This window comes from Gigantopelta aegis, chromosome 9 (assembly GCF_016097555.1).
Source record: "Gigantopelta aegis isolate Gae_Host chromosome 9, Gae_host_genome, whole genome shotgun sequence".
NCBI classification, from domain to species: Eukaryota; Metazoa; Mollusca; class Gastropoda; order Neomphalida; family Peltospiridae; genus Gigantopelta; species Gigantopelta aegis.
In genome coordinates, this window is record NC_054707.1 from 64,064,201 (window position 1) to 64,208,379 (window position 144,179).

The 144,179-nt window shown below is 38.9% G+C and overlaps 8 protein-coding genes across 9 annotated transcripts in view; 4 read left to right on the forward strand and 4 right to left on the reverse strand.

The window, feature by feature from the left end:
• Positions 1-1,255: 1,255 nt before the first annotated feature.
• Positions 1,256-14,920, reverse strand: LOC121382133. The gene is made up of 5 exons (XM_041511640.1): positions 14,638-14,920; positions 11,188-11,319; positions 6,432-6,560; positions 5,163-5,211; positions 1,256-3,154 (listed from the first exon to the last, which is right to left on the reverse strand). Exons 1-5 carry the CDS (start codon positions 14,706-14,708, stop codon positions 2,882-2,884), a joined length of 654 nt encoding a protein of 217 aa, XP_041367574.1. The 5' UTR covers positions 14,709-14,920; the 3' UTR covers positions 1,256-2,881.
• Positions 14,921-31,092: 16,172 nt separating this feature from the next.
• Positions 31,093-45,475, reverse strand: LOC121381278 (transmembrane protein 263-B-like). The gene is made up of 4 exons (XM_041510524.1): positions 45,433-45,475; positions 36,792-36,945; positions 34,725-34,827; positions 31,093-33,901 (listed from the first exon to the last, which is right to left on the reverse strand). Exons 2-4 carry the CDS (start codon positions 36,831-36,833, stop codon positions 33,708-33,710), a joined length of 339 nt encoding a protein of 112 aa, XP_041366458.1. The 5' UTR covers positions 36,834-36,945; positions 45,433-45,475; the 3' UTR covers positions 31,093-33,707.
• A 190-nt stretch (positions 45,476-45,665) lies between these two features.
• LOC121381005 (adenosine deaminase AGSA-like) lies at positions 45,666-79,535 on the forward strand. Of its 2 annotated transcripts, none has more exons than XM_041510077.1 (10): positions 45,666-45,815; positions 55,654-56,161; positions 64,660-64,806; positions 65,763-65,829; positions 66,098-66,308; positions 72,948-73,075; positions 73,864-74,069; positions 76,226-76,383; positions 77,472-77,674; positions 79,343-79,535. In XM_041510077.1, the coding sequence occupies exons 2-10, from the start codon at positions 55,849-55,851 to the stop codon at positions 79,467-79,469; spliced, it is 1,560 nt and encodes a 519-aa protein (XP_041366011.1). In that variant the 5' UTR covers positions 45,666-45,815; positions 55,654-55,848; the 3' UTR covers positions 79,470-79,535. The 2 variants fall into 2 exon arrangements, with proteins under 2 accessions (XP_041366011.1, XP_041366012.1); XM_041510078.1 differs by having other exon boundaries at positions 45,774-45,791.
• A 236-nt stretch (positions 79,536-79,771) lies between these two features.
• Positions 79,772-95,679, reverse strand: LOC121381008 (probable pyridoxal 5'-phosphate synthase subunit PDX2). The gene is made up of 3 exons (XM_041510080.1): positions 95,547-95,679; positions 80,717-81,096; positions 79,772-80,178 (listed from the first exon to the last, which is right to left on the reverse strand). Exons 2-3 carry the CDS (start codon positions 81,068-81,070, stop codon positions 79,837-79,839), a joined length of 696 nt encoding a protein of 231 aa, XP_041366014.1. The 5' UTR covers positions 81,071-81,096; positions 95,547-95,679; the 3' UTR covers positions 79,772-79,836.
• Positions 95,680-95,750: 71 nt separating this feature from the next.
• On the forward strand, positions 95,751-109,624 carry LOC121381006 (pyridoxal 5'-phosphate synthase subunit SNZERR-like). The gene is made up of 8 exons (XM_041510079.1): positions 95,751-95,887; positions 101,201-101,325; positions 104,377-104,477; positions 105,426-105,506; positions 105,774-105,894; positions 107,051-107,197; positions 108,053-108,235; positions 109,187-109,624. Exons 2-8 carry the CDS (start codon positions 101,244-101,246, stop codon positions 109,420-109,422), a joined length of 951 nt encoding a protein of 316 aa, XP_041366013.1. The 5' UTR covers positions 95,751-95,887; positions 101,201-101,243; the 3' UTR covers positions 109,423-109,624.
• A 2,360-nt stretch (positions 109,625-111,984) lies between these two features.
• LOC121382121 (GDH/6PGL endoplasmic bifunctional protein-like) lies at positions 111,985-120,576 on the reverse strand. The gene is made up of 3 exons (XM_041511625.1): positions 119,686-120,576; positions 118,107-118,195; positions 111,985-115,068 (listed from the first exon to the last, which is right to left on the reverse strand). Exons 1-3 carry the CDS (start codon positions 120,351-120,353, stop codon positions 113,465-113,467), a joined length of 2,361 nt encoding a protein of 786 aa, XP_041367559.1. The 5' UTR covers positions 120,354-120,576; the 3' UTR covers positions 111,985-113,464.
• Positions 120,577-120,813: 237 nt separating this feature from the next.
• LOC121381312 (isochorismatase domain-containing protein 2-like) lies at positions 120,814-125,463 on the forward strand. The gene is made up of 4 exons (XM_041510570.1): positions 120,814-121,035; positions 121,317-121,427; positions 123,290-123,422; positions 124,896-125,463. The coding sequence occupies exons 1-4, from the start codon at positions 120,852-120,854 to the stop codon at positions 125,098-125,100; spliced, it is 633 nt and encodes a 210-aa protein (XP_041366504.1). The 5' UTR covers positions 120,814-120,851; the 3' UTR covers positions 125,101-125,463.
• Positions 125,464-135,601: 10,138 nt separating this feature from the next.
• Positions 135,602-144,179, forward strand: part of LOC121380937 — a 12,679-nt gene continuing 4,101 nt past the window's right edge. Inside the window, exons 1-2 of the mRNA XM_041509978.1 lie at positions 135,602-135,696; positions 143,557-143,677. Of these exons, the coding sequence (XP_041365912.1) occupies positions 135,612-135,696; positions 143,557-143,677 (206 nt within the window). The 5' untranslated portion in view covers positions 135,602-135,611. The remainder of the gene's footprint in view (positions 135,697-143,556; positions 143,678-144,179) is intronic.

Consider the following 144,179-nt stretch of genomic DNA (forward strand, 5'->3'; position numbering starts at 1 on the left):
ACCACCGAGTTACGCCTGCTTCCCCATCCTTGCCACGACTAGGTAACCCTCTCGACTTTATAGCTAGCTTGGGGTGGGGTGGGGTGGAGTGGGGGGGGGGGGGGGTGAAGGGATTGGGACGTAGTCCAGTGGTAGTAAAGCGCTCTTTATCTTTCCAGCCAGTGCACCACGACTGGTGTATCAAAGGCCGTGGTAGGTGCTATCCTGTTTGTGGGATGGCGCATATAAAAGATCTCTTGCTACTAATGGAACAATGTAGCGGGATTCCTCTCTATGACTGTCAAAATTACCAAATGTTTGACATCCAATAGCCGATGATTAATAAATCAATGTGCTCTAGTGGTGTCGTTAAAGAAAACAAACTTTAAACTATAGCTAGCTACGAACTGATCACTCTTAGTCCGCCTTTCGATCTATGTATTTCATGGTCGTTACAAACCATTAGTTGCACACTACCTGGTAATCATATTGTTTAGTTGTCGGTCGGATCGAACCACCTCGGTGGACCCATTAGGTTTTTCCGTTCCCAATGCAAACGAATGCACCATATCAAAATTTAATGTCGTGGTATGTACTGTACGGTATGTTAGAAAGTTCATATAAACGATTCCTTGCTGCTAATGAACAAAATGTAGCAGGTTTCATTTAAAGACTACGGTGTCATCATTACCAAAACGTTTGACATCCAACAGCCAATGATTCATGAAAATTATTTAATTAGTGATTTCGTTAAAGAAAACGAACTTTTAAACAGTCGTCATTCCTGTTGGATTGTTGTGCATGTGTGCATGTGTGCATGTGTGTATGCATGTAATGTATGTATGTATGTATGTATGTATGTATGTAATGTATGTATGCATGTATGTAATGAATGTATGTATGTATGTATGTAATGAATGTATGTATGTAATGAATGTATGTATGTATGTATGTATGTATGTATGTATGTATGTAATGTATGTATGTATGTATGTATGTATGTATGTATGTATGTATATCTATATATTGTATGTATGTCGATGGTGATTGTTACATACATAGATATTAGCGCAGGGGATAATTAAATCCTTTCTGGCCTCAGAAATTATCCCACGCCGTTGCTGGGACTCGAACCTATAGCACCGAATCATCTAAACTTGCAGACTTGCCACGATGCCTTTTGAGCTACTGAGGCATCCATAAAAAGGATGCTCTTTAATTTTTGTATGTATGTATGCATGTATGTATGTATCAAACGAAAGCAACAAACATCAAATCTATGGACATCATTTATTAAAAATGTACATAGAACAAACATATGACCAAAAGTACTTTATAAAAATTATGACATGCTACTGATATACCATGTCGTTAGTGGCCTAAAACTAACAGTGACAATTAAGTAACTGGCATGATATTTTATATTGTTAAATACTGCATAATAATAATACATATATATTGACATAAAAAGATAATATATAGCATCATTTTACGTCAATTAATGTTGTTTAAGTTCATGATTCACAAAAGGTTTAATAGCAATAATAATCGACTTCAAAGAACAACAGATTTGGTGTTACCACGGTATTACGTTAACAAGAGAGTTCCAAACTTCTTGTGGTAGAGGATCTGCAGACAGACTAGAGCAGACCTTCGTTTTTCAGAGTCGAGAGTGTGATTGCCCCCACTCCACCCACGAATATGTAATCTGAGGGGTGCCCAATATGACGCCATTACACTGAAACCAATAACTCCATTTGCGCCAAAACCATTTTTTTCTTAGTGTGTTTTGAAAACATGACATTAAATATAAGAAATTACATAGGTTATAAATCAATGTCATGTTTAGAGTGCGATTCCTCCCCAATTATTTAGAGGAGTGCTTCTTACCTCTACTCGACATTTTGAAAAGTGTGATTTTAAACTTCTCTGGATTTTTTTAAAAAGCGTAAGTCTGCTAAACATCGACTGATAAAGCTAAATAGAACCCCCCCCCAAAAAAAAACCCCCACAAAAAAAACAAACCCAAACCCGAAACCCCCCCCCCCCTCCCCCCCCAAAAAAAACAAAAAAAAAAACAAAAACAAACCCTAACTCAACCTTTTTCTTCATTCGTTTAAGTTCTGCACATAATGTTTTTTAAAAACACAGGTTAAAGTATATTGGGATATAATTTAGTTAAGGACAGATACATAAACCTATTGTTGATGCGAGATCAAGACATGTATATCATGGTAGCCTACGTCTGCGTTTTGAAGAAATACGAATTTAACATGCAAGATTTGTTTCAAAAATTAAAACCAACAAGGTAATCCAGGACCAAACAATATTTATAAATCCACCAACTTAGGCTTAGAATATATTTTTTAAAACAAAAAGCCCTATTATAAGATTTTCATACAACAAAAAACTATCTTTTATAAATATAAATACAACACAATATTTGTCAACGAGCTTCACATACAATAAAATCAAGTGAAAATACGAAGTATATCACTATTAACACCTTGACACATTACTTAAGGCGTCTGCACCCTTCTAACCAGTTAACACAAACGAAGGATACTCGATATAGTGAGCTACATACAAACACAACAAGACCAAGCCTTTTATTGAAAAAGTTACCTTTCATTAACGTGCAATATCATGACGGTTCCGCGTGTTTAACATAACAGGCAAATTCGGGTGCATGCAGGACAAAAGAACCAATACCTTAGTGACCAAACGTTAGCTATTGCAGCTAGCCATCTGGATCTTTTAAAATGACCACCAAGTTCATAACAGACCATCCTGTCCTGGACGGAGGAGCAGGCGAAAGTCGACACCTGCGCCTATGACAGGCGTGTGCTACAACAACTTGTTCTGCATGACCTGACCTGACCTGACCTGCCATGATAACAGTTCAGTAATGCATTTGATATTGATTTTTGAGGTTATGGCACGTTTCTTGTGGATATATGCAGGGGCGATGGTAGGGCATGCATTTTTCTTTGTCTTTTCTTTTTTCGTCTTCTGGGAGCACGTAGGTGATCGGTTCCTGTAGGTTCATCCTGTGTCTCGGCTGCTCCCAGGGCCAAGGGGGTCTTTTCAAGGGGCAGATCTTTGGTGGGTTGACCTTTTCTGATAGCCAGTCTGGGTGTACTAAGTAGTTGGGCGCCCGGGTAGTTGCAACGTCCTGAAATAAATGAAAACGAACGTCTGGGATCGATCACCGTCGGTGGGCCCATTGGGCTATTTCTCGTTCCATCCAGTGCACAACGACTGGCATATCAAAGGCCGTGGTATGTGTTATCCTGTCTGTGGGATGGTGCATATAAGATATCCCATGAAGTGGCGACAGCGGGTTTCCTCTCTCAATATCTGTGTGATCCTTAACCATATGTCTGACGCCATATAACCGTAAATAAAATGTGTTTAGTGCGTCATTAAATAAAACATTTCCTTCCTTCAACAGCACATCAGTGATCATCGTCTTGTTTAAGGGCGACAACAGGCCTCCGTGGTGTCGTGGTTAAGCCATCGGACATAAGGCTGGTAGGTACAGGGTTCGCTGCCCGGTACCGGCTCCCACCCTGAGCGAGTTTTAACGACTCAATGGATAGGTTTAAGACCACTACACCCTCTGTTCTCTCACTAACCACTAACAACTAACAACTAACCCACTGCCCTGGACAGACAGCCCAGCTAGCTGAGGTGTGTGTCCTGCTTGAACATTAATTAGATACAAGTATAAAAATAAGTTGAAATGAAATGAAATAAGGGCGGCTGGATCGTATTCGAACAAATTTAAAGTTTGTTTTGTTTAACGACACTAGAAGAGAACATTGATTTATTAATCATCGGCTTTTGGCTATTAAACCTTTGGTAATTTTGACATATAGTCTTAGAGATGAAACCCGCTACAGTTTTTCCATGCACCATCACACAGGCAGGATAGCACATACCACGGCCTTTGGTATATCAGTCGTGGTTCACTGGTTGGGACGAAAAATGGGCACACCGACCGGGCACCAAGCGAAAACTTTACCACTGGGATACATCCCGCACTTATTCGAACAAATTAAAAAAACAAAAAACAAAAAAAACAACGTAAAACATAATTTTAAAAGCCCTTAGTAATGTTTAACTAAACCACTACAGTATATTGATTTATTAATTATCGGCTATTGGATATCAAATATCATGACATATGTTCTAAGAGGACACCTGCTATATTTTTCCTTTTTCCATTTCCATTTTTTGCTTTGGGGGGCAACTGAGCAGTTAATAGTCTAAAATTCCTTTTCTTTAAGTTTCTATAATGCTTTCCGATTTTTTTCTACGACCCTGCAATAATAATAATAAAAAGTAAAGTACAAACAAGGAAGGAAGGAAATGTTTTATTTAACGACGCACTCAACACATTTTATTTACGGTTATATGGTGTCAGACATATGGTTAAGGGCCACACATATATTGAGAGAGGAAACCCGCTGTTGCCACTTCATGGGCTACTCTTTTCGCTTAGCAGCATGGGATCTTTTATATGCACCATTCCACAGACAGGATAGTACATACCACGGCCTTTGTTACACCAGTGGTGGATCACCGGCTGGAATGAGAAACAGCCCAATGGGTCCACTGACGGTGATCGATCCTAGACCGATTGTGCATCAAGCGAACGCTTTACCACGTCCTACCCTTAAAGTACAACCAAATACGTACAAATATGCCCAGTGAATTTCAAGTGTCTGGGTCTGTTTTCTTTACAGTGTGTATATTGTATGGAGGGGGTGGGGGAGAGGTAGTCGAGGACAGAGTTGAGTTCAGCCTGTCTGAGCAGAGAAATGTTCGCTAGATTGGTTTATGCGCTTCGCGGTAAATGGTCACGCCAGGAACCTGTCAAATAGTTTAAAACGTTAGCGAAACCTTAGCCGGCTGAACTTGAAGCAGAGCAATAACACAAACGCATGTATCCATGTAATACAAATCACATAAGAAGATTTTGTAAATATGGATTATACAACTCCCCATTCTGGGATTACATACACGCATGCGTGGACTTTGATCTGATTCATTCATGTAGCTGACAGAACTCTTTTCACAAAGAAAACCAAAGAGTGATATAATATTATACCTGTAGCAACCTGCAACATACACACTGATTTTACTATAATATTGTTTTACTAGAGCGAAAAACTTACATCGAAAATGCTGTCATGATGAATGGACAAATTGATAGGCTTGTCAGATCTGTAATTGAAAAACACAGAATTGGTAATAATTTACAAGGGCAGATCCCAATCGGGAGGCAGTCCCCCATTTTAAAATTGATATTTCTCGTTTAAAAAAAGAAAAGAAGAGAAGATGAGGTATGCTAGGCCCAGAACTTCAGACTACCAACTGCCAGCTCAGAGTTGGCAAACTTTCTGCTCCCACGACTTCTACGACTGTCACGTTGCCAGTCTGGGCGCTCGATTCTCGTCGTATACAACTCCTACAACCGATTAGTTGTTAATTTGTGCGCACCCGTCGTAAGTCGGGCCGTTTATGTCGGCAGTTGAGGAAATTACAACGCAACCGTCGAGTTGGCCAACTTCGTCGTGCCAGTTGACAGTCTGACACTAGCATAAGTGCAACTGAAGCCCCAGAACATCCTGCATGCTATTGACTGGTGTTTCGTTTATGGAATGGATACTTATTTCCATTTGTATTAAACTTGTTCTCTCTAAATTAGTTTTTCAACCCGCTCCTGGTTTTAATGGTTATTAAATAGAAATATTAAACTAAATCAATGTATATGTAGCATAATATGGTAGTACATTGTTATAGTTTGTCACGATTGTATGACCTTTTTGTTCAAAGTTGTACATACTATCGTGAAAAACAATTGTATTGTCGTTTACAGTAATAAGATAGTTAATTATTTTCTAAATTGTACATTTTTAATTTAACATTCTAAATGTACTTAAAGTTTGTTTTGTTTGACGATACCACTAAAGCACATTGATTTATTAATATACATGCATATATTCTCAGAAGAAACCCGCTACATTTTTCCATTAGTAGCAAGGGATCTTTTACATGCACTATCCCAGAGAAAGGGTAGCACATACCACGACCTTTGATTTACCAGTCATGGTGCACTGGCAGAAACGAGAAATATCGCAATGAGCCCACCGACGGGAATCGATCCCAGATAGACCGCGCATCAGGCGAGCGCTTTATCACTAGGCTACTTCCCGCCACAGGTATATTCAGATGGGCGAGCGATTACGGTCGTTACCTAGACTGGGTTTTGCTTCTAAAGTTAGATGACTAAGATATAATGGAAGACGATGGCACCAGTGGATTCATTCCAGAGCGCACTACATCAACCCCCCCCCCCCCCCCCCCCCACCACCACCACCACCACCACCACCACCACCCATACACACACACGAACGCGCCAGCGGATCCTCTCTCATACTTACTTAGGCTGACATACACAGGTTCGTATATCGGGTGCAGGCGGTTCTGTTCCAATTGCCGGTGTCGTGATTTCAGCAACATGCCAACTGTAATGGCGGTATGGACATATGTGTGCTGGACACCTTACTGAACTATAACAAATAACAAATACATAAATACATAAATACATACATAAATACATTACATACATAAATACAATACATAAATAAATAAAATAAGAACGACAACAAAAAATATTAATAATGATTATACTACAACAACTGCTGCTGCTGCTGCTGCTGCTACTGCTGTTGTTGCTGCTGCTGCTGCTGATATTGTATTATTATTATTATTATTATTATTATTAGCCAGAGTACTCTGACGGTAGAGAGCTAGACGGACATATGGACAGTTATCACCACTCTCTTTACCGTCAGAGACCTATTTATATAAATTCTTCGCAATATCTGCCTACTAAACGATAGTCAAAGATTCCCGCTTTAATACAACAACAATCCTATGTTTAACGTTAAATACCTTTACATCGATCATTTTTGAGCTCTTTGATAACACATTTTCCACATATTAATCACTAATACACAAACTACAGGAAGAAATCCGACAGTACCCCTTTTCAATAATGTTCCGGTTAAATATGTAATTGTTGACGTGTTTAATGTCAAAAGCATTGCGGTTTCGATACCTTTCGGATTCTACATTCTAATCTTACATATTTTACGCGTGTCTATTTGCAATTTTAAATACGTTTGTAACAAATTAATTTAACAAATGTCCTGTAGACGTTTTTTCTTTTACTGTAACATAATTCCTTAAGCGTATCTAATATCCTTTCTTTGATTGTAATATAGATACTGTCGCAAACATACGATAAGTTTGTTTGTTTTCTTTAACGACACCACTACAGGAAGTTTGATTAATTAATCATCGGCTATCGGATGTCAAACATTTGGTAATTTTGACACGAATTTATCAAAGAAAGAAACGCTACATTTTTCTTAATGCAGCAAGGGATCTTTTATATGTACTTTCCCACAGACAGAAAAGCACATACCACGGCCTTTGACCAGTTGTGGTGCACAGGTTGTAACGAGAAAAAAACCCCAATCAGTTGAATGGATCCACCGAGGTGGTGCCATCCTGTGACGCAAGCACCTCGAGTGAGCACTCAACCGACTAAATCCCGCGCCTCAACATGAGATAAATTCCAAATATAGTTTAATCCAAGTATATTAAGCCTGCCTAATGTTCATTAACCAATTATTATATTGTGCCATTTCTTCATATATGCCTGTTATAATACAAGGTAAATACTAAATATACTATAACTATTATATATAGTGTAGGAAAGGTAAATACTAAATGTACTACACCTGTTAATAAAGAAATAACAAACGGTTTCATTTTTGGCCTAGCGACGTTCTCAAAACAAAACAAAATTATTTACAGTAAATGGTAATACTAAATGTACTACCGTATTTGACCGGAAATAAGCCCATGTCTTTGAATAAGACCCCACCCCCAACTTCGTCACCTTATAAATAACATGAAATTGCAAGTTTGCTCAAAGTTCATTTACCTCCTGCAGATAATTAAACACAAATGTAACACAATATTTTACCACCAGTGAGATTTAGCAGTCTAACAATAACAGTGTGTAACATTGTTTTCAATTTCATGCCTGCAGTATTTCTCTAAGTATCCAAGCCCAAGTATGAACTAAAAACCAATGTCTATTTTTACCACAACACTGGGTCCGCAGTTAATGCTAATTAAGCAAATACCTTATTCTGATTGGCTAAGAACAATGACCTTAGATTGATAATTCTTTGTAGTGTAAGCTGGCTGCCTGTGTCAGAAACGTGTGTATACACTATTGAGTTTGTTAATTGCTGTTGTTTTAAGTCTTCTCAGCATTAAATGTTGGATGTAAATAAACAGCACTGGTAAGTAATTGTAACATAGAAGGTGTGTTTCTGATAATTAGATACTAGTAAAAAAACCACAATTTAATTAATAAACAATTATTATTTATTATTAACAAATTAATGGAACACTAATTAATAGATGTGCTACTGAATTTTTTTTGTTTTCTTCCTAGTTCATTTAAGTATTGTTATTTATTTTAATTATTATTATTTCAAAAAAAAATCAACAAAACTGGCCCCTTGTCTGGGAATAAGCCCACCCCATGCTAAGCTCACAATGAGTTGTTTTGGCCTCCTGGGCTTATTTCCGGTCAAATACGGTACTCTCATTTATCGACAAGCGTGAACGTGAATTTATTTTTCGTGCTTATATTCCACAAAGGTTTCAAGCACGCCTATCTCAGGCTTAGCCAGTGACTAAAGTTTAAAGTTTGTTTTGTTTAACGACACCACTGGGACACATCGATTAATTAATCATCGGCTATTGGATGTCAAACATTTGGTAATTCCGACTCGTAGTATTGTCATCAGAGGAAACCTGTTACATTTTTTTCTAATGAAGAAAGGGATCTTTTATATACTTTCCCACAGACAGGAAAACATACCACGGTCTTTGTCCAGTTGTGGTGCACTGGTTGGAACGAGAAACAAATCAGCTGAATGGATCCGAGGTGGTTCGATCCTGCGACGCAAGCACCTCAAGCGAGCATTCAACTGATTGAGCTAAATCCCGCCCCTCGCTAGTGACTAAGGAGGTGGGGGGGGGGGGGGGTAAGCTTGAGGTGGGCGAAATTTGGAATAAATATTTAGAAGTTAGGTCAAAGACCTAAAGCCAAAAGAGACCTGACACATTCTACTCATGTCTGGAACAAAAAAGAATTAAGTCCAAAAAATTAATTTTGAATGCTCGGTCGAAAAGGTTTTAAGATGATTTGAGCAATTTTGACGGGCCGTCGGACTATTTATATAAACACAAAATTTTGAACTGCGGCCAAGAAATTTAAAGTCCGACTAAGCCCTTACCTGGAGGCGAGGTTCTGGGAAAGGTTAGCTCTACGGCGTGGTTATGGCCTGTCTTCCTGTAGGAAGATCTTGATGATACGATGGTTGGAGTTGTTGTCCATTCCCACATTCAGGATTGCCTGCCTGTCAGTAAAGTGGTGGTAAAGCAGTATCTGCCCAGCCCAAATGGTAACGGGCACCACGATTTAGGTGAAATCGAGCAGGGTAGGTACTTCTCCTCCGAGCATCCTCTCACGCAGAGTCTGCAAGTGCGCCGCAACTTGGGACACGTGAAAGTCCAGCTGGTTGCATCAGGCGCTTCCAGCCGGGCCGCTTCTGGAATGCTGATCTTTCGGCATTTCAAATTGCATGAACTGTCCCCAACAACTGCCGGAGGTAACGGGTCTGGAATCGGATCATCAACTGTAATGATGTTTTCTTCTCGCATCTGGGGGAGGGGGGATTGGTTCTGCCCTAGCCGACGAAGAAGAATTCTTCTGTAGGGGCGCCGGAGCAGGAGGGACCGCCCCCGACGATTGAGTTGTCGACTTTAGTGCTCCCTCTCAAGCTATCCCTGCTGAAGTCGGTATCTTCTTGTGGGCGAATTTCGAAAGGACCGCCCCCGGTGGTTTAGCCACCGGCTTTGGTACCCCGTGATTTCCAGTTCTTGCGAGTAGGTGGGCTGTCCCCATACACAAGGGTGACATCTGCCACACTCCCGTTATAACTGACACGTAACTGACACGAAACTTTGACAAAAGGCCAAAGCTGGTCAGCATAAGCCCCAGGGTGGTGGTGGTGGTGGTGGTGGGGATTAACAGTTACTAAGCAAGGTACATTAGCGACCTTCATCATTGAGTGACAATTCGCGAGTGTGTATCGGCAATCTATCCAGTGAATGAAGGAAAATACTATGCTTAATACACAACGTACATCTATTTAATCGGCAATTAAAATTCTTCTTTTGAATGAAAGTAAACACTAAATTTACTACACTCAGTGATCGGCCGACAATATGTCTAACCAATGAAAAGAAAAGATTAAATACTGTAAATCATGAAATTAATGCGAGCAAGTAATTAATGCGAAAAATGCGGCGAAGACATCGACGCAATAATAACTTGACGCATTTTCTTTAGTCTCATTCTCAATACAAAAAATGTGCAGGATTTTACTATAATACTTCTAAATAAAATATACAATGCTTATAGTACATGAAAATGGAAATACTAAATATTGCGCTTATTATTTGGCAATTTATCCAATGAAGGAAGGGACATACTATGAAGGTGAATACTAACTATATTACATGGCAGTATGTCTCGTGAAATAAAAGAACATACATTTACTAAATACGTATTAGTCAGTGACGAAGCCAGAGAGAGGGCACGGGGCCATGCCCCCCCCCCCCCCCCGCAATAAAACCTTTTAAAAAAACCTATAAAATTTCATAAAACCATCCATCCATATATATATATATATATATATATATATAATATATATATATATATATATATATATGGCGTGGGTTGCCCCCCCCCCCCCCCCCCAGGGGTTGCTCCCCCAATATTAAATCCTGATTACGCCGGTTGTACTAGTATGCTACATTTACTGAAAGGCACTTTGTCAAGTGGATGAAAGGGAAACAGATGTACTAAATACTACACTTTATAGTGAGTTAGCAGATTTTCGCCACATTGATTATTTTCTTGCCACTTTTATATTGTTATTGCAATTGGCGACGGTGGCGTATACGTGTTAATTATATTTACTGGCAATGTTTACGCAGACTGAAACAAAATACTATATTAAAAAGAAATTCTGCACTTACTGGTCGGCAACTTGGCCAGTTAAAGGGTTAATGTCAACATCTTGCAACATGGTGTCACGTGGATTCCAGCTACACGTGCGAGATGTGCACAGATGAGGAACGAACTTAGAGTTCTCACCTTTCTTACACAGTCTGTAAAACAAGAGAGAAAGAAAGAAAAGTTATATTTGACGACGCACATTTTACTTACGCTTATATGACATCAGACATGTGGTTAAGGACCACACAGACATTGAGAGAGGAATACTGCTGTTGCCACTTCATGGGCTACTCTTTTCGATTAGCAGCAAGTGATCTTTTATATGCACCATCCCACAGACAGGGTAGTACATACCACGGCCTTTGATTTACTACTTGTGGTGCACTGCCTGGAACAAGAAATAGCCCAATGGACCGATCGATGTTAAAACATTTCATTAAAAAATAGATGTAAATAATCGAATATTTCATTAGCTACAGATGTAAATAGCCGAACATTTCATTAGAAATAGATGTAAATAACCGAACATTTCATTAGAAATAGTAGTAAATAACCGAACATTTCATTAGAAATAGTAGTAAATAACCGAACATTTCATTAGATATATATGTAAATAGTCGAACATTTCATTAGAAATAGATGTAAATAATCGAACATTTCATTAGATATATATGTAAATAGTCGAACATTTAATTAGCTATAGATATAAATAACCGAACATTTAATTAGCTATAGATGTAAATAACCGAACATTTAATTAGCTATAGATGTAAATAACCGAACATTTAATTAGCTATACATGTAGATGTAAATAACCGAACATTTAATTAGCTATAGACGTAAATAACCGAACACATTTAATTAGCTATATATGTAAATAGCCGAACATTTCATTAGCTGTAGATGTAAATAGCCGAACATTTAATTAGAAATAGCTGTAAATAGCCGCACATTTCATTAGATCTAAACTCGTGTTCACTCGTGTTTTTATTATAACTAAACATATGTGGGAAACAGCTGTAGTACAATGCAAAAAAAGAATGCAGTGACGTGTTGTACACCGTTTTGTATGAAAATAACAACAAAACACAAACATCAATCGCTAGCGTACACGCGCACGCACGCACGCATACACACAACAAAGATGAAAAATTAGCTTCTTCATTATCCATATTATTTATATTATCAGCATAAGACAATAACAGCAGCAACAAAACACAAACATCAAACGCTCGCGAGCATGCTCACGCACACACCCACGCACGCACGCACGCACGCATCCACACACGCACGCAAACACACACACACACACACACACACACAACAATGATGAAAATTAGCTTATTTAGTATATCATCAGCAAAATTATATCAATATTATATTTTATTGATCAAAAATAATATTAATGTATTAAGAATTCAAAACTGAAAGAAAATATCTAAATGTGTTCTTACGCAGATTTGCCACTGTAATCTGTACCAGCTAGATTGAACCTGTCACCTGGCAAGTGAACATTTCTAGACGCATGGAGAGAAACCTAGCAGAAGGGATATTCCTGGTAACCAGGTAGCTCACGCGCCACAGAATCCGTACACTGCATTTGAATCCGATAAAGAAAAGTGATTTAGACTACGCGCAGGTACTTAATCCTGAAATCCAGACGGCAGAGCAATGACCGACATAACAGATTAGCGATAAAAAGTTTAAAACAATTTTCACTGGGTGAATAAAATATGCATGTTTGATACACACGTCAGATCAACGCTTTTAAAAGAAATATTATTAACAACACCCCAGCACATATTAAAACTGTGGCTGCATGGTTATTTCCACGCTTAATACAGATGGTGAGGGACGGGATGTAGCTCAGTTGTAGAGCACTCGCTTGATGCAGTCGGTCTAGGATCGATCCCCGTCGGTGGCCCATTTCTTGTTTCAGACAGTGCACCACGACATGTATATTAAAGGCCATGGTACGTGCTATTATGTCTGCGGGATGGTACATATAAAAGATTCCTTGCTACTAATGGAAATATAAGTTTCCTCTGTAAGAATATATTTCAGAATTACCAAATGTTTGACATCCAATAGCTGATGATTAATAAATCAATGTGCTCTAGTAGTGTCGTTAAACAGAACAAACTAACTTTTCAGATGGTGAGACAGAGGAAACCACTGTCGTCATTAGTAAGGAGCAGTCTTAGCTGTGAAATCTGCGGCATGAAGGCCATAGTTATATATACAAGTAGAAAGACGATACCTGGTATTTGTATTTTTATTTTCATAAGTGCTTCTAGCTGTTATTGGCGACAACTAGAAAACCGCGTAAACGCTTTTTTTAAATATATAATTGTAGAATATTTTACCTTTAATTAAAAACTATTTTTTCTATATTTTTACTTAGTCATTAATTGATAACATTCAAGTTCTACTCAAAAATAAACACACACACACACACACACACACACACACATGCACACACATACATACACACACACACACACACACATACATAAACACACACACCAACACACACATACACATACACACACACACACACACACGCACATGCACACATATACACACACACACACACACACACACACACACACACGTACAAACTCTTCTCCCTCTAGAATTTATGCTCTGTACAATATTTTAGTTAACTGCTTATGGTTCCTTGTTTGACATGTTACTTTATACACACGCATGCGCACATTTACCGGTCGACATGCTATTGGTTACAGAGGCTATAGATACCTTTTTTGAGCTTGTACTGGACCACAATATGAAAAGTACGATAGACGGATTAATTAACGAGCTACTCTCGATTCACTAATGTCAAAACCTATATTAGCTCTGCCATTTTCCTTTTGACCGACCGTTCAAAATTTGCGCCCAAATTCCTCAATCAAAATTGCCCACCTTTTCTCTTTGGTATTAGTATATTAATTGCTCCATTCAAAATTCCATAGCACCACCACCACCCTCCCCCGCCTGCTACCGACCTTGGTCGAGCTGCTGGTGCTCCCTTGCACCTGCCAGTGCAGGCGGTCCATCCTCTCCCCCCCCCCCACCTTTCCTGTCTCTTGTGCCCATGACAGGCGTGCGCTACAACAGCTTGTTCTGAATGTGCACGTAAAACCCTATAACCTGACCTGGCCTGATAGACGGATCAAAGAAGCTACCTTTCGATCAACTAAGTCAAATTAACCAGTTAGTTACATTTTCTGATGAACCGTTCTAAATTATGCGTCAAAATTAACTTCAAGAAATTGCGCAACATTTTCTATTTGGTTTTAATCCTACAAGACATTTGCAAATTCAATAGCAATATAACCAACCCTCTCCCGCTACCGACCCTGGTCGGTCTGCTTGTGCTCTTTGGCACATGCCGGCGCGGGTATGGTATAAACTATGGTAATAAAGATTCTAAGTTTAATTGTATTCCTCAACACAAAAACATTTACCTTCCACATCGCTCACACTTGTCACAAGCCCATTCCAACTCCTTACAGAAGTATGACGATATTCTTGCCATTTTGACCTTTTAGCGTTCAAGCGTCTCCAAAAAGGTTTGAAGGCCGCATTAGACGCTGACTTTTTACATGAAGGCAATCACCATGTCTATACTAGACTTTTTAAATAAAGAATTCATTAATGACAAAATTCCCGTAGCGTGGCCAGGTAAAAATATTTCCACGTTTTACGAATACAAATACATAAGCCACGCCTAGCGTGACGTACTAACAATTACATACTGACAATAATGTAATTTCTTTTGTGACGTCATTTAGTACTGTTATAATAATAAATCCACAGAATAGGATTGGAATATGTATGTATGTTCTATTACAAAATAATACCTTGCAGGTACAATAATTATAATATACTGACCAAATTCAAGAGGGCAGAAAACAATCTGACAATCGCACATCTTGATGCTATAACATGTGAAGATGTATTTTCAGATTGATATAGTTTTTAATTTATTTTAATTGTCATAAGAAATACATAAGAAAGCTGGACATGGTTTTTTTTCAGATGTAATAATCAGATATTTTGATGCCATTTAATGACGAGAATGTATATTTTCGGATTGGTTTAATTTCAAATGTTAATTGTGATACGAAATACCCAAGAAAGCTGTCAAATGTTTGAAGAAAGTTTGGTTCTCTCTATATAGTCCAGGAGCATTAGGGTTTGACCCAGAAATAAATAGTACTAAGCTGATTTTTTCAAAATAGTACCCTGATGTAGTTAGGAACAACATATTAAAAGTTCCCAAGTTTCCTGCATGTGCTTTTTTTTATATGACCGATATTCAAAATGGCCGCCATTTTGGTCGAAAAAATATAAATGATCTGGCATAGAATGCAACAACACAACATATTTGATTTTAGTCATAATTATTTTTCAACAAGTTAAAGTATACATATACAAATACTTAACATAGTTAGGTTCAGAGATACAGGAGACCAATTTTAAACCATAGGCACATTAGTCATCATCAGCCATAGAACGGGTTACTGTGTTGCTGCATGTCTCTCCCATACAATGGAAGCACATATCAGAACAAACCATTCCCCCTTTTCGGCAACCACAGGCATTTCCACATCCCGTTTGACAGCCACAGCTAACCTGCTTCAACAATGTTTGTGGAGCAACTGGCTGGTCAGTGGCAATTGCAACCAGGGTTTATCCTTCTGTTTTCCACCCCTACTCGGTGGGAGAAAAGCAATGCCCCAACCACTGTTGAACTTGCAGATACACTCTGTACGGGTGTTGTTTAGCAGCTGCTTGTTGGTGTTTTAGCCACTAAACGCTTATATGCCACGTGTCTATATTTGTTAAGTGTAGGAAACTGTTCAGCTCCATACAGTTTCAGTAGAAACTGGTCACCTGCAGTGGCTACATTTTCATGGGTGCTGGAATTAAGTGCAAATACATCCATTTGAGAGCACAAATGTTCATCATTTTTCTGTGCTAGTTTTAAGGCTTTAACTTTGCCTTGGCCATTCAATGCTGGTGTAGTATCGCATCCTGTTATGGCGTGTATAAACAAAATGAGCTGTCTTGTACTCCCAAGTGCCTTCTGAAGTTGTCCCACACTGTAGAGAGTCATCGGATTACTCTGGCACAGCATGTACATATCCATAGATTGTGTTGCACGTGCTATCAACATGACCAAGAGATCAGTGTCTGTCCCAACAATAACTACTGGTTGATCATGGTCTGATTCTGCCATCTGGAGTGCTGTTGACACAATTAGGGTATGAGCATCTGATTCTGCCTGCTTCACAACAATTCCAATGGAATTAAGTTCAGGGGACAATGTTTGAATAAAGCGTGTCTTGTTACAGTTATTTCCGAGGAATGCACCCTGAGGTGTGGTGGATGGCAAATTAGATGCAACTAGAATATTTGCGGAAGTACAGTTCTTTGCTCTGCGGTTCTGCTCTGCTGATTTGGTTGAAGGGGGCCCATCGTATCCATCAAACACAACAGTGGCACCTACATTGTAGTGTTTTATTATGTAAGCTTTGTAAGCCTCACACACATCTACATATGTTGCTGGTTTAGGCCACACAACTGCGTGAAGTAAGTAGCCTCATGCTCAGGAATTGTGTTTTGACAATCAATCAGCGACTTCAGCATTCTTCCCAGCGCACTCTTTGTTGTCTTCCTCATTTGTCCATCTAGAAAAAGAGATGGGGGCTGTGGTGCCAGTTCGTACTGTAGGAAGGTTTCCATCTCTGTACTTGTGTTCAGAATACATGTAATTCTATTGAACATCAATTCTGGATTGACAACTGCATTCTCACCACGTATCTTGACAGTATTCTTCATAGCACTAATTGACTTCACTTTGTCTTTTCTGCTGAGAGTCACCTCAGAATACGTCTTGCCTGTCATTTTTGCCATCGAACACTGGCCAACGTGAAGAGCATCATCACAGTTAACAGATTCATCTGCCACGATTCCAGTAGCAAGGGAAACCAAGCTGTCAGATTCACGTGTAACAAATGGAAGGTGAGCTTCTAGCCACTGAACAAAGCAATCCAGGTCAGTTTTGTCCCTGGACTGACTGGCCGGACGGAGGTCTTTGTGTTGTTCAGATGTTACAGAATGAACTGATGTGAAGGTTTCCAGTGCATTGCAGATGGGTACACATTGTGGAAGAGCATTAACCCACCTTGCAAGTGTGCTATCTGTGATTCCATGGCCACGTGTCATCCCGCCATTCGTTTTCAATTGTCTCATTAGAAACTGTTCAATGGTTTGGTCGGAAAATACACCATCCCAGAATTTGTCTGACCGCCGAATGGTAAAATATCCCTTATGTGTGAACTGCTTGTATTCCTTTTCAGGCATTTGTTGGACATACAGGTGAGCTGATTTTGCATACGCAAGATGCCCAGCAGCATGGAAGTAGGGAAGCATCTGTTTTACGGAGTAAAGATGAAGCCACCAGTCACCTGTTCTCTCTGCACGTATAAAAAGACGCATCGTGGACACCTGTTTGAAATAGTTGATCCACAGTTTAGCTGTCCTGCCCTTTCCAGCAACTTGATCACATAGAGTTTCAATTAAATCTGTCACTTGCTTGACACACTGTTCCTCAACGACAACATCAGGATTCACATTCTGAACAAGAAGATCTTCGTACAATGTTTTCAACTGTTCTGTGTCAATTCCATCGAAGCAATTTGGTGTTTGGAGAAGAATTTGGCCAAGTGCTGCTTGTGTTTGAAAGTGTGCACGCAATGCACGGGAATAGGCATGTCCACTAATCATATGTACCACCGAACCCTTGGCATAAACCGATTCCCACAGTTCTTCAAGACCACTCCCTGCCATGATGTTTCCAATGGAGCCCATAAAAGACATTAGCAGATGGAAGCCACCAAGCCGTACAAAGATTTTTTCAAGGTCATTTGATTCTGCAACAATACCAGCTGCTTTGATGTACAGTGGCTGGTCGAAAGTCACTGGGCATATCGATATGCTGTATTTTTCACACAGGTGTTGGGCAAAGTGGAGGGTACTGTCAATAGTGGTAAGATTGTTAGGATCTAGATTGATGAATGGCAGCACTACCACTCTGCTGGTATCATAAATTCCACCTTTAAAGGCTTCCTGCATAAAACCGCTCCAGGATGGACAAGGTGAAACTTTGATGTGGTAGCCTACTAACCAAAGAGAATTCATTGCATTGTGTCACGGGGATTCTATAATACCCGTAACTGAATAAAACACGATTATCAAAATATCTCTCCTAACTGTATATCTATTAGATCTCTCTGTAACAGGCGGTTAAACCCTAGTATGGCTCGTCTAGGTATGATCAGAGATACGATCTTATATAAAGTATATATTATTATAGCACGTTTAGCTCACTAGAAACACAACAAAACACAATACACTTTGGAATCTGTATTAACCTACGCTGACAAATGTACAGCCGTAGTAGTATTAATAACAACAATAATAACAACCCAGAACTGATCACTTAATTAGTTAATCTCTAGGTGTCTAGGTTACACAATATGCGAATCACTTCACCGTGACACAACACCCACACGTGTGATAATTGAGAACCGCTTCCAGGAGAAGTTAATTAATAAGAGAATTACAGCACCATTCCTAACTGGTTAATTTTTAATTAACCCTTACTACTCGTTCAGTAACGTGTGATAATTTAGAAACGCTTCCAGGGGAACTTAATTAATAAAGGAATTACAGCTCTATTCCTAACGGGTTAATTTTTAATTAACCCTAACTACTCGTTCAGTAACCTTGTAACACAGAATTAATACTGGTACCTATCACAATAAAGACAATAACCTACAGTTTACCTAGGTCTTCTAGGATGACTGGCTAAGCTTTATATTACCAAATACTCGTATAAAATATAGAACAGTAAGACTACGATTTACTTCGTCAGATGACCGAAGACACTGTCTAAAGAATATTGGTATAATACAGTATTAAATATTAAAAGTCACATCAATCACATCAAGGTTATACGACAGAGCAGAAATAATATATTTACCAGTCCGGACGGACACGTTCCCCGGGATACCTTCCTTTTTGGTTCTCCCCGATATTTCTAAAAACTAGCTATTTATTATAAATCAGAAATTTGCCTGGGGGTACAAGGCGGTATCATCTGATATTTCCACCGCGACCAAGCGGTATTATTTCTCTCTGATCGTCAGACTTACTGACGCCATCGTCGCCAAATCACGGTCGTCGAAACCGCACTCGCAGAGGTATTACGTAACTACTCGCCACATGGCCTCCACAGCTGGACTAAGTGCATATTGGAATGCTCGATCGCGCGAAGTATTACGTAACAAGTTGCCCACCTGGGCTACGTGCAATGAATTGCACACGGCCCTCTAACACAATTAAAATCGCCACAGGCGAAACAAATTTAAGAGCATTTTCCGTCACACATTGGCAGACTGAAGTCCCTGTGGCTCATTGTCAGAGCGGAGTGCAACGTCTTTGATTATGACAGATTTGAGACCTGGAACTGCTGGCGCATTGTAGGTTTTGATTGGTACATTGCTAAAGCTGCCAAGAGTAGCAGTCAATGGGATATTAAGAATACGTGGCACTACTCTGCTGGGACTTAACATACCAGCCGGAGTGACGCATGCAATTCCACCCATGCTATGGAATGTGTTGTGTCCATCAAGAGGGTGAACATTAAAGTCAGCATTGTCAAAAACAAATTGGACAAATCCATTCAGGTCAGAAAGGTGTTTCACCAGCCATCATGGAATATTCATATCTCTGCACTTCTCTGTAATTGTGTGCGAAGCCCAAGCTACTTAAAATGTCGACGAGTTCACTCGAAGCATATTTTCGATGAAGGTAAATTCCTATTGCAAGTAACAATGGTGAAATAAATGATCATGGTCTACAGGCTGCAATTAGGGAATGTGATATCGCGGTCCTCCTCTTGTTTACACTAGCTTGTTCTGTACCCTTTTGTTTTAAAACCCCATTCATAAAACATTTTAAAGTATCTGGTACAAGTTCATCATCCTTTTCGATTACACTTGGTGAAGGATATGTATCACAATCATACACAGTAAGTCGAATGTCATCTCGTATAATTGATGCCGCTGTCTCAACTATACGCTTCCTTTCATTTGCTGGGTCATCCTAATGCTTCATATTTTGGGCCAAAATAGTGGCCATTTTGAATATCGGCCATTAAAAAAAAAGCACACACAGGAAACTTGGGGACTTTTAATATGTTGTTCCTAACCACATCAGGGAACTATTCTGAAAAAATGAGCGTATTACTATTTATTTCCAGGTTTGGTCAAAATTAGACCTAATGCTCCTGGACCATATACTAGTATTCATGTGGAGAATGCACATGCGATGTTTCAAATCGCTATCAAATAGTTTGTCCATTATGCTTTATGATAGCACTGTCACCAAGTGTGTCCGTTCCGTGATACCATATGTAGCTTATGTATTTACCATTCTGTTAGCACGTGTTTTAGAAAACATCATGTTTGCATAAGCGTACAAGATAGGGAGGGGGGAGGAAGGGGCAACCCCCCCCCCCCCCCCCCCCCCCCCCCAGTGCTGGAGCAAAACCTCAAATTCGGGCAAACATTATACAGATATTCGGGAAAAATTTGCTAACCTGAAACCTTTTTTATCGTGTATTTCCATCATTCTACCCTCAACATTGGCTGTAATCTACGTAAAAATGCTTAGCGATTGTTTGTAAACCTAAATAGCTGTTCGGCAGTATTGCTAATATTAATATATTTTGTTATCCAGATTCTGGTAAAATTCGATTAATTCGGGTAAAAACCAGCTTGCCTCCTAGGGGCGGATTATGGGGAGTTTCCCATTTGCACGTACCCCCCCCCCCCCCCCCCCCCCCCTCCCGGGCTAAAAAAAACCCCAACCCAACCACGTAGATCTAAATTGATGTCCACGTAGAATTTATAATTTCAAATTATAAACATTTACATATTGTTTCGGACCCCTTACCTAAAGCATACTCCGCCCCTGCCCCCCAGCCCCCAAACATGGGAACCCGTATGCCTATGCCGGTCTGTTCAACAAAAGTTCACATAATGATCAACTTTAGGGTGAATATAGCCACCATGAGCTAGGTTACAAAGATTGCGACGAGCCTCCATGAGCCTCCAGTCGATGGGAAAACATGAAACAGTACCGAGGACTGTTAAGTGTGGTTTTAGTCTAGCGCTTCCATCAATGTAAATCTAAGCCTTGTCGATTAAGTTAGTTTTGTGTAAAGACTACACTAGATTGATCATCGACTAAAGGATGTCAATCATTTGGTAATACTGATACGTAGTTTTCAGAAGAAACTTGCTATACTTCTTCATTAGCAATAAGATATCGTTTATATGTACTTTCCCACAAACAGGACAGAACATACCGCGCCTTTGATATACCAGTCGTGGAATCGTGGCTAGAATTACAAAAAAACCCAACAAAAACCCCCAACCCCAAATAAACAACCAAAAACAACACCAATAAGTCTGCCGACTTAGAATTTAACTAATGTTACATGGACCAGTCCAAGGGGCCCAGCTTTCGCGACTACTTTTGAGCCTAGCATTATTAAACGAATACAATAGGACATGATACCATGGAAACCAGTCAAACTGTTCGCAAGACACCATATTACCCCCCCCCCCCCCACACACACACACACATACACCCCACCCCGATTTTAGTCCAGGCAAAAAGAAGACGATGGGTTGAATTCGGTCAGCTACGTTGAATCAGATACTGAAGACATTCCAAAACAAATGATTCTTTAAAATCCTTTATTTGAAGCATGGCTGTTTGAAAACAGACATAACGTGAATTGAAAACAGACATAACGAAGAAACCACAGCATTGGTTATGGGCACATATTTACAAGTATTCCAAGCGTTTAATGTCTGCTAACTCACCCAAAAGCATAATATAATCCATTCAGTTGTTTGTGGTAAAACGTTAAAGGGATTTTCAAGAATTTACAACCATTGTAATATGTTTCGGACTAACTATATATTTGGCATTCTTAAATTAGAATATCAGTGTTTTTATATCCAATGTTAAAGTTTGTTTTGTTTAACGACACCACTGGAGCACATTGATTAATTAATCATCGGCTACTGGATGTCACACATTTGGTAATTCTGACTCGTAGTCATTTATACGAGTATGCACTTCCCACAGGCAGGATAGTACATACCATGGCCTTTTAATATACCATTCGTGGTGCACTGGCTAGAACAAGAAATAGCCCATCAAGTGAACGCTTTACCACTGGGCTACGTCCCGCCCATATATCCAATGTATTTGCGGTCTTGTGCTGTTTGTAGGGGTCATTGTTTATTTTCTTCGTAATATTTGTGTTTTGTTTCGTATGGAATTATTGAAAGGTAAAATCTGGTTTGGGCTACTATAAATATTAGGACAACAAACACCATGTTTCTACTAGTATTTAAACAAAGAAAGAAAGAAAGAAAAAGTCTTTACTATGTAATTTTAGTTATAAAAATTATCTGTTGGTCGTAAACATGGTACAATGGCAACAAACATGGGACAGTCCCTTCAATATGTTCGCCAGTTAAAGCAAATGGCGACTCTGTTGGTGTTAAATCAGCATAAATAAATGTAAACTGACAATGAATATTTGAACAAAGTTTGCATATTCATTTTAAGAATGTACGTACGAACAAATATTCATGAATAACTGGCTGCAAAATTTATGTTCCGGTGTCTCAATTTAAAACGAGTTTAAGAGGTGATCGTGTGACACAGTTCAAGGGATATTTCTACAGCCATGTGACACAGTTCAAGGGATATTTCTACAGCCATATCCGATATCACGAATCAGTTAAAACAGTGATCGTACCAGCTTTTTGAATCACAGAAATATCATTTCACGCTGAAGTAGGCCTGTATAAGAAACGCAATGCGCATGAATTGTTTTTAAAATTACACCAGGTGACCAATAATTGTAGTCTGTGATTCCATGCTTTGCATATGGCCTTAGACCACAATTAATTTCGCTATATGTTTCTATATAGCCTTAGTGGCTATAACATTTGTATTAATATCAGCAGGCCCGTGAAGTTTTGTATGTACCTTTGCCTGCATGGGGGACACATACCCTGAAAAGGACAACCCCTGTTGTCCAGCTCTTTCTTCCAGCATACTGGTTTAAACAGACACACCCTCTAAACCAGGCCGGAGTACACCCGTTTTACACAAAAAGCACTACTCTTGCATGGGCCTGAATTACCACAAACAAGTCTTCAATGTCAACAAGTTACACATGTTTACAAACTACATGCTATCCCCTGTCACTTCAGTCAAACAGTTGCCACTTCATAGCTGTCTGCCATGAAATAATCACAGTCAAACAGCAGACTACTTGCGCGGTCAAATTTCCGGATTTTTGACAACCAAATGGGAAGATAACTGTAATCTGAGGCCATATCTACCAACTTTTGGACATGTTGTCCAACGTAGTGGTCTTAAGTATAAAAAACAAAACCCAAAATAAACGTTTGGTTCAATTGGACATACCTTGTACTTAGGAGAAAATGCAAGGAACCAGTCCTTGTTATTCTGAGAGAGAGAGAGAGAGAGAGAGAGAGAGAGAGAGAGAGAGAGAGAGAGAGAGAGAGAGAGAGAGAGAGAGAGAGAGAGAGAGAGAGAGAGAGATAGATAGATGCAGAGGTAGATAGTTAGAGAGAAGGAAAAAAAAGATTCATAGCTTATGTTCTAACACCATTCATGCGGAAGGTGATACAAATTCAAGAAAATTAAACATGATCTCAAAAAGACCAGCTTTTTACAACAAATTGATATCAACAAACCATTTATGAACAAAGTATACATAAACGTGTATGCTACATCTACTACTCTTCATGCACAATTATCTGATACATGAATCCATTATAACAACAACAAAATATATCTCAATAAAACTATATTAGGTTATCAATGCTATCAATGATAGACAACATGCTATCAATGATAGACGACATAATTTTGAAAACAAAAGCAAGTATATGATATTAAATGCTTAATACTGACTAGAAAAAAACCCATGAAAACATTTGCCATGCTTGGTAAATTGTAACAATGTCCTTGCAAATTAAGGTCAATATATGCCTTATAGGTCCATAACAAATGTCATTACACATTAGGGTCAATAAAGTTCTTAAAGTCCCGTAACAAATGTCATTGCACATTAGGGTCAATAAAGTTCTTAAAGATACATAATGCGTATAGTGTGAAACATCAAACACTCAACAATGCCGTTGTTATGTCTTTATTTTAACAAATAACACTACGCTAAAGGTATTTGGGACTCTTACAACACTTACGGTATTTGTGTTAATCTAAAGCTTAATTTCTTGTTCAAAATAGTTTTGAAACGTATTTCTGGGTGTATACTCACCTACAAAGTTGCTGGTACAACCAAAACACTTCAAATTGTATCTAGAGTTTGTTTAATTTTAACGACACCACTATAGCACATTAATTTATTAATTATTGGTTATTGGATGTCAAACATTTGGTAATTTTGACAGCCAGAGGAAACCCGCAACATTTTTCCATTAGTAGTAAGGGATCTTTTATATGCACCATCCCAGAGAAAGGATAGCACATACCACGGCATTTGATATACCAGTGGTGCACTGGCTAGAACGAGAAATAGCCCGATGGGCCCACCGACGGGGATCGATCCCAGACCGACCGTACATCAAGCAAGTGTATCTAGAGGTGATCAAAAGCATTTGCTGTCATCAATTAGGTATTTCACTACAAAGCTGTCCAGTACTCCACAACCAAAAGTGTTCAAACTGTATCTAGAGATGATCAAATGATTTTGTTGTCATCAGTTGACGTCTTCTGAACCATCCAACATCTTTACGATTTACTATAATAATTTGAAAGGGTTTTCACAAAAAACAGATGCTGATCCAGGGAGGATGTTTTTTAACCACCCACCCAACCCCCCACCACACACACCGCTCAATGAGATATGTGGATCTGCAAGCACGCGTATATACTTCCCTCCACTCTTCTTAAAATCCTAGATCTACCCCTGAAAACCAGTATTATAAAATTATTTCAAACGGTTGTATGTGAAAACCCAGTATCATAAACCTTCTGGTGCATGCCGGTACTAATGGTCACATGCAAACACTGACTTTAGCTTCTAGAGACAGGACAATCACGAATACACTGTGTGTACAAAGATGAACTGTCCGAGCAAGAAACCAAAGTTTCAATCTATATATACCGTATACTGTTCTTAGAGGACTATGGACTTTTAAGAAGTGACAAATCCTGTTTTTTAAACACTACAGCACATTGTTCACTATCAGAGCTATTTCTGATAATTGTAATTAGACATTAATTTCAATTTGTTTAGGCTATACATTTTCATACATACCTGGTCATCCTGGGTTTTGTAATACCACAATTTTTTTTTCTTCTAATTTTAAAAACGCACATGTATACAGTTATGGAGACAAACTCTAGTCTACTTTTTTAAGGTAATTGTCCGTTTCGACATCACAGATACTTGTTAAACTCTATTTAAACTTTATTCTTTACGTAATACAGGTTTGTGGATTAACGAAATGTAGTGTCCATTTTCACAGGATGAAACTATGGCCAGTGACTTTAATATATAATATACTGCCACACTGAGATTGTGTGTCTTTTTACCTGCAAATGGAAGATTTTTCAATTTTTATTACTTTTAACTAGTAATCTGTAGTCATGTGATAACTTTGAATAAATATCTTCTAGACTGTATGTGACACCGAGGCACAAATGGATATATGCTAACAGCTTTACCTTTTAAGTTTGAATACAAATCTAGACAAACATCCATGGTCAAAAGGCATTCCTTTTGTTTCCATGTCTTTTCAGGAGTTACAGATACCCATTTACATCATAGTGCTGGGGTGCCTAAACATTAGCCCACATTCTACATTGCAAATTCAAATTTAAAACAATAATACACAATGTAATAAAAATAGAACAAGATCAACATAAAATACAAATTTCTATACAATACAACCATTTTCACACAAGTGAACACAATATGGTTATTAACATTTAAATGCAGACACAAAAATTCCTCAATCATTTTAAAAGAAACTGAAATTCAGCATCATAATGCAAGCAATTCAAAAATATATATGGTACAGAAATAGCAAGATATACATATTTAAAACATTCAGAATTCAAATACCATAAAAGTTAAAAAGTTTGTTTTGTTTTAACGAAATCACTAGACCACAATTATTTATTAATCATTGGCTATTGGATGTCGAACATTTGGTAATTCTGACATATAGTCCTAAAGAGGAAGCCCACTCCATTTTCCCCATTTGTAGCATGGAATCTTTTATACGCACCATCCCAGAGTCAGGATAGCACATACCACTGCCTTTGATATACCAATCGTGGTGCACAGACTGAAACAAGAAATACCTCAAAGGGCCTACCTATGTGGATCGATCCAAGATAGACCACATATTAAGCGAGAGCTTTACCACTGGGCTAGGTCCTGACCCTCAAATACCATAAAGCCTTGAATATCGACCTGGACTTCTATTTTGTTCATGACTCTTTGAGACCCAGTCTTTATTCCAGCTAAGCCTCTATTCTTTTCATGCAATATTTTCTAAAATACCATTTTATTATTTTAAATGCTGATATTCTTTCTCACATTCTTTTGTTACGAGATTGTGCAATATTGAACAATAAGATTGTTACATGTATTTTGACATCATGCAATGGAAATGATAAGTGTAACTCAGTCATTCACCTGACAAAGATAGAACAGCACAAACAGGCATTTATGTAATGCTAGAATCAGACTGTCTGCTGTCATGACTTTTATGACTGTTGAGTTGCAAGTCTGAGTGCTCTTACAACTGGATTCTCCTACGACCGATTAGTTGTTAATCTGAGCACACCCGTCGTAAGTCGGGAGCTGGGGAAAATTACAAGACATTGCCATCAAGTTGGGCCACTTTGTTGTAACAGTTGACACTCTGAGCCTAGCACAAGGCAGGCTTCTATTCACATGATGGTTGTTCTGAAAGCCAAACTCGAAGTGATCATGATGGCACAAGCAGACAGGTAACCAACATGAGATTCAACCTAGCGGCTATTTAGATATGCATTTAAGGAGTTTTGGTAATTTTTGACATGCTTCCATCAGATAACTGTTCAAGTATGCCTTTCACCGACACAACCCCTGAATTTGTTAAAAATCTGACATGGGGAGAGGCAGGTGGGGGATGGATATACCTTTAAAAAATTAATAAGAGAATACTCGTAACACAACATTTAACCAATGGTTGGCTAATAGGCTATTTGGAATAGTCCAAGGGTACCGGGGGTAGGGAAATAAATATAATACGGGTAAGAGGTCAGGTATAAAAAGAAAATATAGGTCAAAATGTAGATATAATTACATGTAGAGAGTCACTAAGTTAGATAAAAACTATAAAAGCTTGATGGCAGATGGTAATAATGGCTACACACAAAAACCCTGAGTATATGAAATGTTTTATGATATAAAATATAATTAACGAAAACTATATATATTTCAACACTTGATTGTTAACACATCTTTATACATATTTAATTACTTCCTTTAAGTTTAACCTTAACTTTAGTTGCTTTTTCTGATCAGGTCAAAGATTATAAAGACAAAAGGAAGGAGAGCTAAATTGGTATACTTAATATTCTCAAGTATAAGGCCAAACAAAATGACTTTCTGGTCTCTGGTCAGCGTGTGCATCAAATGTTTTGTTTTCTTTTAAATTTCTCATGGTATGTCGATTTTTGCTAGACTTTTTTTGCTTTTAACATAAAACCACATTTCGAACCAAAATGTCTTCGCACATGAACTAGGACATGCATTCTGATTTCTAGTTAAATACGCCCCTTATTTGGGTATCAAATATATCCACCTTTTCGGTGCAACGCAGGCTTAAAAAAGAGAAAGAAAAAGAAGAAAAAAAAGAGAAAAAAAAGTTGCATGGACGCTTAAATTCTGAAACGTTGATCTGACCAGAGACAGACTTTTTAGTTTTTGGCCTAATACATATATTGAGATCTGATGGAAGCCCACAAGTTTTAAATATGTTTCTAGGTTAAAACCAACTTGCAGCCATGATGATGTGGTATGCATATTGCTGTGATTGGCATATGCATAATACATCATGACTTAATGACTGTAACAAAAAAGAAAATAAGCTATAGCGCTCGTCCTGTGGAGACCTTAAGAAAACTGGCCAGTTCACCCTGTCGTCAGGTAGAATCATTTAAGTAGGAAAAGCAACCTATTTAGGACTTTACAGTCATGATTACAGTGAACGAAAAGAAGAAAAAACCAATCTATATTGCACAATTTATGGAGTAAATCATAAGTAGTAATATTAATACAACAAAAGAAAACCCCAAACAAACAAACAAAATGTTGAACACAAAAGTGTGGTAATGAAGCATGGATACAAAAATGTATACCTTCAGAAACCAAGCCTCATAGTTTTGAAAAGCATTCACAAAAACACAAATACCATTTTGACTTTACTTATATGATTTGTTTAAAAAAACAAAAACATTATATATTCTTTCAAATATGTCAATAATGATATTAGATTTCAGATTATTAAAAATGTATTTATCAATCTCAACATATTAATAATTTTCCTTCATTAATAATTTTAATTTTTTTGAACTACACATAAAATTTATATTACATGGGAATGGTATAAAATGTATTTTCCTTTAACAAATGATAAATTCTGGATAGGTTATACAGCCTGCTTTATACAATATTTATTTAGCATCCAGTTGGCTACTGAATAACAAGACGGTTAATACATGTACTAATTAGAATGCAGGCTAAAACTGTCATCCACTGGGACTTTGTCAATAAACTGTTTGTTTATAGTAGCATGTTGTAGATGCAGTCTGGAAACAATAGCAATTGTACTGTACGCAACACAATAACATATCCAGGGATGTGATACCAATTTAAAAATAAAGTTGAAAAAATGTATCCTATAACTTAAACATAATATCCATGTCATAACCCATGTGATAATTTAATGTATTAACCCGGTTAATAATGGTATGCAAATTTGCAAGGTCTCTAGGTAATGTGTTGCTGTGGATAGATCATTTGCTTACAAGCCAACAAGACCTGTGTACCTGAGCATAACGTTTTCAAATATTTAGTGAAAATGTGTGACGTCAAATTTATTTGTGCTAATCATCATGACATCATATTACTGATGGCAGCGACTTTAGTACTGTGATTTACTAAAAATTTAATTAAAATGTTATTTTAGAATTGTTATAGGATAAATAGAATTCGCTACTCGTATTTCTTAATATGTAAAATATGAACCTCGTCAGAGCCTCGACAAATACCGATTAACATAGACTCGGTTGATATTTTACATATTAAAAAATACTCGTGATGAATCCTCTATATATATAGAGGTTATTACCAGAGTGTTTTTCGGTATCGTCAATATCATATATTAGGAATAAAAATTGTATTATGCAAGCCTCAGGCGAGCATAATACATTATTTTTATTCCTAATATATGATATTGACGATACCAAAATACACGAGGGTAATAATCTCTTTATCATATAAGCTCAAGCTTAATACGTGTTTTTGTAAACTGTACACGCAACTTTAATTCCAGTCCGCCATTACTAGATATTCAAATGACGTAAGAATATGCGCTGTATTTTTGAATGGAAATGACATCAAACTCGAATGACATAATTTTGGATGTCCTTACATCAAAATAAAGTTATGTCTAACGTTTTTTGTTTTCTGAACACTGGACAGCTTTCAGTGTCAAAGAGTCATTGAAATGTTTTTATTTGATGACTATGAATGCATACGTCAATCATGGAGTGTCACCCAAGTACGTTTGCTAAAATGTCAATAAATCTAGTGCTGAGACCTCGACTAATTTACATCTAATTTGCAAAGTTATCAAATTCTTAAAGTACATGTGATCTGAAAAATATCACATACTTTGATTGTACTGAAAATGTAAGATATTATATGATAAATACATATACTTATATATATATATATATAAAGGAAAAAAGCAGAAGCTGAAGCCTCTATTCTATGCCTAAATAAAGGCAACACACCACTATTTGGCGTGTTATTAATTGTTGTAGCAGCTTAATATAGTCCGGTGTAGGAAATAGTTCCTCATACAAAAATACTACAAAATTCTGATATGCTTTTTGAAATCTTTCTTTGATGATTACACATTGGCTGACCTCTGTAATATTTAAATCACCCATTGGTTTGAAGTTACTTGTTATATGTAGTGCTAACTAATAACAACTGTGCAAGTGACATGGTGCCACTTGTATAACAGCAACACGAAGTGGTTTTCAGGCATAGTGGCTATTTATTGAACTGCATGAGGTAATTAATGGTGGTGTCATTTTTCAGCATTTCAGATCAAATCAAATCTACATGTACTTTCAGAAAATCATTTTACACAAAAAAAAAGAGAAAAAGAAAGAAATGTTTTATTTAGCAATGCACTCAACACATTTTATTTACGGTTATATTGCATCAGACATATGGTTAAGGACCACACAGATTTTGAGAAGAAACCCGCTGTCGCCACTACATGGGCTACGCTTTCCAATTAGCAGCAAGGGATCTTTTATTTGCACTTCCCACAGGCAGGATAGCACAAACCATGGCTTTTGTTGAACCAGTTATGGATCACTGGTCGGTGCAAGTGGTTTACACCTACCCATTGAGCCTTGCGGAGCACTCACTCAGGGTTTGGAGTCGGTATCTGGATTAAAAATCCCATGCCTCGACTGGGATCCAAACCCAGTACCTACCAGCCTGTAGACCGATGGTTAACCACTATGCCACCGAGGCCGGTAAAAAAAACAGAGAGGTGAAATCAGATAAAAAGCTGAAAAACCATATCTGGACATCACAATGTGTATAATTTATATAAAATGTACAATTGTACAATTTGTGTAAGTCAAGCTAGTGTTTAGCCGTTCTTCAAGTTAATTAGAGGACAATTAGCAATACCTAACTGGTGGTAAAGGTACAGCTCAGCTTATGTTTCGCCTCCATCTCATATAAACTTGATGCATAAAGTCTGACTGTATGGTAGCAAACATTACAATTGAACTTTTCCACAAAAAAATATTTATTAATTTAATAACTGATCTTCACATTGCTAGGGCCAGATCAATGTGTAAACGCATAAGCATTCATTTATGGCAATTATTTTTAACCATAGCTACTGTCTGTTATCCATGCATGAAAAACTAGAAACGGTTATTGTTTTATGAATGGTAGTGTTCATGTAAAAACACCCAATCTTGTAATGCAAAGAAAGTATGTATTACTGTTAACTACAATACTTTTAAGAAATTAATGGTGCAGTGTATGACTAATTTGTCATTTGTGCAAACTGAAAGATTCGATGTATAATTAACAAGCAAAATCTATGACTGACCATGTGAAAAGACAATTGCCAATATCAGTTGGCCATGTGACTTACAATATTCTATGTATAGAGATTCATAATTTACAGTGAAGAAGTAGTCAACTCGTTGTACAACTGCCCTATAAATATATTGCAACCTATGTGGTCACGTACTCAACAATACTAAAATACACATATCTCCTTCAGAAAATAGTCATTATGAGAATAAAGATCTATTAACTTTACAAACATGTTATAAAGATGAACACAGATTAACAAATTATATAATATATATAGAGTGAAAATGGGACTGTCTAAACTGGACCCAGAATAACTGACATCCTGTCAAAACTGACCATATTTCATGTTCCCGAATTTTCTAAATTCTACAATGCGACCCTCTAAACACTGGGCCCTGTCTAAATGAGATAATCATTAGGTCCACAACATGATCCGGTTTAGACAGGTTTCACTATATATATAATTTTAGTTATGTTCACTAGATCAAAAAACCCATGTCAGAACAAGTGGTATCATTGCCATCCATAATGAAACCCATTTCAACTGAGTAGCTGTTTTGTCATTTAATGTATTTACAGAAACAAAATTCAATGAACAAAAATAAGAATTTGTGGAAGACAAAATGTCAATCTGATTGAATCAAGATGATTACATGTATTTTTAAGATTGGCCAAATTCACAAAAATAACACTGGTTAAAAATAAAAAACAAATGAAGTTAAAAACTCTGCTACTTCATTACAATATACAAATCAACAATGTACACTTGAATATTATTTTCCTTACAAATAGCTACCATAGATTATATTTACATCCTATAGAAATGTCCTTGAAGAATTGTCTCCCTTGAATCGAGAATGGGATAAATAAAATAAACAGTTCCCAAATTAAAATTGGTTTCATATTCATACCAAGTTTTACACTGTATAACTCCACCTAATAATACTTATGTCAGACATATTTCTGATGTGAGACAAATAAAAGCATAGTCAGACATAAGCTGTCAAAATGTAATCAGATTGTACTGAAAGATAAATTACAAAGTAATATTTTAAAAACATTGGACGGAAGACCAAACATGTAATTAAAATAAAATAAAACCTAACACATTTTCATATTATAAACATGTGTATGAGGCATGAAAACCCACACATGTACCAACCTTTCAGCATTTAAAATCTTTTCCCCATAAGATTACACAAGGAAAATAAATACTGCAAAATATTTCATCAGTTACAGACTGCAACCTGTGTTACTAACCAACATATTTCATAAATATATATATGATATGACATACGGTATTTCTTTACCAACCTCACCATCTTCTGCACTAGCAGTTATATATACATACATTATGTAACAATTAGTATTCAACTAATGACTTGTACATGATGAAATAAAATGATTCTACAATACTGTACTCTAATTTTAAAGTATATGATGTGATGTATTCTTTTCAAAATAATGTTTTAAACATGATGGATGGCAGATATATATTCATTAATCAATTAAAAATGGATTTCAGTGAGTATGATGAACACCAATGTGATCTGTAAATCAACATACATGTAACCACTTTACATTTCAGTAAAGACGGTAAGCGATGAACAGGCAAGATTTGTGCATTTGAGTAAACCAATTACAATGTTCTCCCATCATACTTACATTTAACTGTACATCAAAACCTACAGATAGGAAATCCATTGAAAAACAACAGTTGAAATGATCTTTCGAAAGCAGAAAACTATATCAAATTTTTTCCGACCAAATTCAATGTATTTTGTGAAATTGGATTTTTAGCTGAAATATCACATTCCTGTAAACTATATAGAACTGGCATAGTCTTACAGCTGTTTGTAGTGTTAGAACCTTCTATATCTAGGCATTTTCCAGGACAGATCATTGTGATGTTCATTATATAGTTAATACTGACTAATGCTACATATAAAACACAGTTCACTCTTTCTTGTCCTTGCGACTCCACGTGGGGACTGGTGGTTTTGGCACCTTACTCACAACAGCTGAACCAACGTCATACGTCTTCCCTGCGACCCACTTCACCCCTCCAATGCCCATCCCCACTGCCCCAGTTGCCGTGCTGTACAGACCACTTGACACTCTCCATATTATACCTGGCTGTTTGCTGGGATCTACAACAAAATGTTCGTAAAGATACAGGTAAAACAATCTACATTTTATATAAAAGTCTAGCAATCTACAAATGTATATATTAAAAAAAAGAACACTAAAGCACATTTTATACTATGACTGACTGATGTCTATCATATGATTATTTTGACATTTGGTTGACATAGGCTACTGCTTCTGATACTATGTCAGTGTGATGTTACAAAGAAAAGCTGTAGTTCAGGGGCTTTACCGATGGCAGTGTTTTGCTGCTTTAAAAAATCATTGCCATTAGATGAGGGGATAATCTTTTCTTTTTATGTTATGTTTATTTGTTGCAAAAACTATTGCTTTACAATTCTTGTAGGTGAATAGCAAAAACTTTTTAAAATTGTCATAGGTACAAAAATTCTGTGTTCGAGCCCTACTGTTGATGTACCATTTGTGACACACTGATTGGGATGGGAAAGTGCACATGTTCATCGAGGGCAACTGATCCTATGAGTTCTCTAACATGTGCACTACCAGCCCCTATAAAAACAGAGTCAGTTAATTCAAAACACGTTGACTGAGCATGGTCATAAACGTAAGCATTTATTTATCTCCAGATAAGATTGGAAGATTTTTGGGTTGGAAAATCACAGATGAATATATGTATGTAATTATAAACTCTTAAATAAATTCCATATGAAAAGATATATAAAAATTATTAGTTAAAAAAACGTAGGGTAAAAAGAAAAGGGTAAAAAAAAAAGAGGTTAAAAAAGAAAAGAAAAAAGGTAAAACAATACAATGGTGAAAGAAGACCTGCATCATTTAATAAAAATATAAACAAAAGGAACAAACCTGTGACTTCGTCAGTTTTTTTATCGGCAGCATATTCCGGGGCATCTGTTTCCTTGATGTCACTCACATCTGTTATCACTTCTGTGGATTCAGGCACAGGAGTCTGAAATAATAAAATATTTTTTTACAACAAAATATATTTTTTACTTTACATTAATTACTTTGAACAAAAAGAAAGAATTTAGCTCAGTGGTTTTAAGGAAGGAATGAATGTTTTATTTAACGATGCACTCAACACATTATAATTACAGTTACATGTTGTCAGACATATGGTTAAAGGGACATTCCTGAGTTTTCTGCAATTTTTAAGATGTTATTGACTAACAGAGACTTGTTAGCAACTGTAATTACATATCAAATATATTTTTCTGCATAAAATATTAGTAACTGTATATTAAACGTGTTTCTGATTGTGCTAATATTTGTACTACGTTAAATTTCATTTTATTTGCTAAAACATATTTTTTTTTGTACGTACAAAATTATTTGAAGACAAAATCCAGTTTGGGCGTCTTACAAATATTAAGATGACCAGAAACACATTGAATATACAGACACTGATATTCTAAACAAGAAAATATATTTGATATGTAAGTTTAATCATAGAAATATTTTATTAGTCGGAAACATCTTACAATGCAGCAAACTCAGGAATGTCCCTTTAAGGACCACACACATAATGAGAGAGGAAACCTGCTTCCGCTACACAATGGGATACTCTTTCCGATTAGCAGCAATGGTTCTTTTGTATGCAACATCCCACAGACAGGATATTACAAACCACAACCTTTGTTACACCAGTTGTGGAGCACAGGTTGCAACAAGAAATAGCCCAATGGGCCAACAGATGAGGATCGATCCTAGACCAAGTACTTTACCACTGGGCTACATTCCGCCCCTTGCTGGTAGAATGAAATCTGTAACAGATGCAATCCCCCAAAGTAGACACAACATCTATCACTCACCAAATGTGCTCATTACAATTGTTCAAAACAAATGGTGAAATTTATTTTAATAATTGCTTGAAACTTGGTTTCTGCAATATTTTAGGTTTATAGAAAAATTGGTGACCGTTTATGCTTGCCCAGTCAGAGCTACCTCTGCAACAGGGTTGACTATCATTTAGCCTTTCTTGAGTAATCTGGGATTTATCCAGGATTGATTGCCAGGGTCCCATGTCTGAGTAAATCATACTTGTATTTTATTTCAGGCCACTGAATGATGCAGTACACCACTGTTAAATGAATTTATTATTTACATCAGACATAAACAAATATATATAATATATTGGTAATTTTGTACTCCAGAAATAGTGAATTTTCAGTGCCACTTTCTCTTGGGAAGGGACCTATGTCAGGATCCACAGGACACCTGGATAGATCCCTGGTAATACATGTAATGTACATCAGAAACAATTCAATTGCTGATTAGGCCACATGGTTTATATATACCTTGTGTATGTGTATATGTATGTGTGTGTGTGTACATGCGTACGTATGTACAGGGGTGCATAAGGTACTCACCCACTCGCCAAATTCTGACCGACAAGTTAAAAAATACAACTACCAGTCCAACAGGCGATCTCTCTTTTTCTGACTGACTAATAGACGATGGAAACCGAGACAGTCAAACGTCAATACTTCTTAGAAATGGCTTGTTTATGTTGAAAGTACGATGCCAGTGTGTTATGAATAGATCGTTCTGTTAAATACATGTGGAATGTCACTTAAATTTTGTAAATCTATATGAAAGAAATGTGAAAAGAAATTGATTTTTAGTGTGTGTGTGATTTGTCAATCAAGGTACATGTATGGGACGTGATTTCGTCTGCCATGTGATGTTGATCACTTACCAAGGGTACTTAATAATATATCATATGAAGAGTATATTTTAATATTGCTACACAGTAAATAGTGTTCTATAGACTGGCAGACTAGTAGAAATTCTGGCAGGCTGGTGAAATATTTTCTATTTTTGCACCCCTGATGTGCATGAATGGCATACATGTGTATCTGCTAACAAAATTAAAAGTGGCAAGTTAGTTGGTTCCCTGTTGAACATATATACCTTATAAATACACGACTTAATACTGTTGTAAATATTTGCCATGGTATGGCAGTATTGGCAGTAGTCAAGTCAAATCACTCTTCACTATCTAGTGGATTGGCAGAACTTTCTGTCTATCACAAATCGGTCTTCAGGGGATGGACTTGTAACGTACCTTAAAAAAGAAAAAGAAACAAGAAGAAAATGAATGTTAATTATACAGTAAATCAGGAAATGTTAGCAAGCATAAATGTTTAATGAATTTAAACAATACAATAATATTTTATGATGGTAACTTTAAAGGCCAGTTCCGAAAAATGTGTATGCATGTGATTGTTTCGTTGTTAATTAACTGAAAACACAACAACTGATTAAACCAAAAGGATAGTAAATAGGCTTAAAAGTGTTAGTTAGCATGCACAATACAGCAATTTTCTACTAAATTTAAGTTGTCTGTAAGATGTATATAATTATTATTAATGTCAGTTACCAAAGGTTAGAAATTGACTTTTGTGTTGTCAAAGACATTTCTAGGGAGATGTGTACTTAATTTAGATGACTTCTAATAAATGCGAATATCAAGGTTTTTTGGGGTGTTTTTTTTTCAAGATCAGTCACAAACGTTACATATACATCCATGTAATTATACATATAAACTTGAAATTGGAATTAGAATTATTAAATGAGGGTTTTTTTTAAAGTGCTTTTAAGTTTTATAAAAATAAAAAATTCTGGTGTGTAGGCTTTAAAGAAAAACCTGCTACACTTTTTGGTAATGAACTTGCTGACCTACATACGTGTTAGTGTATACATGTACATGTATAATAATGAAGGAGGGTTAACGACTGGTATCTACACAGCTGTTCTGATCATATGAAATATATGATATGCAACAATATTAAAAAGATGGATGGCTTGGACAGCATATATTATTATTAAACAAATGGTTTTGTATTTCACATATTTGAAATCTGAACAAAAAAACTATACTGTGTAGGCGTATTACATTTTCACAATCATATACATGTACATGTATGCACACGGTGGAACCAAGAAGAAGTTTTGGCAATATCAGAAGACTCCAGTCTTTTTATGACTGCTTCTACAAGACACTGTGTATGGTTAGTCTACATGTGAAACTGTCAGGTTAATGAAAGCTAGTAAACTATTCTATTATACTGAAGGCTACAAATATTAATACAGGCCTTGTCATTTAAAATTTGCAGGTGGACTAAAAACAGTGCACAGGTCTAAAATGGCTTTTTAAGATCTAGCTAGGTGGGCTACAAACAGTGCACAGGTCTAAAATGGCTTTTAAGGATCTAGGTGGGCTATTTTTAACTGTAAGGAAAGAAAGAAAGAAATGTTTTATTTAACAACGCACTCAACACATTTTATTTATGGTTATATGGCATCAGACATATGATTAAGGACCACACAGATATTGAGGGAGGAAACCCGCTATCGCCACTTCATGGGCTACTCTTTTCAATTAGCAGCCAGGGATCTTTTCTATGCAACATCCCATAGACAAAATAGCACATACCACATCCTTTGATGTACCAGTCATGGTGCACTGGCTGGAGCGAGAAGTAGCCTAATGGGCCAACTGACAGGGATTGATCCCAAACCGACCACGCATCAAGCGAGCGCTTTACCACTGGGCTATGTCTCACCCTATTTTTAACTAAGAACAGCCCTAAAAATATGTTGCCTCTGTTATATTTTAAAGCAATACTGTAGTTTTAAACATTGTTTGTAATAGTTTAACTAAGTTTGAGAACATTGACATTATAGAGAATTTCAACATGTACATGTATGTATGTGTCAGTCAGACAACATTTCAACATTATTTTCGACTAAGCTGCTAGTTTATAGCCCACCTGGTTGTGGCCCACAATAAAACACAAGGCCAGTTATTATGGTACTTAAGTCTCATAACGAAAGCGGACCTAACACTATATTACAATATATACAATGTAACATGTACATATTCATCACACTATTGGTACAGTGCTAAATGTTTGTTTTTGTTTTAAACTTTTTTTTAAAGGTTATGCATGGGCTAAGGCCATACTAAGTTCAGGGTATAGGGGAATGCGCCCCCAGAAAAATACCAAAATGGATTTTTGTAGTTTAACAGAAGTACCAGCACCCTCAGTAGTTTAAGAAGTAGCAGGCTACAACAGTGATGATAGCAGGGGGCAAAGCTGGGGGTCTGGGGGCCCTCCCCTAGAAACATTTGAAAAATCGAAGAAATTAAAGAAGAGAAAGCCGACAAAAGCTGTTTCAGGCGGCGATTTTTTTTTTTTACCATCAACGAAAAGTAGGCGCCGGCAAAAGCTGTTTCAGGTGGCGATTTGCCGCCGGAGACCGGGTACTTTTGAGGGCTCTGAAGTACCCCTTTAAAGTTTTGTCTAGCTGGACCCCATATTGCTATGTAATCAACAGGCCCTCAGACTTCAAGGAATTGTCGTTTTTGGTACTGTGTTGGTAAATTCACGGAACCGAAATTTAGTTTCTCATGATTATTATATCGAGTACAAATATTCAATAAAAATAATATAATATATACAATTATTTTTTAAAAACAGTCTTTGATGGGGTTCCCATGATCACAAGACACAGAATAAAAAAAAAAGTGTTTCCTATGAAATTTGAAATCCTATGGCCTGAATAAATTGTGTGGGAAAATGTTACCTATAGTTGTTTCTCCAGTTTAGATAATGGTACTGACATAAATATTTTGGGGTTGGTGTTTGTTTTCATGTCTATATAAAGAAAGAAATGTATTTCTCCCATCCCTAGCCATGCAAGACAGACCCATTCCATGACGTCAGCCCATGCGGAATAAATCTGTCTTGAATAGGCTATGACGTCATTGAATTTAACATGGGAAGTATTACGGTGTTGGCAATATATGATGTTATATCAATGCGAGATGGTTAGTTTTAGATTGACATTTTGTTATTAAAACCTTCATTATAAAAGCTATTTTGTTAATTTGTAGTGTTAAATTATATTTAACACATGAAAGAGAAGCGGCAAATATGATAGTGTAGTTTATTTATGATAAAACGGTCAAATAAAGAAGTTACTTTTTCAGCCATCTTTGTTTGTTCGTGTAAAAAATAATGGTTTATTTACCGAATGAGTGAGAGAAAAAGACTCCATCATATGCGGTCATGTGGGATAGAAAAAGTACATCTTCAGTGGTGGAAATTTCGACACTGGCACTCGGCAAGCCTCGTCCTGGGTCAAAATGTCCACCACCTCGGGTGTACTTTTTCTATCCCACATGACCACATATGATGGAGTCTATTAGTATTAAATGTATGTAGTTATTAAATACAAAATTAGCTATTTATTGGGTTTATCCCAGTGAACATGAATCCTCCTGATGATCATATAATCCTAACCCATTGTGTATCATTGAAAGTTGATTGTTTAATGCAAACCGATTATAACTGATGATGAAATTCCAACCGATTCGCAACACTAGTTACAACCTCTCCCCACTCACCCAGACCCAATTATTATAGGTTAGGTACAGCTCTGTTGTCATTTGTAAGCATAAAGTTTAATAATTGGATATGTACATTTATCTGTATTTCAGCACAGCACTACACCTTCAACGTCTATTGACTGTCAATCTAGGGGTTTTCTTGACGGGATGCAACCCATCTCGTCCCTACAAGCTGTGCACCCTAACAGCCTTAACGAGGCCACTAACGTGGACATATAGATCGGACTTTAAACTTTTAGACCTTCGTTCAAAAGTGTTTATGTCAAAATTACTTTCTTTTTTTAATATTATTAAACAGTCCGATCCTCTATTCTTTCTCTTATTTATTTTTGGACTGTCCTTCTAAAATACTCCAAATTATATAAATATTCGACCAATCAGTCAATTCTTTTTATTTTTGGCTTGTAACTTTTTTCTTTTTTTTTTTAAATTCTATTAACTTTTTTACTAATGGCTATTTTCAAAATTCTGCCCATTTTCAACTCTACACCCAGAGACAGGCCTCGGGACAGACATGCTCAAAACTCTAGTGGTATATGAGCATGTAAAAATTATTCGCACTCGCACATTTATTTTGCAACATACATGAAATTTACAAAATTACATAAATTTGTGAAAAAATCAGGTGTTTTGCTTAAGACGTTGATCACTATAGAACATTGATTTACTAATTAATCACTACTACTAGATGTCAAACATTTGATAATTCTGACATCATAGTCTTAGAGGAAACCTACTACATTTTCAATTAGCAGCAAGGGACCATTTATATGCACTTTCCCACAAGCTTGACAGCACGTAACAAAGCTTTCGATAAACCAGTGAATGAGGCATCAGTTAAGAAAAATAGGATGGAAAGAAACCCAATCAGAGAACAGGTCTCAGAGTGTGCACTTTACGGTCGTCCGATCGCCCATGGCAAGTCAAAATAGCATCGGGTAAGTCAAAACCTTATCACGCGTCGCCCACCTGGCGACCGAAAATTTCTGCATATTGTATTATGTATGAAAATGCAAATAACTAATGTTTATAAGAGATCAGAAAGTTATTTTTTATTTATTGTTTTCAACTGGTTTCCTATTAGTATCTGCACAACCAAACCCATATAGGACATAATAGCGACCACTTCCCAAGTCTATCGAACAGTCTAAAACCATTCGGAATGCCTCGGCCGGTTTTGATTATGTATTCGAAAAACCTTGACCACGCAAAAGTGTCCGTAGGTTCAATCGGAACACCCCGGCCATGTCCATCTTTACTTTCCATTTAGTTACAATCAGAACAACTCGTCACATTCCGCTACACTACGTTTCGCAGAAAGATTTTGTTTATGAACCTGAGGTTTTCCAAAGTTACATTCTGTTGGAACATTTACCAAGCACTCAATCAACACTGCAAATAATGTCAACATAGACTGCTGTCAGCTTAGTATTTTTTTAAATTCCTCATCATACGGCCATAAAAGCACCTTATTCATTCCAAGACCGAGCGTTGGTAAAACATTCCAGATGTACTGATTATAATAATTATAATTTAATTACAACAGTTTGTAATAAAACTAAAACAAGTTCTTTTTCCTTCTTTTGTGTTGTTAATATTGTTTGTATGATATGATAACATGTTTTTATTGTACAATTTAAGTAAGTTCTTTTTTTTAATGAAATTCGTTCGCGGGCCGTTCATAAGTTGTAAGGGCAAGTCAAAGTGTTTCTGTGAGTGGCCCGATTGGCCAGTCAAAAAACCATTCCAAGTGCATACCCTGGGTCTACTGCTGGGGTTTATCCTATTAGCAAAACACCTCAGATGTGCTCTACAAACTGAGCTTAGTCTGTTAGATTATGGCCTTTGGTAATATGGTAGCCCAAAGTGGACAGTATAAAAAAGATGGTGCCTAAACAAATTAAGTCCCTGTCATGAACAGAACTCTCTGGCGAAGTCAGAGCTTGTGCGCACGACAGGTGTGCTTGAGCAGTTCTCTGATGAAAGCATGCCAAAAATTACCCACACCCACTAGGGTCTCTACTCGGGCACGGGTAGAGTCTAGCAAGACTTGAGTCTGTTCACAGGACTCGAGTACCCATGAAAGGAAGAGCACTCCATTTAGCCTAAATTATATGGCTATGAAACATGGAGGGAAAACAAAAGTTTGAATGTGTGGATGCAATACAATGGCATGATTTGGCATCCATATTCAGCGCTGGAATTAAGATGCATAGTGCTATTTTACTTTATTCCTTAGTCTCATTAATCATCTAGTATAAGTGTCGGGTACTCGGGTCCAGGTTGAGTTTGACCCTCGAGTACTTGAGTCCAATATTTTGGACTCGTTGAGGACCTAACACCCACACCGACAACAAATTCAGAAGTAAAAGCCAGCTCCAAATTCAGACAGCTAACTTTTTGCGAACTATTTGATTGGTTCCAGACGACAGTGATGTGGCCATTTGGTTTAAAATGAAGTGCATTAAACCACTTCAGTGAACATTTTTCTGCTCAGTCTAGTTGAAGTCCACCCTGGGCTGAGTTCAGCCAAACAGAGCAGATAAATGTCCGCAAGACTAATTTATGCACTTTACAATAAACCAAATGGCCATGTCAGGAACCATTCAAATAGTTCATGAACGTTAGTGAAATGTTCGCTGGCAGAACTTGGGGCTGGTGTAATTTCAGTCAAACATTTGTTGCGAAGGCTTTCTACATGGGGTTTTTTTTTCGCTAGGCCTATACATTGAACTAAATACTAGTAACTCTGAAAAAACTGTTTGCAAACATTCGCTAAAATCAGCTGCCTTGAACTTTAGGAAAGAATCACCATTATTATCATGATCATTATCATGCAGAAGTGTCATTTTTTTGTGAGTAGTAAATATTAGCGCGAGTACTCTGACTGTAAGAGAGCTAGACAGACATTTGGACATAAACATGCTCTCATTACAGTCAGAGACCAAGCTATGTATTTTTTTGGCAATTCCCGACAACCAAAAAGTTGGCAAAGATTTCCGCTCTAATACCACAACAATCCTATGTTTGACGTCAAATACCTTTACATCGATCATTTTCGAGCTGACTGATTAAAAGAAATTCAGATATTAATCACCAATACACACACTACAGAAAGAAACCCGACAGCACCCACATTCAGCTAAGCTTCGGCAAACTCCGGACAGCAGAATTCTAAGTTCGCCGACCTATATCGTGATGATGCATCTCATGATCGCCCACTCAGCCATTCCGTCTTCCAGGGGCGGTCTCAAAACGATAAGTGCCCGACAATCATCAAAAAAAGTTTATTTTGTGTAATGACACCACTACAGCACACTGATTCATTAATCATCGGCTATTGGATGTCAAATATTTGGTAATTTTATCACTGTGTTAGAGAGGAAACCATTAGCCAACTCTTCCATGTTGTAACGTCGCTTGGTATGAGATGGCCCCTGTAACTGTTGCAAAAGGCGGAATTGCCCAGTGGGCAATCACGTGATCTACGTCACGAAATAGGTCACCAAGCTTTGTAATTCTTGCGACGGTGTGTCACGAAGCGTAGCTGAATGTGGGTGCTGTCGGATTTCTTTCTGTAGTATGTGTATTAGTGATTAATATGTTGATTTTTTTTTAATCAGTTAACTCGAAAATGATCGATGTAAAGGTACTTGACATCAAAAATAGGATTGTTGTGGTATTAGAGCGGAAATCTTTGCCAACTTTTTGGTTGTCGGGAATTGCCAAAAAAATACATAGCTTGGTCTCTGACTGTAATGACACTGACACTACTTTAGTTTAACGTGCCCATATACCACTAGGGTTTCGAACACGCCCATCCCGATAAGATCGGTGGCCTGACTCGGGATGGAGGGGGGGTTGAAAATAGGCAGAATTTTAAAAATAGCAATTAGTGAAAAAGTTAATAGAATAAATAAAAAAAAAAAAAAGGTTACATGCCAAAAAAAAAAAGAACTGACTGCTCAGCCGAATATTTATATAATTTGGAGCATTTTAGAAGGACAGTCCAAAATTAAATAAGAGAAAGAAGACAGGATCGGACTATTTAATAATATTTAGACTGTAATGAGAGCGTATTTATGTCCAAATGACAAATGACCGTCTAGCTCTCTTACAGTCAGATAGCCCAGAGTACTCTGACTGTAAGAGAGCTAGACGGACATTTGGACATAAATACGCTCTCATTACAGTCAGAGACCAAGCTATGTATTTTTTTGGCAATTCTCGACAACCAAAAAGTGGGCAAAGATTTCCACTCTAATATCACAACAATCCTATGTTTGACGTTAAATACTTTTACATCGATCATTTTCGAGTTAATTGATTAAAAAAAAATCCACATATTATTCACTAATACACACACTACAGAAAGAAACCCGACAGCACCCACATTCAGCTAAGCTTCGGCAAACTCCGGACAGCAGAATTCTAAGTTCGCCAACCTATATCGTGACATTGCGTCACATGATCGCCCACTCAGCCATTCCGTCTACTAGGCGGAATCGCCCAGTGGGCGATCACGTGATCTACGTCACGAAATAGGTCACAGAGCTTTGTAATTCGGAAAGAGTTCCGAACGTTCCAGCATGCATGTTAATACTATCACTAAACCTAACCCTAAGCCTGAATGAACTGAATGCTGTAACGTTCGGAACTCTTGCCAATAGGATTGTTGTGGTATTAGAGCGGAAATCTTTGCCAGCTTTTTGGTTGTCGGGAATTGCCAAAAAAATACATAGCTTGGTCTCTGACTGTAATGAGAGCGTATTTATGTCCAAATGGCCGTCTAGCTCTCTTACAAGTTACAGTCAGAGTACTCGGGCTAAGTAAATATCTGTATTACAAAGTAACAAATGTTTATTACAAGCGCCATATGACAATTACTTCCATCATTATTAACTGATAGCAACACATCGGTTAAGGAAAGCTCCGACGTCATCTCTTCAAAACTGGTGCCCTAAATTTTAGGCCAAAAGACTGGAAAAATAAAATGTTAGCCTCATAAAATCTTCATGAATAAAATCATCAGTGCAATCGTCAGCGACTAAACCGACCTGAAACAACAACACTGAATAAAAACGCAAAACGTACATAAAATATAGTATCAAAATATCAATGTCCTTTTAAAGTTACCAGTAAAGTTTATGAACATCTTCTGCCACGTTGTTTGTTTTTGATCTCGCACTGTCAAAAAAAAAACAATACCTATATATAAGACACTCCATTTCATTGGACAGTCGAGGCTAATGTAACCAATCATTTACTCTATTACTCTGTTTTGAAGGCTATTTAGGAAAATGACCTACTCGGAACTCTTCGGCCAATTCAACGAATCAAACCGGAGAACCCGTAATTGTTCCGAATCAGCCGCGTTCGGAATACCACGATTTTTTCGGTATCATTCGTGGAGTTGGCCGGGGAGTTCCGAGTAAATGTGGGAAAGGCCATCGGCTTGAATTCCGGTAGGATGTCGGTTCGTGTCCAGTCTCAGTGTGAGTGCACAGTTTAATGAGAAGGTATGCCGTTACTAACAACTATAACCATTAATCTGTGTTCTAGACAAATAACCCAGATGGCTGAAATGTGTGTCCAGGACTGGACGTTATATTATGTTGAATATAAACATGACATCATACAAGACTATAGTCGTATCGAAGGAAGGAAATGGTTTATTTAACGACGCACTCAACACATTTTATTTACGGTTATATGACGTCGGATATATGGCTAAGGACCACACATATATTGAGGGAGGAAACCCGCTGTCGTCACTTCATGGGCTACTCTTTCCGATTAGCAGCAAGGGATCTTTTATATGCACCATCACATAGAGAGGATAGCACATACCACGGTCTTTGATATACCAGTTGTGGTGCACCTGACAACTGGACTAGACACGATCATAAGTAATCTGATTACGAGTGTTTGTACACAAGTTAGTTTCCACTGCGCTTCATAGCGACAGATCCTAGTTTTTTTATACACTATAGCGTATTTTTATATTATTATTTATTATTATTTTAAACTATTAAAGCAACAAGCTTACGAGAGGGGGGGGGGGGGGGGGGAGGAGAGAGGGGGAGTGGGAACTGCCCCCTAGTTCTGGAGCAAAACATTAAATTCCGGCAAAAATTATACAGATATTCGAGCAAAATGTGCTAACCTGAGACCTTTTTACCATGAATATAACTGTTTAGTAGTAGGCCTACTGCTAAAATGAATAAATGTTTTTATCCAGATTCGAGCATATTCTTTTAATTGGGGACAAAAGCCAGCCTACCCCCCCCCCCCCCCCCCCCCCCACACACACAAAAACGGGAGCCCGGTTGCCTATGATTAAAGCCGTTTTTGGTAATTAAATTGGACATTACTTACATATTTTTGTTTAGCTTATCCATTTCCGTACATCCGAAGTGTTTCGCGTCATCCTGGTATTTCTAATACCACGAAATGCATTTTTAATATTTAAAAAAACGCACATACCTCTGAGAAATAACGGTTAATTGGAGACGAGATGTAGTCTATTTGTATTGGTAGTTGCTGAAAACGTCACAGGCTCATGTTTCACTCTGTTGTCGGGGCAGGTACGTTTTGATGATGATGATAACTAGTTTAACGTGCCCATGTACCACTAGGGTTTCGAACAAGCCCATCCCGAGTCCAACCTCCGATAAGATCGGCGGCCTGACTCGGGATGTGTGTGTGTGTGGGGGGGGGGGGGGGGGGGGGGGGGGGGGGGAGTGTTGAAAATGGGCAGAATTTTGAAAATAGCAATTACTAGTAGTAAAAAGGTTAATAGAATAGTACGTTTTGAACATGCTCATATGCCACTAGAGCTTCGAGCATGTCTGTCCCGGATAGTCGGAAATCTGTCTCGGGACAGACACTCTGTTGTAACCTTTTTCAAATGAGGGGCGGGATGTAGCCCAGTGGTACAGTGCTCGCTCGCTGTGCGGTCGGTCTGGGATCGATCCCCGTCGGTGGGCCCATTGGGCTATTTCTCGTTCCAGCCAGTGCACCACGACTGGTATATCAAAGGCCGTGGTATGTACTACCCTGTCTCTGGGATGGTGCATATAAAAGATCCCTTGCTGCTAATCGAAAAAGAGTATCCCATGAAGTGGCGACAGCGGGTTTCCTCTCTTATCTGTGTGGTCCTTAACCATATGTCTGACGCCATATAGCCGTAAATAAAATGTGTTGAGTGCGTCGTTAAATAAAACATTTCTTTCTTTCTTTCTTTTTTTAAACGAGTTACAGGTTTGTAAATTACTTACCAACTTAGTCCATGTTAAAGGATTTGCGACTTTTAGGACAAATATACTACTCACAACTGAATGGATTAATATTGGTCTACTAATTGTTTACTCTAGCGCTGTAAACAAGTTTATTCTTTATTATTACGAATGCATCTGACAGCTACTGTTTATGGTTTTATTTTTCAATTTTAAAAATTGTATCATTTAGAAAAAAACATCGACAACAAACAAACAAAAATTGAATTATAAATCAGGGTTGAAAATTAACATGAAAACAATGGTCGCCAGCAGGGCCAGTTGACGAAACATATTAAAGGGACATTCCTGAGTTTTCTCCATTGTAAGATGTTTCCGACTAATACAATATTTCTACGATTAAACTTCCATATTAAATATATTTTTCTGCATACAATGTCAGTGTCTGTATATTTAATGTGTTTCTGGTCGTCTTAATATTTGTGAAAAAAACACCTGGATATTGTCTTCAAATAATTTCGTACGTACGAAAAAAAAATAGTTTAGGAAATAAAGTGAAATTTAACCTAGTACAAATATTAGAACGATCAGAAACACGTTTAATATACAGACACTAATATTTTATGCAGAAAAATATATTTGATGTGTAATTACAATCGTTAAAAAGTCTCTATAAGTCGATAACATCTTAAAAATTGCAGCAAACTCAGGAATGACCCTTTAATGACCCTTGTCAAATTTAACTGCAAAGCCAAAATCACAACTAGAATGTTCTTTGTTTTATAATAACCATGTGCTCACCGTGCATAGTTCGTTTACGTCAAAAGAAAACCGATGAAGTGCCATTTAACTTCATAATGAATAGTTAAACTTCATATAAGAAACATATTATTAAGTTTTAAACCCATACCAACACAATAAAAAAATAAAAAACCCAGTATGAATAACAAAAGGTTTCTTTAAAAATTACCATTAAATTATACAGATTAAATCTCATTTTTAATACAGGGGTGAAAACAAAATGCTAGAACAGCCAAGGTATGCGGCTTCACATGCATTGCAAAACTCCGCATCAGTAAACTAGTCTGGGAGGCAGTCCTCTTTTGGCAATGTAAGAGGGATGAAATATCCAGTACATTATTTCTTCGGGAGTTGCTGTCCTATAGGTGAGGGACTAGATACAGATTCATGGAGTGCGAGTGCGAATAATTTTTACCGTCCCGGGGCCTGTCTCTGGATAGCCAGGGGCTTGTCCCGGGACAGAAAAAAATTAAGCGGACAATTTTGAAATTTACATCCAAAAATTAAATAGTGGGCCTTTAAAATTTTGATGCGCAACTCTAATATAATTAATAAAGAAAATTCTACTCATTAAATTTGGTCGCTAGATTAGATCGGGTGGTCAAAAAGAAATTAGATAACATGGGGGGGGGGGGGAGGGTAGAGTTGAAAATGGGCAGAATTTTGAAAATAGCAATTAGTAAAAAAAGGTAATAGAATTGAAAAAAATAAAATAAAAAAATAATAAATTACAAGCCAAATATAAAAAGAATTGACTGCTCGGTCGAATATTTATATAATTTGGAGCATTTTAGGACAGTTCGAAAATAAATAAGAGAAAGAAGAGAGGATCGGACTATTTAATAATATTTAAATAAGAAAGTAATTTCGACATAAACTTTTGAACGAAGGTCTAAAAGTTTAAAGTCCGATCTATATGACAGATTCATGGAATGAAGCACTATTTTACCAAATACACATTCGACTGCATTGTGCAGAGATACGACAGTTTGTTCGTTCTGATTACTTTCGATGTTCCATCAATTGTATCCTAGATGCAGTTTGATGGTAATTTATATACATATATATAAATGTTTTTATTCTACTTGTACACTGAACTTTTTTTGTCATTAATTAATGTGAGTTAAAACTACAAGATAGATTTTTATTTTGTTCCAGAATAATATAAGCTAATTAAATACGATTCATTTTTGCCATAACATGGACTAATGTCAAAAAGTAGGTCTACTAGATATTTATGGTATATACAGTCCATTCCAAAAAGCGGACGACTTCAAAATTTAAAAAAATGCATCAAGTGTCTGCAATCACTCCCCCCCCCCCCCACTTCTCTCTGCCCCCGTCGGTGGGCCAATGGGCCATTTCTCGTTCCAGCCAGTGCACCACGACTGGCATATCAAAGACCGTGGTATGTACTACCCTGTCTGTGGGATGGTGCATATAAAAGATCCCTTGGTGCTAATCGAAAAGAGTATCACATGAAGTGGCGACAGCGGGTTTCCTCTGTCAATATCTGTGTGGTTCTTAACCATATGACTGACGTCATATAACCGTAAATAAAATATGTTGAGTGCGTCGTTAAATAAAAAATTTCCTTCCTTCCTTCTCTCTGCCCATATGGGTAATAATATAGGTTTCATATACGAGATACGAAAATTTGTTACCGGATATATTTTTCACAATGCCGTGAGATATTGACCTGAAATTTTGTGTACAGCCTTATCAACTAAGTACTCTGACAGATCAAGTTTAAGTTTCAGGGAGAGATCTTAATATAGGCTAAGCCTGTTGACCAATCCCAATATGTTGTTTTGGCAAATAAAATATTGTTTAAACCAAGTTTCATCGCGATTTACCTATTTTTTAGTTATAGTCTTTGAACTTAGGAGATACGAAAATCTGTTTTCCGCATTTTGTTTCAATGCCATGAAATATTGTGAAATTGTGTATATAGCTTTATCATATACTGTTACAGATCAAGTTTGATTTTCATTGCAATTTACACATTTTTCATAGGGTTATGGCCCTTGAATCTAGAAGATACGAAGCAATACAATCATGTCCCCTGTCATATACAAGTCCTTTTTAAAGGTCAGATCAGGTCATAGGGCTTAATCACGGGCGTTCGTTCGGGTCCTCGGCCCCGTTTCACGAAGCGATCTTAGCCCTAAGATCAATTTAAGTGCATAGGGTAGCTATGCACTTAAGGTAATCTTAGGGCTAAGATCGTTTCGTGGGACGGGGCCCTGGTCTGCGGTTATAGGTGTATGATTAATACCAGTCGATGGAACACCCATGCGCGCAACGCTATATAGCCGTTGTTCATGTCATGTATGAACAGCGGCTTAAAGTGCACGTTCAGATCAAGCTGTTTTAGCGCACGCCTGTCATGGGTACAAGTGCCGGCTGCTCCGTCCAGGACAGGACCTTTTAAAAAAACTTTCTAGTTGTTTTTATATGTCGTCTGCTTTTACAGTATATGTTACATGCAGGCCATGACGTACGTTCTGTTTCCATAAAGTCTTACCTAATGTCCTGGAGTACCACGCTGGCGGGCGCAAGCTTACTTAACGAATATATCATTACATATCCATTATTTTAAAGAACATAAAGAAATGTGTTTTAGTTACTTAAGCAAAACGACTATAAATTCAACTACTGAAATAAACTGATAAAATGAACAATTATTTCAGTCCTTTAAAATTATCCAAGGTCACGTTGGTAATGAATGAGAGATAAGTGGTTCAGCCATCTGCTGTTTCTGATTAACTTGACATATTACTTGGATTTTCTCAAGGATGTCTGAGCGCATCTTCTTTGAATTACCACGCGAGTTCCTTTGAATATCATTTCATAAAAAATGTGCCCAACATGATCTCCCAGGCCCCCAATTATGTTAGGGGTTCAGCACGGAATCTCACTTATATATGTAAATGTGGAGTCGATGTTTGAAATATTTGTATCGATTTATATCACTTTAAGGATGGCCAATTTTATCAAATAAATTTCAAAATCCAAGATGGTCACCATATTTTTCATAATTCAAAATGGTCGACAAAATGAGAACATTTTCAAATGGGATCAACTTTAGATAGATTTTTGTTTAGATAGACTTGACACACGGTGTCCCTCATCCAGCTCCTAATGAATTCAGATCGTGTTGTCACTTTGTCAGCAGACTCGGATAGCTTTAACAATATGGAAAGTGAGAATGTGTCTCCAGAAATTGCTATTCAAAATTTGAACTAGAAATAGCTATCAGATACACTTGATAAACAATCAAGCACTAAAATCGACACCGCCACACCCTGGAGGAATGGCCACATGGATGTACTCATCACTGATATGTGGATTTCCTAAATATGGTCCACTTGAAACATATAGGAAATGGGGAGGAATTCCTGGAAACGGTTTTGGTGTTTTGGTTGTAATTGCCAAAAACATTGACCAAAACATGAGTTTCTTTTATGTATATAATATTCAAAAGCTCTGAAACCCTAATGTATATTAGTGACTTTTGAATGGAAAGTTCCGATGGATTTCTGAATGGTGATAAGCACACTAAAGTACCAATCGATCTGATCTCCAAGAAGACAGGTGGTCTGTCGAGTGCGTGCTAATGAACGATGGGTGCACATAAATAAATATATATGGATGCACTTAATAACATTTCGACAAAAAAGAGTTTATTTTGTTTTTGTTAGAGCACATTTGTCACGGAACATGCTCTTAAATTTGTTTCGCCTGTGGCGATTTTAATTGTGTTAGAGGGCCGTGTGCAGTTTATTGCCCGTAGCCCATATGGGCAACTTGTTACGTAATACTTCGCACGATCGGACATTCCAATACACACCCTCAGCCAGCTGCGGAGGCCATGTGGCTAGTAGTTACGTAATATCTCCGGTAGTGCTGTTTATGGCCAGGAGATTGCTCGCGGTTGGCGACAGCCAGACTGACGATCAGAGAGAAATATACCAAGGTAGAATATGAGATGATACGTGAGGTACCGCCTTGTATCCCCAGGCAAAATCCTGATTTATAATAAATAGCTAGAATTTAGAGATATCGAGGAGAACGAATTAGGACGGCTCCAGGGGATCACGAACGTAGTCCGTTAGGACTTGGTAAATATCATTTCTGCTCTGTGTATAACCTTGATGTGATTGATGTGACTTTAAATATTTTAATACTGTATTATACCAATATTCTTTAGACAGTGTCTTCGGTCATCTGACGAAGTAAATCGTAGACTTTTTGTTCTAACATTATATGAGTATTTGGTAATATAAAGCTTAGCCAGTCATCCTAGAAGACCCTAGGTAAACTGTAGGTTATTGTCTTTATTGTGATAGGCACCAGTATTAATTTTGTGTTACAGATTACTGAATGAGTAGTTAGGGTTAATTAAAAATTAACCCGTTAGGAATAGAGCTGTAATTCCTTTATTAATTAAGTTCCCCAAGAAGCGTTCCTAAATTATCACACGTTACTGAACGAGTAGTAAGGGTTAATTAAAAATTAACCAGTTAGGAATGGTGTTGTAATTCCTTTATTAATTAACTTCTCCTGTAAGCGTTTCTCAATTATCACACGTGTGGGTGTGGTGTAACGGTGAAGTGATTCGCATATTGTGTAACTAGACACCAAGAGATTAACTAATTAAGTGATCAGTTCTGGGTTGTTATTATTGCTGTTATTAATTTACTACTACGGCTGTACATTTGTCAGCGTAGATTAATACAGATTCCAAAGTGTATTGTGTTTTGTTGTGTTTCTAGAGAACTAACGTGCTATTATAATATATACTTATATAAGATCGTATCTCTGATCATACCTAGAGACGAGCCATACTAGGGTTTAACAGCCTGTTACAGAGAGATCTAATAGATATACAAGTAGGAGAGACATTTTGATAATCGTGTTTTATTCGGTTACGGGAATTATAGAATCCCCGTGACAACATTGATTTATTAATCATCAGCTATTGAATGTCAAACATTCGGTAATTCTGACACATAGTTATCAGAGGAAAAGGTTTAAAGTTTGTCTTGTTTAATGATACCAATAAAACACATTGATTTATTAATCACCGCCTATTGAATGTCATACATTTGGTAATTCTTACGCAGAGCCTTAGAAAGGAAAACCGCTACATTTTCCAATTAGTAGCAAGATATCTTTTATATACACTTTCCCCACAGACAGGAAAACATGTACCACAGCCTTTGACCAGTTGTGGTGCACTGGTTGGAACAAGAAAAAGCCCAATCAGCTGAATGGATCCACTGACCCTGAGAGTAATTCACAACTGTCAAAATACCCTTTTGACTCTGCATTGTGCCGAGATACCCTTTGAATCATGATATCAATTGTGTCGTGATTTGGGCAACATTTTACTATATGTGGTCCATACTGTTATTGTAGGTAGTCATTTTGTTTTTGTAGCGGCAATTTTTAATAATTTTTCAGCTACAACACAGCGGCAATAAATATATATGGTAAAAAATATTAAGGATATTTGAAATGGATTTGGTGAACCCGTCAGAACATTTCAACTTTTTTGAGTCCATTTTGAATGTTGTATAGCGGCCTTCTTGTATTTTGAAAATTATTTAATCGAATTAGCCATTTTTCATTTTATATAAATCTATAAAAAGAAATTCCCTAAATCGACTAACATTTACATATGTAAATAAGTTTTCGTGCTACCCCTCTCCCAGCAAACAATCCGGGGGTTCGAGGAGTTATGTTGTACATGTTTCAAAAAATAAATTAGCACCATCTGATTCCTTGAAAAAAACGTTAGTAGGAAATAATTTGAAACCTATTAGTGAACACTTTCCTAAAAGAGAACAAATCTAAGACTGACTACTGGGAAAATGGAAAACACTGCGCGAATTTCGTAGAGGGACATCATATTTAACAGCAACCTACACGTTTCCAGTAGCTCGTTGGCAAGTTTGTATGTCTTATTTTTACCTGAACAAGCAAGTTTGAAATGTTGACAACATGAAACTATTCCAACAGACTCTGTTCATTTAAGTTTATTGTTTGTTTGTTTGTTTCTTCTTCTTCTTCTTCTTTTTGTTTGCTTGTTGACTACACGTCGAGGCCAGCAGTGACTATGAACGATACTGTTCTCTGTAGATCACTTCTTGTGCCATACAGCTTCTTCTGGAGAGTTGTTGTAGTTGTCCAGGTAGTCTCCCTGAGCTACTGCAGTTTGTTTGTTTATTTATTTATTTATTTATTTGTTTGTTTGTTTTTTGTTTGTTTATTTTATTTGAACCATGTAAAAACGGGGAAAAAACATCACAATAATCACCACCACCCAAATCCCTTTACCCCTCAAAAGCAAACAACGACATCACCAACCAAACCATCCAACCAACCATGCAACCAACCAATTCATCCATAAAAACACAAATTCAACAAGACTGGCTGCATTTACTTTATGATACAAAAGACTATTTTTAAAATGTTACGTAACTCGTAACAATCAGCTCCTCCTATATCCCATAATACTTTGTAATGCACCTCCTTCCTCTTACATTACGTACTTGTTGAACAACCGACCCCACGTTGTCTTCTATGAGAAGATAAAACCTGCTTCTCCTTGTTGTGAATGTGCATGTTAAAACCTATGATCTGACCTTTTTCTCTAGATCTGCTAGGAAATCGTATCTGAGGTCATCCTAAAATGTATGTGTTGTAACATTCACAATCAAATAAAAGTTAATTATTTGTAGTAATTAATAACTTTTATTCATTCATTCATTAATCCATCGATCCATCCATCCATCCATCCATACAGCCATACAGCCATCCATTCATGCATTCATTCATTCATTCATTCATTCATTCATTCATTCATTCGTTTATTTATTCGTTCGATCGTTCGTTCGTTCATTCATTCTTTCATTAATTCATTTTAACTTGATTTGTTTTAGCTTCAACCACGCTGTCCATGACACACAGCTCAGCTATACGTGCTGCCCAATTAGAACTAACTGTGTTAAGTGGTAAATGATTAGTGACCTCATTAAGTTGTATCAAATCACCTTGTGTGACAGACTTTACCAGGATTCGAACCCAAAACCTAAGTTAATTACGTTTAATTGTTTAACCACAATACAACAGATCGAGACCGGTTTCATTTATTTATCTGTCTCTCTGCCTGCCTTATTGCCCTCAACCTCTGTTTGTTTGTTTGTTTGTTTGTTTGTTTGTTTGTTTATTTATTTTATTATTTATTTAATTGTTTATTATTATTATTTGTTTTTATTTGTTTGTTTATTTATTTATTTATTTATTTTAGAGTGCACAGAAACATCGATTGTACCTGCCATCCAGCGTATGTGAAAAACAACCGCCATAAAACATGCAAGACCTCAACAGTTTAAATTACTAGGAAGTCTAGAGCCAGCTAGTGGCCATTGAATAGTCTATTATCTGCGGCTATAAAACGTGCGGGTAGCGGTAACGAGGAAGTCATTTCGCTCAACACAGAACCATGGACGGACCGGTATTGCAGATCGGCGTTATTTGTTTCATACTTCACGGAATGGTGTCCGGAGTTCCGCCCGAGTACCTCCAAAAAAGAAAACACATCATAGACACAGAGGAACGGCAGCGCCTTGGGGGAACTTTGGTGTTGAACGCGAAGGAACAAAAAGTGAACGCTGTGTTAATGGCAGCGAAACGGAAAGAGATCGAATTATCCCGAGATACAGGGAAGATCTTCCCGCCTGCCATCAGCTTCTTCCAGGCCAAGAAGTTGATCGATCACAGTGCGGTGTTTAGTATTATTAAACGAATGCCAAAAGGTAAGAACACATAGCGTAGACGAATTTTAATTAGACATACAGGAGCTAAGGCTGAGGTAACCCCTATAGAAATCCTCTTTCTGAACCGAGAACGAGTCAAATGGTTGATTGACTTACACTGCGACTGTAACATATTAATACTAATGGGCGGCTTAACCTAAATATGTACCCTCTTTGTGAACCTCCACCCTTTTCATTGCGACTGTGACGTTTTAATACTAATGGGCGGCTCAACCTAAATATGTACCCTCTTTGTGAACCTCCACCCCTTTCATTGCGACTGTGACGTATTTGAACATTATTACTGAGCTTTATTTTTGTATTTCTGCTTTATTTGCTTCTTTGGTAATACATTTTATACAAATTAAAAAAGAAAATATTTGTATTATGTAATAGAATAAATTGGCCATAACTGCCTGTATTTATTGATTTAATTCCAAATAGTCCCTCAATCCCCCCCTCAATCCCCCCCCCCGTATCCTTTTACATCCCATGACACCCTCCCCCTTTAGCGTCACTTCGTAATTGTTGAATGGTCCCATTTTTTAAAAGGGCATCTGTTCATAAATACCATAATTGTGAAGTCTCTAAGGCGGCTTTATAGAGTTTTGACATGTTCTAATGAACAACTTGGAACAGACCACGACAGTACCTAGTCTGACACAAGGGGTGGGGGTGGTGGGCAGTATAAAAATAACTAGTAACATAGAATCTTCTTCGGGTAGAAAAAGACCCGACACTTTTAAAACTTAAAAAAGAGAACTTTTTCTTATTTTTCTGGGAATGGAACAGCCCCCTTGCCACCCCTTTAGGTACGGCCCTGGAGTCTCGTGGATGAAATGTAAACTAGTGATTAACCATGAAAGCTTGTTATGTCGAATAGCTTTCATATTAGTATACATATTCAATTATACAGTCCAATCTGTGTTAATCGGTCACTACAGAGACAATCAAAAGAGCGTAGTTTTTAGACAGGTAGCTGCTTAAAACAGGTCGGGCGGAACGTAGCCAAGTGGTAAAGCGCTCGCCTGACGCGCGGTCGGTCTACGGGGGGGGGGGGGGGGGGGCTAATGTGTATCACGACGGGTATATCAAAGTTATGGTATGTGCTATCCTGTCCGTGGGGTGGTTTTACTGATGGAAAAATGTGGCAGATTTTCTCTCTAAGAGTATATGTCATAATTACCAAATGTTTGACATCTAATAGCCGATGATTAATAAATCAATGTGCTCTAGTGGTGTCGTTAAACAAAACAAACTTTAATTGTAATACAGGTAATTTTGTACTGTATTATATGATTTGTGGGAATGAAAAGGTGGCCCATAAAGACACCCGGCTGGTTAATTAAGGTGACCGCTGGAGCAGGTTTGACTGTATATCTATTTAACAGTATAATTATGTCAACACGCCTGGAGAAGACTTAGTGTAGTTCTCTCACACAACAGGGTCAAACAGCCGGGTGACTATTTATATAGGTTAAATTAGCATTAAAAATTATTTTTCTCGTGAGCCCTCACCTTGCATCTACGCATAGCGTTTTAATTCCGGCTCGACATATTAGTATAACGATCGAGTGTGGAAAGAAAAATCATTGAATTAGAAATGTAATCTTCTGATGGTCACGAATGAAAATATGAGCCCCCTTTCTCACCGTTTAAGTCTCTGAGTCTTTCTCTCTCTCTCTCTCGCTGACCCCCCTCCCTCCTCTCTCTCTCTCTCTCTCTCTCTCTCTCTCTCTCTCTCTCTCTCTCTCTCTCTCTCTCTCTCTCTCTCTCTCTCGCTGACCCCCCCCTCCTCTCCTCTCTCTCTCTCTCTCTCTCTCTCTCTCTCTCTCGCTGACCCCCCTCCTCCTCTCTCTCTCTCTCTCTCTCTCTCTCTCTCTCTCTCTCTCTCTCTCTCTCTCTCTCTCTCTCTCTCTCTCTCTGCTTCGCTCGACTAAGTGTCGATATAGCCCATATGCCAAATGGCCGTAGTAGTCTAAACTGTGTCGAGGTAACGGTAACCCCCCCCACACACACACACACACACACACCACCTGACTAAACCGGTCACAATAACGCATACAGAATTACATAAAAATTATTTATTTATTTAATTTGGTAGTCCCGAAAGTAAAATACGAATCTGAAGCCAGGTGTCACATATAATTTGCAATAACACAATATGGCATATTGCTAAACTTCACATTATTACCAGTTTACAGCAGAACACAACCATTTGCAGATAACAAAATAAGAAAGAACATCTGCTCGCTTTTCACCAATGGTCAAGAAGTTAGTTCACATCAGGGTCGTGCTTAGTGTACAATAACTGGACCGTTTAAAATGAAAGAATATAATAATGTCACACAATGTCGGGAGTACCGCGGACCGTAGCAATAAGTTGATATTTATCCCCATTTTGGTGCATTCTAGTGTTGTTGTTTTTTTGACAATCGAGGCAAAGAGGCACTTTTTGTATCTATCCGAGTTACGTTCATGCATGTTACAGACATTGCCACGTTTGACGAAAGTCGGTGTTTTCAGACTGAAACGTTTTTAGTGCAGGAGATCGCTTCAAAGTGCTATAAAAATGTCCGAAATGGCAAATATTCGTAGTACCTGCTTATTTTGTTTTTTAAAGTGTTGCTTCTGACTATATGCCAAAATACCTGTTGGGGAACACTGGCCTCGGTGGCGTCGTGGTTAAGCCATCGGACATAAGGCTGGTAGTTACAGGGTTCGCAGCCTGGTACCGACTCCCACCCAGAGCAAGTTTTAACGGGTAGGTGTAAGACCACTACACCCTCTTCTATCTCACTAACCACTAACAATTAACCCACTGTCCTGGATAGACATCTCAGATAGCTGAGGTGTGAGCCCAGGCCAGCGTGCTTGAGCCTAAATTGGATATAAGCACGAAAATAAAATTGAAACGAAAAATGTCGGGAACATGGTCAAATGACGTCATCATTATGGTCGCTTCAGTTTTGATAGTTTGCGATAGTGACTTCATTCTCTTCAGTTGTTTGACATTTTAAACCTCTAGAAAGTTCAAAAAGGTTATAATACAGTTTGAAAATAACATTTATTAATTTCTGGATATTAATACGTTTTAAGACAGTTGAATACGGATTTTTCGAGGCCAATAATACCATACTCATTTTATAAACATTTGTTTATATTGTATCCATACACAAAATAAACAAGTGATAATATTCGTGTCAAAAGTATATTTTAAAAGATATCTAGCTATATATGTAAATAACGTTATTTCAAACATCCCCTCATATGCAGGCATATAATACTACCACACACATGCACACACGCACACACACACACACGCGCGCGCACACACACACACACACACATTTTAAAAGCAAAGCATAGGCCCCTATCATCGTTTCCAGTGTGCTACCGTACCACAAGAGGTCTTACTCTTACTCTGGTATATGAAGCCCTTGTACAGATCTTATCGCAAACGTCTTGAAATGGTTGAACGATCAACATCATCTTCAGAATGAGTTGACAGTTGTTGTTAATCAGATGAGTGATGTACAAACCATGCATCATACAAATCATGCATGGAGTATATGTAAATCTGCAACGTCTATTGTGAATCTTACCAGCTTCTTGCTTTGGTGTCATTTTGTTCTTTAGGTACAAAACAATCAGTATATTCTTGAGAACTTTGTTTGGAAATAGATAGTAATATGCATGAATGAATGAATGTTTAACGACACCCCAGCACGAAAAATACATCGGCTATTGGGTCAGTAAAATGCAGTCATAGCATTGATTAATCCGATTTAGAATTGCAACATGTAGGTGCATATTATGTATATTTCAATATGCTTTACTGATTGCATACACCACAGCACATGTTTTAAGTTTCTAATGAAACATTCAGTGCACTTCCATCGGGTCGTTTTGCATGCACATCTAGTTCCACATCCACGTAAACTCTTGCAGTCACACTGCGGTCTTTGGGGATCACAGGTAGGGTATTGTACATAGAAACTCAGGACAGGCTTTATTATTAAAAGACCATAGTCACCCTCTGAAGTAGATACAGTTTGTTAATTGTGTCCACTGATGAACCATATTCCGGCTTGGTAGGTAACTAGTTTTGGGTGCTGTAGTAGGGTATCCTGAATGGATGGAATGGTTTTAATTCCAGACAAGATAACACCTTCTTTGCTTCGGCAACATGTTCCAGATCACTGGTGTGATCATACAAATTAACTGTGAAGCGTTCCAGTAGTGGAGAGCATTTGCATCTACTTCTGTGTAAAGCAAAGGTCTTTTTACCTTTTGTAAAGAAAGCAGAGGTAGAGGTCACACCTGTCTTTTTACCTTTTCTAAAGAAAGCAGAGGTAGGGGTCACACCTGTCTTTTTGCCTTTCTAAAGAAAGCAGAGGTAGGGGTCACACCTGTCTTTTTGCCTTTTCTAAAGAAAGCAGAGGTAGGGGTCACACCTGTCTTTTTACCTTTTGTAAAGAAAGCAGAGGTAGGGTCACACCTGTCTTTTTACCTTTTGTAAAGAAAGCAGAGGTAGGGGTCACACCTGTCTTTTTACCTTTTGTAAAGAAAGCAGAGGTAGGGGTCACACCTGTCTTTTTACCTTTTGTAAAGAAAGCAGAGATAGAGGTCACACCTGTCTTTTTACCTTTTGTAAAGAAAGCAGAGGTAGGGGTCACACCTGTCTTTTTACCTTTTCTAAAGAAAGCAGAGGTAGGGGTCACACCTGTCTTTTTACCTTTTGTAAAGAAAGCAGAGGTAGGGTCACACCTGTCTTTTTACCTTTTGTAAAGAAAGCAGAGGTAGGGGTCACACCTGTCTTTTTACCTTTTTCTAAAGAAAGCAGAGGTAGGGGTCACACCTGTCTTTTGACCTTTTCTAAAGAAAGCAGAGGTAGGGTTCACACCTGTCTTTTTACTTTTCTAAAGAAAGCAGAGGTAGGGGTCACACCTGTCTTTTTACATGTTTCTAAAGAAATCAGAGGTAGAGGTCACACCTGTCTTTTTACCTTTTCTAAAGAAAGAAGAGGTAGGGGTCACACCTGTCTTTTTACCTATTCTAAAGAAAGCAGAGGTAGGGGTCACACCTGTCTTTTTACCTTTTGTAAAGAAAGCAGAGGTAGGGGTCACACCTGTCTTTTTACATTTTGTAAAGAAAGCAGAGATAGGGGTCACACCTGTCTTTTTACCTTTTGTAAAGAAAGCAGAGGTAGAGGTCACACCTGTCCTTTTACCTTTTGTAAAGAAAGCAGAGGTAGGGGTCACACCTGTCCTTTTACCTTTTCTAAAGAAAGCAGAGGTAGAAGTCACACCTGTCTTTTTACCTTTTCTAAAGAAAGCAGAGGTAGGGGTCACACCTGTCTTTTTGCCTTTCTAAAGAAAGCAGAGGTAGGGGTCACACCTGTCTTTTTGCCTTTTCTAAAGAAAGCAGAGGTAGGGGTAACATATGTCTTTTTACCTTTTCTAATGAAAGCAGAGGTAGAGGACACACCTGTCTTTTTACCTTTTCTAAAGAAAGCAGAGGTAGGGGTCACACCTGTCTTTTTACTTTTCTAAAGAAAGCAGAGGTAGGGGTCACATCTGTCTTTTTACTTTTCTAAAGAAAGCAGAGGTAGGGGTCACACCTGTCTTTTTACCTTTTGTAAAGAAAGCAGAGGTAGGGGTCACACCTGTCTTTTTACCTTTTGTAAAGAAAGCAGAGGTAGGGGTCACACCTGTCTTTTTACCTTTTGTAAAGAAAGCAGAGGTAGGGTCACACCTGTCTTTTTACCTTTTCTAAAGAAAGAAGAGGTAGGGGTCACATCCTGTAAGGCTGTGGAAGAGAAGCAGGACCAGGTATTTATCTTTACCCAGGACGTTATTATACCACTGATATGTTGGTGTGTAAAGCATTAACCAAAGATGAGATGAATGGTGAAAGCGCCGTATTTGCATTACGATATGGGACTACTAGACAGGGTCGGGCTCAATGCTTTCTGTCAGTTGAGTAGATTTCGATTTCATCCGAGCACGGGATATTCGGAGAACGTGCAGAATCTGTCGGGTTATCATTCCCCATGTGGGTTCATACACTCAGGAGACACCCATAATCGCACATTATAATGTGATGCCAACCACGTTGATGTGGTATGGGACACACACAAGACGAACAGCAATCAAAGAATTCACAAGAAAAAACCCCGAGGAAACGATATTCAAGGAGGTAGGCACTGTGGTATATAATATTTGACACCCTGGGTAAAAAGGAACCCTGATCTTGCCTCTCTCCAAAAGGCATCATAGGATGTGACATTCCTTTGCTTTCTTTGGAAAAAAGTAAACTGACAGCCTGGGGTGCATGGAACTGCTACTCGGGTGTGACCTTTGTTTTTACATACATCGCGCTCAACTCTTACATCAATGCAGATACAGACGATCCACACTTCCAGCTTCACAATTATCAAGCTCATCGACCTGAAGCATGTTAACGAAGCAAGAGAGGTGTTGTACTTCCACAATGAAAACCTTTTCATTCACCCAGGATGTCCTACTGCAGCACTCAAAAACAAGTTGTCTACCAATCTGATATATGACTCACTAGTGAACAGTGTTAACAAAATGCATCCACTCCAGAGAGGTTGGGATAATGGACTTTTGATAAAGACACCCAGAACTGGGTTCCTGTGTGTGATACTCTTCATGTGGCCTCCAAGACCTGCAGTAAATTGGTTAAGTGGGTGTCTTTCCGTTACATCTAATTATCGATTGGTTTTTAAAAAATACATTAACCGTATAATAAATGACGCTTCGGGTACAATTTTTAATTGGGACGCACGAGTGCTTATTAAATCATTTGTTTAAAATTACATGACCGTGCTTCTATTTATTTGCGTCTGTTCAGTATTGATATTAAATGAAGTATAGTATTTATTTGCATTAACTAATACCAACTAAAATGTCTCCCATTTGTTTTGCACTTGTTTAAAATGTTTTGGGTCGGCTTAGTAATGATATAACGCGAAGTGTAATGGGGGTATTATATTAACGCGTTAATATTAAACACGGATGAAATTAACATTAATCAAACATTCACATTAAAACATTCAAACTATTCCGAAAGTATTATTCAGTAAATTGTTCATTAGGAAATTAATATTTTCTAATACTTGTTATATATCTTGTTTCTGTTCTAATATTGATATAATATTAATGGAATGAAATGAGGATTAATCCAAATGGAGGTAACAGTCAGGGGATTAGCGATGCACTCGTCAATTTCTACTATTTATTTTATTTATTTTCATGGAAGTGAATCGTTAAGTGTTTATATCCAATTAAGGTTCAAGCACGCTGTCCTGGGCACACACCTCAGCTATCTGGGCTGTCTGTCCAGGACAGTGGGTTAGTGGTTAGTGAGAACGAAGAGGGTGTAGTGGTCTTACACCTTCCCACTGAGTCGTGAAAACTAGCTCTGTGTGGGAGCCAGTACCGGGCTGCGAATCCAGTACCTACACATGTACTAGCCTTATGTCCGATAGCTTAACCACGATACCACCGAGGCCGGTGGCAATAGATGTGCATGCTGTAGTGAAGTACTCAGAAATGTATTCTTTACTGTGACAGTGAAAACTCCATGTCTGTACAGTGGCATATAAAATCAGCAAAGCATATTGCAATTCCTGCCTTCTTAAAGAACACAATGATACTAAAGCGAGGAGATGGTAACTCACAATATACTTTTGTTTTCCTCAATACTCTGTCTCTGTCTCTCGTTCCTGTTATAAACTCCCATTTTGTGATGTTTTGAATTATATAATTGCATTCCTTGCCCCTAAAATGTCACGTTAGACTTCCACAAAATTGGGATCCTAGGTGGCCCAGGCGCTGAGATATTGTTACTACATGTAATAGGTTTTTGCATGGCGGCCATCTTGGATTTCCAACATATTGACGGAATTTGTTGCTTTTGCGCGGAACGTGCACCCCATTTTGCTTTGCTGCTTGAAATATTTAATAAAAACGGTCGCCATTTTTATGACGTCATTTTATCATGTTTCCCCACAGGAATTCTGGGGGTAATTTTCACATGCGAGATAGTCAGGACATTTACTATCAGTATCAAGAAGTACCAAAATAACCTGGTAGTACGGTAGTTGCCACTGGATCCCCAAAATGAGGCTCATCAGTGTGCACGCCTAAATATACTTTCTTTGTTGTTGTTCTCTTTTAACAGAGAGAGAGAGAGACACAGAGAGAGAGAGAGAGAGAGAGAGAGAGAGAGAGAGAGAGAGAGAGAGAGAGAGAGAGAGAGAGAGAGAGAGGAGAGAGAGAGAGAGAGAGACAGACAGACAGACAGAGAGAGAGAGAGAGAGAGAGAGAGAGAGAGAGAGAGAGAGAGAGAGAGAGAGAGAGAGAGAGAGAGAGAGAGAGAGAGAGAGAGAGAGAGAGATTGGTTTACCATTGTTCATATTATGTTAATAATGCGTATAATTCAGTAAATCAGATTGTTTTCTAATGCAGGCGGAGCACTACACACACACGATTCGTCTATCACCAGTTTGGACTGGTTAGTGACAAATGTCACTTACCGACCCCACTGTTACATGTGTTACACAGAGAGTGGAGATGTCATGTTTTACTTCTACGCCAAACCACCGACTAATACAGGTAATTTGTTAATGAGAGGTCGCCGGATCTATCCCCCTTGATGAACTCAGGATTTTCCCCCATACCTCCCAGTGCCTAATGACTGGTACATCAAAGACTGTGTAATGTCTATGGAAAAGAGTATATAACAATTATCTGGCTGTTTAACGATATGAGTAGCCTATATTACAGCAACGGGTTTCCTCTCTCTCTCTCTCTCTCTCTCTCTCTCTCTCTCTCTCTCTCTCTCTCTCTCTCTCTCTCTCTCTCTCTCTCTCTCTCTCTCTCTCTCTCTCTCTCTCTCTCTCTCTCTCTCATAAATATTTAAATAACCATGTTAGACACCAAATAACCGTAATTTATAATGAGTTGAGTTGTCATTATACATATTTTCACAGCCGTCGAGTTGGGCAACTTTCTTCTGGCAGTTGGTAGTCTGACCCTTGCATTAAAAGTGCTTCGTTATTTTTAATACAAATTAAACGTGGTCTGCAACACCATGTCTTTCCTTATTATTATTTTTTTTTTTCTCTCAGTATAATACTAAAGTAGGTTAAGTACAACCCTGTGTTGACGTCACTTGTTTGTTGTGTATAATGTTACATATTACAGTGTGTTATGTTTTATGTTCGAACTTCGTCTCCAGTGTTTACAGGGCGAGGCGTAGTTCAGTGGTAAAGCGCTCGCTTGATGCGCGGTCGGTTTGGGATCGATCCCCGTCAGTGCTATTTCTCGCTCCAGCCAGTGCACCACGACTGGTATGTGCTATCCTGTCTATGGGATGGTGCATATAAAAGATCCCTTGCTGCTAATCGAAAAGAGTAGCCCATGAAGTAGCGACAGCGGGTTTCCTCCCTCAATATCTGTATGGTCCTTAACCATAATTATGTCCGACGCCATATAACCGTAAATAAAATGTGTTGAGTACGTCGTTAAATAAAACATTTCCTTCCATTGTTTACATACGTACGTTTCAGACTGTCACTGGAAGACCGTCGCTTCACAACGCCAAGCGTCCGGAGATGCCGATCGTTTTGACCAACAGTAAGTTTAAAGACAATATCCCGAGTTGGTTCCCATTGTTAAGATGTTGCCGACCAACGGAGTCGTTTTAATGGTTAAAATCTCTCTCTCTCTCTCTCTCTCTCTCTCTCTCTCTCTCTCTCTCTCTCTCTCTCTCTCTCTCTCTCTCTCTCTCTCTCTCTCTCTCTCTCTCTCTCTCACACACACACACACACACACACACATATGTTAAAAAAAACCCAGCGACCATGTTCTGAGGTATCTATAAAACATTCCGTTCCTCTATCAGATTAGTTAGAAACATCTCCATCATCGTGGACGACCCCAGCTCTGCGTACCCGACGGTGGACGCCGTGTGGAAGAAGTTCGTCAAGTATTTCCAGGCTGTGAACGGCCTGCTGAACCACGCCCCGGTCTTCAGGGACTACTGGCGCCAGGCCCTGGAGGAGTTCAGACACGACAACGTCCAGTACCTGGAAGTCAGAGCACTTTTACCAACGGTAAGACTCGAACATAGGCCTACGAGACAGTACCTGGAAGTGTGAGCACTTTTACCGACTGTAAGACTCGAATATAGGCCTACGAGACTACCTGGAAGTGTGAACACTTTTACCAACGGTAAGACTCGAATATAGGCCTACGAGACTACCTGGAAGTGTGAGCACTTTTACCGACGGTAAGACTCGAACATAGGCCTACAAGACAGTACCTGGAAGTGTGAGCACTTTTACCGACGGTAAGACTCGAATATAGGCCTACGAGATTACCTGGAAGTGTGAACACTTTTACCGACGGTAAGACTCGAACATAGGCCTACGAGACTACCTGGAAGTGTGAGCACTTTTACCGACGCTAAGACGCATAGGCCTACGAGACAGTACCTGGAAGTGTGAAACTTTTACCGACGGTAAGACTCGAACATAGGCCTACGAGACTACCTAGAAGTGTGAGCACTTTTACCGACGGTAAGACTCGAACATATGCCTACAAGACAGTACCTGGAAGTGTGAGCACTTTTACCGACGGTAAGACTCGAATATAGGCCTACAAGACCACCTGGAAGTGTGAGCACTTTTACCGACGGTAAGACTCGAACATAGGCCTACGAGACCACCTGGAAGTGTGAGCACTTTTACCGACGGTAAGACTCGAACATAGGCCTACAAGACAGTACCTGGAAGTGTGAGCACTTTTACTGACGGTAAGACTCGAACATATGCCTACAAGACAGTACCTGGAAGTGTGAGCACTTTTACCGACGGTAAGACTCGAATATAGGCCTACGAGACCACCTGGAAGTGTGAGCACTTTTACCGACGGTAAGACTCGAATATAGGCCTACGAGACCACCTGGAAGTGTGAGCACTTTTACCGACGGTAAGACTCGAACATAGGCCTACAAGACAGTACCTGGAAGTGTGAGCACTTTTACCGACGGTAAGACTCGAATATAGGCCTACGAGACTACCTGGAAGTGTGAGCACTTTTACCGACGGTAAGACTCGAACATAGGCCTACAAGACAGTTCCTGGAAGTGTGAGCACTTTTACCGACGGTAAGACTCGAACATAGGCCTACGAGACCACCTGGAAGTGTGAGCACTTTTACCGACGGTAAGACTCGAACATAGGCCTACAAGACAGTACCTGGAAGTGTGAGCACTTTTACCGACGGTAAGACTCGAATATAGGCCTACGAGACCACCTGGAAGTGTGAGCACTTTTACCGACGGTATGACTCGAACATAGGCCTACAAGACAGTTCCTGGAAGTGTGAGCACTTTTACCGACGGTAAGACTCGAATATAGGCCTACGAGACTACCTGGAAGTGTGAGCACTTTTACCGACGGTAAGACTCGAACATAGGCCTACAAGACAGTACCTGGAAGTGTGAGCACTTTTACCGACGGTAAGACTCGAATATAGGCCTACAAGACAGTTCCTGGAAGTGTGAGCACTTTTACCGACGCTAAGACGCGAATATAGGCCTACGAGACTACCTGGAAGTGTGAGCACTTTTACCGACGGTAACACTCGATAATATAAATTTGATATTCTAACCAGACGCGACCATAACGACAGTTTTCTTTTTAAAATTGTTATCAACAGTTGAAACTGCCAGAAGTCCCCATCCCAGTCCTGGAGCAGATCTTCGCATTGGGGCAAAATCTAAATCTTGAGACGTTCGGACAAAATCAGCTAGGCTGAAACCTGTTTTTTTATACCATGTAGTTTCAAACTTTTTCTCCCAGAATGAATAATGAATGTTTAATGACACCCATACGCAAAACAATATATCGGCTATTTGGTGTCAAACAATGCTGAAGATATAAATTATATAATTAGTTGTAATCCACGTACAAATACATATTGTTTGTTTGGAAACACCTATATACCGCTGTTTGGTAGTCATGCAGATGTGAATAGACGTTATTATGCAGAATTGGGCTCTTTTTCTTATAAATTCGGACAAAAATCACCCTTTTCCCACATCACTTTTTATCTATTTGCCCGTCGCCCCATAACAGGACTCATAGACAGCGTTAAGGCCCTCTATTCCCCAATAGACAGCGTTAAGGCCCTCTATTCCCCAATATACAGCGTTAAGGCCCTCTATTCCCCAACAGACAGCGTTAAGGCCCTCTATTCCCCAATAGACAGCGTTAAGGCACTCTATTCCCCAATCAGGGTGCACTCGGTATAACGGTTAGAGATCCGTTTTATACGTGTGTAGGATTAAAAAAGAAAAAGAAATAAAAGAACAGAAATTAGAATTTCAAACTCCATGATCAGACATTCTTCACAGTGAGTGAGTATTATTGTTTTATTACTTCCCTGCCGGTCCACCCGGAGAGGACTATAGGTTTACTCTCCGTCCTTCTGTCTGTCCGTCTGTATTTCTGTCTGTCTGTCCGTCCGTCTGTCCCACATATGTTTTCCGGGTGTATTTTGCAGAAGGCTTTGAAATATTGAGCTGACATTTTGCGTATAGCTTCATCATGTACCATTGCAGATCACGTCTGACTTTGTTTACGATTTACTCATTTTTGACGGAGATATGACCCTTGAACTTAGGAGATGTGAAAATTTGTTTTCCGGACTTTTTTTCAGAAGACGTTTAGATATTGAGCTGAAATTTTATATATACTGTAACAGATCAAGTTTGACTTTCATGGCGATTTACCCATTTTAACAGAGTTATGACTCTTGAATTTAGGAGACACTAAACATTGTTGGGCTCGGTAGGGGACATGTATTGCTGTAGCAGTTCTCTCAAAATGTTTGTTTATATATTGACCAATGTTATTACAATTTGCATATAAAAACAGACAATTACAAACATGCCATTAGCATAGTCAATATCGTATCTCTACACAAGTCAGTCCAAAAGACGTTATGACAGGATATCGAGGGTATGCAGCGATAAATCATTGTCAGAAAAGGAGATCTAAAGTCTGTTTCTTTTATTTAACGACGCCACTAGAGCACGTTGAATTTTTATCTTATCATCGTCTATTGGACGTCAAACATATGGTCATTCTGACACTGTTTTTTTTAGAGGAAACCCGCTGGGATCTTTTATTTGCGCTTCCCACAGGCAGGATAGCACAAACCATGGCCTTTGTTGAACCAGTTATGGATCACTGGTCGGTGCAAGTGGTTTACACCTACCCATTGAGTCTTGCGGAGGGGTTGGGAGTCGGTATCTGGATTAAAAATCCCATGCCTCGACTGGGATCCGAACCCAGTACCTACCAGCCTGTAGACCGATGGCCTAACCACGACGCCACCGAGGCCGGTAAAGAAAAGGAGATCTGTACGACAGTATATGGTTCAGATTCCATCTGTAGGAGGCCTGTCACTACACAGCACAGCAGCAGGCCTACGAGCCACTAAACAGGAAGGATTTTTTTTTATTTAACGACGCACTGAACACATTTTATTTACGGTTATATGGCGTCAGACATATGGTTAAGGACCACACAGATATTGAAGGAGGAAACCCGCTGTCGCCACTTCATGGGCTACTCTTTTTCGATTGGCAGCAAGGGATCTTTTATATGCACCATCCCATAGACAGGATAGCACATACCACGGCCTTTGATGTACCAGTCGTGGTGCACTGGCTGGAGCGAGAAATAGCTCAATAGGCCCACTGACGGGGATCGATCCCAAACCGACCGCGCATCAAGCGAGCGCTTTACCACTGGGCTACGTCTTGCCCTCTACTAAACAGATTTCTATGTCTTCTGTATTCAATGTCACGTCTGAATGCGCACACTGATTACATGGAAATATTGTACAGTGTAGGTCTTCTGTATTCAATGTCACGTCTGAATGCGCACACTGATTACATGGAAATATTGTAGTGTAGATCTTCTGTATTCAATGTTACGTCTGAATGCGCACACTGATTACATGGACATATTGTACAGTGTAGATCTTCTGTATTCAATGTCACGTCCGAATGCGCACACTGATTACATGGAAATATTGTACAGTGTAGATCTTCTGTATTCAATGTCACGTCCGAATGCGCACACTGATTACATGGAAATATTGTACAGTGTAGATCTTCTGTATTCAATGTCACGTCCGAATGCGCACACTGATTACATGGAAATATTGTACAGTGTAGATCTTCTGTATTCAATGTCACGTCCAAATGCGCACGCTGATTACATGGAAATATTGTACAGTGTAGGCCTTCTGTATTCAATGTCACGTCCGAATGCGCACGCTGATTACATGGAAATATTGTACAGTGTAGGTCTTCTGTATTCAATGTCACGTCCGAATGCGCACACTGATTACATGGAAATATTGTACAGTGTAGATCTTCTGTATTCAATGTCACGTCCGAATGCGCACACTGACTACATGGAAATATTGTACAGTGTAGATCACTGATTACATGGAAATATTGTACAGTGTAGGTCTTCTGTATTCAATGTCACGTCCGAATGCGCACACTGATTACATGGAAATATTGTACAGTGTAGGTCTTCTGTATTCAATGTCACGTCCGAATGCGCACACTGATTACATGGAAATATTGTACAGTGTAGGTCTTCTGTATTCAATGTCACGTCCGAATGCGCACACTGATTACATGGAAATATTGTACAGTGTATGTCTTCTGTATTCAATGTCACGGAATGCGCACACTGATTACATGGAAATATTGTACAGTGTAGATCTTCTGTATTCAATGTCACGTCCGAATGCGCACACTGACTACATGGAAATATTGTACAGTGTAGATCACTGATTACATGGAATATTGTACAGTACTTCTGTATTCAATGTCATGTAGATCACTGATTACATGGAAATATTGTACAGTGTAGGTCTTCTGTATTCAATGTCATGTCCGAATGCGCACACTGATTACATGGAAATATTGTACAGTGTAGGTCTTCTGTATTCAATGTCACGTCCGAATGCGCACACCGATTACATGGAAATATTGTACAGTGTAGGTCTTCTGTGTTCAATGTCACGTCTGAATGCGCACACCGATTACATGGAAATAATTATTGTACAGTGTAGGTCTTCTGTGTTCAATGTCACGTCTGAATGCGCACAATGATTACATGGAAATATTGTACAGTGTAGGTCTTCTGTATTCAATGTACGTCCGAATGCGCACAATACATTATTGTACAGTGTAGGTCTTCTGTGTTCAATGTCACGTCTGAATGCGCACACTGATTACATGGAAAATTATTGTACAGTGTAGGTCTTCTGTATTCAATGTCACGTCCGAATGCGCACACCGATTACATGGAAATATTGTACAGTGTAGGTCTTCTGTGATTCAATGTCACAATGTCTGAATGCGCTGATTACATGGAAATATTGTACAGTGTAGGTCTTCTGTATTCAATGTCACGTCCGAATGCGCACACCGATTACATGGAAATATTGTACAGTGTAGGTCTTCTGTGTTCAATGTCACGTCTGAATGCGCACACCGATTACATGGAAATAATTATTGTACAGTGTAGGTCTTCTGTGTTCAATGTCACGTCTGAATGCGCACACCGATTACATGGAAATAATTATTGTACAGTGTAGGTCTTCTGTGTTCAATGTTACGTCTGAATGCGCACACTGATTACATGGAATTATTGTACAGTGTAGGTCTTCTGTATTCAATGTCACGTCCGAATGCGCACACCGATTACATGGAAATATTGTACAGTGTAGGTCTTCTGTGTTCAATGTCACGTCTGAATGCGCACACCGATTACATGGAAATAATTATTGTACAGTGTAGGTCTTCTGTGTTCAATGTCACGTCTGAATGCGCACACCGATTACATGGAAATAATTATTGTACAGTGTAGGTCTTCTGTGTTCAATGTTACGTCTGAATGCGCACACCGATTACATGGAAATAATTATTGTACAGTGTAGGTCTTCTGTGTACGTCTGAATGCGCACACCGATTACATGAAATAATTATTGTACAGTGTAGGACTTCTGTGTTCAATGTCACGTCTGAATGCGCACACCGATTACATGGAAATAATTATTGTACAGTGTAGGTCTTCTGTGTTCAGTGTTACGTCTGAATGCGCACACCGATTACATGGAAATAATTATTGTACAGTGTAGGCCTTCTGTATTCAATGTTACGTCTGAATGCGCACACTGATTACATGGAAATATTGTACAGTGTAGGCCTTCTGTATTCAATGTTACGTCTGAATGCGCACACTGATTACATGGACATATTGTACAGTGTATGTCTTCTGTATTCAATGTTGCGTCTGAATGCGCACACTGATTACATGGAAATATTGTACAGTGTAGGCCTTCTGTATTCAATGTTACGTCAGAATGCGCACACTGATTACATGGAAATATTGTACAGTGTAGGCCTATTTAGAACGAGGAGCCCTTTTAATAATATCTTTTTGGTAGGGGTGGGTGATAATTGCAATCTTTTGTTTTAACCCCCCCCCCCCCCCCCCCCCCCCTCCTTATTAATAGGTCGCTAACATCCACACTGCACATTTGGCAATGGAATCAAAATGGCGAAACCCTTAGCACCACCAAAGTTGTAATCTGGTAGAGATGACGGTGTCATTGTTTTGAATTTAAGAAAGCTGTAACTGTTTGTTTTGCAGACGTACGAGCTGGACGGAACGCACCATGGAGCCGAGTGGGCCTTAAATACATACCGTAACGTCACGAGGGAGTTCGTCGCGGAACATCCCGACTTCATCGGAGCCAAGCTCATTCATAGCGCAGTAAAGTGAGTGCTTAAACATACAACCAAACACACAGACAAATAAATAAGCAAGCAAGCAAACAATCAAACAAGCAAGCAAACAAAACAAACAAATAAGCGATGTAGCGGTTTTACACCCCATCACCGACCTGTTAAAGGTCACTCTGGGTGGCAGTCCGTAACGGGAGGCGAACCCGCTACATACTAGCCTTAACGTGAATAGTTTAGGCAATATGCCAGCGAGACAGGTTGAACAGAACGTATTATGGATAAGGTTAATAAACAACAAGGGGCGGGAGGTAGCCCAGTGGTACAGCGCGCGGTCGTTCTGCGATCGACCCCCGTCGGTGGATCCATTGGGCTATTTCTCATTCCAGCCAATGCGCCACGACTGGTATATAAAAGGCCGTGGTATGTACTACCCTGTCTGTGGGATGGTGCATATAAAGGATCCCTTGCTGCTAATCGAAACAGAGTAGTCCTCAGCGGCTTTCCTCTCTTGATATCCGTGTGGTCCTTAACCATATATCTGACGCCTTTTATCCGAAAATAAAATGTGCTGCGTGCGTCGTTAAATAAAAGATTTCCTTCCTTCCGCCTAATAAATTGCAAATTATTTCTATGAAGTTACGTTTGAGCCGTGGGTGGAAGCGATAACATAGTGTCTTGGTTACGGAATTTTCTCTAAAAACATACAATTAGCAATACCCATAAGCGTTACGCTCAAACAAAAACTACAATATTGCTACCATATTCCAATTTGTCCATAATTGACGGAGACGCTCCAATCCTTCATGTTTGTCTTTCCACAGATTTATCAACAAACAAGCGATGCTTCCAAACGTAAAAGAGGCCATGGTGTTTTTAAAGAAGTACCCCGACTTTTATAAAGGATTTGATCTAGTTGGCCAGGAAGGTCTGGGTAAAACACTGCTCTACTACTTGGACGACCTTCTGTACCCATCACAGCAAAACCCACCCGTATACCTGCCATATTTCTTCCACGCAGGGGAAACAGGTGGGTAGCCGCGTTCGTAAAGAAGCAATCTCGATAATTAAAAAAACAACAACTATTTAACTCTCTATTAATTATATTAATTTTCTTCTAGTGACATATCATTATTCAACATCCTGTAGACACAATCACAGACGTTAATCACATAGGAATGTGTTAACCTATCAGGATCTCTATTATATATAATATATTGCAAATCATGGCGGTAGACACATTTGTTGTATGAAGGCAGCTGATGGTTCCATTGTACCAAATCAATTCCAATTTCCGACAATGTTAACGTTTACTAATAAAATTGATGTGAGCATCGTATCAACACACCCAGGCAGTACACCAATAAAACGTGTGGCACCTCGCATTTAATCTACTTGTAAGAAACTGGGGTCACATACCATTTAAGAGATTTGATGATTAGCAACCCTCATTTTTGAAGCGAATTGCAGTTCCATTTTTGGTGTGTACCCTGCACTATTTCAACCTCTACTGCATACTACATAACAACTGTATACTAAATAAACGTGTATTTTGATTGAATGATACAATGATACAAATAATCAATGTAGTGTATTACTATCAGTCTGAGGTTAATCAGTCGGTTGAGTGCTCGCTTGAGGTGCTTGCATCGCGGGATCGAAGCACGTGGGTGGATCCATTCAACTGATTGTTTTTTCTCGTTCCAACCAGTGCATCACAACTGGTCAAAGGCCGTGGTATGTGCTTTCCTGTCTATGGGAAAGTGTTTCTGAACGATCCCTTACTGCATTAGGAAAAATGTAGCGGGTATCGTCTCATGACTACTTGTCGGAATTACCAAATGTTTGACATCCAGTAGTCGATGATTAATTAATCAATCTGCTCCAGTGGTGTCGTTAAACTAAACAAACTTTACTATCAGTCAGAGTCGCTGCTGGTTTAACCCTTTTAAGCCTACCGTTATCAGTTGAGCGAAATGTTATTGGATACGTTTAGCTCAGCCAAGAGGCGGGACATAGCCCAGTGGTAAAGCATTCGAATGATGCGCGGTCGTTCTAGGATCGATCCCCGTCGGTGGACACATTGGGCTATTTCTCGTTCCAGCCAGTGCTCCACAACTGGTGTAACAAAGGTCGTGGTATGTACTATCCTGTCTGTGGGATGATGTATATAAAGGATCCCTTGCTGCTTATCGAAAAGAGTAGCCCATGAAGTGGCGACAGCGGGTTTCCTCTCTTAATATCTGTACGGTCCTTAATCATATGTCCGACGCCATATAACCGTAAATAAAATGTGTTGAGTACGTCGTTAAATAAAACATTTCCTTCCTTCCTTTAGCTCAGCCGATAGCTCACGTGTGTAGACAATTCTGCTGAGTTTTTTGTCTCTCGTGGTCGTGAGAAAAATATCTATCCTGTTTGATATTTTTGACCAAGCGTGGCAAAAATCTCACCGTATGCGGGATACGTGAGCTATCAGCCAAGTTAAATTCACCAACTGGCCAATGGAAAAACGAAAATTGCGTCAGAGTGAAGTTATTGTGACAGTCGTAAGCTATAGTCCGTCCTATCCTACAATTTATTTTGTAAATAATTTCATTAAAAGTAAAAATGTTTTGGAAATAATAAACTAACAAAAACAACAAAAACCCCCAGAAAAACGATTTTTGTGTGCAATTTAGAAAACAATCGGCTCGGAAATAAATAGCTTGCAGTAAATTCCACAGTATGAAACCAAAAACTGCATTCCCTGTGGGACGGACTATAGCTCAGTACTTAGTTCATCTTATTATATACAATTTAGAGAAATATCTTAAAATATTAATGAAATAAAAGTGTTATCAGTCACTCAGTGACGATAACACATTTTAGAGTGAAAATTTCACTATTTCACTCTAAAATGTGTTATTGTCACTGTAGAAAGTGTTATCTTCATTGTAAGAAAGCGGAAGCCCGACTTGTGAGATGTGATTGCAAACTTCACTCGATGAGATATAAATCTTATTTGATTAAAAAAAAAAACCCATGAAATATCCTCCTCTATGTATTCGGTGAATTTTTTTTGAGCTAACAGCTAAGCAAAACATCTCACGTAACTTTCTTCTCAGCTGATAGCTGTCGTCTGCGGTAGGCTTTAAATATCTGATAGTGCACAGTTAGTGTTTATTGTTGGGATTGTGTTTCCAGACTGGGAGGAGACACAGGTGGATGACAACCTGGTGGACGCCATACTGCTGAATACGTCCAGGATAGGTCACGGGTTCGCCATCCACAAACACCCACAGGTCATGAAGATCATCAAACAGCGAGACATTGCTGTCGAGGTTAACCCCATATCTAACCAGGTAAATACGAAACATGTAGTAAAGATTTGTTCTATCCATTTTGATACAAATTATATGTAAGAAAGTAAACTGGTAGAAAGAAAGAAACAGAAAACAACAACATCAGTAGTAGGAGCAGCATAAACAACAACAACAAAACAACAACCCCAAAACCTCTTGGGAGGAACAAGAAGAAAATGATGTTTAAAGTAAGAAAGGGGAATCTAACCCGTTTTCGATCAATCTATACTTGATCTGTTTGTCCAATATTTTCACTGTCAAGTGTCAAGAGACAACAACTCTGTTTTGAATAGAGAATCGAGACTTATATCTAGAAATCCTGGATTTCAATATTTTGATATTGGCTCATGTGCAAAACATCAGTTTGAGGAAGATGATCTCTAGAACTCGCTAGTGTTTGTATGCGCTTAGTTAGAAAACAAGAGTAACTGTCCTTATCTCGAACCTCTTCTATGGAAAATTAGTTATTATCATTAAACATCTTAGCGACAAAACCATTAAGACATAGAAACTCGTATATCTGCAAAAGACAAAGTTCAAATTAAGTTTTGAAACGTTCGCTACGGAATGAATTACTTCGGTACCCCGCCTGTAAGAGACAATACTCATTTTGCCAGACTACACATCCTTCCTACTTCAAACCTCACCGTGAAAACAAAACGAGGAGAGTGATTAATTGCTCTCATAACTTAGATCAACTACTGGACAAGTGCTTAAATCCACTGTTGGTTCAAACACGTGTGTCTTAGGCACATTTTAGATTATGGGGAGCATTTAAAATATTATTATATTGAGCATTCGTATTTAACCCTTTTGTAGTACCATTTTTAAACATTCACGTGCTTAAAAGGGAGATACATTTGTTTTTAGGCCTACTCTTCTCCAACTAGTCTCAGGAGAGTAATGGGGAGCCAGAGTGATAGCTCCCCTTAAATGGCGAGGTCTGATTTGTTTAACACCCAATAACCGATGTATTTTTCATCCTTGGATGTAGTTAAACATTCATTAATGCGTTCGTCCTTTAGGAGGACTGCCATTCCCACGCTGGTTTGACAAGAGTTACTTGTTTTATGTTTTATGTTTTCCAGGTGTTGGGACTCGTGAAAGATTTGCGAAACCACGCCGCCGTATTACTAATAGCTGAGAACTACCCTCTAGTGATCAGTTCGGACGACCCTGCCGTGTGGGAGGCCACTCCCCTGTCACACGATTTTTACGAGGCCTTTATGGGGATGACAGGCGAACAGACGGACCTGACGTTCCTTAAACAGCTGGCAATCAATTCTATAAAGTAAGTTTCCATCAACAGGGTTGTATCTAGCTTAGAACAGCTGACGAGGAAGGGGACAGTAAAAACAAACAAATCAGGCGCGTGTGCATATGGAGGGTTTCGGGGGTCAAAACTCCTCCCTACTCCAGCTAATGTTCTTCGTTTTTCAGGAATGTATGATTCAACCCCTCTATAAACGTCTCTCGCCACAGTCTAGACCTCCTCCCTCTTGCTAAAATTCCTGAAAACGCGAGACCCCCCCCCCCCCCCCCCCCACCTCTCGCCCATTCAAAACATTTCTGCAAACGCGCCTACGTAATAAAGCATCTTCTTCAGTTTATATTAGACAAAAAGGGCACTAAAACCTAAACACATTTGTTTTTCTTTCTTATTTTTGTGCGTGGGGCACCACACATAAATATGAACTGAGTGGAGGCCGACAATTACCCCTGTCCCATTAGGTAGGCCTGCGGACCTGATAAGCCTTACAGAATGTCATGACTGGTATCGACCACAGCATAACTCGTCAAAGTGTTGTAAGTCATAGAACCAATCTCCCATATTGGAGGTATGGGTTATTTACTATTCCAAACAGTATCCTATGGTCCCACGACTAAAGCTAATGTCAGACTATCAACTGCCAGCAGAAAGTTGGCCAACTTTCTGCTGTCACGACTTCTACACTCGGTCTCCTGAACACTCTGTTTGTGACAAATTACACATTGCTCTCCTTTCCAAAAGTATACTACCTCATGACGACGTCACTGTCGTTGTTTTCTTTCATTGTAATACATAATATTGTAGTAATATATAGAAGCTATTTCACGGGGTTTTTTTTTCGAATGCGGTTTTTATGTCAACTCGTGATGTGTGAAAACCATATTTTCACGAACTGCGAAAACAATGAGTGAAAATATCGTTTTCACACATCACGAGTTGACATAAAAACCGTATTCCGCCCCCCCCCCCCCCCCCCCCCCAAAAAAAAAAAGAGGAGCCGCGCGCCCCCCCGCCTCCCGCCCGCCCGCGGAGAAAAAGCCACCCTGAAAATTATGGTCTATTTATTATATACATAATTTCGAGTTTTTAACAATATCTTTCGGGTTTTTTCTTAAGGTCTTTCGCTGATCCTATTGAAAACATGTAACGCCATCATATATTTCTTCCGGTTAAACTTTTGTTGAAAACTTGCCTTCAACGACAGGACATTGTGTCATCATTATTTAGCTTCGTATTCAATCAATTTTAAATATTTTATCGTAATTGCACTTCATATTCATTTTTATAGGTACTATTGTTTAAATTACATTTGTTTATTTTTCAAATATAACTAGATGCATTGGTAATCATCAAACTTAAACTCGTAATAATTCAAAATGGAGATAATTGATTCATTAATGTTCACAAAGATATAAATATGATTTGTATATTTTCACTGTAGGCTAAATACAGTGAACCTTTCACCGAATATCACTTTTATGGTTTCTGTGGATATATTATTTCATTGCTATGTGTATAATAAGTGATTGTTATTTGTTACTAGTGGTAGCTAGTGTAAAAGGAGGCCTTTCGTATCGCAGTTATATTGACTGCATTAACAAAACATGATGATTAGGACAAATTATTATGACGTTGGTTTTGACCGTTATGTTTTTCATTTTCAAAGACACGTGACCTGTTGTTTTCCAGATACAGCGCCATGAACCAGCAGGAAAAGCAAGCAGCAATGAAACTATGGCAGAGGAAATGGGACATGTTTATTGATGCGACCGTACACCAACATTACTATATTCATATACCTGGTATCATGGGCTGATTCTTGTATTACAATTTTTAATGAACTTGACATAATTATTATCAATAAAAAGAGAAGGAAAAAGCATTTGATGTGTTATTTCTTATATTTTAGATTCTGTTTTAGTTTGGTATACTGCTCCGAATCTCATGAAGTTTAGATGTAACAGAGACGTTGATAACCTTAGTATTGTGCTGACATTGGGGTGGGTTGTTTTGGGGGAGTGTTTTTGTTGTTGTTTTTTGTTTTTGTTTATCGGTGTTTGTCTTTTCTGTTGGTCCTTTGTTGTTCGTATTTTGATGGGAGTAAAACAATAAAGCAGATCTGATGATATCTATATTCACTGAGAAAACTTTAACTATAGCAGTCTAGTTAGTCTACAGTCACTTCACTTGTTAGCTATAATCGTGTTCAAGAAGTACCGATGCCATCGGGTGTCTTCGGTTAACTCCGGATGGAAAGCTGTTGATATGATATTTCCTTGACGACAAGCCACGATAACTTTGTTATCAGCATCTCCTTTCTTCAGATAGGCTAGAACATGGACCGATGGTTCGGTAATGCGTACAACAGCTGGGGCCCGAATGAAAACCCCGAGATATTTCGAAGAGTTCGCTGATGACCCAGTTTGAGTAATTAATTCAGGGTTCACGATTTCCACTTCTTGTTCAAAACTGTTAATCTGACGACCGAAATAATTCCTGGAGACAACCACGTCCATTGCTTGTAACTGAAAAACAAGTCAAAGACGTTACGTTAGTTTCTGTGGCTTGGCTATCATCGATTCTTGAAAGTATGTATCTTCTTGCAAATAAAAAAAGCAAGAACAAAACCAAAACAGAAGAACCCAATCGAACAACAACAAAAACCCCACACACACCCAAAAACAACAAACAAACAAACAAAAGAAAATAAAAGAAGGAAGGAAGGAAATGTTTTATTTAACGACGCACTCAACACATTTTAGTTACGGTTATATGGCGTCAGAAAAACAAACCACTGAAAATAGCAGCTGCTTGCACACCATTTTCTTTCTTTTTTTTACGTCAGCTTCATTGGAATGTGCAAAAATATTTGAATAGATTTTCCAACAGCCATCCGTGTCTTTATTTCTAATCAATACTAATTAGGGTTTTGTTTTTCTTTTCAACTCTAAATTTAATATAATACTTCAGATTTTAAATATATGTGCTAAAAATTAATAATACTCAAAAGTTAAAAGGTATACTCATTAAACCAACAAGCTGATTAAGTGTGTCTAGACGTACCGACTGCTGCCCGCCTTCTTTCTGATTCTCCATACCCTTTGCCAGAAGAATCATCCCTGCGCATGTTCCCCACGTGACCTTGCCACTGCTCTGTATCCAACTTCGTAGAGGCTCCAGCATGTGATGACGTTTGAGAAACAATCCGATTGTAGTGCTCTCCCCTCCCGGAATTATCAGGCCATCTATTTCCGGTTTAATGTCTGAAACCTGGCGCACTCCTTCAACGTCCACTTCTAAACCTAGCGATCTTGCTGCACTTGTCACAGCCGTCTGGTGTTCCAGAAAAGCTCCTTGTATTTCCAAAATTCCGACAGTTATACGGCCTCGGCTTTTCAAGGATGATGAATATGGCATAATGGAGTAGTAATTACGGGAATCACCTTGGAAAAAGACATATAAGATTAGATTAATATTTAAGCAATTAAAATAGATCATCTGTTGAAGGGGAGACACAGACGGTACGGTCAAAGAGGTACGGTCTGGCCGTTCCACTTTGTTTTTGTGAGTTATATTTGTTGTATCTATGAAAATGTCCTTCACAAGTGAATTTGAAAGGAGAGTATTGCAACCTCAAGCCGTACCACTATTTGTTTTTTCACCGTGCCGCCCCTGTGTTGTTTTTTGTTTTTATCTTGACGCGTTAGTCTTTGATTTCATTTAAATCTTATTAAGTTTGCAAAGTAGGTCCGCTTTAAATCAGTGAAGTCAGATCTGGAAAGAAACAAAGTTTTATCAAACATAGAACTAGTTTTATTATAATTTATATTGATAAAATACTAAAAACCCGCCGAAACTCGCTCCCTATATAAATTCCTACATACGCGTCTGACTATAGCTTTAAAAATAATTAGGTAGCATATTCATCAACAAAACATTAATAGAAGGTAAACTAAAGCGATTAGAGTTATGTACAAAACAACAACAACAATTATTAATTAATAATAAATGTTAAAAATCTTACTCTATCAGAAAGAACAAAACAAATGTATAAACATTAACATAGTTACTGCAAATTAAGTCAATTAAGCACGTCTTACACCCTCCGCCACATCTCAGATTTTAAAAAAGAATTTTTAATAATGTCCCAACACTCGGCGTTTGTTATATCAGTCAGAGGTTGGAACGGGATATATTCCTGTTGCTCCACTAAAGGCGATCGATCGAAAGAAAAAAAGTTTTATTTATCGATGCATATATTAACACATTTTTATTTCCGTTTATTTGGCGCGTGACATATGGTTAAAGATCATACAGAGATCGAGAGAAAACCCACTGACGTCTCTCCATGAGCTTCTTCTTCTTCTTCTTTTCGCCCAGTGGTACAGAGTTCTTGATGCGCGGTCGGTCTGAGATCGATCCCCGTCAATGGGCCCACTGGGCTATTTCTCGCTCCAACCAGTGCACCACGACTGGTATATTAAAGGCTGTTGTATGTGCTATCCTATCTGTGGGATGGTGCATATAAAAGATCCCTTGCTGCTAATCGAAAATAAATTAACGAGCTACTCTCGATTCACTAATATCAAAACCTATATTAGCTCGGCCATTTACCTTTCGACCGACCGTTCAAAATTGCGCCAAATTCCCTCAATCAAAATTGCGCACCCTTTTCTCTTTGGCATTTAACTGCTCCATTCAAATTCCATAGCACCAGCACCACCCCCACCCGCCTGCTACCGATTTGATCGGGCTGCTGGTGCTCCCTTGCACCTGCCAGTGCAGGCGGTCCCTCCTCTCCTCTCCCCCCACCTTTCCTGTCATGGACGAAGGCCCACGACAGGCGTGCGCTACAACAGCTTGTTCTGAATGTGCACGTAAAACCCTATGACATGACATGACATAATCGCAAAATAGTAGCCCATGAAGTGGCGACAGCGGGTTTCCTCTCTCAATATCTATGTGATCCTTAACCATATGTTCGACGCCATATAACTGTAAATAATGTATTTTCGTTCGCTTAATAGCTGTATATGTATGGTTTTGTGGTCTATTAGAGTGCGCCTTGCGGCCCAATACCTCCTGACTTCAGCACTCGAGGTTTCTGTTACGGTTACCTCACCCTCAGTCCATATCAGTCCAGTCTCTACCCATGGATCAACCCAGCTTGGGTGTCCCTAACAAGAGCCAGAACTCCTTCTGCTATAGCTCTCCGAGTCATTGAGACATACAAGTACAAAGGGGTACTCAATGAGCAGCAACTTCTAAATATTTTATATGCACCATCCCACAGACAGGATAATACATTCCACAGCCTTTGTTACATCATCTGTGGAGCACTGGCTGGAACGAGAAATAGCCCAAATGTGCCCACCGACGGGGATCGATCCTAGACCGCATCAAAAGGCGATCGATGCTCTCGGTTTTTGTGCTTTAAATGGAAGCTCTACTACTGAACATGAATGCGTTCCAACCAGTAGTATATTAAATATTGTGGTATGTGCTGTCCTGTATTAGGTACATGTATATCTATATTTAAAATAGTCCTTTAAAATGATCCTATATCGACCTCGATGGTGTAGTGGTTAAGCCATCGGACCTAAAGCTGGTAGGTACAGAGTTTGAATCTCAGTATCGGCTTCCATCCAGAGAGACCGGCCTCGGTGGCGTCGTGGCAGGCCATCGGTCTACAGGCTGGTAGGTACTGGGTTCGGATCCCAGTCGAGGCATGGAATTTTTAATCCAGATACCGACTCCAAACCCTGAGTGAGTGCTCCGCAAGGCTCAATGGGTAGGTGTAAACCACTTGCACCGACCAGTGATCCATAACTGGTTCAACAAAGGCCATGGTTTGTGCTATCCTGCCTGTGGGAAGCGCAAATAAAAGATCCCTTGCTGCCTGTCGTAAAAGAGTAGCCTATGTGGCGACAGCGGGTTTCCTCTAAAAAAAATCTGTGTGGTCCTTAACCATATGTCTGACGCCATATAACCGTAAATAAAATGTGTTGAGTGCGTCGTTAAATAAAACACTTCTTTCTTACCATCCAGAGAGCGTTTAATGACGGAGTGTAAATTACTACACTGAAACCCCTCTAAACCGGACACCCTCGGGACCAAGTAAAATGTCTCGTTATAAAGAGGTATCCGGTTTAGAGAGGTTAAGTTTTAACTGATTTTTAAAAAAGGACCTTGAAAAATGTCCTGTTTTGTGGGAATTCCGGTATACAGAGGGTCCAGTTTTCAGAGGTTTCACTGTATAAGGTTATTGATATATGTATTTAATAAACACTGTCTAAACAAATATGTCGAAGTATCCTTTCACCACGCGGTGACAACAGGTCAGAGGTCAGCTAGCTGTTTTTGCACTAAATATTTGCAAACTATTTTGACTGGTTCTCGCCTTGATCATTCCGTTTAACGTGTAGCGTAAAAACCAGTCTAGCAAGTGTTACGAGGACGAAAGGAAATGGTTTATTTAATGACGCACTCAACACATTTTACATAATCGTAATTAAAACGTGTTAAATAAAACATTCCTTCCTTTCTTCCTTTATTTCTGGCTCCAGCCAGTGCACCACGACTGGTACATCAAAGGCCGTGGTATGTGCTATCCTGTCTATGGGATGATGCATATAAACGATCCTTTGCTGCTAATAAAAAAGAGTAGCCCATGAAGTGGCGACAGCGAGTTTCCTCCCTCAATATCTGTGTGGTCCTAGACCACATGTACGACGCCATATAAGCGTATATAAAATGTGTTGAGTGCGTCGTTAAATAAACCCTTTCCTTCCTTCCTTTGTCCAGTCGTGGTGCACTGTTTGGAACGACACCACATCAGCTATTGGATGTCAAACATTTGATAATTATTTACATGTAGCACTAGAGGAAACCCATTACAGACAGACAGTTAAAAGGGTTATTTTGTTTAACGACACCACATCAGCTATTGGATGTCAAACATTTGGTAATTATTTACATGTAGCACTAGAGGAAACCCATTACAGACAGAGAGTTAAAAGGGTTATTTTGTTTAACGACACCACATCAGCTATTGGATGTCAAACATTTGGTAATTATTTACATGTAGAACTAGAGGAAACCCATTACAGACAGACAGTTAAAAGGGTTATTTTGTTTAACGACACAACATCAGCTATTGGATGTCGAACATTTGGTAATTATTTACATGTAGCACTAGAGGTAACCCATTACAGACAGACAGTTAAAAGGGTTATTTTGTTTAACAACACCACATCAGCTATTGGATGTCAAACATTTGGTAATTATTTACATGTAGCACTAGAGGAAACCCATTACAGACAGACACCTAAAAGGGTTATTTTGTTTAACGACACCACATCAGCTATTGGATGTCAAACATTTGGTAATTATTTACATGTATCACTAAAGGAAACCCATTACAGACAGACAGTTAAAAGGGTTATTCGGTTTAACGACACCACATCAGCTATTGGATGTCAAACATTTGGTAATTATTTACATGTAGCACTAGAGGAAACCCATTACAGACAGACAGCTAAAAGGGTTATTTTGTTTAACGACACGACATCAGCTATTGGATGTCAAACATTTGGTAATTGTTTACTTGTAGCTCTAGAGGAAACCCATTACAGACAGACAGTTAAAAGAGTTATTTTGTTTAACGACACGATATCAGCTATTTGATGTCAAACATTTGGTAATTGTTTACATGTAGCACTAGAGGAAACCCATTACAGACAGACAGCTAAAAGGGTTATTTTGTTTAACGACACCACATCAGCTATTGGATGTCAAACATTTGGTAATTATTTACATGTAGCACTAGAGGAAACCCATTACAGACAGACAGTTAAAAGGGTTATTTTGGTTAACGACACCACATCAGCTATTGGATGTCAATCATTTGGTAATTATTTACATGTAGCACTAGAGGTAACCCATTACAGACAGACAGCTAAAAGGGTTATTTTGGTTAACGACACCACATCAGCTATTGGATGTCAAACATTTGGTAATTTTACATGTAGCACTAGAGGAAACCCATTACAGACAGACAGTTAAAAGGGTTATTTTGTTTAACGAGACCACATCAGCTATTGGATGTCAAACATTTGGTAATTATTTACATGTAGCACTAGAGGAAACCCATTACAGACAGACAATTAAAAGGGTTATTTTGTTTAACGAGACCACATCAGCTATTGGATGTCAAACATTTGGTAATTATTTACATGTAGCACTAGAGGAAACCCATTACAGACAGACATTTTGTTTACGAGAGCTATTGGATGTCAAACAGTAATTATTTACAAAAGAGGAACCCATTACAGACAGACAGTTAAAAGGGTTATTTTGTTTAACGAGACCACATCAGCTATTGGATGTCAAACATTTGGTAATTATTTACATGTAGCACTAGAGGAAACCCATTACAGACAGACAGTTAAAAGGGTTATTTTGTTTAACGACACGACATCAGCTATTGGATGTCAAACATTTGGTAATTATTTACTTGTAGCTCTAGAGGAAACCCATTACAGACAGACAGTTAAAAGGGTTATTTTGGTTAACGACACAACATCAGCTATTGGATGTCAAACATTTGGTAATTATTTACATGTAGCACTAGAGGAAACCCATTACAGACAGACAGTTAAAAGGGTTATTTTGTTTAACGACACCACATCAGCTATTGGATGTCAAACATTTGGTAATTATTTACTTGTAGCTCTAGAGGAAACCCATTACAGACAGACAGTTAAAAGGGTTATTTTGTTTAACGACACCACATCAGCTATTGGATGTCAAACATTTGGTAATTATTTACATGTAGCACTAGAGGAAACCCATTACAGACAGAGAGTTAAAAGGGTTATTTTGTTTAACGACACGACATCAGCTATTGGATGTCAAACATTTGGTAATTGTTTACATGTAGCACTAGAGGAAACCCATTACAGACAGACAGTTAAAAGGGTTATTTTGTTTAACGACACCACATCAGCTATTGGATGTCAAACATTTGGTAATTATTTACTTGTGGCTATAGAGGAAACCCATTACAGACAGACAGTTAAAAGGGTTATTTTGTTTAACGACACCACATCAGCTATTGGATGTCAAACATTTGGTAATTATTTACTTGTAGCTCTAGAGGAAACCCATTACAGACAGATAGTTAAAAGGGTTATTTTGTTTAACGACACCACATCAGCTATTGGATGTCAAACATTTGGTAATTATTTACTTGTAGCTCTAAAGGAAACCCATTACAGACAGACAGTTAAAAGGGTTATTTTGGTTAACGACACCACATCAGCTATTGGATGTCAAACATTTGGTAATTTTACATGTAGCACTAGAGGAAACCCATTACAGACAGACAGTTAAAAGGGTTATTTTGTTTAACGAGACCACATCAGCTATTGGATGTCAAACATTTGGTAATTATTTACATGTAGCACTAGAGGAAACCCATTACAGACAGACAGTTAAAAGGGTTATTTTGTTTAACGACACGACATCAGCTATTGGATGTCAAACATTTGGTAATTGTTTACATGTAGCACTAGAGGAAACCCATTACAGACAGACAGTTAAAAGGGTTATTTTGTTTAACGACACCACATCAGCTATTGGATGTCAAACATTTGGTAATTATTTACATGTATCACTAAAGGAAACCCATTACAGACAGACAGTTAAAAGGGTTATTCGGTTTAACGACACCACATCAGCTATTGGATGTCAAACATTTGGTAATTATTTACATGTAGCACTAGAGGAAACCCATTACAGACAGACAGCTAAAAGGGTTATTTTGTTTAACGACACGACATCAGCTATTGGATGTCAAACATTTGGTAATTGTTTACTTGTAGCTCTAGAGGAAACCCATTACAGACAGACAGTTAAAAGAGTTATTTTGTTTAACGACACGATATCAGCTATTTGATGTCAAACATTTGGTAATTGTTTACATGTAGCACTACAGGAAACCCATTACAGACAGACAGCTAAAAGGGTTATTTTGTTTAACGACACCACATCAGCTATTGGATGTCAAACATTTGGTAATTATTTACATGTAGCACTAGAGGAAACCCATTACAGACAGACAGTTAAAAGGGTTATTTTGGTTAACGACACCACATCAGCTATTGGATGTCAATCATTTGGTAATTATTTACATGTAGCACTAGAGGTAACCCATTACAGACAGACAGCTAAAAGGGTTATTTTGGTTAACGACACCACATCAGCTATTGGATGTCAAACATTTGGTAATTTACATGTAGCACTAGAGGAAACCCATTACAGACAGACAGTTAAAAGGGTTATTTTGTTTAACGAGACCACATCAGCTATTGGATGTCAAACATTTGGTAATTATTTACATGTAGCACTAGAGGAAACCCATTACAGACAGACAGTTAAAAGGGTTATTTTGTTTAACGAGACCACATCAGCTATTGGATGTCAAACATTTGGTAATTATTTACATGTAGCACTAGAGGAAACCCATTACAGACAGACAGTTAAAAGGGTTATTTTGTTTAACGACACCACATCAGCTATTGGATGTCAAACATTTGGTAATTATTTACATGTAGCACTAGAGGAAACCCATTACAGACAGACAGTTAAAAGGGTTATTTTGTTTAACGACACGACATCAGCTATTGGATGTCAAACATTTGGTAATTATTTACTTGTAGCTCTAGAGGAAACCCATTACAGACAGACAGTTAAAAGGGTTATTTTGGTTAACGACACAACATCAGCTATTGGATGTCAAACATTTGGTAATTATTTACATGTAGCACTAGAGGAAACCCATTACAGACAGACAGTTAAAAGGGTTATTTTGTTTAACGACACCACATCAGCTATTGGATGTCAAACATTTGGTAATTATTTACTTGTAGCTCTAGAGGAAACCCATTACAGACAGACAGTTAAAAGGGTTATTTTGTTTAACGACACCACATCAGCTATTGGATGTCAAACATTTGGTAATTATTTACATGTAGCACTAGAGGAAACCCATTACAGACAGAGAGTTAAAAGGGTTATTTTGTTTAACGACACGACATCAGCTATTGGATGTCAAACATTTGGTAATTGTTTACATGTAGCACTAGAGGAAACCCATTACAGACAGACAGTTAAAAGGGTTATTTTGTTTAACGACACCACATCAGCTATTGGATGTCAAACATTTGGTAATTATTTACTTGTGGCTATAGAGGAAACCCATTACAGACAGACAGTTAAAAGGGTTATTTTGTTTAACGACACCACATCAGCTATTGGATGTCAAACATTTGGTAATTATTTACTTGTAGCTCTAGAGGAAACCCATTACAGACAGATAGTTAAAAGGGTTATTTTGTTTAACGACACCACATCAGCTATTGGATGTCAAACATTTGGTAATTATTTACTTGTAGCTCTAAAGGAAACCCATTACAGACAGACAGTTAAAAGGGTTATTTTGGTTAACGACACCACATCAGCTATTGGATGTCAAACATTTGGTAATTTTACATGTAGCACTAGAGGAAACCCATTACAGACAGACAATTAAAAGGGTTATTTTGTTTAACGAGACCACATCAGCTATTGGATGTCAAACATTTGGTAATTATTTACATGTAGCACTAGAGGAAACCCATTACAGACAGACAGTTAAAAGGGTTATTTTGTTTAACGAGACCACATCAGCTATTGGATGTCAAACATTTGGTAATTATTTACATGTAGCACTAGAGGAAACCCATTACAGACAGACAGTTAAAAGGGTTATTTTGTTTAACGACACCACATCAGCTATTGGATGTCAAACATTTGGTAATTATTTACATGTAGCACTAAAGGAAACCCATTACAGACAGACAGTTAAAAGGGTTATTTTGTTTAACGACACGACATCAGCTATTGGATGTCAAACATTTGGTAATTATTTACTTGTAGCTCTAGAGGAAACCCATTACAGACAGACAGTTAAAAGGGTTATTTTGGTTAACGACACAACATCAGCTATTGGATGTCAAACATTTGGTAATTATTTACATGTAGCACTAGAGGAAACCCATTACAGACAGACAGTTAAAAGGGTTATTTTGTTTAACGACACCACATCAGCTATTGGATGTCAAACATTTGGTAATTATTTACTTGTAGCTCTAGAGGAAACCCATTACAGACAGACAGTTAAAAGGGTTATTTTGTTTAACGACACCACATCAGCTATTGGATGTCAAACATTTGGTAATTATTTACATGTAGCACTAGAGGAAACCCATTACAGACAGAGAGTTAAAAGGGTTATTTTGTTTAACGACACGACATCAGCTATTGGATGTCAAACATTTGGTAATTGTTTACATGTAGCACTAGAGGAAACCCATTACAGACAGACAGTTAAAAGGGTTATTTTGTTTAACGACACCACATCAGCTATTGGATGTCAAACATTTGGTAATTATTTACTTGTGGCTATAGAGGAAACCCATTACAGACAGACAGTTAAAAGGGTTATTTTGTTTAACGACACCACATCAGCTATTGGATGTCAAACATTTGGTAATTATTTACTTGTAGCTCTAGAGGAAACCCATTACAGACAGATAGTTAAAAGGGTTATTTTGTTTAACGACACCACATCAGCTATTGGATGTCAAACATTTGGTAATTATTTACTTGTAGCTCTAAAGGAAACCCATTACAGACAGACAGTTAAAAGGGTTATTTTGGTTAACGACACCACATCAGCTATTGGATGTCAAACATTTGGTAATTTTACATGTAGCACTAGAGGAAACCCATTACAGACAGACAGTTAAAAGGGTTATTTTGTTTAACGAGACCACATCAGCTATTGGATGTCAAACATTTGGTAATTATTTACATGTAGCACTAGAGGAAACCCATTACAGACAGACAGTTAAAAGGGTTATTTTGTTTAACGACACGACATCAGCTATTGGATGTCAAACATTTGGTAATTGTTTACATGTAGCACTAGAGGAAACCCATTACAGACAGACAGTTAAAAGGGTTATTTTGTTTAACGACACCACATCAGCTATTGGATGTCAAACATTTGGTAATTATTTACATGTATCACTAAAGGAAACCCATTACAGACAGACAGTTAAAAGGGTTATTCGGTTTAACGACACCACATCAGCTATTGGATGTCAAACATTTGGTAATTATTTACATGTAGCACTAGAGGAAACCCATTACAGACAGACAGCTAAAAGGGTTATTTTGTTTAACGACACGACATCAGCTATTGGATGTCAAACATTTGGTAATTGTTTACTTGTAGCTCTAGAGGAAACCCATTACAGACAGACAGTTAAAAGAGTTATTTTGTTTAACGACACGATATCAGCTATTTGATGTCAAACATTTGGTAATTGTTTACATGTAGCACTAGAGGAAACCCATTACAGACAGACAGCTAAAAGGGTTATTTTGTTTAACGACACCACATCAGCTATTGGATGTCAAACATTTGGTAATTATTTACATGTAGCACTAGAGGAAACCCATTACAGACAGACAGTTAAAAGGGTTATTTTGGTTAACGACACCACATCAGCTATTGGATGTCAATCATTTGGTAATTATTTACATGTAGCACTAGAGGTAACCCATTACAGACAGACAGCTAAAAGGGTTATTTTGGTTAAAGACACCACATCAGCTATTGGATGTCAAACATTTGGTAATTTTACATGTAGCACTAGAGGAAACCCATTACAGACAGACAGTTAAAAGGGTTATTTTGTTTAACGAGACCACATCAGCTATTGGATGTCAAACATTTGGTAATTATTTACATGTAGCACTAGAGGAAACCCATTACAGACAGACAGTTAAAAGGGTTATTTTGTTTAACGAGACCACATCAGCTATTGGATGTCAAACATTTGGTAATTATTTACATGTAGCACTAGAGGAAACCCATTACAGACAGACAGTTAAAAGGGTTATTTTGTTTAACGACACCACATCAGCTATTGGATGTCAAACATTTGGTAATTATTTACATGTAGCACTAGAGGAAACCCATTACAGACAGACAGTTAAAAGGGTTATTTTGTTTAACGACACGACATCAGCTATTGGATGTCAAACATTTGGTAATTATTTACTTGTAGCTCTAGAGGAAACCCATTACAGACAGACAGTTAAAAGGGTTATTTTGGTTAACGACACAACATCAGCTATTGGATGTCAAACATTTGGTAATTATTTACATGTAGCACTAGAGGAAACCCATTACAGACAGACAGTTAAAAGGGTTATTTTGTTTAACGACACCACATCAGCTATTGGATGTCAAACATTTGGTAATTATTTACTTGTAGCTCTAGAGGAAACCCATTACAGACAGACAGTTAAAAGGGTTATTTTGTTTAACGACACCACATCAGCTATTGGATGTCAAACATTTGGTAATTATTTACATGTAGCACTAGAGGAAACCCATTACAGACAGAGAGTTAAAAGGGTTATTTTGTTTAACGACACGACATCAGCTATTGGATGTCAAACATTTGGTAATTGTTTACATGTAGCACTAGAGGAAACCCATTACAGACAGACAGTTAAAAGGGTTATTTTGTTTAACGACACCACATCAGCTATTGGATGTCAAACATTTGGTAATTATTTACTTGTGGCTATAGAGGAAACCCATTACAGACAGACAGTTAAAAGGGTTATTTTGTTTAACGACACCACATCAGCTATTGGATGTCAAACATTTGGTAATTATTTACTTGTAGCTCTAGAGGAAACCCATTACAGACAGATAGTTAAAAGGGTTATTTTGTTTAACGACACCACATCAGCTATTGGATGTCAAACATTTGGTAATTATTTACTTGTAGCTCTAAAGGAAACCCATTACAGACAGACAGTTAAAAGGGTTATTTTGGTTAACGACACCACATCAGCTATTGGATGTCAAACATTTGGTAATTTTACATGTAGCACTAGAGGAAACCCATTACAGACAGACAGTTAAAAGGGTTATTTTGTTTAACGAGACCACATCAGCTATTGGATGTCAAACATTTGGTAATTATTTACATGTAGCACTAGAGGAAACCCATTACAGACAGACAGTTAAAAGGGTTATTTTGTTTAACGACACGACATCAGCTATTGGATGTCAAACATTTGGTAATTGTTTACATGTAGCACTAGAGGAAACCCATTACAGACAGACAGTTAAAAGGGTTATTTTGTTTAACGACACCACATCAGCTATTGGATGTCAAACATTTGGTAATTATTTACTTGTAGCTCTAGAGGAAACCCATTACAGACAGACAGTTAAAAGGGTTATTTTGTTTAACGACACCACATCAGCTATTGGATGTCAAACATTTGGTAATTATTTACTTGTAGCTCTAGAGGAAACCCATTACAGACAGATAGTTAAAAGGGTTATTTTGTTTAACGACACCACATCAGCTATTGGATGTCAAACATTTGGTAATTATTTACTTGTAGCTCTAGAGGAAACCCATTACAGACAGACAGTTAAAAGGGTTATTTTGGTTAACGACACCGTCTGTAATGGGTTTCCTCTAGTGCTACATGTAAATAATTACCAAATGTTTGACACCCAATCAGCTGAATGGATCTACCAAGATGGTTTGATCCTGCGACGCAAGCACCTCAAGCGAGCACTCTACCGACTGAGTGGTTGAACTTGCCCAAGGTAATTCCGGCCTTGCCTGGTATAATCCGGTTACCAGTAAACCGTACTGTAATAACAAACAGAACTGCATGTACAATGGGACGTAATCGGGACACGTCCCTCACATGAAATACCGATCGGGTCGCGAGGTGTCCCGTGATATAGTATGTTAACTGTTCAAACTATAACGAGCGGTATTACAGCTTTGACTGCCCTGTATTTACACGACTAAAGGAAAGGAATATTTGTTTATATAAAAAAAACCCGCCGCTAATAGAAAACTACTGCTTAGCTCGAAAGTCCTAGACCAATTCTGTTTATAATATAAGTGAGAATATGGATTAATAAACTAATGTGCTCCAGTGATGTCGTTAAACAAAACAAACTAACTTTTAACTAGCCCTATCTGAGGATAAACAGGGTAGAGGAAACTGCTCTACTGTGAACTGTGGTGTGGGTGTGGGTAATTTTTGGCATGCTTTCACCAGATAACTGTTCAAGCACGCCTGTCGTGGGCACAACCTCTGGCTTCACCGGAGAGTTCTGTCCATTACTATGAACTGAAAATGCCTATCTATTTAATGCGTACCTAGGCAGCAATTTAGAGCCCTCAGGTGTGAAAACATTCGTCATTCGACCTGCGCAGGATAAAGGCAGTAACTGCAATCCTATATAATTCGAACGATTAATGAAATTAACTATTTTATTACGCAACTTTAGCGTAGTAGGCTCGCACGTGTTGAATGCCTTGTCGCCTACAATATCTACACACCAAAACTAAGCAGTACGTAAATAAGAACAATTTATTTGTGATTTTTAAAACAAAAATTGACTTCGAAACGTTTTTTAAAAATCAAAACCATCAACTGGAAATAAAATAATAAATAACATTTAACAATACACCATTCATTTGCTGATCATAACTGATGTAAAAGTAGTTCCGTCCCCAAACAGTTATTTTTTGGTCAGTGATCGAAAATATAGAAATGTCGTCCTAGTTAACAAAGGACTCGGTGGTGTCGATGTTAAGCTACCGGACATAAAGCTGGTAGGTACAGGGTTTCAACAACTCAATGGGTAGGTGTACGACTACTACACCCTCTTCTCTCTCACTAACCACAGATTACTAACCCACTATCCTGGACAGACAGTTCAGATAGCTGAGGCGTGTTCCCAGAACAGCGTGCTTGAACTTTAATTGGATATAAGCACAGAAATATGGGTTTTTTTATTTAACTTTTTTTTTTTAAATTCATAATCATACAGTTAATACAATAACTTTACATAACAGATCCAATGTTTATAAATAATTATTACTTCTCGGTGGAAGAGATACCCATGTGATATTCTTCGTATCTTCACATTGTGGAATATACTAGTATGTCTTTTGAGAGGTCATGACCTCTGATCAGGTGATCGACTGTCTCACACAGTACAACTCCGCATAGACGTTTATGCAAAAAGTGTGCGCATGGACTATTTGATTCATATTTTTAAATCGGAAAAATACTTTCTGTCAATTATTACAAGTAATGTTAGCAGCATAATTTAACAAAATATATATTTTAATAATTCTGTTTAGACTTGCTTATGTTTATAATATTGTTTGTGTAAACTTCATTGATAGGCATGTGGCGTAGGAATGCAAAGTTTCATTGATAAATAGCTAAATGAAGTGACGTCATTTTCCCCGGTCTTTAATCTGTGCATTTTCATGTCTTGTTTAGATATTTTGGAAGACATTATTGAGATTTTTGTTCATTGATGTGAGGTGTAATAATTAAATACTATACTCGTTCCCATGTGAGACCGTTTATATTACAACTCGTGTGTTTTTAATCGTACATCACTCGGTTTCGCTCGTGATGTACGATTGAAAACATACTCGTTATTATAAACGGTCTCACACATGAACTCGTTTAGTATTCTCTATGTAGCCTGTACGCATCGATTGCACATTTTATTGAACATTATACACGCACATCTGTACATCTTTTTATATGAGAAAATAATTATTTACCACTCCAAAACACGAACCAAATTATCACAATAAATATTAGTAATATATAAAACTGTTAACATTATTTGATTTTGTTTTAACTGGGAAATTCACAGCCGAATTGTTATTATTAATACTACATCCAACAGATTACGACTTACCGTATGAAAATCGACCATGGAACAGAACACAGGTGTCACAGAGAAGAAATCGGTGATCTCGTGTTACGTACGAACGGGCGAGGTGAGAACTGACACAATAACATTTCGGGCAATGTCACACCTATTGCGTCATACGAATAACCGAGTTACGGCGAATTTAGTCACACCGACACGGGCTTATGAATATGTATGGTAGGACACACAGACAAAGGTCGGTGTGTGCCAGGTGCAGGTTGTGTGAATCGCAGCTTGTCAAGCCTGTGATACTCTGGACAAAACACTGAATTTGAGTTAAGCCGAGAGTGGTCGATATAATTATTCAACGTGGACAACGTGGACAGGTAAGTGAGCTATGAGTTTATTTCACAAGATTGTTGTATTCTGTATCTGTATCTGTTTCATTCTCTATCTGTGTATCTCACTCTCTGCCTGTCTGTCTGTATGCCTGCCTGCCTGCCTGCCTGCCTGCCTGCCTGCCTGCCTGCCTTCCCCCCTCTCTCTCTCTCTCTCTCTCTCTCTCTCTCTCTCTCTCTCTCTCTCTCTCTCTCTCTCTCAGAAAACAGGATAACAAAATGTGAAAATAATATCAACACTACATATACTACTCAAAAGAATTGGGCCGAATTTACATAGCCTGTTTTTGACTTACACGCGTGTAACTACATACCTTTACAATACCTGCGTTTAAGAAAAACAGACTTCGTAAATTCGACCCGAAGCTAAAACATCATATGCTGTAGGTTATTTAGTTTCTTTGAAATGGGAAGAAAGGAAGGAAGGAAATGTTTTATTTAACGACGCACTAAACACATTTCATTTACGGTTATATGGCGTCGGACATATGGCTAAGGACCACACATATATTGAGAGAGGAAACCCGCTGTCGCCACTTCATGGGCTAGTCTTTTTCTTTAGCAGCAAGGGATCTTTTATATGTACCATCCAAAAGACAGGAAAGTACATACCAGTTGTGTAGCACTGGCTGGAACGAGAAATGGTCCATTTGGCCCATCGACTGGAATCTATATCCCAGATCGATCGCGCATCAGGCGAGCGCTGTAGCCTACCACTGAGTTACGTCCCGCCCCTTTTGAAATGGGAGTTTCTTGTTCCAGCCAGTGCACTGATGCGCGGTCGGTCTGGGATCGATCCCCGTCGTTGGACCCATTTGGGCTAGTTCTCGTTCCAGCCAGTGCACCACGACTGGCGTATCAAAAACCGTGGTATGTGCTATCCTGTCTGTGGGATGATGCATATAAAAGATCCCTTGCTACTAATGGACAAATGTAGCGGGTTTCCTCTCTATGACTGTCAAAACATGATCTTATGTTTGACATCTAATAGCCGATGATTAATAAATCAATGTTCTCTAGTGGAGTCGTTAAACAAAACAATCAAACAAACCCTTCTTCCCACGCTGCCGACAGCTCTAGATTGAACATAACATTGCTATTAACAGTAACACAGTAATATTTCAAAACAAAACAAAACGTTTAGCAGTAGTGTTCCCTAGCTTGTTTTAGCATGGTGCAGCACCATGCCTCAATAGTCTAGCACCATCTTGCCCATCTTCATAAATCAAGGCTAATATTCGTTCCTCGTATTCAGCTTTGATACATGTCGTCAAGAAATCGTGCCACAAAATGCTTAAATTTCATTGGATGCGATGAGATCTGATTGCAACGAATCGCAACGCTCCTTATAGATTCCCTTGTTATTGTAAACAAAGATGGCAGCGTCAGCGTCTGGCGGTTAATTTTTGATATTGCTTTCAAGATTGTCACATGTTACCGATGCTGTGATTGGTCAGCGATGTCATCGTGTAAGGGACATAATCGGTGTTACAAATTTTCTTCCAATAGAGGGCGCTAGTAGTGGATATCAGTAATCTTGACTACATGTATCAAGGCTGAATACGAGGAACGACTATTAGCCTTGATTTATGAAGATGCATCTTGCCTTAATCAGCACCATGCTGCCCTGAGATTAAACAAGCCTTTTTCACTAATTAATTCTAAAATTGCCTTTATAAAACACCCAAAAAGGTATTATTAATTAATAAAATATGCCTTTTATATCTTTTGCCATTCATTTATTAAAGCAAGCATATAAATTACATTAATGTTTATTTCAATTAATTTTTGTGTATTTTTAATGAAAAACAAGTGCCCCGAAAATGGCGAAAATGCCCCAAAAGTGTTTGGTCTACCATGCCTTCCCAAATTTCTATGGAAATCACTAAGCAGTTTCGTAAATGTGAATAAATATAACTCAGACACTCGATTTAATTGATGTATCACTTGTGTCAGTATAAGAGTTTCAGTACCAAAGGAAATGCGTAACAGTCATAGCATTTCATTTCAACTTATTTTGGTGCTTATATCCAATTAAGGTTCAAGCACACTGCCCTGGGCAAACACCGTATCTATCTGGGCTGTCCGTGGGTTAGTTGTTAATTGTTAGTGGTTAGTGAGAGAGAAGAGGGTGTAGTGGCCTTACACCTACACACTGAATCGTTAAAACTCGCTCTGGGTGGGAGCAGGTACCGAGCTGCGAACCCTGTACCTACTAGCGATATGTTCGATGGCTTAACCACGACGCCGCCGAGGCCGGTTTGTCATAACAGTGTATGTTGGGGGTTGAAGTACAATGCTGTAGTATTGATTGCCATTTGTTGTCTTAGTATATGGTCACTAATCAATGGCAATACCTCCCCCCCCAAAAAAAAAAAAAAAAAAAAAAAAAAAATAAAACATCCGGTTGTTTACGACAGAACAGAACAGAACTTTATTACTCTTAAGGTCACCATTCGGTGATATAAGAGGAGTACACAAGTTTACCAAAAATAGCAATCAAGACGACTAAACATTACATAAATAACAGTACATAATAAATACTAACACAATATACAATAACTACAAATAGGTTTTCAGGAGGAACACGCTTTGTTTACAACATTGATAAACTGGCACACTTTTCTTAGTTCAGCTGTGTGAATTTAATGACATTGGGCCGAATAATGTACTATTTCTTTAAATACATGTCTTTCATCCTTAAAATCACATATCAATAAATATACACGGTGCGGTAGATGATCAATTGCTGCGCCATACTTAGCTGAAGACGATTACAGTTGCTGAAATGTATTTGTAGCGCTACTCGCCGCCACCTCACCTAGTTGTTGTACGCTTGACACGGCCTTCACTTGAGTACACACTATATTGTAGCTCTACTCCCCGCCACCCCACCTAGTTGTTGTACGCTTGACACGGCCTTCACTGGAGTACACACTATATTGTAGCGCTACTCCCCGCCACCCCACCTAGTTGTTGTACGCTTGACACGGCCTTCACTGGAGTACACACTATATTGTAGCGCTACTCCCCGCCACCCCACCTAGTTGTTGTACGCTTGACACGGCCTTCACTGGAGTACACACTATATTGTAGCTCTACTCCCCGCCACCCCACCTAGTTATTGTACGCTTGACACGGCCTTCACTGGAGTACACACTATATTGTAGCTCTACTCCCCGCCACCCCACCTAGTTATTGTACGCTTGATACGGCCTTCACTGGAGTACACACTATATTGTAGCGCTACTCCCCGCCACCCCACCTAGTTATTGTACGCTTGATACGGCCTTCACTGGAGTACACACTATATTGTAGCTCTACTCCCCGCCTTCACCCACACCTAGTTATTGTACGCTTGATACGGCCTTCACTGGAGTACACACTATATTGTAGCTCTACTCCCCGCCACCCCACCTAGTTATTGTACGCTTGACACGGCCTTCACTGGAGTACACACTATATTGTAGCTCTACTCCCCGCCACTCCCCCACCTAGTTGTTGTACGCTTGACACGGCCTTCACTGGAGTACACACTATATTGTAGCGCTACTCCCCGCCACCCCACCTAGTTGTTGTACGCTTGACACGGCCTTCACTGGAGTACACACTATATGTAGCTCTACTCCCCGCCACCCCACCTAGTTGTTGTACGTACACACTTGTAGCGCTACTCCCCGCCACCCCACCTAGTTGTTGTACGGCACGGCCTTCACTGGAGTACACACTATATTGTAGCGCTACTCCCCGCCACCCCACCTAGTTGTTGTACGCTTGACACGGCCTTCACTGGAGTACACACTATATTGTAGCGCTACTCCCCGCCACCCCACCTAGTTGTTGTACGCTTGATACGGCCTTCACTGGAGTACACACTATATTGTAGCGCTACTCCCCGCCACCCCACCTAGTTGTTGTACGCTTGACACGGCCTTCACTGGAGTACACACTATATTGTAGCGCTACTCCCCGCCACCCCACCTAGTTGTTGTACGCTTGACACGGCCTTCACTGGAGTACACACTATATTGTAGCTCTACTCCCCGCCACCCCACCTAGTTGTTGTACGCTTGATACGGCCTTCACTGGAGTACACACTATATTGTAGCTCTACTCCCCGCCACCCCACCTAGTTGTTGTACGCTTGACACGGCCTTCACTGGAGTACACACTATATTGTAGCGCTACTCCCCGCCACCCCACCTAGTTATTGTACGCTTGATACGGCCTTCACTGGAGTACACACTATATTGTAGCGCTACTCCCCGCCACCCCACCTAGTTATTGTACGCTTGACACGGCCTTCACTGGAGTACACACTATATTGTAGCGCTACTCCCCGCCACCCCACCTAGTTATTGTACGCTTGATACGGCCTTCACTGGAGTACACACTATATTGTAGCGCTACTCCCCGCCACCCCACCTAGTTATTGTACGCTTGATACGGCCTTCACTTGAGTACACACTATATTGTAGCGCTACTCCCCGCCCACACCTAGTTATTGTACGCTTGACACGGCCTTCACTTGAGTACACACTATATTGTAGCGCTACTCCCCGCCCACACCTAGTTATTGTACGCTTGATACGGCCTTCACTTGAGTACACACTATATTGTAGCGCTACTCCCCGCCACCCCACCTAGTTATTGTACGCTTGATACGGCCTTCACTGGAGTACACACTATATTGTAGCGCTACTCCCCGCCACCCCACCTAGTTGTTGTACGCTTGATACGGCCTTCACTTGAGTACACACTATATTGTAGCGCTACTCCCCGCCACCCCACCTAGTTATTGTACGCTTGATACGGCCTTCACTGGAGTACACACTATATTGTAGCGCTACTCCCCGCCCACACCTAGTTGTTGTACGCTTGATACGGCCTTCACTTGAGTACACACTATATTGTAGCGCTACTCCCCGCCACCCCACCTAGTTATTGTACGCTTGACACGGCCTTCACTGGAGTACACACTATATTGTAGCTCTACTCCCCGCCACCCCACCTAGTTGTTGTACGCTTGACACGGCCTTCACTTGAGTACACACTATATTGTAGCTCTACTCCCCGCCACCCCACCTAGTTGTTGTACGCTTGATACGGCCTTCACTGGAGTACACACTATATTGTAGCGCTACTCCCCGCCACCCCACCTAGTTGTTGTACGCTTGACACGGCCTTCACTTGAGTACACACTATATTGTAGCTCTACTCCCCGCCACCCCACCTAGTTATTGTACGCTTGATACGGCCTTCACTGGAGTACACACTATATTGCATTTCCTTTCCTTTCAGCGAGTTTTCTAAGTGACGACAATAAAAGGCACACAAAACAAAGATGGAAAAAGTCGTTCGGAATGGTACAAACGAGGTGACAAATCTAGTAGCTGACATGAGTCTGACAACAGAAAGAAAGATAGGTATGTAGAACGCTTGTTGAACTGGGTGTGTCATCTTTGTGAATCGGAATTGAGAAAGAAAGAAAGAAATGTTTTATTTAACGACGCACTCAACACATTTTATTTACGGTTATATGTCATCAGACATATGGTCAAGGGCCACACAGATATTGAGGGAGGAAACCCGCTGTCGCCACTTCATGGGCTACTTTTTTCGATTAGCAGCAGGGGTCTTTTATATACACCATCCCATAGACAGGATAGCACATACCACGGCCTTTGATGTACCAGTCGTGGTGCACTGGCTGGAGCGAGAAATAGCCCAATGGGTCCACCGACGGGAGTCGATCTCAAACCGACCGCGCGTCGGGTTCTCTCTCTAAGACTATTATTATATCAAAATTACCAAATGTTTGACAACCAATGGGTGATGATTAATAAATCAATGTGCTCTAATGGTATCGTTAAACAAAACAAACACATTTTTTGACGGGTTGTATATACTACTCAAAAGAATTTAAGGGTCAGACGATATTTTCGACATTATTTTCTGAATGTCAATTATATTAGCTAGACCATAATGTCACGCATGGTATTGTTCCATTTTGACGAAAGTGGGTCTAAGCAACCCATAAATGAATTAAAATCCACTGTCATTGACATTGTCGACTAGTTCTAATGGCGAAAACATGCTTACATTTGCACGTAAATTAGGGCGAAAGCGAAAGGTCTGCTAAGTGCCCATAACTTGTTTTTTCACAAAGCGCTTCATTTGCACGCTTTGCACGTGTATTCCATGTTCCCAATGCTGAATTTCCGTATAATTGGAGCTTGCGTTCGTGTACGGTGCACACTCCAAATTCGACAATGGTACGACTTCAACTGACTATCGAAGATCGAGGAAGGGCTATTGCTTGGCTTCAGGATGGCAATACGCAAAGAAATGTTGCTCTGAGACTTGATGTCAGTCAGAGTGTCGTTGGCCGACTGTGGCAACGGTACCAAGCAACGAATTCTGTTCGAAATCGTCCACGTTCGGGAAGACCCCGAAGCACTACAAATAGAGAGGACCGCTACATCACCAATATGGCTCTACGTCAACGCACAACCACTGCATGCCGATTACGTGACAATCTGCGGACTGCGACTGGAACTCGAGTGTCTGATCAAACCATACGCAATCGTCTGAGAGCCAATAATCTACGCTGCCGTCGCCAGGCTGTTCGACCACCACTCCTACCACGTCACAGAACGGCCAGACGTCACTGGTGCACGCTTCATCTGCGGTGGCAACGTGTTCAGTGGGGTCGAGTGATGTTCACTGATGAGTGTCTACAGACGTCCTGGGGAGCGCTTCGCTGACGTTAACGTTAGACAACGTCACCGGTTCGGTGGTGGCAGCGTCATGGTGTGGGGCGGCATCTCTATCCACCACAGGACCCCCCTCTATGTGGTGGATGGCAATCTGAATGGAATCCGCTATCTGAATGAGATTATCCGGCCGTTGGTTCTCCCAGGCCTTCAGCAGATTGGCGGCGGGGCAGTTCTGCAGGATGACAATGCCAGACCCCACCGCGCCAGGGTGGTAACGGACTTTCTCAGACAACAAGGTATCGCCAGGATGGATTGGCCAGCATATTCCCCTGACTTGGCCCCAATAGAGACGCCTGGGACGAATTAGGCAGGAGAGTTCGGGATAACCATGCCCCTCCGGCCAACCTTCATGATCTGGGTCAACTTCTTATGGCAGAGTGGCAGGCCAGAGTGGCAGGCCATTCTCCAAGAGTTCTTCAGACGTCTGATCAACAGCATGAGGCAACGATGTGTCGAGTGTATTCGCGCCAGGGGTGGATTCACACACTATTAAACGAATGTTCTAATGTGTAAAATCCATGTTTGACAACCTTCAACTTTGACAGCATGTCATGTGACTTTTTTGTATACAGTGACGTTTTTTTTTTTTTTTTTTTAGTAAATATGGAACAATAAATAAAAAATTTGGTGTAGTTTACATCATCAATCTAATACACTCTGAAACTTATTTGGTTATAAATTTTTCACCCTTAAATTCTTTTGAGTAGTATATATTATGATATGGCATGTTCCCTTCGTCCGTTAAACCATTCGTTTTCTGGGCATATATTTCTTATCAATTCATATAGGATCATCAAACCTTGTATACAAATACAACTTGGGATGGTGGTACCATAACTAGGTCATCGTGACCTTCTTTTTACGCATTTCTGCATATTAAAGGACATTCGTGTCCGGGTCATATCTAACTTATCAATTCATCAAACCGTTCATGCATGTACAACTTGGAATGGTGGTGTGTCGCGTACTATAACTAGGTCATAATGACGCATTACACTTCTAACGGGTATATCATGTACTAGTACCTTATGCAACTCCAATCCCCTTCCAAAAAAATAAACAAAAAACGTTTTACTTATCACGAATGAGCAGATTTAACGCAAACACGCATGTACAAACAAACACAAACAGATACGCATGTACACATACCAAAACGCGCACACAATTACACCAGCACGCACGCGCGCGCGCGCGCGCACACACACACAAACATCAAGACACATATAGTTCAGTCTAAAGAGTCCAGACGTGTTTGGATCGAAGAATCAGTCTCCTCGGTGGACCCATTCTCTGATTGGATGTTTCCCGTCCTATACAGTGCCCCACGACTGGCATATCAATGGTCGTGATATGTATTGTCCTGTGTGGGAAAATCAACATAAAAGAGCCATTGTTACAAATGGAATTACCAAATGTTTGACATCCAATAGCCGATGATTAATTAATGTGTTCTAGTGGTGTCGTTAAACAAAGACAACTATGTTAAAAGCACTTAAGTTTATACTAAGTTGACTAAGACGGAAAAAAAGATAACAGACATATACCGCAGTAAATGCTATATTTTACTGATTTGGTTTGTACATTCCAAATGGTAGAGATGGCGTTTCATTAAAAAAAATAAAAAAATACTACATACCCAATGGAACCAGGCAGAAGACTGTTTAATTTGATATATTATAATCTCTCCCATGTTTTCAGGAACATTCAAGGTGAAGGCCGGACTTGCTCAGATGGCAAAAGGAGGAATAATCATGGACGTAACAAACCCGGAACAGGCTAAAATAGCGGAAGAGGCAGGGGTGAGTGCCAGTCAAAGATAGGTTGTTATAATACACAGTGCGTGTGTTAATTATAACACTAGGTTTCCGTAACCGAATGACTGGTATCGATCAAATTAATTTATTGTACACAAAAAAAACCTACCCCCCCCCCCACACACATAAAAATGCGACAACCCCCCCAAAAACCCCAAACACCAAAAAACCCCACCAAAAACCCCCCAACCCAAAACCCTATCTACTAATCATACACTACAAAGCCAATTTTAAAAAGCCAAACCTATATAACAATTGTTGTTATAATAACACAAACAAACAAGATTCAACCCCATATTATACTTGTTTTTTGTCAGTTAATGTTTTATTTTTCATTTGTTGTTGTCTAACAGGTCTATTAAGACGAGCTATGTTACCATTTGATAATTTACTATCAAAATGCTGTTAGTACCGTTTGCTAGATGTAGATAGCTAGCTGACATTTTAACAACTACTCTCATTTGAATTAGCCTACATTGTCTGTGAGTACAGATTAGTCGCATGAAGACCGTTATAACTTATACATTCTACCCTATTTCTAAATGTTTTACTAATACAATAGGGTTTAGGGTTTATTAAAAGAAGGGGGGGGGGGGGGAGAGAAAGAAAAAGAAGAAGAAAAGAAAAGGTCGGCCCAAGCTGCCTAGTGGTTTTGCATATTAAATTTTGTTCGTGTTGTACCTCCATTAGGATTATACAAGATCGTTTGCGTGAAAACAAACAAACATATTAAATACATGTTTGTTTTTGTTGTTGGGCTTTTAAAGTGAATGTTCACTCACCCTTAAATATTTCTCATTTGTTTTACGATTTTTAACAATTATAATTAAGCATGTCATTTATTGTATTGTTTTTATTTCCATTTTATTTCCATTATTACAAATACATCTATTCTTGAGCTACATGTCAACATGTTATTTTTTATTTATTCAGGCATGCGCTGTGATGGCACTGGAGCGTGTTCCTGCTGATATTCGCAGAGATGGAGGCGTGGCAAGAATGACGGACCCAAAAGTGAGTGATGCATGAAACAGGCCAGGATGGTCTTTGTTTATTTACTTACTTACTTACTTACTTACTTACTTTTGTTTTATTTATTATTTTAATCCTACTATATATAAATAAACATTATATTAGGTTAGTTTTAGTAAATGTAGACTTACAAAACTTCTGCGGTACCTTATATTCTTAGATATTAGCATACTTCGGGATATCAGCGTACTTCGGGACATAATAAATATTAAATCCAGGCGAACTCACGTGTTGTTTTGTTGATTGCAGACAATAAAAGAAATCATTAAGGCGGTAACCATCCCGGTAATGGCGAAGTCTCGAATAGGTCATTTTGCCGAGGCGCAGATACTCGAGGCTCTGGGCGTGGACATGGTGGATGAATCTGAAGGTACGTATATAATCTCAAACCACTCAGGCTTGTCCATGAAGGCAAGCGATTGGGGTCATTCGATAGACTGGTTTTTGTGCCTAAAGTGAAATTAATAGGATATGATAAAAGACAATGGTACCAGTCAAATTGTTCGCCCGCCTTCCTGAACACGCCACTGTTTTCGTTTTTTAAGGTGTTTGTTGTTGTTGTTGTTGTTGATAATGTTTTTATCTTGTTTTTAAATTGTCTTAAAGAGATATGCAGCACATGGCAGTATTACATTAGGAGATACGTGGCTTGTGGAGGATTACAATATAACTGAAATGAGATCTTACTCCCCCCCCCCCCCCCCCCCCCCCCCCCCACCCCCTTTTTGTCTAGGGGTGAACAGATCTGACATAACCCAACGCTATTACGAACATTCATTAAGCAGCCACCTCAGTTTATTGGCATTTTTAAAGATGTTTCCGACAAATAGTCTTTTCAACGACTAAATTTTTTTATTTACAATATCAGTGTCTGTATATCCAATGCGGTTTTAAATCGTCCAAATATTTGTAGCAGCTCAAACATTTTAATTCCTCATATATATTTCGTACGTACGAATCCAGTTTGTGCTACCACAAACATTAAGGAAGAAGGGGAAAAATGTGTTATTAACGACGCACTCAACACATTTTATTTACGGTTATACGGCGTCAGACATATGGCTAATGACAACACAGATATGGAGAGAGGAAACCCGCTGTCGCCACTTCATTGGCTACTCTTTTCGATTAGCAGCAAGGGATCTTGTATATGCACCATCCCACAGACAGGATAGTACATATCATGGCCTTTGTTACACCAGTTGTGGAGCACTGGCTGGAACGAGAAATAGCCGGACGGGGATCGATCCCAAACCGATCGTGCACAAAGGAGCGCTTTACCACTGGGCTACGCCCCGTCCCACAAACATTAAGGAGTCCAGAAATACCTTGTATATACAGACACTGCTATTATACACAAAATAGTGAACTGAATTTGTAATTGTAGTCGTCAAAGACAATACATTAGTCGGTAGAATGTTATAATGACAGAAAACCCCTGACAGTCTGTTTAATTCTTGTTTCTTTGTCATATTTAGGTGTTTTTATTTGTTAGGCTAACTAGAACTATTGTTTTAACATTTCAGTGCTAACCACGGCTGACGACGAAAACCATATCGACAAACACATGTTTACTGTCCCATTCGTGTGTGGGGCACGTGACCTGGGGGAAGCGCTCAGACGTATTTCAGAAGGCGCTGCCATGATTCGAACCAAAGGAGAGGCAGGCACAGGTATTGAACCATACTCGCATACAAATGACATATACATCACTGCTTTCTGATTTTATTTTTTTGGAACACTTGCACACATATAAAGCGGATGTAGGATTTTTTCTTCGAATGGGTAGATTTAAAAAAATTTAATAACATCTACAGTATCCCAAAGTAGCGTACACTAATTATATCGTGCGTTATATACACATGTATATGAGAACCACGACATGGATCCTGAGAAAGGGAATGTCACTCTATAATTTTTCTCACCTTTAAGATCTTGGCACTGGCGATTTTGCTATTCATACAGCATCATATACTGCATTTCACACCATGTTATGTGTTTCTGCTATTGTATGTATAACGAGAAAAAACCCAGGATTAAAACCCAGACGAAGGTACCAATCAATGGCTTCCTCTCATAAATTGTTATTTTAAGTCCAATAAATATATTTTTCATTAATCACAACAAAATGTTGTAAACTATCTGTTTTGCGTTTTCATTGTGTGTCAGTATATTACTAGCATAACGGCGTTTTTCAGCACGCTCCACAATACCGCTAGGGTAATAATTCAGTTATTAGAGACGAGAAACATCAACGTTGTGGACTGGCTTTCCCTTTGTCCTAATCTTGCTCGACCATCTTAGGGATGAATTATGACGTGATGTCCATACAAGAACCACCCCAACCAGCTGACAAGCCACAATACTTGGAGTAGGCATATTACTCTTCCTTGGCAGTTGGTACATTATATATACATTTTGTGTAATCTTTATATTATTGTGGATACCTTTGTGTATTACCCCACCCCCACCCCCACCCCCGCCACCTTGTTCATATATACCATTATAAAAAGATCGTATTATTTTAGGTGATGTATCGCAGGCGGTAACTCATGCCAGAACAATAAACAGACAGATACGGGCTGCCAAGTCAATGGACTCAACGGAACTCTACTCTTACGCTAAAGAACTCAGAGTACCAGTTGACTTACTACAGAAGACAGCCGAAATGGGACGATTGCCAGTCGTCAACTTTGCTGCTGGTGGATTAGGTATTTATGAATAATAAGTATTATGTTCTGTTAACCACTTAATGAGTCCAAAGATTTGCATTTATTAGAAAGTCAGAAGTGTGAAAATTTTCAAAATATTTTACAAAGATAACATTTTATTAGACGGTTTTTATTGTGGTATTGTTCTTGAATACGTTTCAGTTATAGAGGATATTACAAGATAACTCTGTAGGCAATAGGACTGTAACTGCCAACACTTTGAGTTATGGGCATGAATCCAAGATGTCATTGCCATAAGTCGATAATTCTATTCTGCTTGTTGTTTACATTACACATTGGACAATGTTGCTGAACTCCCCAACTGATCTCGCTCCTTTTTGGAGGTTGGGTCAGTTGCCTTTTTCAAAATTTTGTGGCCCCACTTTACAAAATTCGGGATCCTTCTCAGGTTTCAAAATATATCTGACGAGTGAAAGAAAAATGGATAGTCTTTAAATATATCACAACATATATGGTATCTAAAGGATACGATTTCTTACATATTCCCCTCAAACTAAATGTATTACCACCCCCCACCCCCCACAAAAAAATAAAATAAAATAATAATAATAATAATAATAAACACACACAACAACCCAATGTATGTAGTTAAGGCGCTTGTGTTTGTACATATACTTCATAGGTATAAGTAAGTTTGTATAGTATTAATTTCATTTGACGGTTTCTTTGATATCTAGGTCATCACCATGGAACAGCCGATAGATATCTTTACAACGATCCCTAAAGTATGTGAAATATCGCGTTGTGATACCATAAATACACACAAAGTTCTCTCCAAAGGAGGAGGAAGAAAACAATTCTTGTCACCTTTATGCCTCAAGACTCCATCCCAGTTCACCTGCCTCAACTTCTAAATTGTTTGTCCTGTGAATACATTTCATTCATTGAAACAAGGCATTTTCTTGAAATTCATTTGGTTTTGTTTTTCAGCCACACCCGCGGACGTTTCGTTACTGATGCAGTTAGGTGTCGATGGTGTATTTGTGGGTTCTGGCATCTTCAAAAGTTCCGATCCTGCCAAGCGAGCACGAGCAATGGCCCAGGCGGTTACGCACTTCCGGGAGCCAAAAATACTGGCTGAAATCAGTGAAGATTTGGGCGAGGCCATGTTTGGTGTTCATGCAAAATCGAATCTGAAATTTTCTGGATATAAAGAAATATCGTAAAAACAAAAGAAGTTTAAATGTACTTTTGTAATGGAAGGGAAGAGAACTATTTTTACGTGCCCATGTCCAAAGGGTTCAGGCACGCCTATTCCGGACTTGACCTTTGGCATCGCCAGTGGCCAATTCCGGGACGGGAGGATGTACCTTTGTATGTTTATTTTTGTTTGCACAAATTCAAAATTAATTAAATGTTTCACACTAATTGTTTGTATACATATTATATTTAATTCCAGTATCTGTATCGTATCAAACACTGTAACATTCCTGATCACAGTTGATCCTCAAAATGTTTTTGAAACATTTTCGTATCACAATTCAGGCTGACAGGCTGTATAGCTAAGTGGTGGAGTTTGTCTAAGGTTTCCTCCCCATTTCTTCCGGAGCTCCAATACTACTATATCAAATTTAAGACTATGGTATGTGGGAATTGGACCTCATGAGAGAACTTTGCCAATGAGCTACATCCCACCCCAAAAGACGCCATATAACCGTAAATAAAATGTGTTGAGTGCGTCGTTAAATAAAACATTTACTTCCCACCCCAAAACTAAGGAAGCAGCCTAGATCCACCTATGTCATTTGTTCCATTCTCTTAATATTGGCACACCTACGGTCATAATATACAGTTTATGGCACAGGAAGGAAAGGAAATGTTTTATTTAACGACGCACTCAAGACATTTTATTTAGTTATATGGTTAAGGACCACACATATATTGAGAGGAAACCCGCTGTCGCTACTTCATGGAATACTCTTTTTGATTAGCAGCAAGGGATCTTTTATATGCACCATCCCACAGACAGGATAGTACATACCACGGCCTTTGTTACACCAGTTGTGGAGCACTGGCAGGAACGAGAAATAGCCCAATGGGCCCACTGACGGAGATTGATCCCACACCGACCGCTGTACCGCTGGGCTACGTCTCGCTCATTATGATCGAGCGCTAGAGAGGAAGCCCGCTGCCGTCATATTATTCGCAACATCTTTATTCTATCTCAAATAGAACAGCATATATTACGGTCTGTGATAGTCTGGTCATATATCACTGGTTGGAAAGGGAAATAACCCAGTATCTATAGCCCCATGAGGGGTGGTGGTTGTCGATACACGTTACTGTATCTCAGGTGGGTCTCTATCAGATGGGCGCTCAATCACTGAACCACGTTTTACTAATAGAAATGTTCATCATTTAATGCTGGATGAAATAAAATTGCATTAATTGTTTTTCGCAAATATTTGTTTTTCATTAATGGCAAGACTAGCAGTATTTATCTGCGCTATCAAAAGTTAGACGCACTTCAAAATTTGACCAGGCCGGATGTTATTTGGTATAGTGCAAAGTACAGGTTGGAACGGGAAAATACATCAATGGCTTGTTATTTGTTTGCTTTTATACAAAAGATTGGGCGTCTCTTAAACAGTGCACCAAGTGTCTTGACAGAAAAAAAAACCCCGCTCGGCTCTGCTCTAAATGATTTCAATAATCGAGTAAAGTCCCCGTACAAGGGCCCACCTTAGAAGTCTACCAACATACAAACGTGTCGCTATGTTCACAATAGCGGCTAGCACTGGAGTTGAACTGGAGAATATTACATTTCATGCGACCTAGATTACCAAGTAGTAAGAAGGAAGAAATGCTTTTATTTAACATCGCCCTCAACACATTTTAATTATGGTTACATCGCGTCGACCCGGATATCTAGGAAACCAGCTGTCGCCACGCAATGGGCTACTCCCATTCTAAATGGCAGCAAGAGATCTTTTACCGAGTAATAAGTAATCAAAAGAAAACGAAGACTAGCGTCTGTCAGTTTAAAAATGAACATGGTGATGTCACATGATGTTCTAAATGGTTAAATAATAATATACTCTGGCTATTGCAGCAATAAACTTGTCGCTGGTGTTGTCACTATCCACTTGAGATTTCTTTTCTTTCTTGATCAATGTCTTTAATACATTATTGGACATATATAGGACAGTGCAAACTAGTCATTAAGATACAAGTTGTAGAACACTGACAATGTGCTCAGCACTCTGTGTTCCAATCACGAAATAGACGGTGGCATTAGTTAATTTCGATATTAGACCGCAGTTATTAATACAGGCAGTACGTTAACTGTGTGTACATAATAAATTATAGTCTACCTGTTTATGAACTCGGCAACAAAATATATGGTGATGAATTTTCATAAAGTTAAATTGAGAAATGCTTACATTCACTATGTGAAAATGGAGTTATATTGAAAATAACACAACACAGGCCATCTTTAAACATATTTTAAATCATATATATATATAAAAGAAAGTAACACATTCAAGACCTCAAGCAAAACAAACATTTGACAGATAAAGAAAGCCGAACACACTTCGGAATATTGATAAAGTTTACAAAAATAAACTGTTTTGTACAATAATCCACTGTGAAAACATACAAACTAGACTAGAATCCCGCCAGGACACCAGAGACAGGGTACTGGTGTAATATACACGTGGCTATAACATAAGAAACATATATGTATAACTTCTCCCCCACCCCACCAATAACAACAACACAAAACGTTAGTTTTCACAAACATGTATTGTATGTACATAGGAGGATATGTAAAGTTAGTTTTTCAACATGAAGAAAAACATACAAGAATACCTGAATGAATAAACGGATACAAAGGAATGAATGGTTGGGTGAACGTCTTAGGAAAAATACCTCGGCCACTGTGTATCAAACAAAGGTAAGTACAAGTATAAAATACAGTACACGTTTATAGGTCAAACATTACCTGTGAAGAACACGTGTGACACTTTACCAAGGCTCAGATATATTCGTGAATGATAAACGTATGACCTACTTTCCTATTTTACACTATCTCTTAGCATCACTAAATGTGGAACGATTAACCAAGATATATGACAAGAGTGTGTCCCGAGTTTTGGACTAACAACGTACTTCATATGTAATTTTAGACGTTAAAACGACTATAAATCAGAAACGTGTTGTAATAGCAGCAAACTCGGGGAAGTCCCTTAAAAACGCAATGCACGATCGTAACTAGAGGGGGGTTGGTGTCATGGACAATTTGCCCCCCCCCCCCCCCCAACCCCGGAAAAAATCTACGAACAAGTATCCATTTTGTCTAAGGATGTAATGCCTCTTTACCACACACAAATAAAGGTAGACCGTCAGACTGATAATTAAACATGAAACAAACAATCGTTTAATCAATTCGTAAAAAAATAAACTTTTAAAAAGAAAACAAAGTTACATATAGTTTGAAGGCTGCAAGTCGGTTTCACAGAATATAACATTTAAACATTTATGTTGCAAACGGGATTGGAATACATCGCATGAAAAACATCGAGGAGGGAATGTGATCGTAACGAAGCTAAACACTGGATGTTGAAAGGCGATGACACTGCGAACAATACCATCATTCCATGAAAACATCGATTCAGATGGTTTTCAATCAATAATAATTGAAAACGCGGGCGCACGCATGCGCACGCACTTACCCCACCCCTACTCGCAACATAAATACACACACATACAACCCGATAACAAGAAAGAAAGAAAGAACGAAAATATATATAATAGGTTAAAGTATAAAAATACAACCCGTCGTTATCAGCGTCTTATCTAATTAATATTTGAAAATACGATATATTTGATCACCAGTATTTGTGTGTCCATGAGAAAAATCACCCAAGGGCACTCTTTATCCTTTCAGTATACATTAAACTGTATTGACTGCGAGCGTCCACGATTTCTCGCCCTCGTGAATACGCTTATTGCGAGTAGACTGTAATGCCGGAGACAAACATACCGTAGTCGGGACGAAGCGTAGTGTTAGCAGCGTGTAATTTGACAGAAAATGGGCACGGCTGAGGTCGTGAGTTTTGACTTCAAAATGTTATAAGCAAAGTCTCCATACAGCGTACGGGGACTCCGAATAACGTTGCGAAGAGTTTGACACTTTTTGACAAGGATTACACAACACGACGTGTTACTACGCCACGCCACGTAATGATGTGTCCCAAACATAACCTACAATTCAGGCAATGCCTCGCCGTCAATGTACCAGACTAGACTTCCGCCGGCTGGATTTACTCCCAGTATGGGGAAATCTGATACTGACCCTTCCGACTCCTCCAGCTGCTTTAAAATATTTGATTTCTCTTTGCCTGTGACCAACACAGAAATATGCTTTGAGTTGTTTATGACAGGAAAGGTCAGTGTCATCCTGCGACTGAAATGATCGGACGTATTTTCAGTAAGCACAACCTTCATGTCTGTAGACAGAGCTGGGGAGTTTGGGAAAAGCGATGCTGTGTGACCATCGCTGCCAAGGCCGAGGACACTATAATCAAAGCTCAGGTCAGGAAGATGGTATTTCAGCGACTCTCCATACGAGATCCGCCCTGAATCTCTGGTAGCACACAGTTTGCCGTTGATGTCTACTGGCATTGGGTGGACGTTTTCATGAGGGATTGGAACAAAACTGAGAAACAGGTCCTGAAGATGGTAGAAATTGGACTGGAAATCCGTGAATGGTACGCATCGTTCGTCCATCTGCCACACGTGGATTCTCTTCCATGGAAGATGAGCGAACTGCTGAGCCAGGACGTGAAATAGACGTTTTGGGCTGTCGCCTCCTGAAAAGGCAATGTGAAAATTCCAGCTATGATTAAGAGTTGACTGCACTTTCTTAGCAATATCCTCTGCGAGCATACTAACAATATAAGCTGCTGTATTGGTGACTAGTTTGTAACCAAGAAAGGTTGTTGGAGTTTGTCTTTGGTCATCCTCAAAATCTCTTTCCACCACTTGCTCAATTTTGTCAGTGAAAACCATCATGGAACCCGTGATAATAAAATCTAAGATCCTTGCTTCATCCCCTGCCTCATATATTTTAGGTTTCCTTGTGTCTGTCTGCGTGATGACTTCACTCCATATATCCCACAATGCTGACAAATGTTTGCTTCCAACAAACCTGTCCTTTCTTCCAGACAGTATGTCTTCAATTAGAACAGCATAAGCATCAGGATCACTGACTGGTGTTGCTATAAACAGATTTGATACTGTGTCACCAAATACTGTATCAATATGATTAAAATCTGCCTCCTTTAAGACAGATGGCCATACTGGAATGCCCAGCGATTTTGAGACGAGGATGGCTGGAGTTTTCAAAGCACCGTGCCCAAGCTGAAACACAAGCTGTTCAGTTCTACAGCCTCCCGAACTGTCTGCACATTGACTAACACAGACTCTGTTCTGTTTAAATATGATTCTAATAAAACTTGACCGTTCATCCAACCTCTTACCACCGACCAGTACAAACGGGATCCCTTCCCAACGCGGTGAATTAATATGCAACATGGCCACTGCAAATGTTGGGGTGAAGGTGGAATTCGTCGTATCGCTCAGTTCGTTTTTCACTTCAGTCAGGTAGTCTGAGTATTGACCGGTCAAGACTGATGATCGTGTGGCTGGTCTGACGCTACGAAGAAGGTTCAACTTGTAAGCCTTAACGTCTTCTGGTGATGATAGGTTCTGTGGTAAATCCATGGCAACCAACGTCAAGAGTTCAGTGAGATGATTTTGAAAGACATCTCGCAGTATCCCAGTCTGGTCGAAGAAATCTATTCTACCTGGAAAAAAACATAGCAAGAAAATAAAATACAAGAAACATAAAACTCATTGACTAGTTCCTGTAGCATGAACCTTTTCTGTATAACATACAATTATACGTCTGGAACTATAGCATCAGGATGACTAAAAATATACAGGTTTTGTCAACATTGATAATTTAAGCAAGAAGATGTACGTAATGTGTAATTCAACGGTCAAAAAGATGCAGGGACGTACCCAGAACAATTTTAGCATTACGCACGCCAAAGGCGTGCCCGAGCGAGGGGGGATTCGGGGGCCTTCCCCCATTCTAAGGCATTTATTTTCTATCTTTTTTATAGTCAATTTTATGAGGATATTTTATAGAACAATTACAGACAGCCTCGACCTATTCCCGGATTTTTTGCATTACGCACATGCGTACTGTTCGTAATGGGCGCTTCGCCTTTGAGATGCAATAGCAGAGAATATTTTACATTGCGTAAATCAGTACCTCTAAACTCCAAGTATACAGTAATTACCGTTATTTGATCTGTTGCTTAGCTAGGTTTTCAAAACGTGTACTTACACTCATTGTTGGGTGGCCTTATGGAAACCCTACACTACAAACGATATTTCCTTTATTCCATAAACATAAATTTGGAATTGCAAATTTTGTATTTAAAATAAATAAATGAATATGCAATTAAATTATATTGATACTTATTTGTGTACATGGAGGTACACATGTAATTAAATTCCCCACGTCTGCTGCGACGATTCACACAAGTGGCGTAGGCCGGGGGGTAAGGGGCCATACCCATGGCCACCCCCAGTCGAAGGTTTTTTAAAATTAAATTTTATTGTATAATTAAATGTTATAAAATCACACACACACACACATACACAATGTGGGTTGCCCCCCCCCCCCCCCCCCCCCCCACACCCCAAATATAAAATCCTGGCTATGCCAGCGATTCACACGACGCAGAATCGACAACGGCCGTAATCTAACAATTCGGCCACAACAAATCCTCGCTATCATAAATAGATTTCACTCGTGACATCTGTTAAAGGCTGTTGCTAAACGTCAAGTTGGAAACACCTGCTACAGGTCGTAATGGTCACATACCAGGGGTTTCCCTAGAGCGATAAGCCGACACGGCCCGTGCTCCCTTAGCCAGCCAAGTAAGCGCCTTCATGTCTGGTAAGCGCCTTAACTGCAGGACCGTGTCGGCTTAATTTGTAACATGTAAAAAAAAAAAAAAAAAATGGAGCTGTGATCCGTAACGTCATTCACCACACATTATCACACTTCCATTTGGTATCTCTGCAATTCTTTAGTTGTTCACTTTGAGGTCCATTGATCGCACCGTTTGTGGGCTTGTGCTGGTCACGTGGTACAGGTGATCGGCTACTACTAATCCGCCAGATAACTGCTTGTTGTAATAATGTCTGTATGCTTGGGAATTACGCATCAAGACAAATCAAAGAAAATACCTATTAATTGAATAAACATCTTTGAAGGTGAAATTCTTGAGTAAAACATGTCACCATTATTTTAATTTTGTAAAGTCTGAACCAAAGTAATAAAAACAAACCGACACTGCATGTCAATTTGAATACACATGCCAGTTCAGGGCCGAAAGACATGTCGGCTATCCCAAGGGCTGAGTTCAGCCAGACTGAGCGGAAACAAAACGTTCGCTACACTGGTTTGTACGCTTCACGTTAAACCAAATGGACACGACGAACACCAATCAAATAGTTCGCGAACGTTAGGAAGAACGTTCGTTGGCTGAACGGAGGAAAGCTCTCGGTGTAATATACGTCACGCTTCAGAGTCAGCTGACACCCACGTGTCAAGAGACATCGTTGCGGACATGAACAATACGATTACACGGAAGTAAATCTTGATGTAAATGTGTAGAAAAACACTAGTTGTTTGCATCAATGAATACCTAACTGCAGTTTCGTTATTTCCTTTGTCTTTGTTAATTTTGTACCTATGGTCGAGAGCACGCACTGAGATCGCGATCGCAGGAAATGAACATGCAGCATTTATACAAATTGCAGTTAAACGTACACTGAATTAGTTTACAATAATCATATTTGTTAGATAATGCTAGATATGTATTTGTTAAACTGTGAGGTGACAAACATTTAACACGACGCTGAAATCAACAGCAACAACATGGCGCAAATTATGAAATTGTTGGGGGTGGGGAATTGATGGGTTATTTTATTTTTTAAGTTTTAACCCCCCCCCCCCCCCCCCCCCCCACAAAAACAACCCCAACATGATTTGATGGATTGAAGGCAAACACTTAACTGTTTTCAACCCACTACCCCACTTCTTTTGGCTTGATTTTTGTGTTATGATGATGCTATATATGTAAGCGCCTTAAAACGATCCTGGGGAAAGGCCTGACATACATGTAAACGCATACAGCCATCATACGTATGAAAAAGGTCAATCGTCATATGCATCCATGTCGCTGTAAAACTGTTGCAAATCTTAATACAATGTGAGGCAATTAAACTCAGTTGCAATTTTTCGTCTAGACAATTTAGTAACATCTTACTCAATAATCCATTGAAAATATAAAACCATTATTATAAAGCACAGTATTTATTTATGTTTGTTAGTATATTCTTCAGGCTCTGTATTCATAAACATACTTAAGTCAATGTATGATACCTAAATGCATACTTAAAGTACATAGATAAGTATCATACATTCACTTAAGTACGTTTATGAATATGGAGCCAGACGCCTATGATGGTTAGAGACTTTTTAAGATAATATCCTTAAACTCAGGAAATATTTAACTGAAAACCAAAACAAGAGGAAATAAATAAATAAAACACAAAAACCAACAAAACGCGAATGAATCCTAGCCAATAACAAATTACAGTAAAAAGACACCCAAGTTGATCTGTAACTCTGTAAATTTCTAAAGACAAAAGCATACCACATGGCACAACACAAACACACCCATAGAGAGAGAGAGAGAGAGAGAGAGAGAGAGAGAGAGAGAGAGAGAGAGAGAGAGAGAGAGAGAGAGAGTAAGTAGACCTTTAACTCCAACAGTTTCCTTCATGAAGATCTCCACCCTCTGCACATCATCTTTATTCAGTTTGTCTTCTATGCGTCTATTCAAGAACCTGTAATTAAATACAGATGTGATTAGAACTGTTACTTATATGTTAGTATAACTGCTTCAGTTGATGCATTGGTTAAATGTTTGAGCGATCAAGGCATAGGCAGAAGGAAATGTTTTATTTAACGACGCACTCAACACATTTTATTTTGCGGTTATATGGCATCAGACATAATATGGTTAAGGACCACACAGATATTGAGAGGAAACCCGTTGTCGCCATGTCATGGACTACTCTTTTCGATTAGCAGCAAGGAATCTTTTATATGCACCATCCCACAGACAGGGTAGTACATACCACGGCATTTGATATACCAGTCGGGATGCAATGTATGGAACGAGAAGTAGCCCAATGGGTCTACCGACGGGGATCGATCCCAGACCGACCGCGCGCTTTACCACTAGGCTACGTCTCGCCCCGCCCCCCCCCCCCCCCCCCTCCCAAGGCGTTAAGGGATTAAGAAGTGCACGAGCAGGCAGGGAATTGAACTTCTTGTTTTTCGGTGCAAACAAAGCATTTTAAAGATAAAGTCTGAACTTTTAGTGTAAAGTGATTTTTAAGGCAAAGGTTTTTTTTTAAATGTATTTGTTTTGTTTTGTCTAATGATACAACTAGAGCACATTGATTTATTAATCATCAGCTAATGGATGTCATACATTTGGTAATTTCGACATGACATATTGTCTTAGAGAGTAAACCTACATCTTTCTAAGGGATCTTTTATATGCATCATCCCATAGACAGGATAGCACATACTACAGCCTTTGATATACCAGTCGTGGTGCACTGGCTGGAGCGAGAAATAGTCAAAATCGGCCCACTGACGGAGATCGATCGCAGGCTACGCCTAAATTTCACCTTAAGAAATTTCAAATGAAATTCCTCTCAACCCCCATACGCCATTAAACATATTGTCATCACATAATCATGTGATTCTTAGAATACAATTACTCATTTGCAGGTAGGCTACGTGTATTACAACAGTGACAGGCCAAGGACGATTCTGAAGTGGTTTAAGTCGAGTGTTGAGAGAGCACAACCCAAATTTCCCAGTGCCTGGAAAATCCAGTGATCAGTGGATGAATATAATAAATGTAGTTCATGTCAGTTGGGGGAGATGTAATAGATGATTTCCGCGTCTATGAGGCCAGTGTCATTTCCCCTCATTCCCCGATTTCGACGTCTAATACCTCCTCTTTTAAAACACCCCGCTTGACCTACAGCATACTATTAGTATTACTTTTATGAAACCTTGCAATGATATTATAGTTAACGATTTTTACAGGTTGCAACAGGGTTCAAACAAGTACAAAAGAACTGGCCATATTACTTGATATTTATTTGATAGCACAAATGCACATTAAATTCAACTGTTTATTAAACGAGTAATGGGCGGAATAGATTACACTTGAAACGAACACTATAAATTAATCAAATATTGAATTTTATTTGAATCATACAAATTAATAATATGTAACCGTTACTACACGCACCTGAATGTTAATATTTCTCGGACAATTGTTTTTCCTAGATAGTGATCCACTCTGTATATTTCCTCCTCGGTAAAAACTTCACCCAGAGCACTGTCCATCATTTTAGCAGATTCTTTATTGTTTCCAAACGGTTTCTCCAGAACTATCCGGACTTTTATTTTGCCGCTATGAAGTCTACAGTGTTTATTGATAAGCTGAGTGATTGCAATGTAAGAACTTGATGGTACCGACAAGTAGAATATGATTTCTCCGTCCATCCGCCCACTGGTTCTTCTTCTGTCATGAACGGCTGAACAAAACTCAAAATAATGCTCATTAGTTTTTAACATGGAGTATGACGTTGCTTTGTGAAATTTATTTTTCATTTCAATACAATGATCTACTGTCATGTCGAGTGGACATTTTGTTTTTTCCTTTAGTATCCCGTCGAGTATCGGATTTGCGTGTTCAGGTGGCGATCTCCCAACCGCGTAAATCGTGAACGAATGTCCTTCACCGACACGTTTTAAAAACAGATGGAAAAACCCTCCCCAGAGATATTTTTGGGCAAGGTCCCCAGTGGCACCAACGACAATCACATCAGTATGTCGGACTGAAGTCGTTTCAGATGGGATTAAACTGTCAAAACATACCAAAGCAAATACAAGGCAGGCAATGATCACGCCCATTCTGTGTATATTACGTCAGACTAATGTCGATGGAAATTCAAAGAAAACAAATCAGTGCAATGTTGTCTCCGTATAAATTAATTATATTAGGCTTCCTCTTATTCATCATATAATACGGCGGATGTACCTACACACCGAGGAAATTACTTGTTGTACATATGCTCTGTGTACAACTGATTTGTTTAAGTGTTAACACCGATGTAATATTTTTGTGAAGAAAACGTTTTTGTGGGCGCGGCCATTGCGTCCATTCTGTAATTTTATTTCCTCCTTTAATAATAAAGATCTTCTGTACAAGTGGGAATAATAATGGTTGTGAATTGCCAAAAAGTCGTTGATATATAGCAACATAGTTCGGTCTGTAGTCAATAACACATCAACTAATTCTTAAATATAGAACGTGCATTTTACACAGGGTACTGGTATGTAGCCGTGTAGTCGTCGACTTCGGCACGGTAATCTGTGGATCTCGTCCGCAAAGAGGAAACTACAAGAAACATGGCTTCCAAGAGACTAGGGAAAATAGTTCTTAAAAATTCTGCTTTATTTTTATGTGACATGCAGGATGGATTTCGCAAAACAATCCAGTACTATCCCCAGATCATAGCAGTATCCGGTCGCATGCTAAATGCAGCCAATATTTTGGATATGCCTGTGGTCGTGACAGAGCAGTATCCAAAAGGTTTGTCGCTGTCAGATGGGAGGCCCTCATAGGGTTCGTTTTTGTTTAACCTTTAAAATAAAAATTAATAATATTAAATCATAATAAATAAATTTGAGTTACAGGCTGTCTTAAATGTTGTGTTTACAGTACATTTATTGTTAAATTACTACAATGTTATGTAGTACACCCCACCCCCTTCACTAACCCCTTCAGCAGTTCAAATGGTGGGATTTGTCATCAAGTTACAGTAGGCCTACTTAGCTTGCATCAAGTTGATTAGCTATGAGATTTGATTTCAGGTCTTGGTCACACAGTAAGTGAACTGGATGTCAGTCAGGTCAAGGTGTTTCCAAAGACTAAGTTCTCCATGCTTGTGCCAGACGTAGAACAACACATCAGCAAAATGAAAGGTACTGGTATATAATATAGGTATCTTAATCATATATTTATGTATTCCTCTTGCTCATACGCTTTTAAACTACACCAATTGCAAAAGAGATGTTGTACTTTGATCTTTATTTCAGGCCTCTGAGAATTTAAAATATGAGTGACCCATTTATCGGTTATGCAGAAATAAATCCAGGTAGCCCATTTCCTTTTTGTGTACCCCATTATATCCATGTATAAGATGCTCCAAACTTTGCGAGAACAAAAAATAGATTACACTAAATTAGATTTGTTTGAGCAGCTCGCAAACAAAACAATCGCTCTTGTAATTTTTAGAGGCCTGTATGTTGGACATTAACTGCAATAAAGAATTTTTGTTGTAATATAAATCAACTTTTTATTTTTGAATGTAACTGTTCATCACATAACCATTTGGTAGTTACTGTAAATTTAAAGTTGTATATAACTTACACGTGAACAGAACTACAGTTTGTGTGAAATATTACGCACCTTGTATGGAGTATATCTATGGTTAGCACCCCAGACTTTAAAAGTTTAACTGTAATTATTAAGAATAACAGCATAGTAGATGTATAATTTGCTAAAATGTAGATTAATACATGAATATACAGATGGATAAGATTTGGATTACCAGTACTACTGAACAATAATTGTTGTTGTTTAGAATTTGTAAAATTTAAACTGGCTTTATGCTTGCTTACATTGTATGTGTGTGTGTGTGTGTCTGTGTGTGTGTGTGTGCGTACGTACGTATGTACGTACATACGTATGTATGTACGTACATATGTATGTATACTTATAATATTTCATGAAACTGGAATCTGATAAAATACTTTTAGAAAATGGTCTACTAATTAATACTTAATACATGTAAATAAAATATAGATGACAATAGATATCTGCCTGCATAATTTGGAAGTCCAGTCTACAGGTTGAAACCAAAATTGGCTAGATCCAGTTTCTACTATGGTATTTAATACATAGAGAATAATACATGAGTGGCCATTAACAGGGCACAATATTTCACGAGAACCGTTGTTCGGTTACGCAACTTTAAAATCACGAGAACCGCCAATTGGTTACGTGGTGAACAATTACATTCTAAAATTAAAAGTATCATATATCAGTAATGAACATGAAAATCAATTGTTTTTAAATACATTTCAACCTCCAATGTAGCACTGAACCGTAGTTCAAGTGTTTTAGGATTATGTAGGCCTAACTCATCGGTTACGAGAACAATATTCACGTAACCGAACAATCGGTTAACTAGTAAAACTCACGTGAACTGACTTCTGGTTATGTAAGATTTTTAAATATTGTCCCCTGCGTTAAGATATCATTTATCTCACAATGAGTTGTTTTAAAATGTATCTAACAAGCAAAAGCAAGTTTGATACATTTTTAAACAATGAGTTGCAAGATAAATGGTATCTAACGGACACAAATGTATTATTCTATTTCTTACACATCCTCAAAAACCAGGTTTTTAGTAAATTTTAACATCTTTTTCGACTAAAAATTATTTACAGTCGTTGCACTTGTAGCTAACTTACGTGTCACAGGACACATGATTGTCAGGTTAAGTATATGTCGCAGTGTAATCTATTTCCACTGTGTTGGTTTTCATTGGCTGCATGGCACTGGTGACCTGGTCATCACCTAGGAGCAGCCAGTCGTATGTCTTGAAATTGTTAACACACATACATACGTTAACAACCCATGTGTTATCAAAAATAATATATTGTGTTCTCATCCAATGGTGTGAAGGAATGTATGCATCTATCAATATATATGGATAGAATAACAAACTTGTAATGTTGTATATAACTAATATATATTTGTTAATAACTCATCCTTGCAGATTTGAAGTCCATTGTTCTCTGTGGAATAGAAACTCAAGCTTGCATTCAGCAGACTGTCCTTGACCTTTTGGACAGAGGGTTTGATGTTCATGTTATAGTTGACGCCTGCTCCTCGAGAAGTTTAGTTGACAGGTAAATGTTTTGGCTTGTGGTGCTCTGGTTTCCCAAAACATATTGTACCTGTAGCACTAAGATATCAGTGTACTGATAACGAATATTTTCAAATTTGTTGGATTATATCGTAATTATATAAATTTTTATGTTATGTGTGTTCATAATTTTAAACTAAATCCAGCATAAGTCCATAATGATATATTGATAAATAAACTGTTTTTAAACTATAAAAACAATTTGTAGTATCTGGGTGGAAAAACATTGCAGATTCCTTACTGGTATCAAAACACCTTCTTCGTACACCTCCGACCCCCAGACAGGCTGCCTTGCACCAGCCAGTGTTGGCAATCCCTCCTTCTCCCTCTCCCAACCCCTTCCTGTCCTAGGTGAAAGAGCTGGCAGTACTCAGAACTTGCACCCATGATAGCCTCTGGTGTGTGCTATAACAGCTTGCTCTGCTTGTCAATCTGATTAAAATTAGCTCTACTGATCTCACCAGTAGATCTAACAGTATTGCGTGGATTCCCATCTCCAGGTGACATATTGACCAATTACACTTCGCTTTTGTTGGCCTATTTCAACATTGAAAAAACAGGGGGAAAAGTGCAGTAATAAACTCTGGATTGTATACTAGTATAAACAGATTTTATGGCTATATCATCACGGATTTATTTTTCATCTTGAAACAAATTTTATATAAAAATTTATATTGAAATTAGTTTCCGGCATACTTTGTAATTCACTCGAATCATTTTGTATACCCTCAGCATAATCCCAATTTTTTTCAAATTCTTTTCAAATCACTGGCATGATTTTGCAAGTAAGTTTTTGATTGGTCGAATGAAAGGTCAACTGGACATGAGCTCCAACGGGCTGCTGTTAGATCCACATGTAATAGTGGAGCTAATTTGAATTAGATTGCCTGCTTGTGCTTGTTAAACCACTTGAACTAGGTGGAAGGGAGACCACCAGCCCAGGTACATACCGGGTACATACATGTTGTCTCCAAGAAAAACATGAAAAAGTTCCCTATCAGATTTAAAAGTGATCTTTTCATTTCATTGGAGAATATCCCATATTATTACCCATATGGTTAAAAAAATATCTTTGTACCAGGCATATATCAAAGTGTTAAATCCCACTAAATTGTCAAGTGGGACATAACACCTCGATATCATACAACTGGCGCACTTCGACCTTACCAGAACATTAATTAAACAAATTTAATGATATAAATTGTAATCTATTAGTGATATAAATATATAAAATTTAAATGGATTAATGGGTAATAAATAGGATATTAAACTTGCTACCTAAGTACCTTTACATATCATGTTTATGTCCCTCGGACATAAACATCGTATGAAATGGAAGCTTGTTTAATATCCTATAATTATTGTATATTGTATAATTTTTACCGCCCATCCTCCATCAATAATTATTTTACACTAGGTATGGCTCTTCAAAAAACTGTGTTTGGTACTGTTTCAGGATGTATGCCTATCAACGAATCAGTAATGCAGGGGCATACCTAACAACCAGTGAGAGCATGCTTCTGTCCCTCACAGGGGACTCGTCTCATCCGAAATTCAAACAGATTCAGAAAATCTTCTGGGACGTAGCCCCAGACAGTGCTTTGCTCGGGGAATCTCCGGTTTCTGATGTCAAGCTGACCTTCAATAAACCAACAAACTGATGTGGAATTGGACATAGGAAATACTATATGAGTGGCCGTTAGATACCATTTATCTACCAATGTGTTGTTCCGAAACATATATAAGGAGTGAAAATTATTTGCTTTAATTTTTAAACATCTACTTGTAAGAAAAATGGCATCTAACAGACACAAGTGTCGTATTCTATATCTTACATATCCTTAGAAACCAGAGCCCCGTTTCACGAAGTGATCTTAGCCCTAAGATTACCTTAAGCGCATAGCTACCCTATGCACTTAAGTTGATCTTAGGGCTAAGATCGCTTCGTGGAACGAGGCCCAGGTTTAAAAACAATTTGGATGTTATACAGCATTTGCAGTTTGCACAATTACTCAATACTAGTAGCTAATGTTGTTGTTATTTCTTTTGGTGCCGTGATGTTGTTTGACATTATTTAATTTTTATTTATTTGTAAAGTTAGTTTATTCGCAATAGGCAGCAATCAGTTTCTTGACTCTTAATTTCAGTGGGCAGTTGGCTTTGACATTTAGGTCATCTTCATGGAGCAGCCAACTTGATATCTTTAAGCCAGTTGCCAACATTCGTCATGTGATACCACAAATATCGCACACACTGTTCTTTTCAGCTAGTATGTTAAGAAATATGTTTTTCATAACAAATTTGTTGAAAATCTAATTCAACAACTACATGATGTGTGAATACTAACAAATTGCTGTAGGTGTCTTAGTGTCTCATTTAGTCCGATGTCACCAGCCTCGGTGGTGTCGTGGTTAAGCTATCTGACATAAGGCTGGTAGGTACTGGGTTCGTAGCCCGGTACTGGCTCCCACCCAGAGTGAGTTTTAATAACTCAATGGGTAAGGTGTAAGACCACTACACCCTCTTCTCTCTCACTAACAACTAACCTAGTGTCCTGAACAGATAGCTGAGGTGTGTGCCCAGGACAGTGTACTTGAACCGTAATTGGATATAAGCACAAAAATAATTTGAAATGAAATGAAGTACAAAACCTTATAGTTAAAGGGACATTCCCGAGTTTGCTGCAATTTTTATGATGTTATCGACTAACAGAGACTTTAACGATTGTAATTACATATCAAATATATTTTTCTGCATAAAATATTAGTGGCTGTATATTAAATGTGTTTCTGGTCGTTCAGATATCTGTACTAGGTTAAATTTTATTTATTTCCTAATATATTTTTTTTTCGTACATAGGAAATTATTTCAAAACAAAATCCAGTTTGGGCTTCTTACAAATATTAAGACGACCAGAAACACATTGAATATACAGACACTGATATTCTAAACAAGAAAATATATTTAATATGTAAGTTTAATCATAGAAATATTTTATTAGTCGGAAACATCTTACTATGTAGCAAACACAGGCATGTCCCTTTAATATTCAAAAACATTTTATTCTGATTTGCTGGATCCATCAACGTTTTCATTGACTCTGCTTGAACTGCTCTGATAGCAGAGATGGTGGATTGGAGTTTTGATATCTGTATTAGTTGTTTATCTCAACCCACAACTGGTATATCAATGGTTGTGGTAGGTAGTGTCCTGTCTGTGGGAAAGTACTTATATGTATAAAAGATCCCATGCTGCTAATGGAAAAATATAACAAAAGACGAGTAAAAACATTACCATTTGTTTGACATCCAATAGCCAATTCATAAATCAGTTGAACTGAACAAACTTTGACCTTTTAACTTTTTCATAGCATGCCTGTGATCCATTTGTGGGACCGGCCTCGGTGGCGTCGTGGTTAGGTCATCGGTCTACAGGCTGGTAGGTACTGGGTTCGGATCCCAGTCGAGGCATGGGATTTTTAATCCAGATACTGACTCCAAACCCTGAGTGAGTGCTCCACAAGGCTCAATGGGTAGGTGTAAACCACTTGCACCGACCAGTGATCCATAACTGGTTCAACAAAGGCCATGGTGTGTGATATCCTGCCTGTGGGAAGCGCAAATAAAAGATCCCTTGCTGCTAATTGGAAAGAGTAGCCCATGTAGTGGTGACAGCGGGTTTCCTCTCAAAATCTGTGTGGTCCTTAACCATATCACTGACACCATATAACCGTAAATAAAATGTGTTGAGTGCTTCGTTAAAACATTTCTTTTTTTCTTTTTTTCTATTTGTGGAAATAGCACTTTAATACAAGGAAGATGCAGAATGTCTTGTACAACATGTTGACTTCCGGTCTCATATATGTTTACATACTATCGGATGCAGGTAATTTTAGCAAATCACAGGTAACAGCGGGATGAAAGAAAGAAAGAAATCTTTTATTTAACGACGCACTCAACACATTTTATTTACGGTTATATGGCGTCAAACATATGGTTACGGATCACACAGATAATGAGAGAGGAATACCGCTGTCGCCAATTCATGGGCTACTCTTTTTCGATTAGCAGCAAGGGATCTTTTATATGCACCATGCCACAGGCAGGGTAGTACATACCACGGCCTTTGATATACCAGTCGTGGTGCACTGGCAGGAACGAGAAATAGCCCAATGGGCCTACGGATGGGGATCGATCCCAGACCGACTGCACATCGAGCAAGCGCTGTACCACTGGGTTACGTCCCGCCCCACAGCGGGATGAGGGTGTCTTTATTATATACATGTATAGATCTTCAGCTTTGACTAGATTGGGGGGTGGGGGGTGGGGACCTGTGATGAAAACTGACTGATAACCTCAGTTTAAATAATATGTACATACATCCATATATTCAATGAGATTGAATTTATGTATTTGGAATGTTGATTCAGGAATGTGCAGGAATGTGTGCGGAGGTTGGGTGGGGGAGTCTATATTCGAAAACAAAATCGATATGCCCCCCCCCCCTGCATATGCGCCTGAGATGATAATATAATGTGATCTGTGATGTAATATGTTGATTGTTAATTTGTAATAAAGAGTAACATATAATTTGTAATAAAGAGTAACATAATATGGTTTGTCTTCTCTGATATAATATTATATATTTTTGGTACAAGTGCGCAGTTCATATTTTCGCATGATTTAATCATATAATTTTAGATTACCTATTAATATGCAATTTTGTTGTAACTACATGTACAAAGTAACCATTCGGTTTTGTTCTTGAGTATTTACGCCAATATCGCACATTATTCGATCATCTGCACATTTTAGCGCGAAATATTAACAAAATTAAAAAAGGGCACTTGACTTGATCGAAGATAAATGAGCCGAACTCCCAAAGGAAGCGAGATTTCTAACAGGTTCGTGGGCAAGCTCCTCGGAAATGTTTGAAATAAAGATGCTCAGATGCGTATTCTAGGCAAATATGGAGGATGAATACGAAAAAAAAAGAAGTCATTTATTATATTAATTTATTAAAAAGGGCACTTCAAATTAATTAAACGGCTGTGTGTGTGTGTGTGTGTGTCTGTCTGTCTGTCTGTCTGTCTGTCTCTCTCTCTCTCTCTCTCTCTTCATGTGTGTGCGTACGTGTATATATCTGTGTGTGTGCATGTGTGTACCAAGGTGTAGCTCCGTAACAGTGCAAGCTAAGCATCTTAAAATCAATCGCATTCAATAGATGTTTTTTCACCTGTGATAACAACAGGTACATCAAAGCCGATGGCATAATTATACTGCCCTATAGTCCATCCCACAGGGAACGCCTTTTTTCCATACTATGGAATTTGCTAGAATTTATTTATTATGAGCCGATTGATTTATAAGTTGACTACACAAATAGTATTTATTTGTTATTTCCAAAACACTTACTTTTCTTCTTAGTCAAACCAAACTGAAATTATTCACCAAAAAAACATAGACTATAGTTGTATCTGTCACTCTGTAACCTCGATCCCTTCTCTTCTGTCTCTCTCTGGAATGGGGTGTGGGAGGGCACAATCTCTAAATTGGGTGGGTGTCTCTTTGGAGGTTACAGAAGTGACGTCCATTTTTATCTTTGAGTTGGACCCCTTCCAAAACACCCGCCTCCGGTTCATACGAACCTGCTCTCTGTGTCTCCCTCCTATTCTTCCTATCTTCTCTCCGTCTCTGTCTCTCCCTCTGTCTGTCTCAATCTCTCTCTCTCTCTCTCTCTCTCTCTCTCTCTCTCTCTCTCTCTCTCTCTCTCTCTCTGTATATATGTTAGCTTTTTAAAACACTGGTGAAAACATGCATTGAGAGGCCTCTCATTTTTACATGACAAAATTGTTATACTTACTTGAGTAAATGTGTTTTAACCCTGCATGTAATGTTCTTCATCGTGGTGCAGACAGTGGTTGATTTAAGGATTCATTGGGTAAAAAAAAGGTGGTGGTGGTGGTGGTGGTGGGGGGGGGGGGGGTAACAAGATTCTAAAAAGGGCACATTGAGTTTAGCGAAAATAGATGAGCAGAGCTTCCAGCGGGAGCGAGATCTGTAGGTAGTTCGTGGGCAAGCTTCCAGGAAATGTTTAAAGTAAAGATGCTCAAAGATGGTATTAATTTAATTTTGAACTTATTTTCGTGCTTATAGCCAATTAAGGTTCAAGCACGCTGTCCTGGGAACTCACCTCAGCTATCTGGGTTGTCTGTCTAGTTGTTAGTGGTTAGTGAGAAGAGAAGAGGTGTAGTGGCCTTCAATCTAATTAAAATTAGCTCCACTATTACATGTGGATCTAAAGACAGCCAGTTGGAGCTCATGTCCACCAATCAAAACCTTACTTGCAGAATCCTGCCAGTGATTTAAAACTAACAACACTGCGTAGTCCCCAATGTCCAGGTAACATTTCGTCTGTAAATAATAATTTATGGGTATGGGTAACTATATTTACGTGCCCCTATCCACGAAGGTTCAGGCACGCCCACTGCGGAATTAGCCTCTGACTTCGCCAGTGACTGACTCGGAGCGGAGGGGGGGGGGGGGGGGGGGGGGGTAAGTTTTGAAGTGGGCGGAATTTGGAAAAAAGCCATTTAGTTAGCGCGGACCGACTAGCAGACACTTCATAAACAAGAAGTAACACCGAGTGGGAGCCGTGTTCTGATTGGCTGAATTTCGATTCCTCGGTGAAGCCTGTTTTTTACCTAAGTCTACAAAGAGTACTGCATACCGATACATGTCTGGACTCTAAAATTTTAGCCAAAAATGGTTAAGACTGCTCGGCCGAAAAGTTTTAAGGTGATTTTGAGCAATTGAACGGGCGCCAAAATAAAATGCGTTAGACTACTTATAAAAAAAATAAACATAAGAATTTAGAACTGCTTCCAAAACGTTTAAAGTCTAACTAGCCCAATAAAAAAGGTTGGTACTCACGGAGGTAAAGGTTGGTAGGAGGTTGGTATAACAGGACTCATGGCGAGGTGATGGACTGCCCAGGCCTGAAGTTGGGGAGTCCTTCAATCAAGACCTTGATATTCCTGTAGATGGCTGCCGGATATATATCTCTCAGCACTATCTTGAGGATACGATGGATCGTAGTATTGGTCATATCCGGTATCAAGAGTCCTTGCCTGTACAGTCCGTCCTGTTTTGCAGTCACGTGGATCTGGTTGCCAGTTCCTGTTGAGTGAAGTTGGTATTTTCCAATTCCGTTGGGTAGATTTCGCCAGTTGTTTTCATTCCAAAGTCCCTTCAGTTGGTTGGTGTCAGTGAAGTCGCCGTGGATACAACCCTGCCATTTGGATGGGATGTTTTCACAGACGATAGTCCATTCGGATTGGTCGAGTGTCCCCGGTTCGGACACCGTTGACATCTTCCTCCTCTTGGACTCCCCTCCGGCTGCAGGGTCGGCAACAACATCAATAGAAGGCGCTTGTGGGCTCGCTGGGGGGTCCGTCACGATGACGTGTCCAGTTTTCCATCTCAGCAGGTGGGTCGTCAGGAGGGATCGCCACTGTCAGTGGAGCTGACAGCTTTGGTCCCCCCTGTTCCGCTCCTGGCGAGTGCTTCCGGTCAGAAACTGGGAGCGGCTGCGCAGAGTGAACCGCCCCCGGTGGTTTAGCCACCGGGTTTGGATCACCCTGTCTCGCTCCCGTTGGTCTGATCTTCCTCTTCGGGGCAGGTGGGACCGCTCCTGGCGGTTGAGCCGCTAGGTTTGGTCCCCCCTGCGAAGTCTTAGGTCGCCGCCTCCGGTTCCTCCTCTTCGATCCTGATGAGTTGGTAGCTCCGTAACTCAAGGTTACAACAGCACTGTCTCCATTGTGTTCAATGCGGTACTTGACTAGTGGGCCAAGTACACGCAACACAGCCCCCAGGGTGGGGGGTAGAGAAATCACCACGTTCTCGCTAGACAACTTCATTGTCTGAAGGTCGAGGTAAGAATTTGAATAATAATTTAAATATTGACCAATCACACTTCGCCTTTTATAACGTTATTTGGGAGCATACAAATTCTAAAAATATCGGGCGAGTCTATTTTAGTGGCCGCAGTACAGCGAACCATACCAATACGTACGGGGTGGGTTATCAGTCTTCAATTTTAAATTAAAAATTATTTATTTATTTATAAAATTTAAAAAAACTAAATCAGTCTTTAGTTTTACATTACAAATTATTTATTTTATAAAATAAAACATGTTTTAAGGCATTCGTAATTCACACGAAACATGTCGTATACCCTCAGGATAATTCGGTATGTTTTCAAATTATTTTTAAATCACTGGCAGGATTCTGCAAGTAAGGTTTTGATTGGTGGACATGAGCTCCAACTGGCTGTCTTTAGATCCACATGTAATAGTGGAGCTAATTTTAATTAGATTGTAGTGGCCTTACACCTACCCACTGAGCCCTTAAAGGTAGAGTAAACTCAAACGAGATTTATGTGTTGGAAAGATGCATACCCGGACCACCAACACATACTGACACTTTAACAAATAAAACACTCGTACTTTTAGAGTTAATAAAAAAACATGATTATTCCTGTTAACTTGGGGCTGCCATTTTGTTTCGTTTTTGTGACGTCCGGTGGCATAGCTTGGGGCGAAGTGACGTCAGCTCCGTCCATCCGCTCTCTGCACAGTGTAAACAAACGCTCTAATTTACGACAAGGCGCTTCGCTTTCATTAACCTGACTTGTAAAAGAACATAAATGACTTGATAGTATAATAAACTATTTAACTAAATATATTTCAATTTGCATCAATAGAACGAAATGGAGTTACAGTATTTTTCTTTTGCATATTATTAGGCCTATTGGTATGCTACGTTCGAGCAAAACGACCACTCACGATACCCAAGTGATAGTTTTCTTTTCTTTGGGACTACGTAGGCCTAATGGGTCAGTTTTGTTATTTTAGATGGGGAAAGTCTACTTAATCAAGGGTTTTACAGAATTACTTACAGTAATAAAGCACCGGCCTCGGTGGCGTAGTGGTTAAGCCATCGGACTACAGGCTGGTAGGTACAGGGTTCGCAGCCCGGTACCGGCTCCAACCTAGAGCGAGTTCTTAAGGGATCAATGGGTAGGTGTAAGGCCACAACACCCTCTTCTCTCTCACTAACTACTAACCAACTAACAACTAACCCACTGTCCTGGACAGACAGACCAGATAGCTGAGGTGTGTGTCCAGGACAGCGTGCTTGAACCTTAATTGGATATAAGCACGAAAATAAGTTCAAATGAAAAAGTAATAAAGCAGAACGGCTGATCGATTACGATTAGAGGGGTGTCCGTGCGGTTAACACACAATACCCTGTGATCTTAATAAAAAAGGCACGTATTTTTAGTGTGTCTAGACACAGTGTCTGGGGACCGTCTAAATATACACCTGCCAATCAGGAACCACAAGTACAGGCCACGGAAAAAAAAAACCCCAATTAACTAAGAAAACACTCCGATTATTATTTCAGTACGTGGGTTAATTTATGTACAAACCATAATACAGTTATTTCAACACTTTGACAATGGTGGTTTATTTTGTATTAATAATATATAATTGTTGCTGGCTTACTGGGATGACTATTATTACAAAATATTGCGATGCATCCGCAAAAATCAGGTATGTTTTGTTTCTTCAGTTCGAAGACTAATTCCTGACGTGACACGTTAGGTATTACGTAACCACCAGCTCGTCAGAGGGCGTATTCACTGGGATGATACAAAATGGCTGCGCCCGTTATATATAATAGCCGTCACATTTAACCGTTTTATTAATTATACGATTATACTTGTTGATATTAAGCAATAATGTGCATTATATATCGTTGAATATGCATACCAGGTCAAATGCCTTGATTGTCCCCTTTAAGAACTCGCTCTGGGTTGGAGCCGGTACCGGGCTGCGAACTCTGTACCCACCAGGCTTAACCGCTACGCCACCGAGGCCGGTAGATGGTATTCAAGGCATTTGTGGAGGATGAATTTAATTATTATTATTAAAATGGACACTGGGAATGGGCGCCAAGGGCAGGGGTGGCAACAGTTTCATGAGTGGCGAATACAGCACAATCAATCTTCTGCATATCTTAATATTTTTTTTAAGTCGATTGTCATGTCATGTCATAGGGTTTTACGTGCACATTCAGAGCAAGCTGTTGTAGCGCACGCCTGTCGTGGGCGCAAGACCCGGCCTTGGCCGGCTCTTCCGTCCATGACAGGAAAGGTGGGGGATGGGGAAGGAGGGACCGCCTGCACTGGCAGGTGCAAGGGAGCACCAGCAGCCCGATTGAATCGGTAGCAGGCGGGTGGGGGTGGTGGTGGTGCTATGGAATTTGAATGGAGCCGTTAATGCCAAACAGAAAGTGGTGCGCAATTTTGTTGAGGAAATGTTGGCGCAGTTTTGAACGGTTGGTCGATAGGTAAATGGCCGAGCTAATATAGGTTTTGATATTAGTGAATCGAGAGTAACTCGTTAATTTTAGACCTTTACAATGCTGTGGTGTCTCCCTAGGTTGCCTGATCGCTTCTGGTCGAGGCATCACCAAGTACCAAGTTATTACCAGCAGCAAGTAGCCTATTGGGGGTTTGAGTGGGGGAGACCGATATTCTTTTGTTCAGCTTCCCCCGGGTGCATTGCAATTGTGTAGTCGGAACGGTATTCTTTTGTCCGGTTCCTTATTAGAGCACGTGCTGGGCCATTAAATGGTGGGGGGGGGGGGGGGGGGGGGGGGGGGGGGGGCGGATGCATTGTTATCATTAGTCAATGCATCCTGTGTACTGTTGCAGTGAGCGTGTAGTCTGTATGTAAATCCTAGTTTGGTGTTAAGGTTGTACTTATTGTCTTACGTCCCTACTCTAGTGAATTCAACGGTCATCATGACCACCCATCCCCCTCCGTCTTTGTATAGCATTGAACACAATGACGGAGGGGGAGTTAGACTAATCTGGCTATCTAATTTGAAGGGTGGAACCCGTATAGTGTAGGTATTGGTTTAAAAAGCCTAATGCTTGACATACTTAACTTTATTACCAATCAATGAAAGAAAGAAAGAAAAAGAAAGAAAAATAGGGTTAAAGTATTTAGTAGCAGTTGTATAGTTGACAGCTAAGTAATTAACATAGTTTTAACTTAGGCAACTCCAACAACCCAACCATGCGTTTAAAAGTCACGGGTGCAGTCTCAGTCTGTGTAATTCCCTGCACCCACCTGGCATCCTCGTCTTCTGTCGCTAATAATGCTGGTCTGACCCACGGCACCATCTAACGACTGGCAGTAGTAGGGGCTAGCTAGCTAGAGTATTGTAGGTGGTTGCATGTACATCTTAACGGTGCCAGTAGTAACTATTGAACACTCTCTGAAGTGGTCAGACTAAGTCCACAGCTGAAGGCTGTTGGAAAATGGCAGGTGTGTCACTATGTGGCACCGATGGCAACTAGTCCGAGTACTCTGACTGTAAGAGACCGACCTCGGTGGCGTCGTGGTTAGGCCATCGGTCAACAGGCTGGTAGGTACTGGGTTCGGATCCCAGTCGAGGCATGGGATTTTTAATCCAGATACCCGACTCCAAACCCTGAGTGAGTGCTCCGCAAGGCTCAATGGGTAGGTGTAAACCATTTGCACCGACCAGTGATCCATAACTGGTTCAACAAAGGCCATGGTTTGTGCTATCCTGCCTGTGAGAAGCGCAAATAAAAGATCCCTTGCTGCTAATCGGAAAGAGTAGCCCATGAAGTGGCGACAGCGGGTTTCCTCACAAAATTCGTATGGTCCTTAACCATATATCTGACGTCAAATAACCGTAAATAAAATGTGTTGAGTGCGTCGTTAAATAAAACATTTCTTTCTTTCTTTCTGACTGTAAGAGAGCTAGATGGACATTTGGACTAGGGCTGATATCTGTTTAAATGTCCGTCTAGCCCTCAACAGTCAGAGTATTCGGGCTAGAGACAGACAAGCACCTGTCGTGCAAATAATGTATGCCTGCAACCTTTTAGTACTCCTGGTGGTCCTGTAACGTCTACACCTAAAACGTTAATAAAAACTGTTGTTTTAAAAACAACAGTAATTTATATATTATAGATTTTTTATATATATATTTTTTTTTGCCTTTTCGAAACCTGAATTGTGGATCTTCCCACCTGAGGGTTAAATTACAGCAAGGAAGATAGAGAAGAAATGCCCGACACGGAAGATGCTCAGGGTGGAGCACCGGACTCCACTCAAGCAGAAGATTATAGCGAGTACAGACTTCCCAATGCAGGTGCATAATTTACCATCTGCTTTAAAGACTAATATGACCAATTAGGCGGCTAATTTTAAAACCTATGTTCCCGTTTTAAAAGACAATGGTGAAAACATGTATTGAGAGGCCTATTTGGGGTTGAGTGATAGGGGAACCCGGAAATGTTCAAATGGTAGTCCATGGGCCAGATACCCCCCCCCCCCCCCCCCCCCCCGGGATTTTTGGAGACAAGTATTTTTTAGATACCTCATTATATATGAATATGAATCTGCTTGTCTGCAGCAAAAATGTTGGTGAATTAAAAAAAATATCGCCATTTCTGGTATTTGAAAGGGGGTACCGTTGCACATTTTGTGTCCCAAAAACACTATATTGAAAAATTAAATATAGTGATAAAGTTGTCATCCATATAAATTTTTAACAGATATAAGGCCAAAATGAATGATATTCATACTATACTAGATGTTAATAGTAACAAACCAAATAACAATGCAATATGTGGTATGAATAATGATATAGGCTACTCATCGGCAAAAGTTAAGCAATGCCTGAAATGTATTATTTTCTATATTTACACATATTTTGGGCTGCTTGAACCTTTTACTATTAAAAATTGCACTGTATTTAATATATTGAGGCAACATTATTCAAATATGGTTCAGTATATCTGCCTATACTATACTCAACAAAATTAATTAAGGTCCAATAGATATTTTAGCATTTTCCTTTAAATATGGGGGGAAATACAACTTCTTCCGTTGAAAGTTGTCAGCATTGTGGCATGTTCTTAAACTTAATGACTTAAATAACATTTTGAGGGAATACAATGACAAAAAACATTCTGAACAAATGTGTAACAAATACTTGCCTAATGCTCATTTCAATATTTTTCATAAGTATGTGAAATCCCAGTGTTTTTTGCATGTATAACCAGTAACAGTCTACTGAAACAATGTATAGAAGCCATATATATGACAAAAACATGCTAAAATAATATGACAGTAACAAAGAATTATATTATAATATACTCTTCAAAAAAAGAAACGCAAAAGGGTACAAATGGGTTATAACTCCGATTTTATGTTTCCTACCGGTTCATGCTTTGTGAATATAAGGTCATTGCATGTCCCAAACACATTCCCACGGTTACATTCGATAAAACGCAGCTACTGTACAATAAAGTTCCAAAATGTGAATATTCGCAAAAACGCAGCCACGTGCAAACCATGTCACCACTGCACGTGCGTTGTCTGCACGTGCAACATGAACACCAACAGTATAAAAGTGCAGGGTGTTCGCTTGCCTGGCCTCTGTATCTGGCCGACAGTTGACAATCCAGGACATGCCACGTCTCAGTGAACCGCAGAGAAACAATGCCATTGGCCGACTAGACGCAGGCGAATCCAGAACGGCCGTTGCCAGGGCATTCCATGTGTCCCCAAGCACCATCTCCAGACTGTGGGACCGTTACCAGCAACATGGATCAACACGTGACCTCCCTAGATCCGGTCGACCACGGGTCACTACCCCCGGGCAGGACCGCTACATCCGGGTACGCCACCTTCGGGAACGATTGACTACTGCCACCTCCACAGCCGCAGCAATACCAGGTTTGCGCAGGATATCTGACCAGACCGTACGGAACCGCCTACGTGAGGTAGGAATTCGTGCCAGACGTCCAGTTCGAGGTGTCATCTTAACACCACAACACCGTCGACTCCGACTGCAGTGGTGCCAGATTCATCGACAATGGCCTCAACTGCGATGGAGACAGGTGTGGTTCAGTGACGAGTCCCGATTTCTGCTCCGACGTCATGATGGAAGATGTCGCGTGTATAGGCGTCGTGGTGAACGTTATGCGGCAAACTGCGTGCAGGAAGTGAACAGATTCGGCGGGGGTAGTGTCATGGTGTGGGCAGCCATCTCACACACTGGCAGAACTGACCTGGTCCACGTGCAGGGCAACCTGAATGCACAGGGCTACATTGACCAGATCCTCCGGCCACACATCGTTCCAGTTATGGCCAACGCCAAAGCAGTGTTCCAACATGACAACGCCAGGCCTCACACAGCACGTCTCACAAACGGCTTTCCTACAGAACAACAACATTAATGTCCTTTCTTTGGCCATCGATATCACCGGATTTGAACCCAATTGAGCATCTATGGGACGAGTTGGACCGACGCCTCCGACAGCGACAACCACAGCCCCAGACCCTGCCCGAGCTGGCAGCAGCCTTGCAGGCCGAGTTGGCCACCATCCCCCGGGACGTCATCCGTACTCTGGTTGCTTCAATGGGCAGGCGGTGCCAGGCAGTTGTCAACACACGCGGAGGCCACACCCGGTATTGACTCCAGATGACCTTGACCTTGGTGGTGTGTCCTATCACTTACTCACAATGGACTAGAGTGAATTGTGAACAATCCTGCAACATTTGGTAATTATCGGACTCACCATTCAATAATTAAATCAATTCTCCAAATGTTACGACAATGTGGTTTTGCGTTTCTTCTTTTGAAGAGTATATAAGAAAGTTTACTAGCCCTTAATTAATTTTGTTGAGTATAGATGTATGTGCATCAATATTATGAATATGTCCCTCTTTATTAAACACCAGTGTTAAAAATTTAAAGCATCAGTTTTGTGTACCTACCATAATTTCTTTTGCATTACATGTACAAGTCATCTGTCTCACAGAAGTTCATCTTATACTAGTCTGTGTTTGTAATATTTTTAGATTTGCCTTTATATTTACATTGTGCTTAACTTATGCTCAAGTGTATAAATCAAATATTGTCTAGGAAAGTTTTGACTTCCTTTTATATTCCTTTGCATTTTCATGCAATTAAAATATGTCTGTCATGTTCACAATTTCTGGTATTCTCCTTCTCCAGGCTCTGCTCTGGTTCCCCCATCAGTATGTCCATCAGCTCTAATGGTATCATATCACTATTTCATCTCTAGTGTGCCTTCTAAAATTTCTCAGCTATATGACCATTTGATTGGGAATAGCCTGGTATGCGTGGCATGACTGATACCAAATGACAACTTTGCAATTTGTTCTCTTTATGTGCATTCTCAGTGAATGCATACATGTAGAGTGGAGAAGGCTGATTTATACTCTACTGTAGTTCAATATTATTATCCTTGGTTTGGCAACAAACATTTCCAGATATTTCTCAAGTCATGATGTTTTTGTATGTTATTTGCACCTGCACTCCCATAGAGAAGGTATATGAAATGATCTGCTTCTTAAATATATGAATATCAATTTTTGCTGAACTTCCATGAGCTAACAACATTTCAAGGAAGTCTTGGTGTTGCTTGAGAATGTTCAAAACCTCCAGTTTTCCATTCTGCATAAAAGCACTGTTGGTATCATAGCCAGTAATGGCAAGCACAGCAGGAATTGCTAGTTGGTGTTTTCCCTGCATCCTTAATGATGCTGTGCACATCTATAAGATGCCTCTTGTTGCCAAATTGAGTGTATACAAATGTCTGTATTTGGGATGGTGAACTGGCAGTAATATACAGACATTGAAGTATAATCTTTGTTTCTGCATTTTCTTGTGCACTTTACAACACCCTCAGACATGGTTTGCGTTTGAAACGTGTACTTTGTCTCACAAATAGAACCCTCTTCCCAAGAAGCTGAGGGCAGAGTTTTCTTTTTTTCATTTAAATGGTCTTCTAGTCTCTTAAGACCTTTGTAGGGATTCCTTAGATCAAGTGTGGCTTGGAAGAACCCCTTTCACATGAGAAATTTAGTGCCAAACCACGAATGCTGTTATTATGCTACTGTGGATTAGTTGCAAACCTTCCATCCAGTAGATATTCCCTGAAAATATGCTGTACCAATAGAGCAAATTGGAAGAGAGCAAATTGCCATGTTCTCATATGGTATTAGTCATATCACGAAGTCCAGGGTATTCCTCAACCACATAGAAATGGCTGAGAAATGTCCAAAGAAATACTGAAGCTGAATTGGATGGTTTGTGATCTGATAACAAAAGCTGTTGACATACTGAGGGAGGAACAAGAGAAAAGGCCCAGAGGACAAAATAAGAAATTACAGATATTGTGAACATAACAGACATTATATTTGAGTCAGATGATAAGACTGAAATAGGAAAGAAAGTCAAGTACTAGATATGCCTGATGACTATATCTGATGTCAATTATATAAACCTAAGCATAAATTAAGCACAATTTAAATACAAATATGTTTTTAAAAATAGTACAAGCTTTTGTGAGATAGATGAATTGTAAATGTTTTAACAGACATGCCGAGGAAAGGTACTTATAATTGGCTGGTACTAAGAACAGACGGACATCTTCATAAATTTGTGAACATAGTATATAAACTCCATATACTTGCAACCATATTTGAATAATGAAGCCTCAATATGCTATAGAAAAAAAGCCAGGTCAATTGGCTTTTTTTAATAATAAAAGCTTCAGGCAATCCTAAGTATGTGTATACATACGTGGTAATACATTTCTGGCTTGCTTACTAGTAACTTATTTTGAGAAGTATATAATTATTCATACCTCATATTATATTGTTTTTGTAATTGTTAGTTTAACATCTACTGAAATAGAATAAAAGGAAGGATGTAAAATAGAAAATTGTAAACTTCACATATATCATATTTGGGTCACATAAAATGATTGAGAATTGGGAATGAAAGTTAGATTTTTATAGTGCTAGATATTTGCCTGATGACAATATTCTATGTAGATATCAAATATATACACCAAAACGTAAGTTAAGCATAATATAAATAGAACTGCAATTCTAAAATATTACAAAAAGCAACAAAAAACCTAGCTATTGTAAGATGAACTGTTGTGAGACAGATAAATTGTATATGTAATGCAGACTTGCCTAGAATGGTATGTAAATTCACTTTTTATCTTTGTAAGACTTGTGTGTAATATAAAAATATCCATGTAAATGGTTTATACAGCATGTACTGCACCATATTTAAGTAATGCTGCCTTCAGATATTAAATACAATACAATAATAAAAGGATCAGAATGTTTTAGATACGGTATGTATATATACACATCAGAGGTGGGGAAAAGCCTTTTTTTCCCGGTCTGGGACTGATTCTCGATCTCTGAGACCGAAAAAAAAAATTAAAACGCGCGTTTGCCGGTCCCATTTTTGTCGGTCCGAAGCACCTGTCCATTTCTATTATTGGAACAAATTCCTATCAGTCAGCCCAGACATCGTATCTCGTGTTTCAGACGTTTGTGATCGACTGCCACTAGGCTAGACATTTGTCAAAGTCTCTGAGTCGGTCAAGAAATTATACAGACATTAATGATAGCACCATTCTTGGTTTAGAGAGCCATCAAGGTATTACACTCCAATTAAAACAAAGGACCCAGAATTTGCAACTAGTTACAATCAACACCTGTCAACACCTGTGTACGGAGCTCTGTCGGGTCGAGTGTCCTAGTCCGAAGCAAGAGGCTTTTGTGCAATACAAACTGCTTAAAATAGCATAAAATATAATGAAATAATCTATAAATTTATTTATTGTTGATTGTTCAATGTAGTGTATCCAATAATTATAAAGGATTTTAAAATTAACAAAAGGTTTCCACTTTTTTTTTTAACAAGTGGGAGTAAGCAGAACAGCTAAATGTACTGTTATCTCAAGAGCCAGTAGAGGTCAAATTTCATCCAATCAGTGATGATGTTATTACTCTCTTTGTCTAAACATGTGCTAGCTCAGGCTGTCAAACGCTTCAACGGTGCCATCTTTTATTAATTTTCAAGATACAGTACTGAATACTCGTACTTTTTATACATATATGGGAATTAAAATTCATAACTTTTATTCACTTTTTATATTATTTATTCTATTACAAAAATATATACGAATTTGTGGGGGTTTTCACTGATAATATGTGTTATCGCGTTTTTTTTTTTTTTTTCATGTTTATCGTTTTGCGTTCATGATTCAAGATAGAAACATTTTTTATCACTATGACACAAAAAAAAACTATTTGGCAAATATCGTTTTTTAAATTAATGTTTTTAAATTAACTCTACCCCCCCCCCCACCTACCCCCCCTAGACCACCCCCCCCCGGTAGTGATGATAATCAAGTGGGACCATTTGACTTATTTTCGTGCTTATTCCAATTAACCCCTGATACACATACATAGAGAATTAGCGTATATCGGGAACAGTGTGTAGTTCTTTTGCTGGTGAGTATAGAGAGGTAGATAGAGAGACCAGATAGAGAGATTGCTTTGAGGTTTGTTGTATGAACATGTAATTTAGCATGAAGAGCATTCATAAGTGGTCTTAACACCTATCCAAAATATGTCTGGTTAAAACTTGAACATTGAACCATACCGTTTTTGCGAACCATGTAGTAATACTCAGGACATTTCCAAATTCATTGACTCACACTATGCTTAGTCAGATGCATAAAATTTATTATTTTTTGGTGGAATACATTCATCAGTAACCCACATTTAAAGTCAAACAAGTTTGATCGGGTTTTTTGAAAATTTGCTCAAACATTCACTTTGATCAGAAATTTGCCCTGTTAAAAATAAATAGGGTGCCTACACTCAAACGTGCCCTACAGGCACACCCACCAACAGATTGCCTGCAAACAAGCTGATTTGAATATGTCTATGGATAGGCTTCAAAGATATACTCATCTTGAAAAATCCCTAAGGGGCAGGGGGGGTATAGTGGGCCCACGGTCTATTGGTTAAAGGGGTTTCTCTAATTCCTTCCAATTACTTTGTTTCGAAGTGGAAAACGTCCTGGAGTCTGAGTGGGAACCCAATGTAGTGGTCATGAGAATATCTCCTCTAGGCCTCCAGACATTTCCCCAGGATATTTTTAAGGTGCTTACATTTTCACTATCAGTTTAACACAAATGCAAGTGCCAGCTTTGTTGTCTATGAACATTAGTAATTGACTGTTGTTAAAGGAAAGGGTGCTGAGGGCCTTGAACCTAATTAGGTATGGGGAAACCACTGGCCTCTGTTTTGTAAACAAATCACCTGGCAATGATTCTAGTCTGCATACCATAACGATTACAATAAAATTGAGGCTTTTTATTTTAAAAATAAAAATAAAATAAATAACTGAAAGCCTATTTTTAATTGGCAGTTGATAGCCTGAGTACTCTGCCATTTGAGAGCTAGACTGATATTTGGACAGTTATGATAGCTCTCCAACGGCAGTGTACTCTGCCTAGGCAGTTTATTTCTCGGATACAAATATCAATATCATTAGCACTTGAATTCTTAGATGCTTTGGGGGTGAGATGTACATGTAGCTCAGTGGTAAAGCGTTCGCTTGATGCGCGGTTGGTTTGGGATCGATCCCCGTCAGGGGGCCCCATTGGGCTATTTCTCACTCCAGCCAGTGCACCATTACTGGTACATCAAAGGCTGTGGTATGTGCTATCCTGTCAATGGGATTGTGCATATAAAAGATCCCTTGCTGCTAATCGAAAAGAGTAGGCCATGAAGTGGTGACAGCGGGTTTCCTCCCTCAATATCTGTGTGGTCCTTAACCATATGTCCTACACCATATAACCGTAAATGAAATGTGTTGAGTGCGTTGTTAAATAAAACTTTACGCCATATAAAAGTAAACATCATAACTGTCTTGAATATATAACATTTGGCATGTACTAGTACACTACACCAGGGAGACTTTGTAAAGATTATTTTTGCCAAAATTAAAAAAACAATTGTGACGGAAGTATATATACCATTTTTAAGCAGTAAGAAATCATTTATAAAATGCAAGATGTTGCATCTTGCAGGTTTTGTTTTTCTTCTACATGTACATTTTGTATATTAATTATATATTTGCTGTAAATTCCAGTGACATCAGAAGAACTTGACCTCTCCACTGTTCGTGTCTGTCTTGTAGTGAACGGATTGCAAACCAAACTGTTAAGCGGCAAGCCAAAGAATGCAGAAGTCCAAGTGAATTTTCAAGAGAGGTATACTTCACTATATGGCTGTCCATATGATAAAACCAGTTTGAAATGTTGTAAACCAACCCATTGTTAGTGAGTCCATTGGTACACATTGATTAGGGAGGAAGAGATTTATACATATAATGGGTTGAGTTTCATTCAAAGGTTGCCTACATGTACATAGTCGTCTAAAATATAAATTTTGTATGATACAGTGTACATGTACCTTTGGTTAGATCGAGATAAATTTTCACTAAATATACATGTACACATGTACATAATATAAAGGAGAAGAAAACATGTCAGCCGTTTTTTTAGGTACTATAGGGGTTGGGTTCCTTGAAACATTGTTTTTCAGCCCTATATAAAGTGTGTTGTAATTGATCAGAAATTTGGGCTAGAGCTTTATTTTAGTGGTCTAGTGGAATTTACAAACCCACTAGCCATCTGGTTAGTGACTTTAAAAAAAATTTGTCATACACTGGATATTGGGTTTCTGTGAATACCCTTTTAAGTTTTTGAAATA

Excerpts from the sequence above, each read along its gene's own strand:
- LOC121382133 (XM_041511640.1), bottom strand. The coding sequence starts at position 14,708 with ATGGCAAGAATATCGTCATACTTCTGTAAGGAGTTGGAATGGGCTTGT. Across the intron at positions 11,320-14,637 it reads AAGTGTGAGCGATGTGGAAG|ACTGTGTAAGAAAGGTGAGA; the intron begins GTAAATGTTTTT and ends CTTGTTTTACAG. Across the intron at positions 3,155-5,162 it reads ATCATGACAGCATTTTCGAT|GACGTTGCAACTACCCGGGC; the intron begins GTAAGTTTTTCG and ends CATTTATTTCAG.
- LOC121381278 (XM_041510524.1), bottom strand. The coding sequence starts at position 36,833 with ATGGCAAATATTTACAACAGTATTAAGTCGTGTATTTATAAG. Across the intron at positions 34,828-36,791 it reads TTAAGTCGTGTATTTATAAG|ACTCCTGTGCCTGAATCCAC; the intron begins GTATATATGTTC and ends TTATTATTTCAG. Across the intron at positions 33,902-34,724 it reads AAAAACTGACGAAGTCACAG|ATCCCAGCAAACAGCCAGGT; the intron begins GTTTGTTCCTTT and ends ATTTTGTTGTAG.
- LOC121382121 (XM_041511625.1), bottom strand. The coding sequence starts at position 120,353 with ATGGGCGTGATCATTGCCTGCCTTGTATTTGCTTTGGTATGTTTTGAC. Across the intron at positions 118,196-119,685 it reads CGAGAAATATTAACATTCAG|GTTCTTGAATAGACGCATAG; the intron begins GTGCGTGTAGTA and ends ATTTAATTACAG. Across the intron at positions 115,069-118,106 it reads GGAAACTGTTGGAGTTAAAG|GTAGAATAGATTTCTTCGAC; the intron begins GTCTACTTACTC and ends GTTTTTTTCCAG.
- LOC121381006 (XM_041510079.1), top strand. The coding sequence starts at position 101,244 with ATGGAAAAAGTCGTTCGGAATGGTACAAACGAGGTGACAAATCTAGTA. Across the intron at positions 104,478-105,425 it reads AAATAGCGGAAGAGGCAGGG|GCATGCGCTGTGATGGCACT; the intron begins GTGAGTGCCAGT and ends TTATTTATTCAG. Across the intron at positions 108,236-109,186 it reads CTTTGCTGCTGGTGGATTAG|CCACACCCGCGGACGTTTCG; the intron begins GTATTTATGAAT and ends TTTGTTTTTCAG.
- LOC121381005 (XM_041510077.1), top strand. The coding sequence starts at position 55,849 with ATGGACGGACCGGTATTGCAGATCGGCGTTATTTGTTTCATACTTCAC. Across the intron at positions 64,807-65,762 it reads CAAACCACCGACTAATACAG|ACTGTCACTGGAAGACCGTC; the intron begins GTAATTTGTTAA and ends CGTACGTTTCAG. Across the intron at positions 73,076-73,863 it reads CTCATTCATAGCGCAGTAAA|ATTTATCAACAAACAAGCGA; the intron begins GTGAGTGCTTAA and ends GTCTTTCCACAG.
- LOC121381008 (XM_041510080.1), bottom strand. The coding sequence starts at position 81,070 with ATGCCATATTCATCATCCTTGAAAAGCCGAGGCCGTATAACTGTCGGA. Across the intron at positions 80,179-80,716 it reads AAGAAGGCGGGCAGCAGTCG|TTACAAGCAATGGACGTGGT; the intron begins GTACGTCTAGAC and ends CTTGTTTTTCAG.
- LOC121381312 (XM_041510570.1), top strand. The coding sequence starts at position 120,852 with ATGGCTTCCAAGAGACTAGGGAAAATAGTTCTTAAAAATTCTGCTTTA. Across the intron at positions 121,036-121,316 it reads GACAGAGCAGTATCCAAAAG|GTCTTGGTCACACAGTAAGT; the intron begins GTTTGTCGCTGT and ends ATTTGATTTCAG. Across the intron at positions 123,423-124,895 it reads TCGAGAAGTTTAGTTGACAG|GATGTATGCCTATCAACGAA; the intron begins GTAAATGTTTTG and ends GTACTGTTTCAG.